General features: G+C 42.1%; 5 protein-coding genes and 2 pseudogenes across 8 annotated transcripts; 6 read left to right on the top strand and 1 right to left on the bottom strand.

Annotated features, from left to right (window-relative positions):
- Positions 1–16900: 16900 nt before the first annotated feature.
- Positions 16901–17830, top strand: Or8a1b (olfactory receptor family 8 subfamily A member 1B). Its single transcript, NM_001000820.1, has one exon. It carries the CDS (start codon positions 16901–16903, stop codon positions 17828–17830), a length of 930 nt encoding a protein of 309 aa, NP_001000820.1.
- A 12449-nt stretch (positions 17831–30279) lies between these two features.
- On the top strand, positions 30280–30703 carry LOC108351822 (60S ribosomal protein L31 pseudogene; annotated as a pseudogene).
- Positions 30704–45389: 14686 nt separating this feature from the next.
- Positions 45390–45923, top strand: Nudt5-ps1 (nudix hydrolase 5, pseudogene 1; annotated as a pseudogene).
- A 22101-nt stretch (positions 45924–68024) lies between these two features.
- Panx3 (pannexin 3) lies at positions 68025–78720 on the top strand. Its single transcript, NM_199398.2, is given in 4 exon segments — positions 68025–68508; positions 70780–70922; positions 74856–75070; positions 77073–78720. Coding segments are annotated over 4 exon segments (1179 nt in total). The 5' UTR covers positions 68025–68327; the 3' UTR covers positions 77713–78720.
- Positions 78721–82550: 3830 nt separating this feature from the next.
- On the top strand, positions 82551–90208 carry Tbrg1 (transforming growth factor beta regulator 1). The gene is given in 9 exon segments (NM_001009344.2): positions 82551–82782; positions 84735–84805; positions 85405–85625; positions 86447–86583; positions 86835–86981; positions 88008–88105; positions 88354–88464; positions 89206–89348; positions 89868–90208. Coding segments are annotated over 9 exon segments (1221 nt in total). The 5' UTR covers positions 82551–82635; the 3' UTR covers positions 90014–90208.
- A 1277-nt stretch (positions 90209–91485) lies between these two features.
- On the bottom strand, positions 91486–129025 carry Siae (sialic acid acetylesterase). 3 transcript variants are annotated; one of them, NM_001108759.1, is given in 10 exon segments: positions 91486–93503; positions 94854–95049; positions 96943–97100; positions 105925–106058; positions 106594–106703; positions 108073–108331; positions 111377–111515; positions 116078–116253; positions 122727–122888; positions 126736–126843. In NM_001108759.1, coding segments are annotated over 10 exon segments (1629 nt in total). In that variant the 5' UTR covers positions 126803–126843; the 3' UTR covers positions 91486–93275.
- On the top strand, positions 126939–137969 carry Spa17 (sperm autoantigenic protein 17). Of its 2 annotated transcripts, none has more exons than XM_087563988.1 (5): positions 126939–127677; positions 128861–129041; positions 133749–133819; positions 135558–135635; positions 137658–137969. In XM_087563988.1, the coding sequence occupies exons 2-5, from the start codon at positions 128888–128890 to the stop codon at positions 137799–137801; spliced, it is 447 nt and encodes a 148-aa protein (XP_087420114.1). In that variant the 5' UTR covers positions 126939–127677; positions 128861–128887; the 3' UTR covers positions 137802–137969. The 2 variants fall into 2 exon arrangements, with proteins under 2 accessions (XP_087420114.1, NP_445934.1); NM_053482.2 differs by having other exon boundaries at positions 127071–127103.
- Positions 137970–144179: the final 6210 nt, after the last annotated feature.

Genomic DNA, 144179 nt, shown 5'->3' with positions numbered 1-144179 from the left:
GAAAATTATAAAATGTGCCTTCTGATTTGCACCTGTGCCTGGAATGGACCCTAAGCTCTGGATCCCCACTCACTCAACCCATAGCCAAATGCAGCTTGAACCTCAGATGTTCTGACACATCCAGGATCACGGGTGAGACCCCCCAGTACCTGACATAACTGGGAGCCTGGGAGACCCAGGGGACGCAGAGACCCGGCAGAGACATTGACCCACACTGCCTCCAGTTTGTACCTGCTTCCTAAGCAGACCCTGTGCTCTGGATCCCCACCTATATAGCCCATGTCCAGACGCAGCTTAATCCACAGGAGTTTAGAGACATCCGGAATTGCAGAATCACAGGCTCACAGGAGAGACAGGTTCTACTCAAAGACAGCAAGGCCAGTTAACACGAGAGATAACTAGATGGTGAGAGGCAAGAACAAGAACATAAGCACCAGAAAGCAATACTACTTGACAACATCAGAACCCAGTTTTCCCACCACAGCAAGCCCTGGATACCCCCAACAAACCTGAAAAGCAAGATTCAGATCTGAAATCCCATCTCATGAAGATGATGAGGACTTTAAGAAGGACATAAATAACTCCCTTAAAGAAATACAGGAGAGCACAGGTAAACATGTAGAAGCCCTTAAAGAGGAAACACATACATCTATTATAGAAATACAGGTAAACACAACCAAACAGGTGAAGAAATAAAACAAAACAATCCAGGATCTAAAAATGGAAATAGAAACAACAAAGAAATCATGAAGGGGGACAACCTTAGAGATAGAAAACCTAGGAAAGAGATCAGGAGTCATAGAAGCAAGCATTACCAATAGAATACAAGAGATAGAAGAGAGAATCTCAGGGGCAGAAGATACCATGGGAAACATTAACACAACCATCAAAGAAAATGCAAAATTCGAAAAGCTCTTAATTCAAAACATTCAAGAAATCAAGGAAAAAATGAAATGACCAAACTTAAGAATAATAGGTATAGAAGAGAGTGAAGATTCCTGTGGGCTTCTGTGCCACAGGTTTTCCATGGAAATCTCTGACCCAGCTAGGTTCGAGGGTCCAGGAGGAAGGAAGAGAACTCAGCCAAATGTAGTTGTGCCTCCATTTCAGGCCGGCCTTAGCCAGAAGGAGATGGTCTACCCATCAAGGGGTGCCAGATCTCTTCCCCAAGTGGCAGGGTTACAGCACTTATGACAGAATCTCTCTGACCATGGAGTGATTCTTGCACAACTTTAATTCTGAACACGACCCTTAAATACAGTATTTTGGGTGGGACACCCTTCACAATCGTCCCAAATAAGATAAAATAGCTCTGTGTGGGATAGTTAAAACTATCCTCAACAATAAAAAGACTTCTTGGGGAAATCACTATCCCTGAACTCAAGCAGTATTACAGAGCAATAGTAAAAAAAACTGCATGGTATTGTTACAGAGACAGACAGATAGACCAATGGAATAGAATTGAAGACCCAGAAATGAACCCACACACCTATGGGCACTTGATTTTTGACAAAGAAGCCAAAACCATCCAATGGAAAAAAGATAGCATTTTCAGCAAATGGTGCTGGTTCAACTGGAGGTCAACATGTAGAAGAATGCAGATCGATCCATGCTTATCACCCTGTACAAAGCTTAAGTACAAGTGGATCAAGGACCTCCACATCAAAACAGATACACTCAAACTAATAGAAGAAAAGCTGGAGCAGCATCTCGAACACATCGCACTGGAAAAAAATTCCTGAACAAAACACCAATGGCTTATGCTCTAAGATCAAGAATCGACATGGGGTTGGGGATTTAGCTCAGGTGTAGAGCGCTTGCCTAGGAAGCACAAGGCCCTGGGTTCGGTCCCCAGCTCCTGAAAAAAGAACAAAAAAAAAAAAAAGAATCGACAAATGGGATCTCATAAAACTGCAAAAATTCTGTAAGGCAAAGGACACCGTGGTGAGGACAAAACGGCAACCAACAGATTGGGAAAAGATCTTTACCAATCCTACAACACATAGAGGCCTTATATCCAAAATATACAAATAACTCAAGAAGTTAGACCGCAGGGAGACAAATAACCCTATTAAAAAATGGGGTTCGGAGCTAAACAAAGAATTCACAGCTGAAGAATGCCGAATGGCTGAGAAACACCTAAAGAAATGTTCAGGAGACAACACCATAATCTGAAGGAACAGACCGGATAAACAGTTCTCTGCACCCAAATCCCATGGGAGGGAGAACTAAACCTTCAGAGAGGCAGACACGCCTGGGAAAACAGAAGAGACTGCACTCTGCACACATCTCAGACGCCAGAGGAAAACACCAAACGCCATCTGGAACCCTGGTGCACGGAAGCTCCCGGAAAGGGCAGTGCAGATCTTCCTGGTTGCTGCCACCAAGGAGAGCTCATAGGCAGCACCCCGCGAGCAAACTTGAGCCTCGGGACCACAGGTAAGACCAACTTTTCTGCTGCAAATGACCTGCCTGGTGAACTCAAGACACAGGCTACAGGAACAGCTGAAAACCTGTAGAGAGGAAAAACTACACGCCCGAAAGCAGAACACTTTGTCCCCATAACTGGCTGAAAGAAAACAGGAAAACAGGTCTACAGCACTCCTGACACACAGGCGTATAGGACAGTCTAGCCACTGTCAGAAATAGCAGAACGAAGTAACACTAGAGATAATCTGATGGCAAGAGGCAAACGTAGGAACCCAAGCAACAGAAACCAAGACTACATGGCATCATCGGAGCCCAATTCTCCCACCAAAACAAACATGGAATATCCAAACACACCAGAAAAGCAAGATCTAGTTTCAAAATGATATTTGATCATGATGCTGGAGGACTTCAAGAAAGACGTGAAGAACTCCCTTAGAGAACAAGTAGAAGCCTACAGAGAGGAATCACAAAAATCCCTGAAAAAATTCCAGGAAAACACAATCAAACAGTTGAAAGAATTAAAAATGGAAATAGAAGCAATCAAGAAAGAACACATGGAAACAACCCTGGATATAGAAAACCAAAAGAAGAGACAAGGAGCTGTAGATACAAGCTTCACCAACAGAATACAAGAGATGGAAGAGAGAATCTCAGGAACAGAAGATTCCATAGAAATCATTGACTCAACTGTCAAAGATAATGTAAAGCAGAAAAAGCTACTGGTCCAAAACATACAGGAAATCCAGGACTCAATGAGAAGATCAAACCTAAGGATAATAGGTATAGAAGAGAGTGAAGACTCCCAGCTCAAAGGACCAGTAAATATCTTCAACAAAATCATAGAAGAAAACTTCCCTAACCTAAAAAAAGGGATACCCATAGGCATACAAGAAGCCTACAGAACTCCAAATAGATTGGACCAGAAAAGAAACACCTCCCGTCACATAATGGTCAAAACACCAAACGCACAAAATAAAGAAAGAATATTAAAAGCAGTAAGGGAAAAAGGTCAAGTAACATATAAAGGCAGACCTATCAGAATCACACCAGACTTTTAGCCAGAAACTATGAAGGCCACAAGATCCTGGACTGATGTCATACAGACCCTAAGAGAACACAAATGCCAGCCCAGGTTACTGTATCCTGCAAAACTCTCAATTAACATAGATGGAGAAACCAAGATATTCCATGACAAAACCAAATTTATACAATATCTTTCTACAAATCCAGCACTACAACGGATAATAAATGGTAAAGTCCAACATAAGAAGGCAAGCTATACCCTAGAAGAAGCAAGAAACTAATCGTATTGGCAACAAAACAAAGAGAAGAGAAGCACACAAACATAACCTCACATCCAAATATGAATAAAACAGGAAGCAATAATCACTATTCCTTAATATCTTTCAACATCAATGGCCTCAACTCCCCAATAAAAAGACATAGATTAACAAACTGGATACGCAACGAGTACCCTGCATTCTGCTGCCTACAGGAAACAAACCTCAGAGACAAAGGCACACACTACCTCAGAGTAAAAGGCTGGAAAACAACTTCCCAAGAAAATGGTCAGAAGAAGCAAGCTGGAGTAGCCATTCTAATATCAAATAAAATCAATTTTCAACTAAAAGTCATCAAAAAAGATAAGGAAGGACACTTCATATTCATCAAAGGAAAAATCCACCAAGATGAACTCTCAATCCTAAATATCTATGCCCCAAATACAAGGGCACCTACATACATAAAAGAAACCTTACTAAAGCTCAAAACACACATTGCACCTCACACAATAATAGTAGGAGATTTCAACACCCCACTCTCATCAATGGACAGATCATGGAAACAGAAATTAAACAGAGATGTAGACAGACTAAGAGAAGTCATGAGACAAATGGACTTAACAGATATTTATAGAACATTCTATCCTAAAGCAAAAGGATATACCTTCTTCTCAGCTCCTCATGGTACTTTCTCCAAAATTGACCATATAGTTGGTCAAAAAACAGGCCTCAACAGGTACAGAAAGATAGAAATAATCCCATGCGTGCTATCAGACCACCACGGCCTAAAACTGGTCTTCAATAACAATAAGGGAAGAATGCCCACATATACGTGGAAATTGAACAATGCTCTACTCAATGATAACCTGGTCAAGGAAGAAATAAAGAAAGAAATTAAAGACTTCTTAGAATTTAATGAAAATGAAGGTACAACATACCCAAACTGATGGGACACAATGAAAGCTGTGCTAAGAGGAAAACTCATAGCGCTGAGTGCCTGCAGAAAGAAACAGGAAAGAGCATATGTCAGCAGCTTGACAGCACACCTAAAAGCTCTAGAGCAAAAAGAAGCAAATACACCCAGGAGGAGTAGAAGGCAGGAAATAATCAAACTCAGAGCTGAAATCAACCAAGTAGAAACAAAAAGGACCATAAAAAGAATCAACAGAACCAAAAGTTGGTTCTTTGAGAAAATCAACAAGATAGATAAACCCTTAGCCAGACTAACGAGAGGACACAGAGAGTGTGTCCAAATTAACAAAATCAGAAATGAAAAGGGAGACATAACTACAGATTCAGAGGAAATTCAAAATATCATCAGATCTTACTATAAAAGCCTATATTCAACAAAACTTGAATATCTGCAGGAAATGGACAATTTCCTAGACAGATACCAGGTACCGAAGTTAAATCAGGAACAGATAAACCAGTTAAACAACCCCATAACTCCTAAGGAAATAGAAGCAGTCATTAAAGGTCTCCCAACCAAAAAGAGCCCAGGTCCAGACGGGTTTAGTGCAGAATTCTATCAGACCTTCATAGAAGACCTCATACCAATATTATCCAAACTATTCCACAAAATTGAAACAGATGGAGCACTACCGAATTCCTTCTATGAAGCCACAATTACTCTTATACCTAAACCACACAAAGACCCAACAAAGAAAGAGAACTTCAGACCAATTTCTCTTATGAATATCGACGCAAAAATACTCAATAAAATTCTGGCAAACCGAATCCAAGAGCACATCAAAACAATCATCCACCATGATCAAGTAGGCTTCATCCCAGGCATGCAGGGATGGTTTAATATACGGAAAACCATCAACGTGATCCGTTATATAAACAAACTGAAAGAACAAAACCACATGATCATTTCATTAGATGCTGAGAAAGCATTTGACAAAATTCAACACCCCTTCCTGATAAAAGTCCTGGAAAGAATAGGAATTCAAGGCCCATACCTAAACATAGTAAAAGCCATATACAGCAAACCAGTTGCTAACATTAAACTAAATGGAGAGAAACTTGAAGCAATCCCACTAAAATCAGGGACTAGACAAGGCTGCCCACTCTCTCCCTACTTATTCAATATAGTTCTTGAAGTTCTAGCCAGAGCAATCAGACAACAAAAGGAGGTCAAGTGGATACAGATCGGAAAAGAAGAAGTCAAAATGTCACTATTTGCAGATGATATGATAGTATATTTAAGTGATCCCAAAAGTTCCACCAGAGAACTACTGAAGTTGATAAACAACTTCAGTCAAGTGGCTGGGTATAAAATTAACTCAAATAAATCAGTAGCCTTCCTCTACACAAAAGAGAAACAAGCCGAGAAAGAAATTAGGGAAACGACACCCTTCATAATAGACCCAAATAATATAAAGTACCTCGGTGTGACTTTAACCAAGCAAGTAAAAGATCTGTACAATAAGAACTTCAAGACTCTGAAGAAAGAAATTGAAGAAGACCTCAAAAGATGGAAAGATCTCCCATGCTCATGGATTGGCAGGATTAATATAGTAAAAATGGCCATTCTACCAAAAGCAATCTACAGATTCAATGCAATCCCCATCAAAATACCAATCCAGTTCTTCAAAGTGTTAGAGAGAACAATTTGCAAATTCATCTGGAATAACAAAAAACCCAGGATAGCTAAAACTATCCTCAACAATAAAAGGACTTCAGGGGGAATCACTATCCCTGAACTCAAGCAGTATTACAGAGCAATAGTGATAAAAAACTGCATGGTATTGGTACACAGAGAGACAGATAGACCAATGGAATAGAATTGAAGACCCAGAAATGAACCCACACACCTATGGGCACTTGATTTTTGACAAAGGAGCCAAAACCATCCAATACAAAAAAGATAGCATTTTCAGCAAATGGTGCTGGTTCAACTGGAGGTCAACATGTAGAAGAATGCAGATCGATCCATGCTTATCACCCTGTACAAAGCTTAAGTCCAAGTGGATCAAGGACCTCCACATCAAACCAGACACATTCAAACTAATAGAAGAAAAACTAGGGAAGCATCTGGAACACATGGGCACTGGAAAAAATTTCCTGAACAAAACACCAATGGCTTATGCTCTAAGATCAAGAATCGACAAATGGGATCTCATAAAACTGCAAAGCTTCTGTAAGGCAAAGGACACTGTGGTTAGGACAAAACGGCAACCAACAGATTGGGAAAAGATCTTTACCAATCCGACAACAGATAGAGGCCTTATATCCAAAATATACAAAGAACTCAAGAAGTTACACCGCAGGGAGACAAATAACCCTATTAAAAAATGGGGCTCAGAGCTAAACAAAGAATTCACAGCTGAAGAATGCCGAATGGCTGAGAAACACCTAAAGAAATGTTCAACATCTTTAGTCATAAGGGAAATGCAAATCAAAACAACCCTGAGATTTCACCTCACACCAGTGAGAATGGCTAAGATCAAAAACTCAGGTGACAGCAGACTCTGACCTCATAGGTAGCAATGAATATCCTAGTAAGAGCACCAGTGGAAGGGGAAGCCCTGGGTCCTGCTAAGACTGAACCCCCAGTGAACTAGATTGTTGGGGGGAGGCCGGCAATGGGGGGAGGATGGGGAGGGGAACACCCATAAAGAAGGGGAGGGGGAGGGATTAGGGGGATGTTGGCCCAGAAACCAGGAAAGGGAATAACACTCGAAATGTAAATAAGAAATACTCAAGTTAAAAAATATATATAAAAAAAAAAGTGGGAGCATCCTCATAGAAGCATGGGGATGGAGAGGGTGCATGGGAAAGGGAGGAAAGGGGCTAACATTTGAAATATAAATACATAAACTATTCAAGAAAAATAAAATTTAAAAATTTAAAAAAGGGGGGGGGGACAATAATACCCTCAGCAGGGAATAGGGAGGCAAAGTTTAGAACAGAGGCAGAAGGAACACCCATTCAGAGCCTGCCCCACATGTGGCCCATACATATTCAGCCACCCAATTAGATAAGATGGATGAAGCAAAGAAGTGCATGCTGACAGGAACCAGATGTAGATCTCTCCTGAGAAACCAGACAGAATACAGCAAATACAGAGGTGAATGCCAGCAGTAAACCACTGAACTGAGAAAGGGACCCCCGTTGAAGGAATCAGAGAAAGAACTGGAAGAGCTTGAAGGGGCTCGAGACCCCATATGAACATCAATGCCAACCAACCAGAGCTTCCAGGGACTAAGCCACTACCCAAAGACTATACATGGACTGACCCTGGGCTCCAACCTCATAGGTAGCAATGAATAGCCTAGTAAGAGCACCTGTGGAAGGGGAAGCTCTTGGTCCTCCCAAGACTGAACACCTAGTGAATGTGATTGCTGGGGGGGGAGCGGTAATGGGGGGAAGATGGGGAGGGGAACACCCATATAGAAGGGGAGGAGGAGGGGTTAAGGGGATGTTGGCCCAGAAACTGGGAAGGGGAATAACAATCGAAATGTAAATAAGAAATACTCAAGTTAATAAAGATAATATATATATATATTAAATAAATAAATAAATAAATAAATAAATAAATAAATAAATAAAGGTGTACAGAGTTAAACAGAGAATTTTCAGTTGAGGAATACCAAATGGCTGAGAAGCACTTAAAGAAATGTTCAACATCCTTAGTCATCAGGGAAATGCAAATCAAACAACCCTGAGATTTCACCTCACACCAATAATGGCTAAGATCCAAAGCACAGGTGACAGTAGATGCTGGCAAGGATGTGGAGAAAGAGGAACACTCCTCCATTGCTGGTGGGACTGCAAACTGGTAAAACCACTTTGGAAATCAATCTAATGATTCCTCAGAAAATTAGAAATAGTTCTACCTGAAGACTCAGCTATACCATTCCTGAGCATATAACCAAAAGATGCTCTAAGATACAACAAGGACACAAGCTCTACTGTGTTCATAGCAGCCTTATTTGTAATAGCCAGAAGCTGGAAAGAACCCAGATGTCCCTCAACAGAGGAATGGATTCAGAAAATGTGGTACATCTACACAATGGAATACTACTCAGCTATTAAAAACAATGACTTCATGAAATTTATAGGCAAATGGATGGAAAATATTAACCTGGGTGAGGTAACCCAATCACAAAAGAACACACAAGGTATGTACTCATTGATAAGTGGATATTAGCCCAAAAGCTCACAATGCCCGTGATACAATCCAAGGACCATATGGAGCTTAGGAGGAAGAAAGACTACGATTTGGATGCTTCAGTCCTGCATAGAGGAGGGGAGCAGGATGACTTGGGAGAGACAGAGGGAGGGGTACCTGGGAGGGAGACAGAAAGGGAGGGAAAAAAGAGGGCAGGATCATATACTGGAGGGGACAGGAGAGATGCGCAGAGGATCAGGAAATTGAATAAAAATAGATAGCAGCGGAGGAGTGAGGAACTGAGGAGAGTCCCAGACTCCAGGGAAGCAAAAAGCCCCAGGACCCAATGGGGATGACTTTAGCCAAAATGTGCAGCTTAGGGGAGATCAAATCTGTAGAGATTACCTCCAGGAGGTAGGCATGGTCCCCAGTCGAGGGATGGGGCCACCCACCCATCTCAAAGTTTTCAACCCTGAAACGTTCCTATCCAAAGGAAAGACAGGGACTGCCCTGCCTTGGGATCCATCCTGTCTGCAGACACCAAACCCCAACACTGCAGCTGTTGCCAAGATGTACTTGCTGACAAAAACCTGGGGGGGCTGATCCCTGGGAGGTTCTGCCAGCACCTGACCAATGCAGAAGTGAATGGTCAGAGCCAACCATCAGACTGAGCTCAGGGACCCCAGTGGGGGAGCTAATGGAAGGACTAAAGGAGTGGAAGGTATTGCAACCCCATAGGCAGAACCATGTCAGCTGGCCAGACCACCCAGTACCCAGGGACTAGACCACCAACGAGTGTACAGGAAGGGATCCATGGCTCCAAATACATATGTAACAGAGGATGGCCTTGTCTGCTGGGAGAGGAGGCCCTTAGTCCTGTGGAAGTTTGATGCCCCAGAGTAGGGTGATGCTGGAGCAGTGGGGCATGAGTGGGTGAGTGGGTGGGGAAGCACCCTCATACTGGCAAAGGTTAGGGGAGAGAGGGCAGATGGGATAGGGGGTTGTAGAGGGGGAAGGGGGAAGGAGGATATCATTTGAGATATAAATGTAAACAAATGGAATAATTAATAAAAATTAATAATTAAAAAAGAAAATTAGAAAATGAAGGTGATATAAGTGGGAGGAGTTATCTTTGCTTCTTTGTTTCTTTGTTTTTTGTTGTTGTTTTTCACTGTTCACAGTTTATTTGGTGTTTTCATTGGCATGACATTGAGTGGTTAGTTCCGTCATCCATATGCAGATCTTACATTTCACATAATATTGCAATGTACACTACAGACACATATAATACATAAAGTATCCTGTAGAACATCTATGCACAAGATATGCATAATGAACTTACACACTAGAGCCAGGTTATGACTACCTGGGAACTCATGGGTTTAGGCATGTTGGTAAGGGTGCGCAGTGCAGCAATGCAGCAGGCTCATGGGGTAATCAAAGTCTGCACACAGTTGGCAGTGTGTCTTGGAGATGGTGGGACTCTCACACTAACCAGGTTACCACTACACACGTACCACTTAGCAGCAAGGTAGAACTGTGTAGAGTGGTGTGAACGTTGCTGGTGTCTCCCTGAAGTCTATCTGAACCCAGAGCTGGGCACTGATACAGATACAGAGCAGTGGAAAGTTCACAAGCAGGTGGCTGACAGTGCATATGAGGTGATCAAGCTTAACGATTACACATCCTGGGCTATTGGCCTCTCTGTGGCAGACTTGGCCGAGAGCATAATGAAGAACCTTAGGCAGGTGCATCTCATTTCCACCATGATTAAGGGTCTCTATGCAATCAATGATGACGTCTTCCTCAGTGTCCATATTTGCTGTGACAAAATGGAATCTCAGATGTTGTGAGGTGACACTGACTCCTGAGGAAGAGACCCGCCAGAAGAAGAGTGAAGATACCCTCTGGGGAATCTAAAAAGTGCTGCAGTTCTAAAGTCTTCCCAGTGTCCTAGCACTTCACTGTCCAGGCTGCAGCAGGGTTTCTATGGAGACCACACACTTCTCATCTGTGCTGTGTGGTTAGTACAGTTGTGTTGAGGTGGTCTGGAGAAAACCTCAATTCCCACAGCTCTACCCTGCTGTTTCTTTGTTTTAATTTGCTTGTAAATAACCAGGTATCTTAGTTAGGGTTTCTATTGCCGCAATGAAACACCATGACCAAAATGCAAGTTGGGGAGAGTAGGATGTATTCTGTTTACACTTTCATATCACTGCTCATCACCAAAAGAAGTAAAGACAGAAACTCAAACAGTAGAAACCTGGAAGCAGGAGCTGATGCAGAGGCCATGAGGGGTGCTGCTTACTGGCTTGCATGGCTTGCTCAGCCTACTTTTTTATAGAACCCAGGATCACAGCCCAAGGAGGACACCACCCGAAATGGGCTGGGCCTTCCTCCATTGATCGCTAATTAAGTAAATGCCTTACAGCTGGATCTGAAGGAGGCATTTTCTCAATCGAGGCTCCTTTCTCTCTGATAACTCTAGCTTGTTTCAAGTTGACTTAAAAACTGGCCAGTACACTTGGTTTCCTCTTGACACTTTCATAATTACTCGAGTTTGGTTGAGCCTGTCACCCCAATCCTCCTCACAAGCATCTCCATAGCCCCATCCCCACTATTACTCCTCAGTATTACCCCTTCTCTTTCACATTGTGAGTACTTTATTATCTTCTCCCTTGAAGCCTCTCTTCCCCTCTCATGACTGTCTTTCTAGTTGTTTGGTCTCTGTATACTCCCACTATCCACTAGCACGTGCATAAAGCTTAGAAACTAGGATAAGTGTGTGAGAGAGAACATGTACTATTTGTCTTTCTAAGCCTGGGTCACCTTACTTAATACAATATTCTATTTTCCTCAAAATAGTCATCATTTATTTTCTTTACAGTCAATAAAATTCAACTTCCCACCACTTTTATAATTTTATTTTTTATTTACAAATGGTTGAATAAAATTCCATTGTGTATATATTCTATACTAGTAGATCCAAGGGCTCAGTCAGGTTGGTGAAAGTGCACAGAAAACAAAAACACATAGGAAGAAGTAAAGTTAAATCAGGAGACAAGAACAAAATCAATGAAATGTGTCACTGCCTATATCCTGGGTGTAAGAATTGACTATTTGCTTTGCAAGATGGTAAATTCAGTAAAACAACAGAAATATTCCTGTATTGTTCAGCATAGCTATAAGCAATCTGCAATTATCACCAAAGACTTCAATTTAAAACTCTGCAATATGAGTATCTTCATAGATCTTATCAGGCTGAATATAATCTTTTTAATTTAGTGTTATTTCAGAAAGAGAAAGTGTGTGTGTGTGTGTGTGTGTGTGTGTGTGTGTGTGTGTGTGTGTGTGTTCAGGCATGCATAAAGTCCAGAAGAGGATCCCAGATACTCTGTAGCTAGAGTTACAGGTAGTTAGGAGCCACCACAATGAGTGCTGGGAACCAAGATCAGTTCCTCTGGAAGAGTAGAAAGCTCCCCCAACATCTGAGCCATCTCTTCAGCCTCAATACATTCTTAAGGCGGGTATTTTTTTCTGAACAAACTCCCCAAGTGAATAAGCACCTACAGGAGAACACTATTACTGGCCCACATTCAAAGGCTTTCCCAGCTCATCAGTTCTACAGTCACTCTACAAGTAGAGAAGCAGGCAAGGGAGGATTGACCATCTTTACAAGTTTACCATTCTTTAACTAAAAATATCCAATTTGTTTCAGTGAAATCTTTGAGCTTGTTCTTAAAACCCTTTAAAGTAATTGTTTAAAGCTAGCTGATGTTGCAGCATACATGGTGAATTAGTAGTGATGTGCAACGAACCTCAAGGCAGTAAGTACAGGTGATATTGCTGGTGGTAACCAAGGAAGCTATAAACCATGATGATGGTAAGAATAGTGGTGATAATTACAGAAGTGAAGTAATTCTTGGTTCTAAATTATTCCAATACTCACATAACAGTCTAATTTTCCTTAAAGATACCTCAACCTCAGAGAGAGAAATTAGCACATATAGGAGTGAGGAGTACATACAAGCCAAGACTAATTGTTTCTTTAGAGAGGACACAGTCCCCATGTGACTGCTCCCAGGAGATTTTCTGTATATCTATGTAAACAGAACCCTAGCTCCACTATCATGATGATTCCTTTTTCCTAACGGTACAGACCCTTGCCGTAAACTAGCACTAGATATAAATCCATTTATACTACCTGTTTCTAGCATCTGCTAATTGTTGAGACCAAAGTTTCCAGGGGGCTGGTTGTCACTTCCCTTCCACAAAGGTATTTAATTTCACACTTGAAACCTTTCTTCAAGCTCTTTTTTTGTACAGCGTGTTTCTAATCATGTGCTTCTTTTCCTTCTTCTCCAAGTGTCTTGCTCTGCATGTGTGCCCTGTTCTTATCAACAACATTCCTGAGTCTCTGAAGGTTCAGTAAATACAAAGGTCATAGGAGTGATAACTTATAGGAAGCATATGGTGTGTGGTTGTGTTTTTATATAATTAAAAGGCTGCAGAAGTGAGAGAAGAGAGGCTTTGTAGACTTTCTTATTCAAGGATTCTCTCATTTTCACAGCACAGGATGATGTCCACTCTATCCTTCACAGATCAAAACAGTCTAATCTAGGAGAATAGTTATTCATGGTAGATTTCCTGTATTCATATTGCTTCTAGAAGCAGGTTTAATTCAAAGGGACTTTGTAGGATTTCCTTAACCATTTGTACCTAGAAAATAATTGATCTTTAATGATCATCAATAATAAGTGAAATATTTAAAAAATAGCAGATGTTTCAAACACTTAGTATAAAACTAAATTCACTAAATTTAGTTCACTAAATTCACCAATAATAATTTAACATGAAAGGCTTATTTATCTACATGCATTTTCCTGTCTTCAGACCACAATCTAAGGACTTAAAAACTTGTTCTTGCACCTGAAAAATGCCAGAATAAAGGAATTAAATGATTAACAGTTTTTAAATCCTAAACAAAGGTTTACAAATTGTTTTATTTTGGACACAGATTGCATAGATTTGACACATTAAGAATAAACTTGGAGTCACTAATAATGCACTGAGTACTAATTAAGGAAAGAAAGAAATCAAAACACTTGGTGTCACTTAACCAAAAGACAGCCCAGATTTGAAATCCTGACTCTCCCCATGTCTTCTGCCATTTCTGTCTGTTATATATGTCTGACTTTCTGCCTGCCTGAAGGCTCTTATGAAACTGTCCTTGTGTGTTTATGTTTCTGTCACTAACAAAGGACTTTTTTCTCTCTTTTATTGAAGAGCAGAGAAAGTATCACATGGGGAAGGAATAAGCTATACTTTACAGAAATCTTTAACGTAGCTTTACAAGGGATCACATCACTGACTCCAACTGAAGACAAAGGACCCATATAACAGCATCATTTTTAAACAAGTAACATGTAAGTGTTTTGTTCAACATTTGTGGTAGGTGTTCATTTTATAAGACTGTGTTCAGCCTACTTTGTGTTTCCAGCAAATGATTATCAATACACAAAACAATACATAATACATGCACATAATGCAAACACATATGCATTGCTCTTGGATCAGGCATAGAACAGTAATAACTTATGATCATAGCTAAGACCGAATGAACTCCATGTTCTTAGAGATTGGGGACAGAGGGTTGTTTCATTTCATTTTGTATGAGCATTTTTTCATCTTGTTTGGGTCTATTTGTTTGTTTGTTTTTATTTGGGGGTTTGGTAGGTTTTTGTTTGTTTTTGGTTAACTGCTTTTTGGGAGAGAGAACATGAAGTTGGGCAGGTAAGCAGGTAGAAAGGATCTATGAGGAGTTGAGGTAGAATAAAAACACAATCATAACACATTGTGTAAAATAAAACTGTTAAATAAAAGACTACCGCTATACATTAGCTTAGTGTAAAAGTTCATTATATGGATACAAGTAAGTTCGATTCCTACATTGTTTTCTTAAATTCAGGTTAAACAAAGAGTCTAAGTACACAGTAGAATAGCAATCTTAAGTGACATTGAGGTGTTTTATTACCTCTAGCTGTGGGTCATTCAAAAGTTCTCATCTCTTATGATATAAGGAATATTTTATTATAATGCATTGCCATGCAATGCCAATATACAAAAATTCTAACTAATATTATATTTTTTAAATAAGAAATTATATATAATGGACTTTTTCTTTTTTAATATTTTTTGTTGTTTCATTATTGCTCATCTGAATCTATAATAACCACAATACATGTTGGTACCTCTGATTTTTAAAAGCACAATAAATTTTTCAATATATTTCATATAGCTCCAAAATTTAATAAATTATTTTTAATAGATGATGAAATGATTCACAAAGAAAAGCTACAACAAAACAATAGAATTTAACAAACACTGAAAAGACCAAAAGTCATAGTTCTTTAATTAATTCCTTAAGACCTGGATAACTTCAGATAACATGTAATCTGGGCTTTTCAATAATCTAAGAAATGACAAATTGTTACTCAGCATTCCTCCTCTTCTATGCACATCCTAAGATGTGGAGAACACATCCTTCCCAAGTCACTCATTTCTTAGAGGCTTCAAATGAGCATCAAAAGAAGAAACCAGAAACAGCAGAAATGAGTTTGATTTCAAGTCTCTCTGTCACATACATTTTCTCAGAAATCCTTCTTCATACTTATTTACCTCAGAACTTTTAGGATTTATAACTGATTTCTAGTAGAAATGTACAGCCTATCCAACATTTTTAAATTTTTTAAGAAGGAAATGTATTGTCTAACACAAGAGGATATTTGAGGAATAATGTATACAGTAACAATGGCTCAGTATTGGCCATTAGAAGAATGAGAATGCCATGTTTTGATATTAATCTCTGAAACTAGTAATGGCCATAAGTTAGCTGTGGCACACTTACTGAAGATAATATTATGTGCTCCAAACATCTGGATAGAATCCTGTCATCAGCACTTCCTAAATGCTTCAGGTGATCACACAAAGCATGGGACACTGGGAACTGAAGTGCCTCAGACCATACAGCCTTAGGACCGCAAGGGTTTTGAATCACTGAGACTGCCTACCAGCTGTCAACATCTTTTCTCATAGAAAGATAGCATTTAAGTAAGAGTTGGATTGTTCGTCTGTCTTACACAATAGAGCCTCACTCTGTAATCCGAGCTATAAAAACTCTAGCAATCTTCCTGCCTTCACCTCCTGGATGCTGGACTTCTGTGTGGTGAGCCACCCTGCTAACCTTTTGAATGAAGCATTTTAAATATGACTTTTCCTATGATATTTCCACAATCAATGTTTAAATTGATGTTACCGTGTCTTAGCTATAGAACTTGACTTGCAACTCAATATGAGAGTTTTAACTACTGTGTAATCCAACAGGGCATGTATTTTAAATGTTAGCATGTTCATTAACTAAATATTTAGAAATTACATAGAGAGTATTGAGAGATGATGTCTCAGCAGCGAAGAACACTTAACTGCTCTTGAAGAAGACACAGATTCCATTTCCAACACCAACATGGCTGCACACTAATGTAACTGGTTCCAGAAGACTTTATGCTTCTTCTGACTTCCACAGACTCCAGCATACACGTAGTATACATACATGCACTTAGATAGACAGACATATACATTTTTTACAAAAGAAATGACATAGATGACAGTTATGAACTATGAAAATATCATTAGCGACAGAGTGGGAAAACATTAGCATCCTTAAAGAGACTCTTGAAACAGATTCCTGGCCTCAAACATAAACTTGCTAATTAACGCCTATGAAATGAAACCTGACAGACTGTGTAAGAAGGTAACTGCTGGTCCAAAACCACAGCTCTGGGACATTTGTGAAACTCACCATTCAGATCTCTTCCCTGTGACTTTCAGCTTCAAGATCTCTGAAACTCTGGGGTTGATTCCAACAGCAAAGTGCAACAGTGTGGAAAAGATGCATCTATCACAACTCGGGTAACTCTGCAAGTACCAGATGCAGAAGCTGCTCCAAGCAGGGCAAGAACAGCCATTCATAAACTCCTTCTCTCTCACCCCACAGGCTTCCCATCCAAACACAATGGCTGCAGAAAATCACTCTACAGTGACAGAGTTCATCCTCGGAGGGCTAACTCACAGGCCAGAGCTCCAGCTACCCCTCTTCCTCCTCTTCCTGGGGATCTACACAGTCACCATGGTAGGAAACCTGGGCATGATCACCTTGATTGGACTCAACACACAGCTTCACACCCCCATGTACTTCTTCCTCAGCAACCTGTCACTCGTGGATCTCTGCTACTCCTCTGTCATTACCCCAAAAATGCTCATCAACTTTGTGTCCCAAAGAAACCTCATCTCCTATGTGGGGTGCATGTCTCAGCTATATTTCTTCCTGGTTTTTGTTATTGCTGAGTGTTACATGCTCACTGTGATGGCCTATGACCGCTATGTGGCCATCTGCCACCCCTTGCTTTATAACATCATCATGTCTCCTGCCCTCTGCTCTCTGCTGGTGGCTTTTGTCTATGCCATGGGACTCATTGGCTCAACAATAGAGACTGGCCTCATGTTGAAACTAAACTATTGTGAGGTCCTCATCAGCCACTACTTCTGTGACATCCTCCCCCTCATGAAGCTTTCCTGCTCTAGTACCTATGATGTAGAGATGGCTGTCTTCTTTTTAGCTGGGTTCAACATTGTCGTCACAAGCTTAACTGTACTCATTTCCTATGCATTCATCCTGTCCAGCATCCTTCGCATCAGCTCCACTGAGGGCAGGTCCAAAGCCTTCAGCACCTGCAGCTCCCACTTTGCAGCTGTGGGCTTGTTCTATGGTTCCACCGCATTCATGTACTTAAAGCCTTCCACAGCTAGTTCCCTGGCCCAGGAGAATGTAGCCTCTGTGTTCTACACCACAGTGATCCCCATGCTCAACCCACTCATATACAGCCTGAGGAACAAGGAAGTAAAGGCTGCACTGGACAAAACACTAAAGAGAAAACTCTTTTGATGTAAATGTTGGTCTTTCTTCATGGAAGAGTAATGCACACCTGGAAAATGCAATCTGCAGGCTCACACAACTGTGAACAGCAATCACTTCCCTTTGGTTGAGTGTGTGTTTTTCCATTTGTCTATTTTTTTATTTATTTATTTTTATACTCCAGATTTTATTCTCCTCCTGTCCATGCCCCCCCTACATTTCCACATCCCATACCGCCTCCCTGCCCCCAACCCATGTCTCCACAAGGATGTCCCCATCCCACCCTTATTTTCATTTAGAATTCATTTCCCCCTTCCTGAATACAGTCTTTAACAGTTATTTTTTATTACAACATAAATTAAATATCAGCATTACAACTTGAGAGTCACTTGTGGTTTTATTACTCAGTATGAAAATATTATTTCACTTCTGACATTTTTTACATAAGATAACATACATTAGAGTGATCAGTTAAAAATAATGAAGTTTTACATAGTCCCTTTCTCATCAGAATACTTCCTTTTTTTTCCCTTCTCCTCTCAAATTATTCTTCCCCATGAATATCAACATGACATTTTATGTTACCTCCTTAGCAACTGTTAAGGTTGATATTTGAAATGTCCGCCATAAGCTACATGCTGAGAGCAGTTGGTGGGCTTTGAAGACATGTACAGCGCTCTAACTTCATAAACAAACTAATATGCTGATTGATGCCCATAACAGAAAGGTGACAGGGTGACTGATATAACTGAAAAACTCAAACTTTGTAACAAATACCCTATGCCAAATTCAACAGGCTGAGCGTAGGCGAGCAGCTACCACTAAAGGTTTGCAATGCTCTACTTCTACAGGAATCGTGGTGAGAACTGCAGGGACCACAGCAGTGACAGAATTGTGAAGTGTCCATAGCTGCAAGAATTCCCTAATAGGAATAAAATACAACCACAACAGTATGAAAAGGGCACAAAGCCACAAGAGTCCAGGCACTGAAGCATCATGAACATGACACAGAAATCAGCCAGTGAGTTGTATAGGCATGATTTTAAAGTGGCAGTTTCATATAGAACTTAACAACAACAACAAAAATCAAGATGAAATTCCATTTAAAATACATATAGGACAGCAGAATAGTTTTCCTACCAGATATATAAAGCAAGACACATGAATACACATAAGTGACCCTCATACCATTATTTCAGAATGATCTAAAACACATTATGAAACAAATACAACTCAGGAAGGGGCCAGAAAACCTTGCATTAGAAAAATTGCAAAGCAAACAACAGAATTCGGGAAATGATTAAAGACTATAGGAAAATTAATTTTAGCCACAAAGATTGAAAAAGAAGTTACAGAAAATAAACGAAGCATGTGTGTTGGGAGAACTAGAAAGTGGAAAGTGAAAAAAATCAAAAAGCTAAAAATGAAATGAAGGGATTTTATGGGAAAAGAATAAATACAGAAACTGGGCAAAGGAGACTGAATGAAAGTAAAAGCCCCTTTTAGCCTTTACTAAAAGATTAGTAAAGAAATCCTAACAAATAGAACAAAGCACATGATGAAGAATAAATTCAAAAAACATAAATGTATACATATATATATATGTGCATGCATATTGTAAGAACTTAGTCAAAAGAATGAAGCATGAAAAACAATGCCTGGGGGAACTGTGAGAAAGGCTCCAGGGAAAAAGGCAGAGAACCTCTTACCTCAAGTGCATTTTGTTCCCTGAATTGTTCTTAGACATTATTCCATGCCTCCTGTGTGAAACATTTACATTCAATTTATAAGGCATGTTTATTCTTATTAAATGTCAGATTGTAGCTATATAGCCCAATCTGATCAGGGCACCCTAATCTGGATATGACCTGCTTTGCTTTTGTACTTTCCCAGATACAATCTATAGTATGTGCCAGGTAATTGTACTAAAATTGGTTTGTCCTGAGAACATGTTGGAAAAGGGCTACTCTGTTATTATTTAGTACATGCTTACTGGTGCTTATTTACAGTTTTTGATCATGTTTGTCTCGACTCAAACAATCTTCCTTGAATCATTGCTTTCTTTTTAATATCCCTATATAAAGCTACATTGAAACTAAAGTAAGATTGTCTAGAGCATTAGACAGTATTCCACCCTCAGTCTTTCAGGTCCTCAGACCCCAGCAGACAAGATCTGTACAGGTCAGCTGAAAAGTCAACATCATATACATCTACACTATACACATCTACAGACACATCTACATCCTCATTATATATCATACATAATATACCTACATCTATGCATACAGCATACACATATACATCTACAAATGCATCATTCACAACATACACACCATACACATCATATACATACACATACACACACACCACACACATCATATACAATTAAACATACATCATATACATCTACATACACACAATACATGTATCTGCATACACATCTATTAATGCATCTGTACACATACATACTCATATACATACTTCCATATATACTTATATACACACTCATATATATCATATACTTATTTACATACATCTTATACATTGTAGACATATACATATGTATATATATACATACACATACACACTTATATATGATTATGTGTGTACATATGTATATATGTATGCATGCTCTTATACACATACACATACACACTTTATATGTGTATGTGTATATATATACATATATATGCATGCTCTAATAGTGGCAAGAGGAGAAGGAAAAGGAAGAAAACAAACAAGGACAGAAACAAAACAAAATCATACATCACTTCAAAGAAAATAACCCATAAAATCAATACCAAAATATATCTTAGTAAAGTTATTGGACATATTAGGGAAGAAAAACAGTGATGATTTAAGAACTACTCCAAAAAAAAAAGTGTAGACAGAAAACCATCAAAGAGAACTCTTAAAAACTATGATAAGAGCTACACCACTCTCAAGCCCATACCTCTGCCTGCCTCCCAGGAGGCCTGCTCCCACCTAGGGCGATGAGGTAAGACACCATTTCTCAATCCCCTGCCTGTTGTGCCCCAAGCAAGCCCAGCAGCCATGAGGTCTTCCCCATCCTTCCTGAGCTCCATCTTCTGGTTCATGTCTCTACCTGCAATTGCTGATCTAAACAACATTCCCTGGGCCATAGCTGGGTCTGCATCTCAGGAGGCCTACTGCCACCCAGAGGGCTGCTACTCCCAGGAACTATCAGGGCAGCCAACATCGGAGACAAGCACAAGAACACAATCAACAAAAGCCAGTGTAATATGGCACCATTAGAACCCAGTTCTCCTACAATAGCAAGCCTCAGATATCCTAACACACCTGAAAAGCAAAACTGTAACCTTAAATCTCATCTTCTAAAGAGTATAGAGGCCTTTAAAGAGGAAATAATCATTCTTTAAAGAAATACAGGAAAATAAATCAAACAGGTATAAGCCTTTAAAGAGGAAACAAATAAATCCTTTAAAAAATATAGAAAATACAACCAAACAAATGAAGGAAATGAATACAACTATTCAAGACCTGAAAATGGAAATAGAAGCAGTAAAGAAAACATAGACAGAGGCAAGCCTGGAGATGGAAAACCTAAGAAAAAGAGCAGAAACTACATATGTAAGCATCACCAACAGAATACAAGAGATGGGAGAGAGAATCTCAGATGTACTAGATACCATAGAAGAAATCGATATGTCAATCAAAGAAAATGCCAAAACCAAAATTTTCTAACATAAAACATTCAGGAAATTTGGGACACTATGAAAATACCTAACCTAAGAATAATAGAAATAGAAGATGGAGAAGATTCTCTGTTTAAAGGCCCAGAAAATATCTTCAACAAAGTCATAGCAGAAAAGTTCTCTTACCTAAAGAAAGAGATGACTATAAATGTACAAGAAGCTTACAGAACACCAGTCTGGACCAGAAACATAATCCTCCTGCCACAAATCAAAACACTAAATGTACAGAGCAAAGAAAGAATATTAAAAGCTGCAAGAGAAAAAGGACAAGTAATGTATAAAGGCAGACCTACCAGAATTACATCTGAATTCTCAACAAAGATTCTAAAAAGTAGAAGGTCCTGGACAGAAGGTCTTGGAGACCCTAAGAGACTAGAAATGCCAGCCCAGGCTACTATGCCCAAAAAAAATTCTCAATCATCATAGATGGAGGAACCAAAATATTCCATGATAAAGCCAAATTTAAATAATATCCTTCTATTCATTCAGACCTATAAGGATACTAGAAGAAAAACTTCAACACAAGGAGAGTAATTACACACCAGAAAACACAATAGATAATACAATACCAGCAAAACACAAGAAGAGAATCTCTCTCTCTCTCTCTCTCTCTCTCTCTCTCTCTCTCTCTCTCACACACACACACACACACACACACACACAGAGTACCAACAACAACATCAAAATAACAAGAACTAATAATCATTGCTCACTAATATCTCTCAACATTAATGGACTCAATTACTAATTTAAAAAGATACATGATGCAGGGGTGGAAAGATGGCTCAGTGGATAAGAACACTGACTGCTCCTTCAGATCTCCTGAATTCAACTCCCAGAAACCACATGGTGGCTCACAACCATCTGTACTGAGATCCAATGTCCTCTTTTCTTCTGGTGAGTCTGAAGACAGCTACAGTGCACTCATACACATTAAATAAATGATTTTTAAAAAAAGACACATGCTAAGAGAGTGGATATAAAAGTAGAATTCATCCTCCTGTGGCATACAAGAAACATACCTCAGGAACAAAGCTAGACACTACCTCAGAGTAAAGGGCTGGAAAAAAGGTTTCCAGCAAACAGACCCATGAAACAAGCTTTAGTAGCCATTCTAATATCTAATAAAATAGACTTTCAACCAAAAATAATCAAAAGAGATGGGAAAGGACCTTTCATACTCATCAAAGGAAAAATCCACCCAGATTACATATGAATTCTGAACATCTATACCCCAAATGAAAGTATACCCACATTCATAAAAGATATGTTACTAAAGCTTAAATCACACATCAATTCTCACACATTAATAATAGGGGGATTTCAACACCCTACTCTCACCAATGGACAGGTCATCAAAACAGAAATTAAACAGAGAAATAATGAAACTAGCAATGTTATGAACTAAATGGACCTAACAGATACCTCAGAACCTTTCACTCAAAGACAAAAGATTTACCTTCTTTTCAGAACCTCATGGATCCTTCTCCAAAACTGACCATATAATCAAAAACAAGCCTCAGCAAGAGACTTGAAATATCCCCCTTGCATCCTATCAGATCACCATGGATTAAAGCTGGACTTCAAAACAACAGAAAGTCCACAAACTGGTGGAAACTGAACAACTCTCTATGATCACTTGGTCGGGGAGGAAATAAAGAAATTAATGACTTTCTAGAATTCAATGAAAATGAAGGCACAACATTCCCAAACTGATGGGGCTTAATGAAAGCAATGTAAAGAATAAGGCTCATAGCATGAAGTGCCTTTGTAAAGAAATTGGAGCAATCTCATACTAACAACACCATGCCTGAAAGCTCTAGAACAAAAAGAACCAAACACCTAAAAGGAGTAGATGGCAGGAAATAGTCAAACTCAGGGCTGAGATCAATCCATTAGAAACAAAGAGAACAATAAAAAGAATCAACAAAACCAAGAGTGGTACTTTAAGAAAATCAACAAGATAGACAAACCCTTAGCCAAACTCACCAAAAGGCAGAGAGACAGTACCCAAGTTAACAAAATCAAAAATGGAAAAAGCACTAACAATAGTAACTGAGAAATTCCAAAAATCACTAGATCTTACTTACAAAACCTATACTCCACAAAATTGGAAAATATAAATGAAACTGATGGTTTTCTAGACAAACACCACTCACTGAAGTTAAATCAAGATCAGATAAACTATCTAAAAAGTACTATAACCCTTAAGGAAATAGAAATCATTAAAAATCTCCCAATTGGAAAAGAAAAAAGAAAAAAAACAAGGGCTGATTGTTTTAGTGCAGAATTCTACCAGACTTTCAAAAATACTCTCAAACTATTTCACAAAATAGAACCAGAAGAAACACTCTCAAACTTGTTCTACGAGGCCAAAGAAAGGGAATTTCAGGCCTGTTTCTCTTAGAACATCAACGCAAATATACTCAATAAAATTCTCATGAACCGGATCCAAGAACACATCAAAAACATCATTCACCATGACCAAGTAGGCTTAACTCCAGGGATGCAGGAATGGTTCGATTTATGAAAACCCATCAATGCAACCCATCATATAAACAAGCTAAAAGAAAAAAATTGCGTGATCATCTCATTAGTTGCTACAAAAGACTGACAGATTCAACACTCTTTTGATGTTAAATACCCCTTGGTGAGATCAAGTATACAAGGAACATACCTAAACACAATAAAGGAAATATACAGCAAGTCAATAACCAACATCAAATTAAATGGAAAGAAACTTAAAGCAATTCCACTAAAATCGGGGACAAGAGGACGCTTCCCACTCTATCTATTCACATAGAACTTGAAGTTCTAGCTAGAGAAATAATACAACAAAAAGAGAACAAAAGGAGGTAAACTGGAAAGGACATGATAGTATGCATAAGCAAGCCCCAAAATTCTCACATAGAACTCCTACAACTGATAAACACCTTCAGTGACTGGATACAAAAATAAATCAGTAGCCTTCCTTTGTACAAATAATAAGCAGGCTGAGAAAGAAATAGGGAAAGGACATGCTTTATGATACCCATAAAAAATATGAAAATATCTTGGTGTAACTCTAACTAAGCAAGTGAAGGTCCTATATGACAAGAATGTCAAGTCCCTGAAGAAAAATTTAAAAACACATCAGAATATTGAAAGATCTCCCATGCTTATAAATCAAGAAGATTAACATTGTGAAAATGGCCATCTTACCAAAAGCGATCTACAGATTCAATGCAATTCTCATCAAAATTCCAACACAATTCTTTACAGACCTTGAAAGAGAAGTTCTAAACTTCATATGGAAAACCAGAAAACTCAGGATAGCTTTTATATATACATACACACACACACACACACACACACACACACACACACACACACACACACATATATATATATATACAAAAAAGGAACTTCTGGAGGAATCACCATTCATGATCTCAAGCTGCACTACAAAGAAATATTAATTAAAACTGCATGTTATTGGTATAGAAACAGACAGATTGATCAATAGAATAGAACCAAATGGAAAAAACCCACACACCTATGAGCACTTGAGTTTTGACAAGAAGCCAAAATCATACAATGGCAAAAAGAAAACATCTTCAACAAATGCTTCTCGTATAACTGGATGTCTGCACATAGAAGAATAAAAATAGATTCATATGTATTACCATGCACAAAATTCAAGACTAAGGGGATCAAAGACCTTTACATAAAACTGGATACGTGAAATTTAACAGAGTATAAAGTGGCAAATAGCCTTGAAAGCATTGTTACAAAAGACAACTTCCTGAACAGAACACCAAAGGCTCAGGCTCTAATATCAACAATTGATAAATGGGATCTCATGACACTAAAAAGCTTCTGTAAGGCAAAGGACAGGATCAATAGGACAAAACATCAGCCTGCAGATTGGAAAAATATCTTCACTAACCCTGCAGCCAACAGAGGGCTAATATCCAAAATATATAAAGAACTCAAGAAGTTAGACACCAACAACGCAAACAACCCAATTAAAAAGGGGATATAGAGCTAAACAGAGAATTCTCAACAGAGGAATCTCAAATGGCTAAAAAGCTCTTAAAGTATTGTTCAGCATTTTTAGTCATTAGGGAACTGCAAATCAAAATAACCCTGAGATCCCACCTCACACAAGTCAGAATGGCTAAGATTAAAGACTCAAGTGACAGCTCATGTTGGCAAGGTTGTAGAGTGCTGGTGGGAGTGCAAACTTGTACAACCACTCTGAAAATCAGTTTGGCAGTTTCTCAGAAAATTGGAAATCTTCTACCTGAAGACCCAGATATATCGCTTCTAAGCATATACCCAAAAGATTATGTTCATAGCAGCTTTATTCATAATAGTTGGAAACTGGAAACAACCTAAATGTCCCTCAATTAAAGAATGGATACAGAAAATGTGACTCATTGACACAACAGGATATTATTCAGCTATTAAAAACAAGGGCATCATAAATTTTGCAGGCAAATGGATAGAACTAAAAAAATAATAGCCTGATTGAGATAACCCAGATCCAAAATGACATGTATAGGATGTACTCACTTACAAGTAAATATTTGCTATAAAGTACAGGATATTCACAATATATTCCACAAACCCAAAGAAGCTAAACAAGAAGAAAGGCCCAAGTGAGGATGTTTGAATCTCACTTAGATGAGGGAATAAAATAGTTGAGGGAGATCTATGACTCAGAGCTAAGGCTGTCCCACAACCCTCCATATCCAATCCTGCCCCGAGAGAGATGGTCTTCCGGGAGTGCTGTCACTCCTAAGCTCACACTTGAGACCACCACTTTTGCTCCAATAACTGGTCAAAGAGGGACCTGCCAGGAGCACACAGGGCACAGGAACTGCAAATGAGACAGAGACAGAATACTTCTGGTTTTCATCAGTGCTGTGGAGTTAACCCTGTGATACAGCTCTCCACACTCAAATCCCAATCGAAGAGAGCTGGTGTCTCAGGAGTGTTGACACATAAACAGTCTCAGGCTCACAAGCCCACAGGAGGAACAAATTCCAGTCAGAGACAGCAGGACCAACAAACACCAGGTAACCAGACGATGATAGGCAAGTACAAGAACCTAAGCAACAGAAACCAAGGCTACTTGGCATCATCTGAACCCAGTTCTCTGACCAGCAAATCCTGGATACCCCAACACACCAGAAAAGAAAGATTTGGACTTAAAGTCATATCTTATGATGATGATGATGATAGAGGATTTTAAGAGATTCCCAACTCAAAGAGCCAGAAAATATCTTCAACAAAATTATAGAAGAAAACTTCCCTAACCTAAAGAAAGAGATGTCCATAAACATACAAGAAGCCTACAAAACTCCAAATAGATTGGACTAGAGAAGAAATTGCTCCCATCACATAATAGTCAAAACACCAAATGCACAAAACAAAGAAAGAATATTAAAAGCAGTAAGAGAAAAGGTCAAGTAACATATAAAGGCAGACCTATCAGAATTACACCAGACATCTCAACAGAGACTATGAAAGTCAGAAGAACCTGAGCAGATGTCATACAACCCCTAAGAGAACACAAAAGCCAGCCCAGGCAACTATACCCAGCAAAACTCTCAATTAACTTAGATGGAGAAACCAAGATACTCCACAACAAAACCAACTTTACACAATATCTTTCCACAAATCCAGTCCTACAAAGGATAATAGATGGAAAACTCCAAAAATAAGAAGGGAAACTGCACCCTAGAAAAAGCAAAAAAGTAATATTCTTGCAAGAAATCCAAAAGAAGATTGCCACACAAACATAATTCCACCTCAAAAAAACAAAAATAACAGGAAGCAATAATCACTTTTCTTTAATATCTCTGGACATCAGTGGATTCAATTCCTCAATAAAAAGAAAGACTAACAGGCTGTATACATAAAGAGGACCTAGCATTTTGCTACATATAGGAAACACACCTCACTGACAGAGACAGACACTGCCTCAGAGTGAAAGGCTGGAAAACAATTTTCAAAGCAAATGGGACCAAGAGACAAGATGGAGTGGCCACTCTAATATTGAATAACATCAACTTTCAACCAAAAATTATCAAAAAAGATAATGAAGGACACTTCATACTCATCAATGAAAAAATGTATCAAGGTGAACTCTCAATTCTAGATATCTATGGTCCAAATGCAAGGACACCCACATTCATAAAAGAAACTTTACTAAAGCTCAAAGTACACATTGTACCTCACACAAGAATAGTGGGAGATTTCAACACCCCACTCTCATCAATGGACAGATCATGGAAACAGAAACTAAACAGAGACACAGTGAAACTAACAGAAGTTATGAACCAAGGGATTTAACGGATATTTACAGAACATTTCATCCTAAAACAAAAGAATATACCTTCTTCTCAGCACCTTACAGTACATTCTCCAAAATTCACCATATAATCAGTAACAAAACAGGCCTTAACAGATACAGGAAGATTGAAACAATCCCATGCATCCTATCAGGTCACCACAAACTAAGGCTGGATTTCAATAATGACAAAAACAACAGAAAGCCCATATACACGTGGAAACTGAACAACACTCCACTAAAATAATAACTTGGTCAGGGAAGAAATAAAGAAAGAATTAAAAAACTCTTTAGAATTTAATGAAAATGAAGGCACAACATACCAAAACTTATGGGACACAACGAGAGCACTACTAAGAGGAAATCTCATAGCTCTGGGTACATCTGAAAGCTCTAGAACAAAAAAAAGTAAATACACCCAAGAGGAGTACACTACAGGAATTAATCAAACTCAGGACTGAAATCAACCAAGTACAAGCAAAAAGAAATATACAAAGAATCAACAAAACCAGGATATAGTTCTTTGAGAAAATCAACAAGATAGATAAGCTCTTAGCCAGACTAACCAGAAGGGCACAAGAGTATCCAAATTAACAAAATCAGAAATGAAAAGAAAAACATAACAACAGAAACTGAGGAAATTGAAAAAAATCATCAAATCCTACTACAAAAGCCCATACTCAACAAAACTGGAAAATCTGGATGAAATGGACAATTTTCTAGACAAATACAAGGTATCTGAGTTAAATCAGGTTCAGATAAACCATCTAAACACTCCTATAATCCCTAAAAAATAAAAGTAGTCATTAAAAGTCTCCCAACCAAAAACAGCCCAGGACCAGATGGGTTTAGTGCAAAATTCTATCAGGCACTCAACAAAGACTTAATACCAATACTCTTCAAACTATTCCACAAAATAGAAACAGCAGGAACACTACCCAATTCATTCTTAGAGCCACTTGTACCTAAACCACACAAAGATTCAGACTAATTTCCCTTATGAATATTGATGAAAACACTCAATAAAATTATCGCAAATCGAATCTAAGAACACATCGAAATGATCATTTACCATGATCATGGTTGCAAGGATGGTTCAATATAAGGAAATTCATCAATGTTAGCCACTATATAAACAAACTCAAAGAAATAAACCACATGAGCATCTCATTAGATGCTGAGGAAGCCTTTGACAAAGTATAACATTTCTTCATGATAAAAGTCTTGGAAAGATCAGGAATTCAAGACCCATACCTAAATATAGTAAAAAGCAGTATGTAGCAAACCACTAGCCAACATCAAAGTAAATGGAGAGAAACTTGAAGCAATCCCACTAAAATTAGGGACTAGACAAGGCTACCCACTCTCTCCCTACCTATTCAATATAGTACTTAGAGTACTATACAAAGCAATTAAACAGCAAAAGGAGGTCAATATCACTATTTACAGATGATATGATAGTATACTAAAGTGACCCAAAAAAATTTCACCAAAGAACTCCTAAACCTGATAAACAACTTCAGCAAAGTGACTGCATATAAAATTAACTCAACCAAATCAGTAACCTTCCTTTATTCAAAGGATAAAAAGGTTGAGAAAGAAATTGGGGAAACAACACCCTTCACAATAGCACAAATTATATAAAATACTTTGGTGTGTCTCTAAGAAAATGAAAGATCTGTATGACAAGAACAAGATCTGTATGAAAGACCTGTATGAAGAAAGAAATCGAAGATCTCAGAAGATAGAGAAGTCTCCAATGTTCATGGATTGGCAGGATTAATATAGTGAAAATAGCCATCTTCCCAAAAGCAATCTACAGATTCAATGCAATCCCCATCAAAATTCCAACTCAGTTCTTCATAGAGTTAGAAAGAACAATTTGGAATAATCCAAATCCCAAGATAGGGAAAACTATACTCAACAGTAAAAAAAAAAAAAAAAAAAAAAAAAAAACCTTCGGGGGGTGGGGGGGGATCAACATCCCTGACCTCAAGCTGCATTACAGAACAATCTTGAGAAAACTGTATGGTATTGGTACATAGACAGGAAGGTAGATCAATGGAATAGAATTGAATTCACACACCTATGATCACTTGATCTTTGACAAAGGAAAAAAGACAGCATTTTCAACAAATGGTGCTGGTTCAACTGTCAATCGGCATGTAGAAGAATGCAAATTGATCTATTGTTATCTCCTGGTACAAAACTCAAGTCCAAGTGGATCAAGGGCGTCCACATAAAACCAGATACACTGAAACTAACAGAAGAGAAAGTGGGGAAGAGCCTGGAACATATAGGCACAAGGGAAATTTTTCTGAGCAAAACACCAATGGCTTATGCTCTAAGATTAAGAATTAACAAATGAGGTGACTTTCTATCCCACAATCCTTCACGCCCTTCCTTTCCAACTTGGGCCCAGCAGAATGGCTCCCAAAAAGAAGGGTGGCGAGTAGAAGAAGGGTCGTTCTGCCATCAACAATGTGGTGACCCAAGAATATACCATCAACATTCACAAGCGCATCCATAGAGTGGGCTTCAAGAAGTGTGCTCCTCGGGCACTCAAAGAAATTTGGAAATTTGCCATGAAGGAGATGGGGAGTCCAGATGTGCTCATAGACACCAGGCTCAATAAAGCCGTCTGGGCCAAGGGAATAAGGAATGTTCCATACTGCATCCCAGCACAATTGTCCAGAAAGCGTAATGACGATGAGGATTCACCAAACAAGCTCTACACACTGGTAACTTATGTGCCTGTTACCACATTCAAAAATCTACAGACGGTCAATGTGGATGAGAACTAACTGCTGAATGTCAAATAAAGTTACAGAACTTCCAAAAAAAAAAGAATTGACAAATGAAACCTCATAAAATTGCAAAGCTTCTGTAAGGCAAAGGACACTGTCAATAGGACAAAAGGGCAACCAACTGAGAAAAGATCTTTACCAATCCTACATCCAATAGAGGGCTAATATCCAATATATACAAAGAACTCAAGTTAGACTCCATAGAACTAAATAACACTATTTAAAAAATGGTGTACAGAACTAAACAAAGAACTCTCAACTGAGGAATACCAAATGGCTGAGAAACACTTAAAGAAATTTTCAGCATCCTTATTCCTCAGGGAAATACAAATCAAACCAGTCATAGATTCCACCACCTCACGCCAGTCGAAACGTCTAAGATCAAAAACTCAGGTGACAGCAGATGCTGGTGAAGATGTGGAGAAAGAGGAACACTCCTCCATTGTTGGTGGGATTGCAAGCTGGTACAACCACTCTGGAAATCAATCTAGTGATTCCTCAGAAAATTGGACATAGTACTGCCTGAGGACCCAGCTATACTACTCCTGGGCGTACACCCAAAAGATGCTCCAACATATAACATGGACACATGCTCCACTATGTTCATAGCAGACTTATTTATAATAGCCAGAAGCTGGAAACAACCCAGATATCCCTCAACAGAGGAATGGATACAGAAAATGTAGTACATTTTCACAATGGAGTACTACTCAGCTATTAAAAACAATGACTTCATGAAATTCAGAGACAATGGGATGGAACTAGAAAACATCATCCTGAGTGAGGTAGCCCAGTAACTAAAGAACACATATGGTATGCACTCACTGATAAGTGTATATTAGCCCAAAAGATTGAAATATCCAATATACAATTCACAGACCATATAAAACTCAAAAAGGAAGTCCAAAATATGGATGCTTCAGTCCTTCTTAGAAGGGGGAACAAAATACTCTCAGGAGGGACTTGGGAGAAAGAAAAGAGGGATGGGGGAAAGGGGGAGACAGGATCAAGTATGGGAAGAGATGGAAATGATATACAGAGGGTCAGGAATTTGAACAGAGGTGTGTAGCAATGGGGGATGGGGAACTGGGGGTAGCCACCAGCAAGTCCCAGATGCCAGGAAAACAAGAGGCTCCCAGTATCCAACATGGATGAGAGTAGCTTAAATGCCCAACAAAGGGGAAGGAGAACCATATCCAGAGTTTAGACAAGGTCTGCGGTTGGGGGATGGGGCCACCCATTCATCTCCAAATTTTTAGCCAGAAGGGCTCCTGTCTAAAAGAAATATAGGGACAAAGTGTGGAGCAGAGACTCAAGGAAAGGCCATCCAATGACTGCCCCACCTGGTGACCCATCCCATATACCAACACTAAACACAGACACTATTGTGGATGCCAAGAAGTGTTTGCTGACAGGAGCCTGTTGTAGCTGTCTCCTGCCTGAGAGGCTCTGCCAGAGCCTGACAAATAGAAATTTTGATGCTCAGAGCCAATCATTGGATGAACTGTGGATGAGCACGGGGACCCCAATGCAGGAGTTACAGAAAGGACTGAATGAGCTGAAGGGGTTTACAAACCATAGGAAGAACAACAACATCCACAAACCAGAGCCCCCAGAGCTTCCAGGGACTAAACCACCAACCAAAGAGTACGCATGGAGGGACCCATGGCTCCAGCTGCATATGTAGCAAAGAATGGCATTGTCTGGCATCAACAGGAGGAGAGTCCCTAGGTCCTGTGAAGGCTTGATTCCCCAGTGTAGGGAAATGCCAGGGTGGTGAGGTGGGAGTGGGTGGGTGGGAGGGGGAGCATCCTCACAGAAGCAGGGCGAGCGGGGGATGGGATAGGGGGTTCCAGAGGGGAAACCAGGAAAAAGTATAACATTTGAAATGTAAATACATAAAATATCCAATAAAAAAAGTAGTCCTAGGAGGCAGAAGGAGGGAAGGAGCTTGGTGGGAGAGGTCATGGGAAGGGGAATGGGGAGTGGGTCAGGATCAGGTGTGGGTAGAGACAGGAAAGACAGCCAAAGGGACAGAAGAATGAATGAAAATCTGACACTTGCAGGGTTTGGAGTAGGAGGTATCTATAGGACATGTGAGAGACCTGGGATCAGGGAGGTTCCCAGGAACCAATGTAGGAGATCTTAGCTGAGCTGCGTAGCTGAGACGAGTAGCAGTGCAGCTATGGAACCTAAAGAGGCCACTTGCTGTAGCCAAGCAGGAACTCCAGTGGAGGTGTAAGGACATCAACACACACACAAAACTTTGACCCAAAATTTGTCCTGTCTATAAGGAATGCAGGGACAAAGATGGAGCAGAGACTGATGGAATGGCCAAATATCAGGCCCAACCTGAGACCCATCCCATAGACAAGCACCAATCCTTGACACTACTGATACCCCACTGTGCTTACAGACAGAAGCCAAGTATAACTGTCCTCGAGAGGCTCCGTCCTACAGCTGATTGAAACAGCAGAGACCCCACAGTCAAACATTGTTACAGAGCTTGGGGACTCTATGAAAGAGAAAAAGGAAGGTTTGAAAGCCCTGAAAGGGACAGGAACTTCACAGAAAGACCAGCTGAGTCAATTACCATGCTCCCTTTGGAGACTCTCAGAGTCTGAACCACCAACCAAAGAGCATTCACAGGCTGGACCAAGGCCCCCAGAACATATGTAGGGGAATGTGCTATTCAGTCTCCATGTGGGATCCCCAACAACTATGGTGAGGGCTGTCCTTAAAGCTGTTGTCTGTGGAATCTGTTCTCCAACTGGGCTGCCTTGTCTGGCCTCAGTAGGAGAGGATGAGCCTAATCTTGCAGAGACTTGATGCAACAAAGTTGAGGGATAACCAGGGGCACCCCCGCCCTCTCAGAAGAGAAGGGAATGGGGGAGGGACTCTTGAAGGGGGGACTAGGAAGGGGGAGCAGCGATAGGAATGTAAAATGAATAAACAGAAGTTAATGGAAAATATCAAAAATTGTGATAAGTATACTGAAGTGTAACTCTCCACGACTGATGACTTCTGGTGGGGATGCAGATGGATGTCTCAGTTTTCTTTAAGGGGATGGCCACTGAGAGTTTGAGCCTGCTTCAGTGAGCATATGGGCGAAACAAATTAGACAACTTCTTCTTCTTCTTCTTCTTCTTCTTCTTCTTCTTCTTCTTCTTCTTCTTCTTCTTCTTCTTCTTCTTCTTCTTCTTCTTCTTCTTCTACTACTACTACTTCTTCTTCCTCTTCTTCTTCCTCTTCTTCTTCCTCTTCTACTTCTTCCTCTTCTTCTTCCTCTTCTTCTTCCTCTTCTTCTTCCTCTTCCTCTTCTTCGTCTTCCTTCTTCTCCTTCTCCTTCTCCTCCTCCTCCTGCTCCTGCTCCTCCTTCTTCTTCTCCTTCGTCCTCCTCTTTCTCTTCCTTTTCCTCCTCTTTTCTTCTTCTTCCTTCTCCCCTTAACCCCTCCTTCCCCTTCCCCCTCTTCCTCCCCATTCCTCTCTTCCTCCTTCTCTCCCCTCCTCTTCCTCCTCCCCCTTCCTCTTCCTCCAACTCCTCCTCCTTCTTCTTCTTCTTTCAAGGAGACCACAAGGGTGGGGGCAGACTTGGGAGAACTTGGAAGTGAATGTGATTGGAATGCATAATGTCAAGTTCTCAAATAATCAATAAAAGGTATTTTGTTGGAGGAAAAAAAGACTGACCAAAACAAATACCAAGTGGTTAGTCCTAAAAGCACTTGTATACAAAATGGATTCATTGGGTTGTGTGTGTGTGTGTGTGTGTGTGTGTGTGTGTGTCAGTGTCTGTGTCTGTGTATATGTAACAATAATAATGAAAAAGAAAACAAGAAAGAGAGAGAAACATGAAAGTAGAAGGAAGGCTTGGAGACAGGAAGAGAAACCGTGAGAGAGGGCCATTATATCATAACAGATACTAAAGATGACCAAACTACAGTATAAAAACGTATGAAACATAATGAAACCCACTATTCTCTACAATTAATAAATGCTAATGAAATGTTTTTAAGAAAAACATAAATAAAACTTCCTTCTCCTAGACAAGTTCATCAGCACATATATATCTCATGTCCTTGCTCTGGCAGTTTCCACTCCTGAAATCAGCTCTCCTAACTAGAAACATACCTTTGGTCTAATAATATGGTCTGCCCTCAAAACATGTTCTCTATGAATAGTGTAAGTATTTAGACAGAGAATACCAGTGTCCCTAGTAGTATAGAGAGATGCTTAGATTCAGATTGAGCACCTCAATTTGGATCCTGAGGGAGGTGCACAGGCAGAGGAGGACTGGACACATGGGTATCTGTCAACAATTCTGAGGTTCTATAGAGAAAGATGGGTTCTGTCTGGTTGTCCCACTTATAACTGCCTCTCCTGTGCCCAGTCAGATCCCACATGTGAAACAGCATACCCGGCTTGTCTCTCACAGCACAGTTATACAGACCCAGGGTTTTACAGATCATCTCCATTCATTTTACAAAGAGAAAAAGAAAGGACTAAGTAACAAAGTCCACCAAGAGGTAGTAAGCAGAAGCTCATTTAGAGCTTGCAAAGGAGTCAGCTGCTATCTCTTGTCTTGGTAAAGACTTAAGCTGAAGAGTGTGAAAACTTTAAGGTGATTAAAAGGTAGGCTTCAGTGCTGTCCCCTTTTTTTTAACATCCCAAATGCCACTTTATTGGAGGTTGTTAGTATGAGCTAACTAGAAGCAGGACATACCATATGACTGATTTAGGTGCTCCTTGGCTTTTGTTGAATGACCCAAATGGAAAACAAAAGTAAAGTTAATGGATAACAGTAGTCACTGACCAACCCTTGACCCATGTGGGCCAGTTGCTGCATGGATTGTTGTTTGGCCTTCTAGGCTGGTGTTTGTGGAAACTGGAAGTAAGAGATCTATGTGACATCTCTCTGTGTGTGTGTGTGTGTGTGTGTGTGTGTGTGTGTGTGTGTGTGTGTGTACCTGTCTGTTATTTTTTTTCTTTAACTCCTTTACTGAGCCCTGATTTTTATAGCAGGCACTGATCAGGTGCTAGGCGTTCCAAGCAAACAAAGCTCTCCTCCTTTGTGGAGATCATGATTTGAGAGTTAACAAAAAGCTACACCAACTGATGCAGTAAATTTCGCACGTCTGCTAGATTTGCTTGATTCAGGGAGCTGGCAGATGCCCAGCTCTCTCGTCTCTATCTTTATGCTTGAATCTTTTTCCAGAACCTTGAAATTCGGATCTTCTAGAGCCCCAGCAGGGCATACAGTGCTATACAGTTGTATAGGACCATGGGCAGAATGAATAGCCCTAGCTAAAGACTCTCAGAAGCTGGTTCTTTTTTTTTATTGGATATTTCTTTATTTACATTTCAAATGTTATTCCCTTTCCTGGTTTCCTGTCCATAAGCCCCCTATCCCCACCACTTCCTCTTTTTCTATAAGAATGTTCCCCTCTCATCCACCACCTATCCCCTCCCTGACACTTCCACATACTGGGGAGACCAACCTTGGCAGGACCAAGGGCTTCTCCTTCCTTTGAGCCCAATAAGGCCATCCTCTGCTACATATGCAACTGGAGCCATGGGTCAGTCCATGTATATAGTCTTTGAGTAGTGGTTTAGTCCCTAGGAGCTCTGGCTGGCTGGCATTATTGTTCTTATGGGGTTGCAAGCCCCTTCAGCTCTTTCAATCCTTTCTCTAATTCCTCCAAATTAGGGGTCCCATTATCAGTTCAATGGTTTGCTGCTAGCATTCGCCTCTGTATTTGACATGCTCTGACTGTGTCTCTCAGGAGACATCTATATCCAGTTCCTCTCAGCATTCACTTCTTAGCTTCATCAATCTTATCTAGATTTGGTGGCTGTATATATATATGGCCACATGTGGGGCAGGCTCTGAATGGCTGTTCCTTCAGTCTCTGCTCCAAAATTTGCCTCCATATCCCCTCCTATGAATATTGTTGTTCCCCCTTTAAGAAGGAGTGAAGCATCCGCACTTTGGTCATCCTTCTTCTTGAGCTTCCTGTGGTCTATGAATGGTATCTTTGGTAAATCGAGCTTTTGGGCTAATATCCACTTATCAATGAGTGCATACCATGTGTGTTTTTCTGTAATTGGGTTACCTCACTCAGGATGATTGAGTTTTCTAGTTCAATCCATTTGCCTATAAATTTCATGAAGTCATTGTTTTTAATAGCTGAGTAGTACTCCATTGTGCAGATGTACCCCTTTTTCTGTATCCATTCCTCCGTTGGAGGGTATTTGAGTGTTTTCCAGCTTCTGGCTATTATAAATAAGGCTGCTATGAACACAGTGGAGCATGTGTCTTTGTTATATATTGGAGCATCTTTTGGGTATATGTCAAGGAGAGATATAGCTGGGTCCCCAAGTAGTGGAATGCCAAATTTCCTGAGGAACTTCCAGACTAATTTTCAGATTGGTTGTACTAGTTTGCAATCCCACCAACAATGCAGGAGTGTTCCTCTTTTTCCACGTCCTTGCCAGCATCACTTGTCACCTGAGTTTTTTATCTTAGCTGTTCTGACTGGTGTGAGGTGGAATCCGAAGGTTTTTTGATTCGCATTTCCCTGATATGATTTGCATTTCCCTTCAATATTCCTCAGATGAGAATCTTTTGTTTAGCTCTGTACCCCATTTTTAATAGGGTTATTTTGCTCTCTGGAGTCTAATTTCGTGAGTTCTTTGTATATTTTGGGTAGAAGCCTTCTATCAGATGTGGATTGGTAAAGATCTTTTGCCAATCTGTTGGTTTCTGTTTTGTCCTAATGACAGAGTCTTTTGCCTTACAGAAGCTTTACAATTTTATGAGGTCACATTTGTCGGTTCTTGATCTTAGAGCATAGGTCATTGGTGTTTTCTTAAAAAATTTTCCAATGCCCATGTGATTGAGACTCTTCCCCACTTTTTCTTCTATTAGTTTGAGTGTATCTGGTTTGATGTGGAGGTCCTTGATCCACTTGGACTTAAGCTTTGTACAGAGCAATAAGGACGTGTCAATTTGCATTCTTCTACATGCTGATCTCCAGTTGAACCAGCACCATTTGTTGAAAATGCTATCTTTTTTCCATTGGATGGTTTTAGCTCCTTTGTCAAAGATTAAGTGACCATAGGTGTGTGGGTTCATTTCTGGGTCTTCAATTCTATTCCACTGGTCTATCTCTGTCTCTGTTCCAATACTATACAGTTTTTTTTTATCACTATTGCTCTGTAATACTGCTTGAAGTCAGGGATGGTGATTCCCCCAGAAGTTCTTTTATTGTTGAGTATAGTTTTCACTATCCTAGATTTTTTGTTATTCCAAATTAATTTGCAAATTGCTCTTTCTAACTCTATGAAGAATTGAGTTGGAATTTTGAAGGGGATTACATTGAATCTGAAGATTGCTTTTTGCAAAATAGCCATTTTTACCATAGTAATAGTGCCAATCCATGAGCATGGGAGGTCTTTCCATATTCTGAGATCTTCGACTTCTTTCTTCAGAGACTTGAAGTTCTTGTCATACAGATCTTTTACTTGCTTGGTTAGAGTCACACCGACGTACTTTATATTCTTGGTGACTATTGTGAAAGATGTCCTTTCCCTAAATTCTTTCTCAGTTTGTTTATCCTTTGAGTAGAGGAAGGTTACTGATTTGGTTGAGTTAATTTTTTACCCAGCAACTGTGAGCAGAGGGTAGTCTCCTCTGATTTCTCAGGAGTGTCCACACTTCTGAGGGTCCAGCTCTCTCCCCCATGGGATTTGGGTGTGGGGAACTGTTTGGCCCGTTCAATTAGGTCCTGGGCACAGACCAGAACCTCGGGTACTGGCGGCTGTCTGTTCCTATATCCCTGTGTCCAGAGGCACTGTACAGTTACCCTTGGACCAGGGATGTGGGCAGAGGTGTGCAGAGGTGTCAGTCTGTCCTGCAGTCTCAGGATGTCTGCACTCCTGGGTGTTCAGCTCTATTCCCCATGGGATTTGCATAACTGGTTATATTAAGGCAATCATCTGAAGTAGGATCACATTCCCTCTGTCATTTTGGGGAAAATGCTTGAACGGCCACAAAATGAGAAACAACTGCATTTAGTTTTCAGAAATTCAGATATGACAAATGGCCTTTCTTTTAAAAAGTATTCTGGATAACATGTAAGAGTCTTCCAATGATACTACTGCCTCTCAATGAGAAATGATGGATTTTTCTGAAGAATTCCAAACTTCAAAGTATTTCCTGCTTAACACCCAACACACACACACATACACACACACACACACACACACACACACACACACACACACACACTTCCCCAATAGTTTAAATGTTTGTTGATCTCATGTATACAAAAAAAGTCTCCAATGGTGAAAAAATAATAATTAACATCAAATACAAAATTGCCACATTAAGACATTAAGGTATATTAAGAAACCAGACTTTTAGTTAAATACACACCTTTAAATTACCTCTTCTTTAGTGGCTGAAAGTTATTGTATCTTTTTGCTTCCATATTTGGACTCCACAGTAAAATGTGCTCATAAACAAAATATACTGAAACTTTCTGTGAAATTAGTGACATGCAAAACTCTGGGTTCTGAAGATCTACAGAAGCCAGTGGTCTTTATAAGCAAGTTTTGTTGTAATTTTGATGATATAACACTTATTACATAAATGTAATACAATCAAAATCGCCTGATATGAGTAAATACTGAATTATTTTAGTGCCTGGAGCTGAAGGTGGGACCAACCAGGAGCTAATAACCTAAAGAAAACAGCTGGTCTATCAGCATTCTCAGGAGTCCTTGACTTCTGAGAAACTCTCCTCTTTCTAGCACATTTAGCTATGCCTAAAATTCATAATCTTTTTGAAACATTAACTTGCACGACACATGTAATTTAAATGAATACTCCCTCCAAAAGACAAAAACTCAGGACCTCTTTATAAAAATGTATCAAATTTATGTCAATGTTTAGTTTCATTTTTATTAAGATTGACAATTATTGTAACTTAAAATTGTCAGAGGTGCAGAAAACAGTAATAAGCAATTAAATCCTGCAATGGGTGTTGCTCGACCATGCATTTAGAAAAGCCGTGATTAATAGTCCCATGTCTGTACTAATCCTGGAAGGTCCCCAGCTTTGTACTTCTGCCATTTATTGCAGTCCCTGCAATCATGGTTATGCCCATAAAAATGGTTCCAAATTCAAAGTCTTATTAGGTTTTAAATCATGAAGTATGACTTCATAAATTTGAAATTTTGATTTTCACTTTGAACCTATATTAAGTAAACAGTAATGGGACATCACTACTGTATTGGTTATGAACAATAAAATAAAAACAAAAACAATTTTTAAAAAGGAAGGAACTGGGTGTAGCAAGCCCAGGAAGAGGCTCCATCCTCACTCTAAACAATAAAATGAGAGGCCCAGTACATCTAAGTAAATGTGATGAAAATTGTATGCTAATTACACAAGCTCCCCTCCCTTTCCTTGTGTCCCATTTGTGAGAGCTGAGCACGGTGTTGCATTCAGGAGCAGCAGCCCGAGACCAATCACATTGGAAATTTTACCATCTTCCAGAAGACCCTCCAAGAACAAAACTTTCCTCTAATCATCAACAGCCTGACTAATTATTAAGGAAACTTTCCATTGAGGTCCTCTACCTTGCAGCCTGTCCACTTTTCTGAAATAAAACTCAAAAAAGAAAGTGTGACTTTTTCTTTTTAACCTTTTGAGACTTATTTAACTGGCCAGAAGTTAAGCATGTTTTCTCTGGTACTCTGGGCCTTTTCACTTTTTCCGAAACCCCTCCTATCCTTTCACCATATGTCTGCTTGCCAATGTCCTTGGCAAACTCTCTCTCTCTCTCTCTCTCTCTCTCTCTCTCTCTCTCTCTCTCTCTCTCTCTCTCTCTCTCCTTCTTCCTCTTGGAAGCTGCCAAGGTTTACAGCTCACCTGCCCTGGTTTCTGCCTAAGAAGTCCTCCAGTACAATGCTGCCACTTCTCAAGGCAGCAGGAGAGTCTGCACTACCTTTCACTTCTCTTCTCCTGGGATTTGGATTTGTAGTAAGACAGCTCCAATAGGAATCAGACACTGACCGAGTTTTACTGCTTTAGGCCAATGGTGCAATAGACCAAGCATGCAAGCATATACAGCAGTAAACCGTTAGAAACAGCTCTACAAAAAGTAAGAAGAAAGAAAGAAACAGCTCTACAATGTTTCCATCAAAAAAAAGCTGTAGTGTTGTAGCTTCAAAAGATGTGTGATTCTTATGTCATTCTAAATATTAAATTTTTATTTTTATCTAATTTAACATGGCTAAAGAAATCGAACAGTTTTTAGGACCCACGACTTTAATATAAGCAAGACAAGTACTCAATCAGTAGGCAGATCAATGATTTTATTTATTTATTACATTTTATTTATAGGGGGAGGGCGCGTGCACGCACACAAACACACACACACACACACACACACACACACACACACAAAGGTGAGAGGAAAACTTGTAAAAAATTGATTCTCTCCTTCCATCATAAGGGTTTCAAAACTCAGACTCTCAGTGTCAACGTTGATAGTAAACACCTTTTCCCAAAAAATTCATCTCAATAACCCAGATAAAAGATTTTCAAACTTGAACTAGAATCAGAATGAAACTTATGAGGACAAAGAGCTGGGACATATTCCACAGCTACTTGTTTACTTAACCAAAGATTGAAGATTTATAGCTTGTATTACTGTATAGTCCATGCTGCCACTCAACTTGAGTCGTTCCTGCCTCAGCTTCTCACGTGCTGGAAAAGTTGCATATCTACTAAGCTCATGAGTGATGTTAATACTGCTGAGCTAGGACCATGCATGCACAAGCACGCCTTTAGATGAAGAGTATCTATGCAAGCCACCCTACCAGTTCTAAAACAGTTTAGAGTCGCCAGCTTCACCATGAAATCCTCGAGTCTCCTAGTTTAAGAAGCATAAGAATCCTTTCCAACTTGGCTTAGAATGGTTCCTGTAAAGAGCAGTGAAAAGAGAAAGGGCTAGTCTGTCATCAATCGAGTGATGGTTCTAGAATGTACCATCAGCATTCACAGGAGCATCCACGGTGTAGGCTCAAGCAGTGTCCTTCTTAGATGCCAGAATTGTAAAGTTGTGAGAGATAGGAATTTAAGACTTTGCACTGATCGGGTCTCAACAAATCCAGCTAGGCCAAAAGAGTAAGAATTGTCCCATATCATGTCCATGTCCCATTGTCCAAAATATATAATGGGATGGAAATTCACCAGAAAAATCTCCATTTAATCATTTTAATTGTTTTCAGATTATTTATTTATTATGTGCTTTTCTGCAGGTATGTATGTGCACCATGTGCATGCCTGGCATCCTCAAAGGTCAGAAAAAGGCATAAAATGCCCTGGAACTGGAGTTATTGATGGCTGTGACCCTTCAGGTAAGTTCTTGGAATCAAACATGGGTCCTCTTCAAGTGCATCAAGTGCTTTTAATCATTGAGCCATCTCTCCAACCCCTTAATTTTTTTAAAGTAGTTTCAGGTTTCAGAGAAAAGGAACAGAAAGTAGAGTTCCATATACTTCACTCCTCAAGTTTCTTTTGTTAAAAACCCTAGTGCAGTACAACTTAATATATATAGATATAGGTATAGATAGATAGATAGATAGATAGATAGATAGATAGATAGATAGATAGATAGATAGATAGATCGATCATGGGGATTTACATGTAACATGTAAATAATATGGGGATTTGGAGGTAAGCAAGCCAAAATCTGAAATTGTAATAATAAAGACTACAGCCAGGACTGACCTGGGAGTGTATGTCAATCAATGAAGATCTAGAGCCTTGGTTTTCACATGTGGTACCCAGATAGGATAGAGTTAGAGACACAGGCCATCTCATCACCCTCACCACCTTGTGAGCCAATAGATAAGGAAGATAATCCCAGAACTAATTAAAGAAACAAACTGTCCCTGTTGTACAGAGGGTGAAGATGCAGCCTGGCCTCCACTTTTGCTCTATTTGGAACAAGATAAGGGGGAAATGTCCTATCCCTGGAGAATCCCTGAGCAAATATAGCACTCCAGTGTGATAAGCCTGAAATCTATACTCTCTAACTTGAAATTTTCCAGGCCAAACGTTTATTACAAAGAGGCCTTAGAGTTATTTCTACCAATGAAATATATGTATGGTAACTACTCCAATGAGAGGCACAAGTGTGTGCTCTGGAGGCCCCTGACCTAGGTTTCTGAGGATCAGGAGTAGTCTCCCTCAGAAGCAGAATTCAGAGATCTGAAGGATTGAGAGGTATGGCTGCCTGAGAAAATGTCTGTCTGCATGTACCCTCTGGGGGCAGTGCAGAGGACAATCAGCTCCACAGATTACATGTTCCCACTCAGAAATGTACTTCTATGCAAACGCTATGAATAAGTCAGAATAATTTTGAGTCTTCAATAGAAAAAAACAAATTGGCAGCTAATGGCATTGAAGTACGTTGTGCAGTGATATTAGATGGATGGGGGCAATGGTCATTTGTCCTCACACCTTAAGTCAATACATCCCTTACTTAAGGCCTCAGCTATGTGTCTAGCTACCTGGCCTCCCTGGACTCATTTGGCAAATCTGGTTTCTTAACTTCCTCTGCAGTTCTGTGAAATATCCTGTATCTTTCAAAAAAATCCCAACCAGCTGGTGTCTAAAAGGCCTTTTAATAAGCAAATATCCAGAAGGGAAGCTGAGGGAAGCAGGAAGCAATGGAGAAGACATTCCAGGTGTGCCCACCTCTCTCACGCTCCCATCTGGTTACAATTCTCCACTCCCCTCTTGTTCCTCTGCAGTACTTTTAAATCCCTTCTCATCCTTATCTGTTGTTTTATTAAGAGCAAGAATAAACCTACTCGTTCTGAGGTCAACTGCTTTACAAGAGCCACATTTAAAGGAATAAAACCAAATATTAAGCCTCTAATGTCAACAAGCAAAAAGGCCAAATCAAATTCTGCAGAGAAACCTCTTAAAATAGCATCACATCCCAAAATACTTCCCAAGCCCAACAAGTAAAAGGCATCCTTATTACCACTGTTTAATAAATGGGAGGGTTATAATTTATATTTTGAACTGTCACAGGTATGCCAGAGGTCAACCTTCTGTGGGATACACAAATGCACAAATGTGGGAACAGACAGCCCTTGTCAGTGGAGGCTACAAAAAGACAAGTCTGTAGCCTGTCTTATAAAATTCATTTTACAGTTTTGCATTTTCAAATGACTATAGATTTCATGTGTGATTACCTTTGCTTTCAACACAGATAAGTAGCCATATCCTTATTTTATGCTCTGTCTTTGCTTGGAACCCTGTTGTGTAATTTAACATTATTATTGTGGGAAGTCATTGTCATGGTATGCTAATAGTCTATTACAGACACTCTCAATCCACCAACATGATGCTTAGGGGTATTCCAAAGGTTTGGAATTTTGTGTTTTTTCATCTCATGGCGACAAAATGGGCTTCTGTACTGGTCTTCCTTCCAAGCACAATACCTTTGAGCTAAATTTCCAGACCCAAATTCTTCCTTTTTTGTTGTTGTTTTTTTCGGTGGTGGTGTATTGTGTTGTTGTTGTTGATGATGATGGAGGTTTTTTGCTTTGGTTGATTTTGTTTTTTGTGGTTTTTAGGGGGTTGGTTGGTTGGTATTTTGTTTTTCATAGACATGGTAGCACACCAGCTATAACTACTGTTGAATAAAACTCAAATAACTAACCAACATGAAGGTAGAAGTCAGTAGTGATCATTACAGATGAGTACATTATAGATGAGATCAGACATGTCAATGCACGGGAAGTAAGTCAGTAAGACAGAGAAACCATCAGCATCCATGAAATGCGCCTTCAGGCAAAAAGAAAGCTGGACTCCAGATAACAGGAGAGTACTTTGGCATGACAGGAAGACCAATACAGAATCCCATACTGCCCACTTTACCAATCCCAGCTAGTTAAGAAGCCCTTTGCCAAGGACTCTTCCGGTCCGTAAAAGTCCACGGGAGCTAGAAGCTAAAGCAATGATAGAATGCACGCTTAGCCTGCCCGCACAGACGCGAGAGACACAACAAAAAAGATTTGAGTCCTTGGAGAAGAGTCATGAAAGTGTAGAATTTTTAGGAAGCTTACATCTCCGCTTTGGTCTGTATGCACCTCGACCTGGGAGCTTGCCTTCCACCAAAGGACTGTGGAGACCAACAGGCTGAAGTGGAGGCCCGAGAACTAAAAGACTCTTCTCCACCCCACTGAGCAGCGCATTATTTCAAAGGAGTTGATCTCAGAAGGAAAATGGGTCAAATTTGAAAAAAAACAACTTTCATGGACCCCACCGGTAAAACTAGAACCTGGGGGCTGGAGAGATGGCTCAGCGGTTAAGAGCACCGACTACTCTTCCAGAGGTCCTGAGTTCAATTCCCAGCAACCACATGGTGGCTCACAACCATCTGTAAAGAGATCCGATTCCCTCTTCTGGTGTATGTGAAGACAGCTACAGTGTACTTACATATAATAAGTGAATAAATCTTTAAAAAAAAAAAAAAAAAAAAAAAAACCTAGAACCTGGGAAACAGAGAAGTTTACGACCAGGAAGGGAAAATCTGCTGATGCGGCGTCAGTCATACCAGTCCTGCAAAGAACGCTTCACCATGAGTGCATTGTTCTGGTGAAGCAGTTCCGCCCCGATGGGCGGGCGCTACTGTCTGGAGTTCCCAGCAGGGCTCATCAAAGAGGGCTGCACTTCGGGAGCTGGAGGAAGAAACTGGCTAGAAAGGTGACATTGCCGAATGCTTTCCAGCTGTGTGTATGGATCCAGGCTTGTCAAACTGCACCACACATGTTGTGATGGTGACCATCAATGGAGATGACACAGGAAATGTAAGGCCAAAACCCAAACCAGGGGACGGAGAATTTGTGGAAGTGTTTACTTTACCAAAGAATGATCTACTGACGAGACTTGACGCTTTGAGTGCAGAAGACCGTCTTACAGTGAACGCCAGGGTCTACGCCTACGCTCTGGCGCTGAAACATGCCAGCTCCAAGCCCTTCGAAGTGCCCGTCCTCAAATTTTAAGGCCAAGGAGGACAATGGCCATGCTTTGTAAATGAAACCGTGAGGCCTTTACTCTTCAATGTATTCAATTAAGTTTAATGTAGATCATAAATAGGCTTTTTCATAAAATAAAAGCAGCACAGACTGCATGTGGTATGAAATTATAATTACAGAGAGAATGTAACCTTCATTTAAACTTGTTAATACTCAGGGAAATGAACGTATAGTTAGGTATGTTTAAATTTCTTATACCTCACCTAGCCTAGAAGGTGAGGGTATTTTTCAGGAATAGACTCGAGCTCCAAATTAGGTCAACTATTTCTGCCCTCAATTCCTAAAATAAAAATTATGTACTTAAGTCTGCAGATAGCTATTTATTAGACACAGTTTAAAAATTAGAAGGTTGGGTTTCTGTTTTGTTTTGAGACAGGGTATCACTGTGTAGCCCTGGCTAGCCTGGAGCTTATTTTGTAGGCCAGGCTGGCTTTGAACTCAAGAGATTCATCTGTCTCTGTCTCCCCAAAGTTCTGGGAATGAACACGTGGCGAAATTAAAAAAAAAAAAAAAAAGAAGAAGTCCTTTGGCATCTAAAAGTATGCTAATAATTTTGTGTGTGTGCAAGAGCGCACACACACATACAGCAGGTTATGGGTAGTTTCAATGTTTCAGAGGCATCAAACTCACAACGTGACAGCTTATGACAAGGCAACAGGGATGATTCTGACCATGCTGGAGTTTCTAAAGAGAAGCTGCCAAAGATAATTGCAGCTAAAAAATATTTACCACAATGAATCTAATATAAATGAAATACATTTGTTTGGGAAGCAAAGGCCAGATCTTACTTACGTCCATTCAACCAGAGCCAAACAACGGCAGGCAAAGATTCAGGACACTCATAAAGTGGCTAATGTTGCTTTGGGGAAATGTTATGGAGTCCAACCATGGCCTTTCTTTCCTAAGTAAGGCTTACAAAGTGAGCAATGAGCTCATTATCAATTAATTGATGCACATTAATTTCTTTCACTAATGTGTATATACGCGTCATGCACATGTGTGTATGTAGGTATCACCTGAGACTGACCCTGCCTTAACAGTCATGGGCTAAAGTCCAAATACTAACAATATGCCATGTGTTAAATATGTAAGTTATGATAATGAACTTAGCCTTACTAGGTTTGAGGAATGATTTAGGGATGCACTCAATTATTTTAAAATCCAAATTAAGGCTTTTCCTAATTAACCAAACCCTAGAGCAGACAACAGTGTAGGTGAGCATGTTTCAGTCACTATCATTACAAGTAGGCCTTCAGAGCATCAGGATTGTTTGAAGATGGGTTTGATTTGTGTCGTTCCTCAGACGAGAAAATACTACCAGTAAAATGATACTCCATTCCAGAGTCCCAGTACCTGGCAATGCTCTAACAAGACCCAGATGACCTTGTTGCAGATCTGCTGCCGAATCCACACTGAGTGGATAAATCCAGAGACAACAACCGCATCCAGAGCATCCAGCTCATGACGAACATTTACGAAAGGCTGACAAAGGCCCTGAACCTGGCTAAACACCCTAAGAGTCATGGAAGAGTTTTAACATTCTAAATGCTATCTGGACCATCACTTCATCTTGGAATGAAGCCCCACAGTATTATGTGGTGTTTAAAAAAATTGCTGAGGACATAAATGAACACCTTTACTAAGGATTCTGCTGTAACAAGAGATGAGGGTGTAACTCTGTGGTAGACTGCTTGCCTACCATATACAAGGCCCTGGGTTTCACCCTCACTAACATACACATCAAAAGAGCAAGAAACTAGCTGGTTGTGATGGCTCCCATCTGTAATTCCAACACTTGGGAGACTAAGGCAGGAGGAGTACTGAGGTATCCTAAGCCACAAAGTTAGTTCCAGACTAGACTGTGCTGTGGAGGAATGCAGCTAGAGAAGGACCCAGAGGAAGAACATAGTGAGAATTGAAGCTTGTTAGAACTGTGCTGAGGGGCTAGCCAATGAAGAGATGACTAAACTAGAAGAAGAACGAGGAGAGGAGAGGAGAGGAGAGGAGAGGAGAGGAGAGGAGAGGAGAGGAGAGGAGAGGAGAGGAGAGGAGAGGAGAGATGAAGAGGGAGGGAGGGAGGGAGGGAGAGAGAGAGAGAGAGAGAGAGAGAGAGAGAGAGAGAGAGAGAGAGAGAGAGAGATTGTGGCAGAGAAAGAACCTATACCCAAGGAACCAAGAAAATTCACTGCCAAAGACATATCCAACAACATCAAGCAGATTCTAGAAGAGATGGAAATTAATTGTGAAAGATACAAGCTGAACGAACATTCAAGATGTTCTTGTTTACTGTGCAGACCATATAATGACAAACAAACAGATAACTTCCTGAAGAACACTGTGTCTCCATGCCAATGCCCCCAGTGCCTTCTACAGACTGCTCTGCAGCCTCATCAAAAGAGAGAGAACCTGGGGCTGGGGATTTAGCTCAGTGGTAGAGCGCTTACCTAGGAAACGCAAGGCCCTGGGTTCGGTCCCCAGCTCCGAAAAAAAGAACCAAAAAAAAAAAAAAAAGAGAGAGAGAGAGAGAGAACCTAATGGCTCAGTCAAATGGCATCCCAGCAATTAAGTGTAGTTCAATGCTTCAATCATTTCTCAGGTTGGAATGTATGCATTAATAGTGAATAGTGACACAATCGTTCTGGTTTTCACTTTTATATAATATTCACTAAATTACACGAGCAAATAATACTTTATTACAATATAATTTTATGGCTGATCCCGGCCCACAGCTCCCTGCTCCCAAACCCCGTGGGACAGAGAGCTGATCGCCCAGACGTGTGGGCAATCCTGAGACTGCAGGGCAGGAGAGACCGCCACTTCTGCCCACCTTTGCCCACATCCTTAGCCCAAGAGGAAACTGTATAGTGCCTCTAGGCATGGGAAGATTGCAGCAGTCAAGCTGCAGGGACCCTGTGGTCCAGACTGTGCCGTGATCTGAAAGGACCCGGTCAAATAGCTCCCTGTACCCAAATCCTGTGGGAGGGAGAGCTAGTCCTTCAGAGGGGCAGACACTCCTGGGAAACCAGAGGAGACTACTCTCTGCCCACATTCCTGACTCTAGAGGAAAACACCTAGCGCCATGTGGGACCCCTGCACACAGGAACCCAGTAGAAGTAGGGGTAGGCCCTTCTGGTTCCTGCCCACAGAGACAGCTGAAAGCCAGCCCCGAGGAGCAACTTCAGGCCCATGTACAGCAGGGCTTGATCATGAAATGCAGAAAGCTTTAAGAGGCTGGGCCTAGAAGGACTTGCTGTCATTGAGGAATTGGGAGACGCTGGAGTCTTCCTTTTCTGGTCCCCCTCCCTTGGCTGTGAAGTGAGCACCTTTGCTCTACCCTTCCCTCACTACAGATCCAAAACAGCAAGGCCGAATGCCATGGCCTGAAAACTCTCACTGTGGCCAGGACAAATATTTCTCTTCATAAATATCCTACACAGATATTTGTTCCCGTGACAGAAAGCAAAACACTTGCCCTGACTGCACTCAGCTCCACTCGTCGGAGTCATTGTTCCCCCTAGATGAGCAATTCCAAGTTCCAGGGGAGATCAAAAAGAAGGTGTTCTCAAGTTAGTTTTACCCTCCACGGGCACAGAAGGAACAGGTTCCAGGACTCAGCCACGTTGGGCTGATTCACAGCGAGGCAATCATCTGTGTGCAGCCTGGGTTTTGTCTTGCCTCCTATTAGAATCTTGTTCAGCAAGTGGAATTCAGAACTATGCTATGCCTGAGATTCAGTTTCTATAAATACCCCAGGAATTAATTAGGAAACTTAACACACATTTTTAAAAGATTATTTCTCTTCTAACTCAGACATCCCCACTGATCTGTCCCTGGGATATCACAGGCAATTTGAGTGTAAATGTAATGAGGGTCTCATTTGAGAGCAGCCAGAGAACTAAGAGCTGAAGTTGATTTTATAGATAAATACACAGGGCATCTGTAGAAATCCAGAGATTTCTGTCTCTCCCAAAATTCTTGCAGAAGGTAAGAGGGCATCGCCTTCTGGCTCATGTAGGAAGCAGCTGTAGTAGTTAGTCTGTGCTCACTTTCACTTCCGCACAGAAACCAATGGGAGAAAATAGCTTCTAGCTCCCTTCTGTATTGGGGACCCAGGCACCAGGTTGATGTCATGCCGTCTAAAACACCCTTGCGCCATTGGGAAGGGCTTCAACTTTCTCCACGAGGCAAAATAAGCACATGCAGCTAAATTCCGTAGAACTATTCACACCCACTGAGACGCTTGTTTCTTTAAACAGCTGCTGTCTTGAAGATACCATCTTGAAGAGAGAAATAACTATTTACCCCGCCATTGCTTCTGAAGAGCTGTTTGTACCATTACCATGGTGATCATCTTTCTCTGCAGAGGCGCACACTAGAACGCATGCTCCATTGCTTTCAGGGAGACACAAGCGAGCCATCCTTTCCCACTCAATGAACCCTCACAGACCCAGCAAGCGTAAACCGAATCAGAAATAAAGATGGAATAATACTGTGGTTTTAATTTTTCTCTGGTTGCTTTTTGAGCTTTCCCTCTAAGTGCAATTTTCTTTAGTGCTTGCTACAATTTACTTTTTAAAATAAAGGTGCGTTTATGAATAAGTTTATGAGCACTCTGTGCATTAATGAAAAAGGGGTAAGTCAGGACAGGACGGAACGTCATCCCCTGTCCCAGAAGAATGACCCCTTCTCATACTGCCACCTGGTGGTAGCATACCTAAAGTTCAAAGACAAGAATGAAATTCACTCAGAATCTCCCTTCCGTCTAGGGAAAAAAATAGCAATAAAGTTTTAATATGAGATTATATTCAAGAGAGTCATATTGTAACATGAGATATGAATACAAATAAGCAAGATATGGGATGGACTATTTAAAAGTTAGCATCATTCCTCGAAGGTAGACAAGAGAAGGTTAACAAAAGCAAAGAACATATGCAAAAGCCACGTGGAAACCTACTACTTTATAATCTAAATGTGGCCGGTTGTGGTGGCGCACGCCAGTAGGATTTGCCGAAGGAGGCAGAGGCAGGAGGATCACGAGTTCGAGGCCAGCCTGGGCTACACATTTTATAATCTAAATGTGCATGTATGAGAGAGAGGGGAGCATGGGGGAGAGAGAGAGAGAGAGAGAGAGAGAGAGAGAGAGAGAGAGAGAGAGAGAGAGAGAGAGAGAGAGAGAGAGATATCTTGGAATAAAGGTAGCCTATGTGGGTATTGGGAAGTTAGAGGTTTTAGTAGAAATCCCAGTAACTGGTTCAGGACACTCCCATATGAACTGTTGGCCAGATCAGTCCCAGAGGCTTCCAAGACGTCGGCATATTGCCATTGCTGGTTATTGCCACACAATTAAATGAAAATAAGACCATATTGCTAAAGATACCATGTACTTTGGTTTCAGGACACAGAGAAAATAAGCTAGAGCTGGTCACAAAGGGAGAAAGCTCTAGACAGCATTCCGAGAAAAAAAAAAAAGATCTCTGCATACAAAAGATCCTGAGTCGTATAACACAGCTAACTGTGAACAACCAATTTTATTGTCCAGGCACCCAGGGGCAGCTTCTCTAAGTTCCTTCCCATTGTTTTATGTACACAATAAACTAGCAATCAGCCATCAAGAAGTACAAAATCATGAGGCTGGAGAGATGGCTCAGTGGTCAAGAGCATTGGCCGCTCATCCAGAAGACCTGGGTTTGATTCCCAGCACCCACATGACAGCTGACAACTGTCTGTAATTCCAGCTCCAGGTATTTCTGCACACCCTCCTGACTCCTTGGGCACCAGGCATGCCTATGGCTCACACGCATACATGCAAGCAAAACACATACACACATAAATAATTTTTTAAGAAGTACAAAAATGATGCTGCTTGCAGGAAAATGGACAGAACTGAATGAAGACCATCATATTGAGCAAAATAAGTCAGACTCAGGAACTCAAGTATCACATAGTTCCTACCACAAGCAGAATCGGGTTTAAAGGTGAGGAAGGGGAACTGTTTTAGAACAGGAAGAAGTCCAACAGGAGGAAGGAGTGAAGAGGAAGTAATAGCAGACGAATATGACCAAAGGACATAATGCACATGTGTGAAAATGATATAGGCTAATAAAAATGTAAAAGTAAGTAAAATCCACCCACTGTGTGATCAGGCTCCAGGAGCAGTAAAATCCATGCTTTCGGGTTAGAATAACAATAGTTAGAATGTGATGACTCGAACACATCACTTCCCTGTTGTATGAGGAATTTATTTTTAATAATATATTTGTGATTAAAAACGACAAAAACACTGTGTAGTGGTGCACAAATTTGGGGAGGTGGGCTGAGGCAGGGGGATTTCTGTGAGTTCGAAGGCAGCAGTTCAAAGCAAGGACCAAGCAGGACTGCTGAGCCAGAATGATCTGTCTCAACAAACCAGCTAGAAACTGACATTTTAGTCAAATCAAATACTCTCTCCTTAAAGAAATTCAAAACCCAGTCAGCAAATGAACTCAAGTTTGGGGACAGTTAAAAGCTGGAACTTCTCCTCTTGGAGAAGAAATGGGAGTGACAACTCAGAAATCCAAGGTCCACACTGATCATCATGCTTCTATCCCTGTGTTACATATTCAGCCAAAGCTGCAGTAACTGCCTTATTTATAGTGTTCTCGTTCTCTCTCTCTCTCTCTCTCTCTCTCTCTCTCTCTCTCTCTCTCTCTCTCTCTCTCTCTGTATAAGTAGCCTGAATTTATGTGTCCATGTGAATGCAGTGCCTGTAGAGACCAGAAGAGGGCAATGGATCCACTGATCCAGTGATAGCCACTTGTGAGGCACCATGTCATTGGGAACCCAACCTTGATCCTCTGCAAGAACAGCAAGGGCTCTTAACCCCTGAGCATCGTTCCAGCCCCATCATTTGCAGGCTGTTTTACACAGACTGTGGCTACGTTTTTGTTCAGAGTCATTAATAAATCCTAATCCCTGTTCTCCACCTCACTGCGCAAAAGTTACACATAGAGGAAAACAAATCATTATAACAAAGTTCAAATAAGCCCCGCAAGGCTGACTGTCCTCAAGACTCAAGAGAAAAATCCTCCGGGATTCATTAAAAGTTGACTTTTCTCTAACAACCTTGGAGGATTCTGGGCTGAATGATGCAACACCAGGGAAAGCTCCTGAGTTGATGTTACCACAGAGACCGTTGCCATGGAGACTTCATTTCAAATGTGTTTCAAAATTATTAGAACATCAGTTGGTGTTGTTTTTCAATTATTTTATTCCTATTGAGATAAAAGTCTCATAGCATAAAATCCACCATTTTAAGCATTTTAGAGTTTTCATCCCTGGACTCTTAGTACATCTATAATGCTGTACGATGATAAACACTATTTACTTCCAAAACATTCCCACCCCAACCCCAAAATACCTGTGCGTATAGCACAGCCATTCCACGCTGCCTGTTACCTCCAGCCCATGGAAAGCAGTAGCTCAAGTCTACTATGAATGTAGTAACATCTAAACAAACGTAAAGCCTCTGTGACCTTCACGCTGGTTTCAGTCAATTAGCATGACGTCTTCAGGGCTTATCCATATCAGAGTAGACTTCACATCCTCATTACCTTTTTTTTTTTTTTGACAGAGTGTCATGTAGACCAGGCTGGCCCAGAACTATGTAACAAGATTGACCTTGAACTACTGATCCTCTTGACTCCACTTGCTGCGATTACAGGTGTGCGTCACCAGGCTTGTCTTCGTTCCTCTTTATAACTGAATTGCATCTCGTTATGGAGCTACTACATTTTACGTGTCCATTTATTAGTGTGTGGTCAAGTGAGTTGTTTCCACTTCTAAACAGTCATAAATAACAGTACCCGAAAGTAAGCCAAACGTGCAGGTTTGGGACCTACACAGGCCTCCTGTGAGCGGTGCTCAGTCTAAGTGTGCCTGAGGCCTTCTAGGCAGACAACATGACTAAGCTGGTAAAGGTACCTGCTAGGCAAGCCTGAAGACCAGAGTTCAATCCCTGGGACCCACTTAAAAGGTAGAAGGAGAGAACTGACTCCACAGAGTTATCCTCTGCCCTCCATATTCTCATATACATAAGCATGCATGCGTGCACATGCACGCACACACACACACACACACACACACACACACACTAAAATAAAATAAGCATTCTATAATGATGAAAAGTAACAATGGCATGTAACCTTCTAATTTCTCATGATCACATGAAACTTTGTGAAGTCTTGATTTACCTGAGTATCCTATTCTCCATTCTCTCCTCCCCTGCCTTCTAGTTAAGGTATCATTTATCCTACCTTGCTTCAGGCTACAACCAATATAACAACATTTAATGACTTTCAGGTCCCACACCCTATTCCCATTCTACAAGGTCATCTCAGCCCTTTGAGCGACTCTCATACATACACAATGGAATACTACTCACCTCTGAACATGAAGCAAGAACCCACTACACTAAGTAAAAGGAGTCATGTGCAAAAAGGCAACCATTCTCGTGGCTTCTCTTATATATGGAATTAAGGAGAAATTAACTGTGTAGGGACAGAATAGAATGGAGCAGAGTAGTGGTCACTGCAGGTGGGAGAAGGCTGCAACAGGGATGCATGGGTCAAGACGTACAAATGTGTAGTGCTATAAAATGAACAAATATAAAGAAATAATGTAGAGCAGAAAGACTGCGATTTTTTTTAAAGCCAGAGAACAGTGTCATGTGCCTTTAATCCCAGCATTTGGAAGACAGAGGCAGGCAGATCTCTGAGTGACAGACGAGCCTGGTCTACAGAGTTCCAGGAAAGTCAGGGATACACAGAGAAACACTGTCTCAAGAGAAAGGGAGGAGGAGGAAGAGAGGGAGAAGGAGGAAGAGGGGGAGGAAGAGGAAGAGGGGGAGGAAGAGGAGGAGGGGGATGAGGAGGAGGGGGAGGAGTTTATAGCAAACACACTGTTAAGTAACATCTCAATGGGGGTGTACTTAGCTGTGACTCAAAGCATTGAGGATATGGAGCCTGGGGGGCTGCCTCCTAAAGCCAGGCAAGAACCCCAGTTGAATGATAGGGACAACAACCCACCCATAAAACTTTTGACCCAAAACTTATCCTGTCTATAAGAATGCAGGGATTAGGGATGAAGCAGAGACTAAGGGAATGACCAACCAATAACTGGCCCAACCTGAGATCCATCCCACAGACAAGCACCAATCCCTGACACTATTAATGATAGTCTATTATGCTTGATGACAGGAGTTTACCATGGCTGCTCTCTAAGAGACTCCCCCCACCAAATGACTCACACAGATGCAGATATCCACAGCCAAACAGTGGATGAAATTTGGATATTCTTATGGAAGAAGAGGAGGAAGGATTACAGACCCTAGGGGGATAGGAACTCCACAGAAAAACCAACAGAATCAATAAACCTGGACCCCTGGAGCTCTCAAAGACTGAACCACCAACTGAAGAATATACATGGGCTGGACCTCCCTGTTCATATGTAGCAGATATGCCGCATGGTCTTCATGTGAGTCCTGAACAACTGGACCAGGGGCTATCCTAAAAGCTGTTGCCTATATGCGAGATATGTTCTTCTAGCTACCATGCCTTATCTGACCCTAGTAGAAGAAGTGCCTAGCCTCACAGAGATTTGAAGTGGTAGGATGGGGGAATATCCAGGGGGCCCCACCCACTCAGAGAAGAAGTAGAGGGGGTAGGGGTAAGGTTGTGAGAGAGGGTGACCCAAAAGGGGGCAATGAGTGGGATGTAAAGTAAATAAGTAAAAAGCAAATTTTTTAAAAGCTGATTTAAAAAAAAAGAGTTTAGATCCTCTTACAATGCACACAAAAAAATAACTATACAAGATATCTGTCTTAATTGCTTACCATAGCAAGCATTTCACAATGTGTAGATATTTATCTTATTAATGGGCATAAGGATACAGTTGGATAAAAGGAATGTGCAATGTCCTATAACACAGTGGTGTGAATATAGTTACCAATAACCAATTGCATGTCATTGAGGGCATGCTCAATGTTTGCAACACAGGGCCACGCTATGTCTGAAATGATAAACATATCGACCTTCCAGATCCAACCATTACATCGTTGCATGTACTGAGATAGCCACAGTACTCCATCAGTTCATGAGGTTACCGAATGACAGCTAAATGTACATACATGCATACATACATACATACATATTTGGAGGCTTGTGCATATATGTGTGTGTTTAAGTGTGCAGGTGCCTACATGTTACCATGTGCATGTGAAGGTGGAAGGACAACTGTGGGTGTCCATCTTCATGTTCCAGTGAGTCAGGATCATTGGTTGATGATTCATATGCCAGGCTAACTGGTCAGGGATCTTCTGGACATTCGGCCATCTCATAGTGGGAGTTACCGGGATTACAGACAGGCACTTCCATGACCAGCTTTTACACAGTTCTGAGCTGTCAAACTCAGGTCCCTTCATTTGTACAACAAGCCACCTTGCCCATTGAATCACCTCTCCGTTCTAAAAAGAGTTTAAAAGAGTTGGATTGAGTCAAGGAGAGGAACAAAAACCAAAAACCAGGGGCAGTCAGCTGGATAGGAATTCTAAGTATTCCAAAATAAAGCCATGTCCTTGAATGGAAGAAAAATGCTGTTCACCTTGAATTTCTATAATTAAAAGATATCAACCTTCTTTAGGCAGTCTGTTGTGCTCTATGCTAGACACTTGTGCCAGGAATGTGGGCTGCTGCCTCCAAGGCTGCTGCCAATGAGCTGATTTAGGGGAGACGTCCAGGATGAGTTAAAAGCCATAATGCTCTCTTGCTGAGAAATTATGTGATCGCTGTTTGCTGCAGGGTCTGTATTAGTACTCAGGGTTCTACATGGTTGGTTCTGAAAGATTTTCAGTTTGCTTGTTGCTCTGTGGATGGAGAGGGGCCTTCCATATCCCCTCTGCTGCCCTGTTTGCCACCATTGCTCTAGAAACAACCATTTTCCCTCTCAAGTATACATCATCTGGATGGTAAGTAGAATTGTCTGACCCAAGGCTCAGCACAGACTTGGGAACCAGAATGATGTCAGTCCAGCCCTGACTCTGACACCGCCAAGGAAACTGCCTGTGATTAATCTGTATAACGTCTTCTGGATGTCAAGTTTTTTATCTAAGAAGGAAACTCACATCCCAAAGGTCATTAAAAATGCCATTCTGATGCCCTAATTTAAGATAAAAAGCTCCTGTTACAAAACTTCCCATCACCACTTAAATAGAAACCTAAAGAGTCTTTTCTAGGGCATGAAGGGTAAAAGTGAAATCAAACCAAACAATGTCTTCTATTTTGTGTGTATGGGTGTGTGTATGTGTGTGTGAGTGTGTGTGTATGTGTGAGTATATGAGTGTGTGTGTATGAATATGTGTGTGAGTGAGTGTGTGTATGTGCGAGTGTGAGTAAATGAGTATGTGTATGAGTATGTGTGCATGTGTGTGAGTGTGTGTATAAGTGTGTGTGAATGTGTGTGTATGTGTGTGTGTCTGTGTGTGTATGAGTGTGTGTATGTGTGTGTATGTGTGTGCGAGTGTATGTGTGAGTGTGTGTGTATGTGTGAGTATATGAGTGTGTGTGTATGAGTATGTGTGCGAGTGAGTTTGTGTATGTGTGAGTGTGAGTATATGAGTATGTGTATGAGTATGTGTGCATGTGTGTGTGTGCATGTGTGTGAATGTGTGTATATGAGTTTGTGTGCATGTGTGTGCATGTGTGTGAGTGTGTGATGTGTGTATGAGTGTGTGTATGAGTGTGTGTATAAGTGTGTGTATGAGTGTGTGAACGAGTGTGTGTGTGAAAGAGTATGTGTATATGAGTGTGTGTGTATGAGTGTGTGTGTGTATGAGTGTATGTGTATAAGTGTGGGTGTATGAGTGTGTGTATGCATGTGTGTGTGTGTGTATGTGTGTGTGTGTGTGTGTGCTCGTGTGTTGAGGCCAAAGGTTGACATCTGGTATCTTTCTCAGCCACTCTCTATCTTCTATTTTGAGAGAGGATATGTCATTGAACCTGTAGCTCTCCACTTAGCCAACCAGTGAAGCCCAGATAATCTCCTGTCTTCACTTCCCCAATTCTGGAATTACAGGTATACGTTTCCACACCAGGCTTTCTACTAGGATTTCAGGAATCCAAATTCATTTGGATCCTCATGTTTACCCAGCAAGCACTTTACCGGCAGAACAATCTCTCTGGCCCAAAATCACATTTTGTAAAATGTGTCACTGAAAATATAAACAGTAGATATAATATCACTTCAGGAAAATAAGGCATATGAACCCAGAGGGAAATCTCTGGAAGGGTGGCATGAAGTAGCTAAGAATGTTAGTGGTTAGGATGTTAATAGAAGGAATGTGGTGGATTTGACTTCTAGTGTTACATGGATCAATCATTTTTACATGCATGACAATTGCCTTTGTTATTTTAAATTCTTTAAAAAATGCAGTAAAACCTTTATTGTATTTCCGTGTATTATATCTTGGGTTGGGTCATATGGTGTGGCTGTGTTCAACTTGCCAAGTAACTATCATGTCTGAGTTTAATTCATTTGGTTTTAAATTTGTTGATTACGCCCTTAATGTCAGTTCTGAAGAAACTACTGCCAAACACAAGACCATCCCAAATTGTCCCATGGTGGTCCCATTTTACATCCCCATCAGCAATATAAGACAGTTCTCTCCCTGCACACACTGTGCACAGCAACGTAAATTACCATACACTGGGCAGAGGTTGCTCAAAATTAAATTCAATGAGCAATTTAAAAAGATGCTACTACTCCACTGCTACATATATGCATCCGAAGGAAATTAAAACGCTGTATCGAAGATTTGTCTGTACTCCTAGCACTATTCTCAGTAGCTAAAACATGAAATCAACCTAGGTGTCCATCAATGGGTGGATAGATGGATGGATGGAGAAAATATGTTATATACACAGTGGAATGCTATTAAGTCATAATGAGAACAAAATCTTGGCACTTTTCAGAAATATTGATGAATTATAAAACACTTTTTTAAAGTCAGGCCTAAAAAGGCAAACACTGCATGACCTCATTCATATGTGGAACCTAGAACCTGAGTTCACTAAAGGGGATAATAGAATTGTAGTTACCACAAGTTTGTGTGGTTAGAACAGAGGGAAAAATCGAACTTATGAAGCTGAGAAAACAGCTTAATGTGAATTAAGAGCTCGTTGGCTAACAAGCCTAGCTATTAATTAATAATATTAATTAATTAATTAATTAGATATTAATTAATAATAGTAGATCTCCGAGTTGTTATTTAGGAACTGGGGCACTGGTGGAAGAGCCCGTGCTTACACATGTGTATGTGTATGTGTATGTGTATGTGTATGTGTATGTGTATGTGTATGTGTATGTGTATGTGTATGTGTATGTGTGTGTCATTGTCCATGAAAGCCAGAAAATAGCATTAGATGCCCTGGAACTAAAGTTCCAGACAGTTGTGAGCTGCCCCACATGGTTGCTGAGAATCTAACCAAAGTCCTCTGAAAGAGCAGCACATGGTGACCCTTAGCTGAGCCATTTCTGCGCCCTGCCCATCTCTGTTTAATTATATGCATCTTACTAGAGGTGGAGGGATATCACAATGTTAGCTTGCTTTATAGTTTCCTAATAGCTAATGGTGCTTAGCATCTTTTCATATGCTTGTTTGGAAATATAAATCCTTCCCTTGAGGAAATGTCTAAGTTTATAGATTTTTTCAGATCTGTTTATTTTTAGTCTCAATTTGTGAATAAACAAATAAATAAATAAACAGAGAGCAAGTAAGAGAGAGAGTGAGAGAAAGAAAATTCACTGCCAAACTCAAGGTCATAAAAATATCTTCTGATGCTATCTTCTGAGTTCCATGCCTTCGAAATGATTCCTTTTAAAATAAAACTTCAACCTATTTGTTTTAAGTGACTCGAGATTTCTTGACAATCCTCTTGACATCGACAAATAATCACCATCAACAGTGAGCCTTGAGATGCTGAAATCAGTGGTCAACCAATCGTAGGTTGACAATCAAAGCTTAGCACATAAAAGTGAAGAAGCACAGAGAGTAGTTGACATTTTACAGGAGGGGAAAAAAAGAGACATGATAAGGAAGTAAGAAACAGCCAGACTTTTTGAGACCACGATACAAAAGACACAGACAGGAGGGAACCCAGTTCCCTAATTGTCAGTTTTCTTTGGGTTTGAGAATGTCATGTGCTATATCTAGTTACACATTTTAATCCTGCCCTCGTCTGAACTTTCCTGGGCTCCTCTGAACACAGGAGAAGTACTGTAGATCTTATCTTCTTTTCTTAGCATCCTTGTCTTATGAGGACATAGTGCATTCCAAGAGGAATTCACCCAATTTTTTAAAGTATGAAATTCGTGATTGATAATATCTGGTTCTCCTCCAGAAGAATGCTATGCCCAGCCTAGTCACAGATGCTGGCGTTTCAAGAATCCTGGGGTCTGAGCCCAACTCCCAATTTGTTGGATCCAATTTCCTATGCAAAGTAAACTCAGCTATTGGCATAGACATGCAAAGTGCTGAATCTCACTTGCCTTCATATTTTCTTCCATTTTCAATGTATATGTACCCACAAATATAAATACAGTTTTCATAAATGCACAATTAGGAAAACATACATGTGTCGTGGCTATGTACAGTTCTTCGTTCTTTACTCTTTTCCTTCTTTGGTGACATGTGACCAGATGAAACAGCTATATATAGCAGTTTCTTTATGGCCTTCTAATGTTTACATCTGCGTGACAGAAATTAAAGTAGTCAAGTTCCATCAATATTTCTATGCACAGCCTGTCTGTGTGCACACTCTCCCTCTCTCTCGCTCTCTGGCATGGGTGTGTGCCTATGCATGCATGCATGTCTGCATGCATATGCATGTGTGTATTCCAAGGATCAAGCCCAATCACCATCATGTATTTATCACTCAGGACGTCTGCTCTGATACTATGCCTAAAATACTGATAAACTGTATTGGAGGAAGATCACAATTTTATACTGAGGATAGCATTTTACATTGCACCTTCTCCCCTGCGTCTACCAGAGCAAAGATTACATGCTGACTGACAACCAATACCATCACATACTATCCGGTCAGCTTTCTAGGTAATTTCAGTATTTGTTTTGTTGTTGTTGTTGTTTTATTTGTTTTTATGTATATGGTTGTTTTACCTGTATGTATATCTGTGTACCACGGTGTGTCTGGTACCCTTGGATTCCAGAAGAGAACACTGGGTTACCTGAGACTGGACTTACAGGCAGTCGAGAACTGCCATGTGAGTGCTGGGACTGGAGCTTAGGCCCTCTGGAAGGGTGGCCACTGTTCTTAACCACTGAGCCATTTCTGCAGCCTGGGTGATGGCATTTGCGAAGGAGATGGGGATGCAGTAGACACTGCACTCTGTACTCAAACTGCCCTATGTTTAGTCATCATTGATTCATTCTCTTACTCGTTGGCCTCTATGATATCGATATGTTCTTTGGGGGCTGGTTGAACCCAGTAGTCACTAAATCAATAGTCCTTATGCCCTGTTAATTATCTGTCCAGCATCTTCACTGGCCTCACGGAGGGCAAACGCAGTCCTGAGCATCGGTGCCGGGCTTTTTTCTCTGAGTCTCATACATCCATGCTTCTACGACTGCTCACTACAGAAAATGTCAGGAACCACTCAGGAAGATCATCAGTCCTGTGGGAAGGGCCACACGTGAGGAAGCAAGGCATTTTGTCAGCCACAAGGCCTTCTGCCAAAAGCAGTGGTCCCTCTGGGGTGTGACTCTGCCAACCCCAGTTCAGCCCTCAGATGAGCTGAGACAATCTCTTCAATGTCACCTGTGAGCACCTAACCGACCCACTCCCACACTCCTGCCCGACGGAGAGTGGAGACGCTTTAAGCTATTAAGTAATTTATTTCACAGAAATTGTTAATGGACATATAAATAAATAAAAGTAATGTAAATTAAAATAATGATATATTACCACAAGCCAGGGACTTTATGAGACATAGCAAATACAGAAATTTAGTATCCTAACTAAACTCTTTTGTAAGACCATAAGGGGAAGTATATGTATCACCAGGAATTTTGACTCTGGGTGAAGCGTCTGCTTCTGGGCAGCAATTCACCACTGGCTTTGGTCCAAGTAGAAGGCTGTGTCTGGGAGAAAATGAGCCATCAAAGCCTTAAGTGATTACAGGGGTGGAACGACAGATGGAAACTGGGGGAGCCTCAAACACATGGCCACTTTTCCCCACAGGACATTTGCTGGGTGCTGGTAATTTAGGAACTGTCATCCATACAGAATCCTTTGCAAAGTGAAAGTTCCTCCACCCTGGGGTGCTTGCAAAGCAAAGGTGGTCTTGGAGGAAGGGCTAGCTCTAAGCTCACTCCTGAAACCTCACCATCCTTAAAAACATGGGCCATATTTTGAAGCTACCTGTAACTGGAGGCTAAGGAGCTAAATGAAAAGCTACTCTCGAGAGAGTAAAGGAAGTTCTCAGTCTTTCAAAGTTGAAAGACTTTCAATCGAAAGCCTGGAAACATACTTCAGGTGTGGAAAACTAATGCAAAAATGCATCTTAGTGTGACTTCAACACAGTCCCAACCATGCCTGTTCCTGATTAGGTAGTGATCAGCATCCCCCTCTGTGTGCCTAACAGAAGAAACAAGACCCACCTTTGGTGACAGACCAGCTAGAATAACGGTACTTTGGTGGTGTTTTTATATACAATGTTCAGAACATATTGCAAATTAAACTACAGAAAATATACAAACATGCAGAGTTAAGGTCATCTTGTTCACCACAGAGTTCTATCTGCTTCTTCTCTTAGATCGTCTGCTCCAGGAAAACCAGCTGCCAATCACTCACGGAAGACTGATTCCAGGTAAAGAACACCAAGCACATTTGATACTGATGGTAAACTAACCATAGGCCAGAGGAACCCAACAAAAAACGCTCTCCGGACTCTTATCTATAGAATCTTCATAATGATAAACAGCTTCTGAGGTTGTTTTAAGCTGTAAGTTTTTGTGAAACGGAGAGGCAGCAGTGGAAAAATAGTAATATATAAGCCACACAAGAAAAGCTACATATTCTACATAGCCACATGTTCACTAAGGAAATTATACCCATCAATATACTTCCACACAAAGAAAACTCCAAGGCTTCATGTTTTTCACCTGTAAATTTTTCCAAATACTTACTGGGGAAAAAAATATTAGTATTGTATACTCTCACTGAACGTTGTTTTTTTTTTTTAACTTTTAATTCTTTTAGTGCGGCCAGCATGAACTGCCAACAACATTACAACTTGCTTAAGCATAATATTAGAAAAGTACTTAAGGAAATTTTATTAAACTGAAAGTAATAAAAACCAAGGTGGTGAAATGCTAGAGGCAAGTGACTTCTATTTCACAATATTCGACATTTTCATATTTTATATTTCAACATTCAAACATCAACCAATGTATTCCACAATAACAGATATAAAGAAAAACCCTATGAACATTTCCGTGTGTATGAGAAAAGGATTTTTTTGAAAAAATCAACATCTATTCTTTATAAACATTCTTAGCAAACTACCAATAAAGTTCTTTAACGTGAAAAAGGTGATCCACCACATGCAAAAAAAAGAAGAAGAATAAGAAGAAAGAAAGAAAGAAAGAAAGAAAGAAAGGAAGGAAGAAAGAAGAAAGAACGCAGTCTACAGTGAGCACCTACACAGATACTGAATGTTGAAATCTTTCCCCATAAGACAAAGAAATAAGATAAGGATGCACTTATGTTCAGTGCTGTACTGGAGGCCCTGAGCAATCAAATTAATACAAATGGGTAAATGAAAGGTATAAAGACGAGAAAAGGGAAAAGTATAATTTCTTCATATATGTTGTGTGGTTGAATGAAAAAGGCCCCCACAGGCTTATAGGGAGTGGCACCATTAGGAGGTGTGGCCTTGTTAGAATAGGTGCGGTCTTGTTAGAGGAAGTATGTCACTGGGGGTGGGCTTTGAGGTTTCAAATGCTCAAGCCAGGCCCAGTGTCACTCTCTTCCTGATGCCTGCTTATCCAGATGTGGAACTCTCCGCTCCTTCTCCAGAACCATATCCGCCTGTGAGCTGCCCTGCTTCACTCACACCATAATGACAATGGACTAAACTTCAGAACTTACATGCCAGTCCCAAGAAAATGCTTTTCTTCACAAGGGTTGCCATAAGTCCTTCTGTGTCTTTATAGCAGTAGAAATCCTAAGAAAACATGGTTGTACAGATAGAAGATTATTCTACCAACACATTATATAATCAATAAATGAACATAAGGCTGCTGAATGTAAGCATTATACACGGAAAAAAATCAATTGTATTTCCATATATTAGCAACAATTAGGTAACTGCGTTTTTTTAATTCAGTTGGCAAAGGCATCAATAGTATCAAGCACACAGCAGTAAATCTAAAAACAGATATATAAGTTATCTCAACTAAGAACTAAAAAGTGGGGCTGGAGAAATGGCTCCACACATCAAGTAATTAACAACTACCTGTAACTACAGCTCCAGGGAATCCAATACTCTTCTGGTCTCCATGGACACCAGCATTCATACATGCACATATCCACATACAGATGCGCATTGACAAAGAAAAATTTTAATCTAAAAAAAAAGACTAAAAAGGGCAAAAGATAGATTCCAGAAGATGTGAGCAAATGGAGCTTGTTTTTCACATATTAAGTTATAGATTTAAAAGACATGATCCAAGGTTCTGGCTGGATTTCCCCACTAAAGGTCATTGTCATTATAAAATTCAAATAGAAGTGTGAAAGACCAATATCGTCCACAACAATCTTGAACAACCAGACTGGAAATATTACGTTATTGTATTAAAACCTGTTATTAAGCCTTCAAAATTAAGAAAATATAGAATTGGTACAAAACATAGGCAAGTGGAGGCCAGTCATCTGGTTGACAGCAGTACATCGTCATGGGAAGTGGGTGTGGTTTTCAATAAACTGGGTGAATCAATTGAATATAACGTGGAAAATAATATATGTTGAAATTTTTCTTCTAGGCAAAAGGAGAAAAGTGTAGCAAACTATATTAGAGAACACTAAGAAATTTTCTATATTTTCTGATACTGAATAACCAATGGTATTCTATCAAGGATACATTAAAACACTTTCTGTTATGTAACAAAAGAAAAAAGAAGGAAATAAAAAGAAACAATCTACTGGTTGTTATAAAATGAGAATTTCAGGACATCAGGAAACACCATGAAGAAAATTTAAAAAGCAACCAATGAACAGCAAGAGGATATTAAACAAAACATATTTCCCAAAAATAGTCTTAGAACACTGAGCAGAGGGTAGGCAAGCCAACAAAAGAGCCAGCGAAAGCCCTAAGCACACACTTTGTAGAAGACTGGCATCCAAGTTACCAAAGCAGCTAATTAGTCATCGGAGAAATTTCAGGTTAAAACCATGATTTCTCTACACATTCCAAAAAATCTTTCAACATTTAATTGGAAAAATAATACTGGCAAAGACATGTAGCTCTTAGGAGTCTCAAACTCTGATGGTGATGAAAACAACCACTTGGAAAAATAAAAAGATGAGCATTTGCACGGGATTGTGGTGCAGTCCTCTTCTGTGTATACATCCATCGTGAACACACACATATGCCTGCCACAAAGGGCACACTGCAAGGTTCACGGAAACATTATTTGAATATCCAGAACCTGGAAACTCAATGTCTATCAGGATGTGAAAACATAAATATGTATGTTTCTACAATAAAATGGGATAGATATCTGACCCACATAGCAAATGAATCTCAAAGGTGCTTTGAACTGTAAATCCTAATCTCCCCCAAGAAAACATAATTTCATGTATGTAGAATGCAAAAACAAAAAATGGATAATTTTCATAAACGAGGGAGTCAGGTTTGGCAGCAAATGTCTTTTCCCATTAAGCCATCTCTCTAGTCTATATAAGAACTATTCTTTCCTTTCTGTGGGAGAAGGGGATAGATGTTCCAAAGATCGGTTGAAACAAGGGCCTCACAAATGCAAGGCAACTCTTTTTACCACTCAGCTACAGCCGTGGCCCTCCACCTATGTACGGTGTTGTTACAATTGCAAAACTAATCTATGCTACTAGAAGTTAGGGTGGCAGCTACCTTTAGGAAGTCATAGCTGTTAGTGAGAACACATTGCGATGTCTGAAGAGTCGAATGTTCTGCTTCTGGGTCAGATGAAGCAGAACTGAGCTGCACAAATAGGCATATTATAAATACTACATATGTATAATTTACTTCAAAAATATAGAGAGTTTTTAGAAGCAAAAGACTATATATGCATAAAAACTGACCATAAACATTGACGAAAATGCGTGTAATTAAAAGGTATGGAGATGAGAATCCAGAAGGGGGGATGGAAGATGCAAAATAAATCACTCTTTTGCGGTCCAGATGCCTAAATCATGGCAATCGGCACACACTGGGCAGCTATAAATAGGGTGGGCCAGCCAATGAGATGAGGGAATGGCAGGCCTAGCCTAAACATCCCTGGCCACAGGATAAAAGTGTTTATAGAGATCCATACACCATATAAATCTTAAAACTGAAAAATTATCAGCCAAGCCAACAAATTGTTACATATGTTCTGCCTGTCTAGCCACACACACACACACCACACACACACACACACACACACACACACACACACACACACACACACACTTCATAAAGATCAATGCTAGGTTCAATTTAGAACCATTGCATGATCTCAGGTCTCTATCCCAATACAGCTAAGTCCCACACTGAAGGAGGCTGGGAGAGAAAGTCACAGTTGCATGTGTGGACATGTCAGGATTTTAAAACTCCAACCATACTCCATAACTGTTCCTTAGACATTGAGCATACACCCACACAACCATTCCTTCAGAGACTGTACCAGTCAGTACCTGAGTACAGGGCGCACACGGGCCCTGGAAGCAGGCCGCAGCCCTTGGGTAAGGAGTTACAGAGGCAAGAGTACCATAATCGTGGTTTGAGTAGCACACAGGTTCTGTATAACTCACAATGGGTACATCCAGCAGCCCAAGTACTCCTTGCTCCACCAGAATAACACAGTCAAGGAAGACCAAGAGGAGACTAGTTAAGAGCCTTCATTTGCAAGTTTAAGGGCAGTACTAGAGGCAAGACTGTCTTGTTCTCCAACTCGACCACATGAAATCAGCTTGAATTGATACTTGCTATGCTGGTCCACTTTCTGTTACTGTAACAAAAATACCAGACATAATCAACTTAAAGGGAAGAAAGGTTGGCTTAGGAATAGAGATCATTGTACCTGAAGCTTCTGTATTACAAAAGGGAAAATATGAAAGGAGAAAATCTGTATTTAGTTCATGGTTTCCGAGTCTGTAGCTTCTTGGCTCTGTAGTATTGAGCCTGTGATAGCAAAGCGACTCGTGGCAGAAGTACAGAGGAAAAGAATCTGTTCATTCCATGGTGGGAGAGCAAGACAAAGAGCATGAGGGTTTCAGTATAGACACAGGTTCCATCAAGGACATGCACCAGTGACCAAAGCCCAACCCTTTAAATGTTCCACCACTCCCCCAGAGTGTTACAGGCTGGCAGCCAATCATTTAATACCTGGGCCCTGTGTACACTTAACCAAAACGTAGGGCATGTTTGTGTTTTACAATCTAGCAAGACTGTTCTCTGATACATATCCAATTCCATGGTTTCTAACAGACTGAACCTTGAGAGAAGAGAAAACAAATCATGCAGTTGAAATATAAGCACTCTTGGATCCCAAATTTCAAAGATTCTTTCCACTGCAGCACACTGTCACCCCTCCCCCAGCTTCCCAGAGAAAGGGTAGGCTGAGCTGAACCGAAAATTGTAAGTATAGTGTTGAAAGACTAGAGTCGGGAAGGAAAATTAACATCAACAGGGCAGTTTCAGGGAAGAAGCAAAACACATCACTGGAACAAAGCTTGCTCTAGAGAGGTAACCATCCTCGACGAATGCTGGGGGCTCCGTTCCCACCCAAGCCACAAAATGAGAGCCTTCGACACATTTGAGCAATCTCCACCCAAATTCCACACCAATTACATGAGGGGCTGAGCCCACGGCCCTCCTTCTCTCCACCACTGCTGAAAATACTGTATTAATCAGAGGACAGCATAAAGCCACAGTGCTTCGTCTGTTGGGAGACAATCTAGGCAAGCACCCTGGCACCAGACACAAGTAAAGCCTGACCCTCCTCCAGTGAAGACCCATCAAGGCTATGCCCTCCTCTAATTGCCAGGGCGTCTGGCTTAGAGCCTGGGCAATTATGTAGAGAACCACTGCCTGGTACTAGCACAGATCTGTGAGGCTGGTGCTGCGACATAGCTGCCTGAAGCTGTCACATCACCCCACTGTACCTAGATTGCTAAGAGTAGCAGTGTCCTCTGTATTCCCCCAAAGCCCCCATACTCAGCAGCATCATGTCACTCGCACACACAGCGGCAGAGTACATGCTCTCCGATGCCCTGCTGCCTGACCGCAGGGGCTCTCGGCTCAAAGGGCTGCGTCTGGAACTGCCGCTGGATAAGATGGTCAAGTTCGTTACTGTGGGCTTTCCCTTGCTGCTGATGTCTCTGGCTTTCGCCCAGGAGTTCTCATCAGGTAAGCTACTGACAAACGGTAAGAGACCTGACTTCATTTTACCCTATAACAGCTATAAAGCGAGCTAACTGCTGTCTTAAGAAGATTTCCTGGCTTTGGGCTGGACTGGATTCCCAAGGGGCAGGTGCTGCCTAGGTATGGGGCACCAACGAAGCGGAAGCACCAAAGAGTTGCAAAAGTTGCAACTTGGGAGTCTTAACAATAAATAATAATTCCTTCTTCGGAGAGGTTCCATCCAGCAGCTGATGGAAACAGATGCAGAGACCCACAGCCAAACAATAGGCTGGACTCAGGGAGTCTTGTGGAAGAGTGAGGGGAAAGACTGAGGAAGCCAGGGGGCTCAAAGACACCACAAGATTTTATAGAGTCAAGTAAGCTGAGCCGGTGGGGGATCACAGAGACTAAACCACTGACCAAAGAGCATGCAGGGGCTGGACCGAGGCTTCCTACACATTTGTAACAGATGTGCACTTTGGTCTCCATTTAGGTCCCATAACAATTGGGAGGCAAGCGCTGTCTCAGACTCTTGTCGCCTGCCTTTGGATCCCCTTCCTCTATCTGGGCTTCCTTGTCTGGCCTCAGTGAGAGAGGCTGTGCTTAGTCCTCCTGGGACTTGATGTGCCAGGGTGGATAGGTACCCATGGGGGTCTTCCTCTTCTCAGAGAAGGGGCGGGGTAATAGTGGGGGGGAGGGGCGCATGAGAGTGAGACCAGGAGCGGAGGAGGGAGAGGGAGAAAGGGAGGCTGTGATCGGATGTAAAGTAAATCGATTTACTTATTTATTAAAATAAAGAATAACTACAAAAAATAAAGTAATTGCAGGAGGGGAGCAGATGAAGCAAGAGGAGATGGGAAGGGTGAAGGAGAGAATACGCTCCACATGTTAACATATGTTTAAAATAACAATTCGTTGTCACCTTAGTAGTCATTTTTTATGTCAAAATAATGATAAAACTATTATTTTGGCTTCTACAGATAGAGGCTGGGACTCTGTAATCTCTTCAGAACTTGAAATCCTTTCCTCTTAGCCCCCTGTGAACAAACTTTTTCCCCTGCACTCTTTTCCAACCGCTTGCCGAGTTCGTACAACCTTGTTCAGAGGTGCTGAACAAGCCCCTGCTTCTTCTCCACAGCCCTAGGCATCAACAGACATGTGCGTGTTTGCAGCGCTGTAAGCACTGGGTTACCTCAGAAAGCCTGTTCCCTCTGTGGTAGTCACTGGGCTCCTAGTTTTCTTTTGCCTGTGCCCATTAGCTCGAAGCGTTTCCTGATAAACTGTTCCACCTCTCTCGGCTGCTTCACATCAAGAGTAGCAACAGGATTGGTTCCCAGCTCTGCCTCTGTCTGATAAGAAACAAAAAAGCTGGAGCCTCTCATCCAAGCCCATCTGCCTTCCCATGCAGAAAGCCAGTCATTAGTCCTCTGCGTTTTACAAAATAAAAATGCCGTCTTTCGGGTTGGGGATTTAGCTCAGTGGTAGAGCGCTTGCCTAGGAAGCGCAAGGCCCTGGGTTCGGTCCCCAGCTCCGAAAAAAAGAACCAAAAAAAAAAAAAAAATGCCGTCTTTCAGTCTGGGTATGGTGCACATGTCTGTAATCCCACCATAATGGAACCTGAGGCAGAAGGATGACAAGATTGAAGTCCAACTGAGCCTAAGTCCACAGAGCCTAAGACTCTGTCTTAAAACAAGGTTGACAAGATGCCTCCTTAGGTAAAGGCACTTGCTGCCAAGCCTGGCCACCTGAAGTCAGTCCCAGTACACACATGGTAGAACCACAGAACTGGTGGAAGGAGAGAAGCAGCTTCCATAGGTCATCTTCTGACCTCCATGAGCGAGTCAGGACACAGGCTCATGTGTGACAAACACATATCATCATTTCAAAAACATTTTAAAGGTTGTCCTCTCTCTTGAGTGGATGTGTGACTATCAAAGCCTTTTGGTGGCAGGCAAACTGCTGAGTTCAAGACATCTCTGATAGCTTCCTGTATGGGAGTCTGAAGGAACCCTGAGACAAATGGCCCATCAGACCTAAAAGACCGAGTCAGCACATTGGTAACATGGGCCAAACTGTGTCCTACTCCATCATGACCTGTCCTCCCCTGACACAGCAGGAGAAAGCTAAGGCTCGGGAAGAAGGCAAGGCTTCCCTCCACAGAAAGCTACCAAGTTATAAGCCTGTCCCCTTGTCCCCTCACCCAGAAAACTGTTGAATGACTGATTTCCATCCCTCTGCTGTACCTAAGGTTGCCTCAAAGCTCTGCTCCCTTTGCAGGGTCTCCGATCAGCTGCTTCTCTCCCAGCAACTTCAGTGTCAGACAGGCTGTGTTTGTGGACAGCTCCTGCTGGGACTCACTGGCTCACTATAAACAGGATGAGGCTGGACAGTACACGGTGAAATCTCTCTGGCCTCACAAGGTAAAGCAGACAGAGGCCCTTGACAGATGGCTTCCGGGCTTGGGAGCGGGATGGGGGGGGGGCACTAACCACTATACTCTCTTGCACAGCACTCCACCCTACCCCTTTACACTCCCTTCCACCTCACTCTGCCCTTGCCCATTCCTATCAGCAGCTGACTTTCTTTTTTTTTTTTTTTATTAACTTGAGTATTTCTTATTTACATTTCGAGTGTTATTCCCTTTCCCGGTTTCCGGGCAAACATCCCCCTAATCCCTCCCCCTCCCCTTTTTTATGGGTGTTTCCCTCCCCATCCTCCTCCCATTGCCGCCCTCCCCCCAACAATCTAGTTCACTGGGGGTTCAGTCTTAGCAGGACCCAGGGCTTCCCCTTCCACTGGTGCTCTTACTAGGATATTCATTGCTTCCTATGAGGTCAGAGTCCAGGGTCAGTCCATGTATAGTCTTTAGGTAGTGGCTTAGTCCCTGGAATCTCTGGTTGCTTGGCATTGTTGTTCATAAGGGGTCTCGAGCCCCTTCGAGCTCTTCCAGTTCTTTCTCTGATTCCTTCAACGGGGGTCCTATTCTCAGTTCAGTGGTTTGCTGCTGGCATTCGCCTCTGTATTTGCTGTATTCTGGCTGTGTCTCTCAGGAGCGATCTACATCCGCCTCCTGTCAGCCTGCACTTCTTTGCTTCATCCATCTTGTCTAATTGGATGGCTGTATATGTGTGGGCCACATGTGGGGCAGGCTCTGAATGGGTGTTCCTTCTGTGTCTGTTTTAATCTTTGCCTTTCTATTCCCTGCCAAGGGTATTCTTGTTCCCCTTTTAAAGAAGGAGTGAAGCATTCACATTTTGATCATCCGTCTTGAGTTTCATTTGTTCTAGGCATCTAGGGTAATTCAAGCATTTGGGCTAATAGCCACTTATCAATGAGTGCATACCATGTGTGTTTTTCTGTGATTGGGTTACCTCACTCAGGATGATATTTTCCAGTTCCATCCATTTGCATATGAATTTCATAAAGTCATTGTTTTTGATAGCTGAGTAATATCCCATTGTGTAGATGTACCACATTTTCTGTATCCATTCCTCTGTTGAAGGGCATCTGGGTTCTTTCCAGCTTCTGGCTATTATAAATAAGGCTGCGATGAACATAGTGGAGCACATGTCTTTGTTATATGTTGGGGCATCTTTTGGGTATATGCCTATGAGAGGTATAGCTGGATCCTCAGGCAGTTCAATGTCCAATTGTCTGAGGATCCTCCAGACTGATTTCCAGAATGGTTGTACCAGTCTGCAATCCCACCAACAATGGAGGAGTGTTCCTCTTTCTCCACATCCTCACCAGCATCTGCTGTCACCTGAGTTTTTGATCTTAGCCATTCTCAGTGGTGTGAGGTGAAATCTCAGGGTTGTTTTGATTTGCATTTCCCTTATGACTAAAGATGTTGAACATTTCTTTAGGTGTTTCTCAGCCATTCGGCATTCCTCAGCTGTGAATTCTTTGTTTAGTTCTGAACCCCATTTTTAATAGGGTTATTTGTCTCCCTGCAGTCTAACTTCTTGAGTTCTTTGTATATTTTGGATATAAGACCTCTATCTGTTGTAGGATTGGTAAAGATCTTTTCCCAATCTGTTGGTTGCCGTTTTGTCCTAACCACAGTGTCCTTTGCCTTACAGAAGCAGCTGACTTTCACATTCCAGGGGTTCTTCAAATGCCTGCTGGTCTCCGGTGTACACGTTAGTCTGCAGTTGAAAGTTGCCTTTTCTTCTGATTAGAAGTTTTGTGTCTGTGAGTGAGGCTTGTTGACAAGCAGATTTAGGTGAAAGGGATCCCTCTGGTGTACTTCATTGTAAAGAAACTCAGGTATCAGTATCTAGTCCTAGCTCAGTATTGTGTGTTATCTCTGAGAAGAGTCTTTCAGTCCTTAGTTTAAGGAGAATGTAGCTGGTATCAAGCCTGACTACTGGCCCTCGGCAAACTCAGCCACAGGTCCCACCATTAAGTACTCATTCACCTGGCTTCATCACTCAAACCCCTCAGGCTAGTTCTCCTGACTGAAGTGGATGTGAGTATAGAGTTTAGTATGGTTTAGTCTCTCCAGGGACAACCCTCCAAGCCTTCCCTCACATCAGGAAAGGACGGTTGATTGAATGCTGGGCATTGCACAAAGTCTGCAGGTCAGCTTGTCACACAGACTGTTCAGTGTTCTGTTTCAGACCGACTTATACCCTCACTGTTTGGTTTCACCCATATCCCAAATTCCTGAGTCTATTTGGTTTTGAGTCGCATAGTTTGTTCTTGCCTGGACCTCCACCTTTCCCCACACCAGCGTCTTGTGTCAGGCGGCTGATGCAGAGCTCTCAACCATCTGCTGCTCTTGTCTCCTCTTCACCTGTTCGCTTTGTCCTTAAATTATGTCTTTTTGTTCTTCTTGTCATTCTAGTGAGCAAAACCAGAGAACTGAAGGAGATAGTACAGGAAGCCTCTGTCACTGGCAGCTCAGCAGGCCAAGATACAGACAAGTCCACAGATTTTGGAGTTGATTCATGTTAAAAAAAAAAAAGGTCAAAACACCTGACTAACAGTGTCACCAGAAGATCTCTGAACCCAGGTTCTTTGGCTCCTCCTCACCCCCAGGAATATACTCTGTAGAAGTGAAGGGCTTATTTCCAGAGATGTTATTTCTTAAATAAGAGGAAAATGCTTGTAATGTTACATAAGGCCCTACTCCAGTCTTTCTTTTTTGCAGTTCAGAAAACACAGAGACAGACAGACAGACACACACACACACACACACACACACACACAGCCCTCCATCTTTTCCTCTAAACTTGCCACTACAAAGACAAAGCAGTTTGGAAGAAGCTGTAGGTCAAGTGGCCATTAGCACAATAAGCATCTAAACCTCCCGTCCTGCCTCCAGACCTTCACTCTTCCCCCTGCTGAGTGTGTGATGTGGTGCAGACACTTGACCTGGGCCTGCTGCAGCTTCCTTCACTGTAAAAATAGATGATGGCATCCCACCGATAGCATCCTTGTGGAAATGAAATGAAATAACGCACAGTAACTGCCTAGCAACAAATGTAGATCTGAACATTCTTCACAAGTAGAGACTGTACTATGAATAAAAAGATGGGCCTCCCTCTGTTGGATGCCTAAGTATAATAAGGAAACTTAGAGAAAAAAAAAAAAAGTCCTATACACTCTCCCAAGGCCACTGTAACAAAGGGTGGCCCAAATGGCAGAAATATAAGGTGTCAGCCAGTTGGCTCCTCTGAGAGCTGCAAGAGCTAGATCTTCTATCTCTTGTGTTTGCCTCACAGACACATCATCCTGCGTATTCTCCATGCATGCACGCCCATCTTCACATAAGGGAGTGGTGGGAAACCTTTACAAACACCAGAATAGCTGAGAAGAGCTACACATTCCTGAAGTTCCATTGCATTGTCTGCACACCTGAAATGACGCCCAAGGGATTCCAAGAGTGTCTGGTACTGACATTCGACATCTCTGGGGAAATGTCCAAAAAGACCGGCATGGAACAGGATATACAGAAGAAATAAAGTTCTCTCTCCCCTAGGATGTCGGGGCCACTACTGATCACAATCGCGGGCTAGATACTCAGTCTGCAGTGTTGGGGCAGTGAAGGCAGAGATCTACCCTACCACACACTTTTTACCCTCTATCCCTCCTTTGCTTTCATTCTTTCTCTTCTCCTTGGAACCCCAGACAGATCATAGGTCAGAAAATCATGGACCTGGGTAACAGAGAGACATAATGTCTCTTTACTAGTTTCGCTCTATTATATGGACAGAGAGCTTTGGGTGGTCAACAATATACACTCTCTTTCTTCTAAAGTGAAACCAGGAGAACAGCCAAGCCCCCACTTAGCTGTCACTCAAGCCCCAGCACCCTGGGCTCCCTCCTCAGCCTTCTCTTTCTTGCAGGCTCTCCCCTACTCTCTACTGGCCCTGGCTGTGGCCATGTATCTGCCAGTGCTGCTCTGGCAATATGCAGCTGTGCCAGCCCTCAGCTCAGACCTGCTATTCATCATCAGTGAGCTGGACAAGTCTTACAACCGCTCCATCCGCCTGGTACAGCACATGCTGAAGATCCGGCAGAAGAGCTCTGACCCTCATGTCTTCTGGGATGAGCTAGAGAAGTGAGTCGCCCCCTCCAACTTCTTCTAAAGGACTCTGTGGAGCACTAAGCTGATAACCATGCACAATCATATTGATATTTTCTCTATGCCATCCTTCTCAAGAGAGTGAAGAACTCAGTTCATCCCTGCATTCTTGGAGGGGAGGGGATGAACTTTCTCGTTGTTGTAGAAAGAACAGAATCTGTCTCTAGCTGACAGATGAACACACTGAACCACAGGGATTAATAGCTCTAAAATATTACTTTGCATGCTCAGAAACCTACGTTAACTCCACTCATGCTTAGCAAAAAATGTTGAAATTCTCAAATATCTGTCCAAGGCCTCAAGGACAATGTCAACTACTTTTCAAATTTCTAGTTACACTTTGAATATTTCTAGTCTCCAAATTGCCCAGGGCTCCAAAATCAATATTTTTAAAAAGGATCATTGTTAAAGTCTTTCGGTTATTCTAAAATAAATAAATAAACAAAAAAAACAAATCCCAAATCTGAAACACTCCCAGGCCCCAGGAATTTGAGATATGGAATACTTAATGAAGTCTGCACAACAGAAAACTTCTGTGCCTAAGTAGTCTCCTCCTTATCGCTGAGCAAATCATTGATGAAGTTAGTCATTCATCCATCTAAGTACCAGGCACTGTGATAAGTACAGCAGACACACACACACACACACACACACACACACACACACTCTCTCTCTCTCTCTCTCTCTCTGTCTCTCTCTCTCTCTCTCTCGTGTGTGTGTGTGTGTGTGTGTGTGTGTGTGTGTGTGTGTGTTCAGGACAGGGAGAAAAGGCAACAAGGCTGTACCTACCAGTACGAGGTAGGTACAAAATCCACTAACACGTTTTAGTAGATGACAAGCAGTACAAAGGAAGCAAAAGTAACAGAGGGAAGGGAGCTGGAAAGCTAAGAGATAAGGATGGTACGGTTTTAAATGAGTATGACACGGGCAGCAGGCACCAGTGAGAGGTGTATTGAACTAAGATTTGCAGTCATCTTTTGTACATGCTGTGTCCCCTATAAAAAGTGTTCCCCTCTGGTTGGGGATTTAGCTCAGTGGTAGAGCGCTTGCCTAGCAAGCACAAGGCCCTGGGTTCGGTCCCCAGCTCCGAAAAAAAAGAAAAAAAAAGTGTTCCCCTCTACCACTTTGGAGCCCAGATTTAAGCCAGTATTCTCTATCATGGTTTTTGAACCCTCTAACTTACACTGTTACTCCATCTCCTAATATTCACAACTACTATGGCTTATGTACATTAGCAATAAGTATTAATTTTATTGAATATGGTATCTCTTATCTGCCCTGCCCCTCAAAGCAGAGACAAGCTTACCTGTACCTTGCCAGCATGATTCTCAACAATGAGTTGTTGACATATTAATCAGCATGAAATGAATGAACTGGCCTCAAAATCACATTCAGAACACGGAACTCCATTGTTTACATTACCAACCATAAGCTCATTGCTTTGCAAGCCCTACTTCAGGTTTGAACTTCATTTAACCTTGCTGGGCAGAAACTCTTTGGGATTATGACCATTCATAATGCATTGGTCATCCATGGGTTTAAGACACTGCATTGAATGTTTGGAGAATTGAGGGGTACTCACACCTCCTCTGGTGGAAGAATTGTGGATGTGATCAGGAAAAGAGTACAGATTTTCCCCAATACTAAGAATATCGTGTTTGGAGCTACAGAGACGGATCAGCAGTTAAAAGCACTGGCTGTTCTTGCAGAGGACCGGATGAGATTCTTAATGCTCACGTGGCTACCCACAACATCTGTATCTCCAACGCCTCCAATGCCTTCTTGTGGCTTCTGTGGGCACTGTATGCATTCAGTGCAAAACATACATACAGACTAAGCACCCATGCACACAAAATTAAAATAAAGGTTTAAAAAAATTAATGTGCTAGATACACAGACTTGCTACTCTTCCACGTGGCTTTTAGGTGTGGTTCTACATGGTCCTCCCTAACAATGCCTTCTTTCTTCCCCTGCCCAGGGCCCGGAAGGAACGGTACTTTGAATTTCCCTTGCTAGAGCGGTACCTGGCATGCAAGCAGCGCTCCCATTGGCTAGTGGCCACCTACCTCCTGAGGAACGCCCTTTTACTCCTCTTCACCTCAGCCACTTACCTGTACCTTGGCCACTTCCATTTAGACGTCTTCTTTCAGGAAGAATTCAGCTGCTCCATCAAGACAGGCCTACTCCATGAGGAGACCCACGTGCCAGAGCTGATCACATGCAGGCTGACCTCCCTGTCTGTATTCCAGATTGTGAGTGTCTCCAGTGTAGCAATATACACCGTACTGGTCCCAGTGATAATATACAACCTCACGCGGCTGTGCCGGTGGGACAAACGACTCCTCTCCATCTACGAGATGCTCCCAGCTTTTGATCTCCTCAGTAGAAAGATGCTAGGGTGCCCCATCAATGACCTCAATGTGATCCTTCTTTTCCTCCGAGCTAATATCTCTGAGCTCATCTCTTTTAGCTGGCTGAGTGTCTTATGTGTGTTGAAGGATACAACCACCCAGAAACACAACATTGACACAGTGGTCGATTTTATGACCTTATTGGCTGGCTTAGAACCCTCAAAACCTAAACATCTCACCCAACATACGTATGATGAACACCCATAGTTTAAAAAAAAAAAGAGGCATAAGAGATAAGTTTTATAGAAAGTAAGTCTCCTTCTTCACAAGCTATGTAGAGTAAAAGAAAAATAATAATGATGTCTGCATTAAATTGTTAAGATTAGACTTAACTGAAATATCCTGTATTTATAAGAAGATAAAAATCAATGCATGGAAGTTCAAGGTGAAGTCTGAAAGTGAAGAGTCAAAGAGCTGAAAAATCAGTCTAGAGAATTCTGAGGACAGTAAACGCTAAACGATCAAGTTGAAGCAAAGTGCAAACATTGAACACAGAACAATTCTGAAGGCCATTTATGGAAGGAAATTCTCACAAGACCCACCCACTCTAGAAGTCATGCTTGCCTCTGCACAATGGGCAGGCAGAGCAACTTAGTAAGAGATTAATAAGGATATGACCCCCTGAAACACTTTGATTTGGCCTGCCCATCCTGCTTTGTGGACATTTTCAGCCTTGCCAAGCACCCCATGGCCTGCTAATGAGACAAGAAATAGTGATGGCTTTAACTTGTAATCTGCTCTTGGAACATAGGACAGAGGCAAAGGCCACGAGTTGACTCTGTAAGTCAGTTACGTTTTTTATGATATTAACTGAGGATTCTTTTCCATGAGGGCTCATATTATAGCCTATGAAGCCCTTCTAAAGTCTTAATGAGTCTAGGTATGTTCTTAATAGTCCAAGGGATACTACACGTTCACTGACAGCCAACTAGTGAAGGCCAGTGGGTTAGACCTGATTTCAATGCCTGGGACCCAAATGGTGAAAAGGGAGAACTGATTCTCCAAGGCTAGCCCCTGATCGCCATATACAAAACAAAGTAAACAAATAAAAAAGTATTAAGCAAGATGAACGTGAAAGTCATATTGATCCACTTCTGTAATTCACCGTTCACGGCTCCCTCCTTGCATCTAACTGTCAAAGCTTTGCTCTGATTCAAAAGACAGTGCTCTACCCCCAATACCATGGTGACTCTTAATAAATATTTTTAAACTATACATTATGTATTTCTTGAGAGAATTTTTTATTACACAAGCCGTTTTTAGATCCCTCTTCGTATAGGTAGTAGAAAAGCCATACTGCTTCTGACAAATCCATGTAAATTTATCTAAAGCAAACCAAGAGCTTATAGATGCTCGCCGATGGCATTAACAAAAGTCTCATGTCACTAATAGAAGTCCAATTGTTCAGTGAGTACAGAAGCCCTTTTGTGATCTACACACCCACTACTTCAGTCTCTCCTCTTGCTTCCCCACTAGGTGAAAGAAGAACATGAGCAGTGGGTGAAGGAGAACGGAGTCCTAGAAGACAGCCCAAGCCCTGTTCCTATTTGTACAACTCAACAGGCTGCTTTAAAGCTCTGTCCCCCGCTTTGGATTTTAAAATTAAATGGCCATACTATGAAATGATATAAGCTTCTTAACTGATGGTCATGAGATGAGTCATGGCACTGTGGAAAGTCTCAAGAAAAAATTAGATACAAGGGAACCAAAACCAACCAACCAACAAACAAACAAACAAACAAGCCACCACTGTAACTTTGTAGCTGTGTCTCCTGACTACTAGAACGTGTCTTTGCAGTTAGACATTCTTGAAGTTACAGATAATTAGTTCCTGCTATGTCAAAAACAAAGACACCAGGGCACTCCACCCCACGTGTTCACTAGCAAAGGATCTCTGTCCTCGCCTTCATCATAGCATTGTGGTTCTGACAACCACCTCTGCCACCATATCCTCCTCCTTCCCCTCCTCCTTCACCTCCACCTGTCTCTGGCTCTCCCATCCAACCCTGCCGTGGCTCTTCCTAGAGGATCATGGGAATACCATAAAAAAGAAATCTGACCCACCATGAGTTGGGAGAAAAAAAAACAAGTCATATAACTACACGAAGATGCTGCTCACCTCTAACTTCTTTCAAATCCACAACATAGAACTCTCTGGACTACTGTCCTCCTCGACACACCCTTGGACAGCCCACTTCAATCCCTCTTTGGCGTGCTTGCATTGATAAATAAACTCCGTGCAAAACTCTGTTTCTAAACCGAATTCTCCCTTTCACAAGACAAGGAGCTAGAAGACAACTCCATCATACCTGCTCACGGCCTTCACTGTAATCAGCTCCTTGTAGCAGCCATACTTCTCAGGAGGCTGAGTATTTGGACATGCAGTCTCTGCCTCCCGGGTGCCCACTTCTGTCCTTACTGTACCAACAACTACTTCCACTTTAGGGTGCCCAGGAGTAGTTCCTTCCCCAATTCTTCCTATTTTCTTCCTCCTTCCCTAGATGGTTGTTGCCGATTTATCGTCTTCCTCCCTGAATCGAGTCTTCTAACAGTTGTGTCCCAGGCACTGACCTTCATGATTAGTAAAAGAGCAAGTTGGTCAGGAGCATGACATATTCTGGAACACGCAAGCTCCTTTAGGTAGTCAATGTCAAAAGACTTGACCACAAAGATGTGTTCCATGTACTGTCCAAAAAAGTCAAACAACATAGAAATGATTGTGTAAAAGATGATATGGCCATAGCTGAAACAATCACAAAACAGTTAAATTCTGCTTACAAGACGGAGGCGATAACTAACAGGGTAGCATTATGGGTGTCTTGGTGGTTTTTGGTTTTTTTGTCTGTTTGTTTTTTGAGGGGGCAGTGTTGTGTTGTTGTTATTATTGTTTGGTCTGATGATAGAAATCAAAAGTTTAACATGAACAGGTTCAAATGGGTTTGTTTTTTCAAATGTTTGTTATGTGACTATAATAGGTGACAGGTGTGTACACATATGGGTGCAAGTACCCATGTTAGATCCCCTAGAGCTGGAATTACAAATAGTTGTGAGCTACAGGATGTGGTTTCTGGGAACTGAACTTGGGGTCTCTGTTTCTCATTCATCCATCCATCCATTCATTTTGGAGTGCTAGAAATCAAATCCAGGGCTTTCCACCTACTATATAAGTGCTTTGCCACTGAGTTGGACCATAGCCCATGGATTTAAAAAAACAAATTCCCCAAGCTGGACATGGTTGCCTATGCCTGTAGTCCCAGCATTTGGGAGGTAGAAACAGGAGGATCTGGAGTTCAGGGTCATCTTCCTCTACACAGAGAGTTTGAGGCCTGTAGGAACCCAGTCTTCCAAAGCCAACAAATAAATAATACCTTCTTCTTTGTAAAACTTGCAAGAAAAGTGCCTTAACTGTAAAAGAAAAAAGTCTCAAATTAAGAAGAAATAATAAATGTGTTTGTGAATATTCCACTGACATCTATTGGCTAAAACAGCTTGCAGACTAAAAGAGGCTGGGACTTTCCCCCTCGCAGACATGACACATGAAAAAGATGAATAATACAAAGTCAGAAAGCTCTCAAAGTCTATGAGAACAAAACACAGCTACACAGCAAATCAGGCAGCTCAAAGTAATGGGTTCTTTATTAAGAATAAAGCCATTTTTGATTACTATGAATGCTTTCAGATCCCAAGCCATGGTTCCAGTACATTATTTTTAAAGATGGTGTATTTTATAAGATGTCACAATTCTAACGGCTTCCAAAACGAAATAAATCTACAGGACTGCCTTAGGAACATTTGTGAAGGCAATGGTACCCTGGAATTGCATCATTACGACCCAGGCAAGCTCAAAAAAAAAGTAGCTTGTTTCATGGGCAGCTATAGAAGATTATCTGCAAGGTTTTTCTCTGTGTTGCATGTTGTCAAGACTGCAACTGTTTTTACACTTTCCAGAGATTAAATACCTGGGTCACTTACTGAATTCTAAGTTGTCTTTATTGGTATGAGATTTTTCTCTAGTAATTCAGTGAACGTGTTAATTATGTAATATCCTTCTTAACTTTCGTGTACAACCGTAAACGTCTAGATTTTGAGAATTTAACAATAATTATCTTTTGTATGAGTACCCTAGTTTGGAAATCACACTCATCTCATTACTTACTTTGTTTTGGGAGCAAGAAAACAACAAAATGCGAACAAAAGGCCCAGTCAAAGAATGTAAACCTATTGTCCAGTCTAGGGCAATCTCGCACCTTAAAGATTTGCTCGTCCTTCAGATGACCTTAGTTATAAAGCATAAACTATTAAAAAAAAAAAAATAGGAGGTAGAGCCAAGGAATGGCGGCACACGCCATTAATCCCACACTTGGCAAGCAGAAGCAGGAGAATCTCTGTGAGTTAGCGGTCAGCCAGGTATACAGAGCAAGTTCCAGGATAGCCCCGGCCACACAGAAAAATCCTGCCTCGAAAAACCAAAAAAACAAACAAACTGTAGTAGTAATAATAATAATAATAATAATAATAATAATAATAAGAGGAGGAGGAATGTGTACTTTAAGCACTCTTGGTTTCATTTCAAAACCACTGAACGCCGACCTTGTGCTATCATTTTATTAAAACCGTTTGCTAACTAGATGCGAAGCTTTAGAGCAATCAAGGTCTTGTTTTTCTATCCCCGAAGTTCACAGCCTAAGAAACACTTTGCGCCATTAGCATATATGGAAAGCTGAGTTCCCGCATTAGTATTTAAGTCTGCTAAGAACCCAGGAAGGCCTCCTGATCTGAGTAACCCGGGAGAGCAGATGTGGACGCGCACTCCCCTGAGGGCACCTGCCTGAGCGCGCTGAGGTGGGAGCATCTGGATAAGGACTTTCTGCTCTTCTGCTACTAAGCAGGCTAACAGCCGGGTAGGACCGGTTCTTTCCGGCTCCAGCTCCTTGCAGCCCTGAGCCACACCCGTCCTCCCAGCCCGCCGCCAGGTCCGAACCTCCTAACTTCCAAACCCGGAAGTTACACGTGGCAGTGCTTTCGCGCAACTTCCGGTGGGTCTTCCTTGGGGAAAAGATACGGAAGTTCCTGGGATCGCCATCTGCTTCTGCCTCCGCTCCATCCCCTCCGCAACCCGAAGTCCGGAACATGAGCGTGTTGAGCGGCCTGGCTTCCGAGCCGCGCACCCCGCTGTCCAGCAAGGCCAGGATGAAAAGGCTCCCGAAGAAGAACCAGAATGAGAAGTACCGGTTGAAGTACCTGCGGCTGCGCAGAGCAGCTAAGGCCACGGTGTTTGTGAGTCTGGGTTTGGCCGCTCCCACCCTAGGGACTGTTTACCCCACCTCAACTCTCTCAGAGAAAGAGTATTAGTCCAGCGTTAGTTATTAGTTAATAGATATTAGTCACATATCCTTGTATAAGTTACCCCTCTAGTCCTGTCTATCCTCTGTAAATGAGGACTGAAAAGTGCTCCTCCAGCAAACTTTAGTCATTACCTTTTTGCTAGGTTTCGTTTCGGAGAGAAGCTAAGTAGTTAAGTGTCTTTTAAGGCGAGCACACCGAAGTGAAACCCAGAGGGATGATTTGCCCTAACTCCAACTTAGATACCCTGATTCCAGTTTATTGTTTACTCCACACAGCCTATTTCCTAAGTACACCCAGCCCTAACGCCGTGGCTGACGCTTTCGTAAACAGGCACCGGAATATTTCAAAAATGTCCCGGGTGTCGCTCCCTTTGAAGAGGTTTCTAGGTGTTTCTGCCTTCGGTCCACCCAAAACTGGAAATGAAACTCACGGGAGGAAGCAGGATACAAAACCTGCTGCAAAGATGTATTGCCACTTCCTGCTTTAATTGTAGGGATTTAAGATTTAATGAATGAACTTCTTTACCAGCCAAGAATTATTAGGGTCTAGTAAATCTGATAATAGCCTAATAACTAGACTATTCTTGCTTAACCAGAGTCACCTCAGTGCTTGGAAATAGGTATACGGTCCAAATGCCCTCACGTCAGAACCAGGAGATTTAACTATTCTTCCTACAAAATTTCCCTAAACATATTAGATCTTTGTAGGTGTATCAGGAAAAGTTTGGACTTTAAATATGTTGTTCCTAAAACATTAAACACGTGTAAATGTGTTGGGGAAATATGAGTGAATCAAAGGCCAACACCTTGTTTACCCTTCTCTATTGTTCTCTCACGTCCAAGCTGCCTGGTGCTTAAAATTTGGCATTTAAGGGTGTCGGTTTCATTTAGACCTTATGAAACCAAAGGGTGCTTTGAACACGAATTTGAGGTTCTACCTGTGGAACAGCCAAATAGGCATTTCCTTCAGAATTGGTTTCAAGTAGACTGAGTCATCAATAAAGAATGATGATACTTGGGTATATTCAAATAAATGATCAATTAAGAATTTTACACACAGAACTTGTTTTCCTCCCTTCCCCCCCTCCCCTAAGGAATTGTTCTGTAAGACACTCTTGAGTCAGATTATCTTTGCAAGGTCAAGGCTGTGGGCATGAATAGCCCTTAGAACTCTGGAGTGGAGATGAAAAAGAAAGAATTTTGTAGCAGCGTGAATTAAGTCCACATAGTATATCCTTTCTTTGCCAAAGGCCACACTAATTGGAGTGGCCACACTCCTTGATTGGCCCCAAGTATACAAGTCCTGGTGTACCCCATTGTTCTGGCATAAGCGTTAAGAGAGCCCCTGTTCATCCAGAGGTATCCCTGCAATTACCCAGCCTGGAGTAGAACCCAAACACTTTTCCCTACAGATTTTTTTTTTAAGTTTCTTTTGATTATTATGAATGTACGAGTACCGCCGAGCGCATGTAGAAGTTATCAGGAAACCGCCATTCACTTTTCCCCTCCCACAACAGGTTCTGGGGCTCAAATTCAAGTTACCAGGCTTGCCTAGCAGGTGCCTTTGCCTGCTGAGCCAGAGCCTGCCCTGGTCGGACGGGCGCATTAGTAGTGTGTGCAGAGTAGAATGGCGCTCCCCCCCCCTTTTTTTTTTTTTTTTTGGTTCTTTTTTTTGGAGCTGGGGACCGAACCCAGGGCCTTGTGCTTCCTAGGCAAGCACTCTACCACTGAGCTAAATCCCCAACCCCAGCGCTCCCCCTTATACTGCATTGCAGAGGGTCCTTTTCGTTTGAGATATAGATCTTGTCACCAGAAAGGAGCCTTGGTCCATCGATTCATTTTATGTGAGCACGGTCCTTTTTTTTTCCCCTTCCTTCCTTAAAGGAGAATGCTGCTGTTTGTGATGAAATTGCTCGTCTTGAGGAAAAATTCCTTAAAGCAAAGGAGGAAAGAAGGTGAGCCAGCTTCGTGTTGCTGTTGTCATTGTCCTCGTCGTCATCATCATCATCAGTGGTGGTGGTGGTGGTGGTGGATGTGGACTGATACTATTAGGCTGACTGACTTTTTTCTCCTCTGGATTCGAGTATACTACACAGCCCCCTGATCACTGAGGCAGTACAGAGAAACTCTGAACCTGGGTGCTATTTCCCATCCAAATAACGTCCCAGTTATGAAAACCGAGAGGGGTGGGGACCAGTCTTTCTCATTATACAAATATTCGGTCTGTTCTTCCCTGTGCAAACCCACAGTGGGTATATGGACACCTCTAATTCTATCCCTGTAAATAAATACCCTTCACACCTCAGGCCTTCCACCCTAAGGGTAGAAGATCCCTGCAGGTGCAAGAGAAGCTCCAGCCATTGCCTTGACTTCTTCAAGTGCTGATTGTCCTGCGGGGCTGCATTGTCTCCAGTCTCCAATAAGAACCTCATTGTCTGAGTGTGATGATCTTTGTACTTAAGCCCGCCCGCCCGTAATGGCCAGTACACAAGTAAAGTGAATTGAGAGGAAAACAGAACTTCATGCCTGTCCTCCCATCCCTTTCCAACCTCAGATACTTGCTGAAGAAGCTCCTCCAGATCCATGCTCTAACTGAAGGGGAACCACAGGCTGCCGCTCCTTCCCACAGCTCCAGTTTGCCCCTGGCTTATGGTGTCACCAGCTCTGTGGGAACCATCCAGGGAGCCGGGCCCAGCACTGGGGCCGAGGAACCATTTGCGAAGAAATCCAAGAAGGAGAAGAAAGAAAAGGGCAAAGAGAACAGCAAACTGGAAGGTATCTTAAGAAGATGGTGTAGCGGTTGCCTCGGTGGCTCTACTGACGGCAAAGGCCTGGTGGAACTGGACGGTTCTGAGTAAAAAGTGGCTACTGTGTTTCATAGTGTTCCCTGAAGTCCCCTGAGAAGCAAGTGTCCTACTGGAGCTGCTTTGCAGAGATCTGATTAGACCTGACAGATGAGGATAAGCAGGCCGAGGCCTCTGCCCTGTGCTCTCTGGACTGCATTCACTGCAGACTTTCCTAGGGGCAGGGGAAAGGGCAAGGCAGCCTTCTGAACACAGTGCTAGCACAGGGATTCCTGTTCGCACAGCTAAAGAGAACTTAAAAGTGTAAGATTTTTTTAGCATCATATTAAAACTGGTTTGTAGGCAAGTTAGACACTTGGGCTTTGGAGGAAAGGCCCAGAAGGCTATTTCGTGAACCTCACCTACAGCGAGTGGTTCAACGTAGTGATTTTTCTTTCCTTTACAATGTTATAAAAGCAAGGTGCACTCAGTAAAACTCGGACTTTCGGTTTTGTTCTTTTCTTAGGCCAGTGATATGCATGAAGCCACAGGTCCTGGACAGACCCACATTCGTGGAGACACTTGACACTCCACAGTGTACTCTGTTGCCATGATAATCGTCAAGTTGGGTGTATCACATGCATTAACATACCATTTTCTCAGCTTCCGTTGGGCTTATGGTATAAAATCCCATCATAAAAAGCATCTGTATAAATCAAGATTAGCTGTCTGCCTTTACAATTCATGTGTAAACTTCCCCTCCCCTGGGCACTGGAAGGGACCTAAATGGGTGACCCCAGATTTTTGTTTCAGTGCTGAAGAAAACATCCAAGAGAAAGAAAATGGAGGGAGGTGCTCGCAAGCTGGTCCGGCCCATTGCCCTGGATCCCTCAGGACAGCCTGTGTTCCCCATCGGACTAGGGGGTCTGACAGTATATAACCTGGGGGAGGTGAGTGAGACCAGCATGTGGCCAGGTTAATGAGAACTGTCGGGCGGGGTGAGGATGGGCCTTCCCTCTTCCCACTGGCAGTACCCCCTTGTTGATCCATACCAACCCAGAAAACCTCTGTCCCTACCAAACCAGGTCAGTCTCTCTGCTCACAGCCAACACCTTCTGTTTGATGTGCCACTCTTTGTTAGCCCCAAAGTGACTCTAAAGCCTTAAGTACCCTCAGTTCCAGGTCGGGAAATCTCTTCTAGATCATCACCAACCGACCCGGCTTCCATGATGAGAATGCCATCTATCCTGTGGGCTACTGCAGCACTCGAGTGTACGCCAGCATGAAGTGCCCAGACCAGAAGTGCCTATATACCTGTCAGATCAAGGATGGCGGTGTACAGCCTCAGGTACTCAGTGCGCTAGGATCATGTTTTCCTTCCTTCTGTTTTGCCTCTCTGTTTTGAGAGCCTCCTTTCTCCTTGGCTTCTTAGCTGTGTTTCTTATTCTGACACCCTCTGAGATGCTCAAGTCACCACCATTTGTACAACACAGGAAAGATTACTTGGTATACTGTTGCTTCACCTTAAGATACAAGGGTCCTCAGGCAAAAACAGCAGTTTCAGACTTGCTCGGCTCACTTTCTGATAAAGCTACCAGTCAAGAAACCTGAGCTGGAAGCAAGGTAAGGGCCTTGGTGAGGAGGAGGACCCACGCCTGCCTCTGGGATACTGCATCACTGTTGGAGCTCTGGGAGGTGGAGCTGGTGATCGACATCTCAGCCACACACACAGCCGTGCTCCACAGAAAGGACGCCGATAGGGAAACAGCATTATGCAGTGTACCGTATTCTCAAAATCTCTAAGTACAGTTCATATCCAGTCAAGGTCTCAGTAGAATCTTAATGAAAATTCACATGATTCTATTCTTATGTATTAATGTGATTTATGATAAAAATTCAACTTGAATTTTTCCCCACGTGGAGTAACTTTGTTACTGTCCATTATTGGCAAAGATAAAGAAAAACAAATACACTGCTGTTTGTAAATTGATAAAGTGTCCTTTGGCCCAGAGTATTTCTAAGTACTCTTGTGTTTCCTAGAGAAAGAGAGGATAATATAGAACAATGTGTCTCATTTCCTTAAAGTACCATGTGTATTTGTATTTGGGCTGTAAGCGGGAAGAAAGGTACGGAGCAAGTTCGGTGCTGACCGCTGGCCAAAAGTCAACCGAGACGTGGAGAACCAGGGGTCGTGGGGTTTTCTGTTTCCTCGAATGTGGGTTTTTACAGCATTTTAAGGAACACTGGTGCCCATCTGCTGGCTTGTTGTGCAGCAGCTTCAGCTCGAGAGGCTGGGACTATTTATAGGAGTCATGTAACTAACTCTGCTTCTCTTCCCATGCAAATTGACCCGACTGTCCCTCTGTCACTTCAGTTTGAAATCGTTCCTGAAGATGACCCCCGGAATACCATCGTTGGCTCCTCTGCAGATGCCTGTTACGAAGAACTGCTCAGGGCCATCAGTGCCGCAACGTGAGTTGGCCACCAGCCTGGGGACACACTAACGAATCACCATTGGTACAGTTGAGACCTTTTCTCTCAGCGCCTGCGGATCTGCTTTATAGAACCCTAAGCTGCATCCTTCTGACTCCTTACTTTCTAGCCTCCTGGTAGAATAAGAAAGCTTAAGGGTAGCTTCTGTTTATGCCACCGTTCCGATCTCAAGCCTGCCTTCATCTCCTCCTAAACTCTTACATGAATGCTTTCTCTTTCTCACGTAGGGGGAAACTGATGCCTAACCCACTTTCATGTGGCGCCGACTTCTTTGGGTTTTCTCATCCAACCATCCACAACCTGATTCAGAGTTGTCCAGAAGCTCAGAACTGCGTCAAGTAAGTGTGCACAAAGCTGTTGGCATTGGTAGGCACTCCCTCGCCAACCAGCAAGCACCCAAATCTGACAGTTGCTGCCTTGGTTGGCATGTGTGTTGCTGTGTCAAAGGTGTGCTTGCCTCTGAACCCCGGTGCTACAGCACTGGCCCATCAGGTGAGCTGCTGTGCTGCACGTAGGCTGATCACTCCTTACCCAGAACACTTGAGATGAGACGTGCTTTAGCTGCGGCTTATTGATTAGGAGTTGTTAAATACTGTATATGGTGGCCCGAGCACGATGGTGCATACATTAATTCCCACTCAGGAGGCAGAGGCAGGTGGATCTCTGAATTCAGGGCCAGCCTGGTCTTCAGAGAAGAGTTACAAGAAGTCTAGATGTACACATCACACATACACCCTGGACGTAGTTTTTAATACAGTAGTTTTAGTGTAGTTTCATTCTCACTGACCGTCCTATGAGGGATAGAATTTCGAATCTTTGGCTTTTCATGGTTGCTAAGAATGTTTTGGAGTATTTTGAATTCTCAAGTTAAGGCTGCCCAACTTACGCCATTTTCTGTGTGTACTGTGGAACACTGTTGCCTATCACTGGAGGCTTGCCTGCTCAAGTTTGGGCTTTTTCTTAGCTGATGTATCTCGGGTATATAGCAGAGAAGACCTAATTAAAAGAATAGTAATAACTTGATCCCTTTGATAGGGACTAACAAACAGCTGTCAAGAATGATGTCCTTTGGTTCACAGTTACCAGTGGGTGAAATTCGATGCGTGCAAACCCAGGAAGGGGCAGCTCTCTCAGGAGCTGCCAGAGAATGATGCAGCTATGAGCCTTGAAGCCTTTCCGACACAGACGTTTGATGATGACCATGAGGATTCCATTCTGCCAGGTATCTTTGCCTTGCAGAACTGACCATCTTCAGCCTCCTGTATCCTCATCACACATTGCTGGGTAGTAACTGAGTCAGCCATAGGCTGGAGTAAGGGAGATCTGAAGCCAGCCGGGGCTCCCATGTGAGTACACAGAGCATTGCTGAGAAACTTCAATGCCTCCTTCTGCAGCTTAAGTGAGACTGCCTGGAAACTGGGAGGGTTTGACTTACGGTAAAGTCAAAGCTCAGTGGCGGCTTTGGTCCTGCCTGTGGTATCTGAACTATTTCTCATAAGTGGAAAGTGATCGGGGGCTCAGCAATATTAGGGTCATGCAGGATTTGTGTCTATGACAAATCACCACAGTTGTTTTTTTGTTTGGTTTTTTGTAAATAGCTGTTGGCTTATTTTACCAACCAAGGGCAAAATATAGGGTCGGCTTTTACAAGTGTAAGGAATTAAGAGGCTGTGTATGCATCCCAGCAAAACAGGCCTGAGACTCCCAGACAACAGTTCAATTAAAGAATTGTTTATTCCAGGCTCCCTGGACCTGCCTGAGCTTCAGCATGAAGCCTTCGTGTCGTCTTACCAGCCCGAGTTCCTGACACATGAACCCTTGGTTGACACTGACCTGCAGCACCTCAAGTCTCCATCCCAGTGTAGCCCAATTCAGTCTTCAGACTGAACAGGAAAGGGATGGAGCCCGCTTCCTTGTCCTCATTATGAGTTGTAAACTAAAACTCACTCTGGAAGAAGGCACCAGCTGAGAATCAGGGAAGATACACATTTCGTCATGGATGTTCCTGAGCTGACATTGCGTCCCAGGGTAATCCTCAGTTGCTTTTATTTTTAGTAATAAATATATCTTGGCTGTTCTAGTTACTTGTATCTTTTTATAGTGAGGATATGATCATTTTTGTTTAGCGCTCTCTGAGATGAACTTAAGTCTTATAAAGACACTTAGTCTATTGGACTGCTATAACAAAACACAATAACCTAGGTAGCTTATAGACAGCGAATTTATCTCTCAGAATTGGGAGCCCAGGAAGTCAAAGATGTCTGGTGATAGCATGCCCCCTGGTTCTTAGATAGCTGTCTTGCTATGACTGCACGGTGAGAGGGAGTTCTTGTGTCCCTTTTTTAACGGACCTAATTCTATGCAGAGCCATTTTGACCTACTCTCCTCTCTAAAGCTGTAAGTATAACATCACAGAGGGCTTAGGAGTAGCATATTGAGTCTATGGCAGCTGCTGATTCGTGACATACATGATGCTAAAAATACCATTTCCGCCATCCTAGTTAGGAATATCAGACCACCAGGCCCTGCAACCCAGGCCCCAGCTCTATTTTCTTGTCAGTATCAATAGAACAAGTTCTCTGCTCATTCCAAACTAGGAACTCTCATATTTATTTATCTTTCTTGTCAAACTTTGCACCTCTTTTGAAGAGATAATCATCTTTACGCAATTCCTTATTAAAGAATGCACTTTCATCCGATGTTAACACGTTCAGCTTTGACATATTTGAGGGTCAGTCCCCTCCCTCCATATAGACTCATTGTCACTTTACTTTGACACAGTTGGACTTTTTGGACCCTACATACTCCATTAAAGGTTGGGGTAGGGATGGGAGGGCTTGTAAAAAATGGCTTTGGAAACAGGTTCTCATTTCTAGTCTTAGCTGGCTTTGAACTCACAGATCTATCTACCTTTCCATTGCTTAGATTAAAGGTATGCAACACCTTTAGGTCTCGCCTAAAATGAAACTTTTAGTTTATCTTTTATTCAGGTTGTAGGGCCGATATTTTTATAAGGTAAAAGGAGTGTGCTCTAGTAAACTGACACAAAACCATGACCGATTTGTAGTGCCATTCTCTTCCATTCAGGTGGATGTGCAGCTGTGAACAGCCAAGTAATGTGGTACACTGATGTACAATCCAGTGGAGTTTCACAGCTTCACAGCTTTTGAACCACAAACTCTATACATTTATGGAGTTGCTGGATGCAGTGGCCCATGCCATTAATCTGAGTACTTTGGAGGTAGAGGAAGCAGAGTTCAAGGTCAGCCTGGTCCACATAGTGAGTTCCAGGACAGCCAGAGCTATATAGTATTGGGAGTGGGTTAAAAAAATAAAGAGTCAACACCTACATCTTTTCAAAGTAAAATAATTTGAGAAAGTTCGCATCCTACTAAAACACATCAGACATGGAAAGGTTGCTTTCAACTATAGTATGTGTATTTACATATGCTATAAGGAAACAGAATAAGCCAGACCAAAGTTCAGCGCAGCAGTGTTTCTCCTTCAGGGATGATTCAAGGCTGCTTCTTACCCTCTTGCTAGTCAGTGATTAATTTTCAAATAGTTAAAAATTCTCTCCATTTGGAGAAATACACAGTCCCTACACAATGTTTTAAACTATTCAACCACTAAAAATTTGACTCATACATGATTTCATTACATGTACCACATGACACGTATGCACTATATGTACCAATTATTGGGTGTGAGAGGACCTTGGGCTTGGGGTTCTTATTCTCTTGTTCAGCATAACTAACAGCAGGGCTTCGCATGACAGGCAGTAGATTTTACATTTTCTCAGGAGCTGATGATTACTAGATTTGTGTTCTCACAGGGCCAGGTGCAGAGAGAGCATTAGAAATTAAATGCAGGCTAGACACCTCAGAGGTCAAAGGCCTCTGCAGAATGTACAGGTTTTGGGTTTTGGTTTCTTTCTTTGTTTTTAACCAAATAAACTCCTGACACATCTCTCTTGCTGTTTCTAATGCCCCAGAGCTCCAGAGAATAGTAAGAAATCCTCATTGCTTCAGTGCCCACTTTCTCACATCAAGAACAAAAGAGCTATGCACAGGTGGCAGTTATATTCCTTTCCCATGTTTCAAGGGCACGGTGTAAGTCTGTCCCTAACAATTTGACTGGATATGTGGACACAGCACTAATTATTTACTTTTATCCCCAATTTCTTTTCTTGTGGGGGAGGGTCAAGAGAGTGTTTCTCTAGAGAACTGGTGTCCTAGAACTCATTCTGCAGCCAGCTCCCCTCTGCTGCCTGAGTGCTGGGACTAGTGTGTGCCACCATGCTGGACTTCCAATTTCTAGTCGGTGCACTTTTCAGAGCTGGCAGCTGTCTTTAACCAAGTGGTAAACTGCATCCTGCCCTTTGGCTCACCTGCACTGTTGCTCTAAGTATATCCTGTAACTTTCCTTTCAGCCTAACTTCTTCCTTCAGTGGGAATTAGCCTTCATTGAACTTTTACCTCAGGAACCTAAGACTTACATTTAAGGATGTATTTGCCCCAAGCGCATCGACTTCCTGTTCCTGTGCCTGTGGTTACCCCACCCTTTGCCTGAGAACATGCCTTGGGCCCTCTATTCCTTAAGGCCACTCCTTAGCACTTAGCAATATGCAAAGATTCCCTTTGGAGTAAGACTTGGGCTGAAAACAGTTTTGAGAGCTTACTGGGGATACAAACACATGGTCTCTCTAAGGTGATCTGAAAGACGTGTCATGGTGTGGTAAGGTTTGATGAGAGAAGTACTTCAGCACCACAGAAGGAAACACATGGAAACTTCCATAGCCATTTTCAGGGGGTTGCAAAGAGTACACAAAGCACCAGCCTCCACAGCCTTTAAGTCTCTTGCTGCTCTGAGAGTCCACAGTTCTGGATGAAGGGCAAAAATAGGGCATTTCACTCCCACTAATACCCAGGAAGTGAATGCTAACAAGACCCAGTGTTCAGAATTAGACTGGCACAGAGGCTTTGGCTAACTAGGGGACAGAGATGAGCATTTCAAGTGTCTGCCAGCCAGTGCTTATGTCAGAATACAGGAGCAGCCATATGCTAGCTGGGAGCTATTCAATGAGGTATCTAAGGCGTCTATCCCATTGCCCTTAAGAATGATAGCAGTCATCATTTAAATGATGTCCTTAGATCCCCCTGTGTGTAATGCGAGCAGTGAAGGGAGGAGCTGGCAAGACAGAGCTGGTGTGGTAAACGGCGCACTGTTTATATTCACAGGGCCATGTGGTCCAGGCATAGCGAACAGCATCCACGGTGCCCAGACAAGCACTGAGATCCAAGATCAGGGTCTGGGTGGAGAAAGTGTTCACAGGAGCTGGAAGCCATTTGCACTGATGGTCACTGCAACATGAGATCTAACAAGAGAAAAACAGAAAGGCAAGGCAAGTTAGAAGACTATACCAAAAAAATGGAAACTGTTCTTTCAGATATACTAGAAAGGGGAGAAAATGAGGCCACCCTGAGCCAAAGACCAGTTTCTTACAGTAACTAGAACCTGAACCAAACTGGGTCTGGTTGACAGAGCCACAAGTTAGTAATAAATGTTCATAGGTAAAGCTATAGCTTGGAAGAGCTCATGCCTAGCATGTACAAGGTCCTGGGTTTGATCCCAGCACCAAAAAGGAATTGTAATGTTCAAGTAGTTAAAAATTAAAATCAATTAAATAAAATACTAACTTGCTGAGGGAGATAAGGAAGAATAGTCAAGTATTCAGAGAGGACTCCAGAACATTTCTCTAGTGGTCCCTCCCTCCAGACAGCAAAGCCAGCAGGAATGTATGAGGTAGGAACCCAGCTGTGGCCCTCTAGCACTCCCAGAGGAGGTAGGTATTCAGTAAGGCAGGACACAAAGTAGCCATGGCCACTGAACCCTTAGGGTTAAAAGGCAATCCAGAGAAGACAAATTATCCAGGACCCAAAGGTTAAATCCTGTCCTAACCTCAACTGTGATCCAGGGCCAGGTGAAAGACAGACCACCAGCTAACAAAGGGGAGAGTACAGTACATAGACCCTTCCTGACAGTCTCTAAATTCACTTTAAGTCTATGTGGAAGGAACCAGAGGACAGACACTACTGGGTGTGGGGTGTGTGGACTCCTCAGCCCTAACTGCATGAGGACTGCCTGTCAGTACTGTCGCATCTGCTACAGTGTCCTCTTTCCACCATCATCTAGCCTGGTGGCCTCATGTTTCCCAAAGACACGCCCATCTAGGAATGTCTCTACCTTCAACTATAAAGGATTCTAACTCATCCCTTTAATAAGTGGCCCCAGTTCCACAGAAGTGATCCCTGCTGGAGAGTAGCAGAAAGCAGACCTGCTACATTAACTCATACTAAGCTGGGACTCACCAAACTTAAGCTTTTCAAAGGAGATGCTAAACTCTTAAGAATTTCTGGTTTTAGCATAGGACAACAAAAGAGACAACTAAGGTTTAGGGAATTACAGAACAATGATAGTTTAACAAATGAAATACAAATGAGGCTGTTCTCTGTTCTCTGTGGCTGCCCTAAGGAAGGATAGAGAAAAGGAATATGGTTTATTAGGGGCTAATTTTCCCTTCCTTGGTTGCACTGTCAAACTTGTGTGCAAACAAATGGTCAGTAGTTGGACATTTGGCCTTTGAGATGAGCTTACCATCACCCCAGCCAGGCAGCATCATCACACCACAGTGCAGAACGAGCCTCAGTACCACTGCAATTCTCACCTCAAATGTCTTGTTATCTTTCCTCTGCACCTGGATTTCCTGGTCATAAGTGAGGTTGAGCAGCTCATTGCGAGCCAAGAGTTCTATCTTCTTAGGTAGTGGTCCTTGAAAGGTCAAATTTTTCTCACCATATGCCACAGCTCGAGCACCCAAGTGCAGGCGATAGGCCACAGTCTGTTTGTCTCGAGGGTGGATGCTACAGGGTCAAAAACAAGTAGATGGTGGCTTAGAGCTAACAATAACCACATGTTAGAAAGGAAGGCACCTAGATAGAGCATACAAGAATAAATAATTGTTCAAAGATGTACTTATGTCTGTGTGTATGAAAGTCTTGCCTGCATGTATGTCTGTGCAGCACATGCATATGTGGAGGCCAAGAGAGGGTGTCAGATGGTCTGGAAGTAGAGTTAGGAGCCACCTTGCAGGTTCTGGGAACCAAACTGAGGGCCTCTGGAAGAATGGCAAATGTTCCTAACCACTGAGGCATCTATCTCTCCAGCCCCTAAAATCTTTTATTTATTTTATTTTCTTAAAGGAGAAGGAGGAAGGGGAGGAAAGAATTTCTGGGTATGGTGGCACATGCCTGTAATCAAAGCATTTATGACGCAGAGGCAGAAAGATCACAACTTCAAGGCCAGTCTGGTCAACACAGTGGGATCCTGTCTCAAAATGCTAACGGAAAAAAGGAGGGGAGGGGGCAAAGAAAGAAAAGAAGAAGGAGAAAGAGAAGAGGAATCAAAGGATAAAAGTTGGCTGAAATCAATGACCAGTGGCTAGTGACCTTGAGGACAAGAGTAAGTGCTAACCAGAGAAGGAGCTCAGGCCTTCAGTGGGTTTAGAAACTTACAGCAACAGAGGGCTAGATTGAAAAGGAGAGAGAAGGACAGAGCATAAGGGAGTGAACTGGACTGTTAGGCATACTGTGCGTCAGTCACCTATGCTGGGATGTTCATCGTTTAGGTCTGTCTGCCTTTTATTTGTTCAGTAAATATTATCAAGTTCCTGCTGTGATCTAAAGGTAATGTGCGAGGCCCACTTCACATCTGAAATCTTGCATCCTGCAGCAGTACTCACTGGAACAGACAACAAAAGTGCCACCCTGCCTGAGTCCGTGTTAGATCCCATGGCCTATCCCATGCTTACATTCATGATGTAGTTTAGTGACTCAGTGTAAGCAAGTGACTTGTGTGGCATGCTGGCTAGTTTTATGTTGTCTTGACACAGCTAAAGTCACTTTAGAGACGAGAACCTCAGTTGGGAAAATGCTTCCACCAGATTGGCCTATGGGAAAGCCAGTAGTGGATTTTCTTGGTTGATGATTGATGTAGGAGGGTCCAACCCATTGTGGGTAGAGCCAGCCCTGGGCTGGTGGTTGTGGTTTCTATAAGAAAGCAGGCTAAGCAAGCCCTGGGGAACAAACCAATAAGCAGCAAGTTACTACATGGGCTCTGCATCAGCTTCTGCGCTAGCTTCCTGTCCTGCCTAAGTTTCTGCCCTAACCCCCTTTGATGATGGCGTGTGATATAGAACTGTATGCTGGGGCTGGACAATGATAGGTCAGCCATTAAAGGCTAGACTCACAACCAAAAATATAAAAACTGTATGCTGAAATAAACCCTTTATTTTCCAAGTAGCTTTCGGACGTGGTGTTTTATAACAGCATAGAAACCGTCACTAATATATGTAGCTTCTAGATGACAGCATTTATTTGCCAATGTAAGACTTAGAAGTTATGATAGATGGACGATAAACTCAGAGACTCATGCTTGAGAGATAGTACTAGAGCCTGAACTCAGCCAATGAGCTACATCCCAACTCTTTGGAGACTTTTGCTCTGATCTGTGAGCAGTCTCTATCGACCTGTTTTGATGGAGTCTAAACTGTTTTTGTTGGATCAAAGCATGAAGGTAAGTGCAGAGGGGCTCTGGTTGACTGGCCAGGGTCCCTATAAGGAGGGATGGGGTGGGGAGTTAGGCTTTGATCTGGGTTATTGCAGCATAGACGACACCGAAGTTCTAACCCATAGTCTAATCCATCCCATTACAAGTGAACATCATGGGGAAAGACTCCAGGCAAGAAGCAACTGTACCTCCCAAAAGGTGAGTCTCGGTCACAGAGATCCATAGCGACGGCCATAAAAGTGTTGGGCATCTTCGGGTTGGGGACAGAGCCAAAGTCTGCTGTTTGATGCCAGCGGATCTCTGGAAATCCATAATCTGATGAGTTCATCAACAGGTATGAAGACAGCTAAAAAAAGAAAGATGCTATCATTTTTACTGCTCTGGACCCCTGAATGCTTCTCATTGACACTTTGCTTCTGTTTTGACCAAACATTTATTCAAGTATTTTCTAAGCACTTCACATTGTTCAGGGTAGTTCCAACAACCACATGGCCAATCCAGACTGGCCCTGCAGTTTGCTGATCAATTGAATGTGGCAAGATTTTTACGCAGCTTGAGGCTTTTCCCAGAGCCCTTTGCTTGTGGCTTCATGCTCTTGAAATCCTGTATTGGCCATTAGAAGAAAAACTTGTCCAGCTACTCTGTTGGAGAAATTGTAAAGAGAGGAAACCTTGGACAGCTTTTGGAGACAGCTAGAAATATCAGCTGATATATTAATTATAGATCCTATCATCAAATTATGAACACACAGCTAGGCAGTGGTGGCACATGCCTTTAATCCTGGAACTTAGGAGTCAGAGACAGTCAGACCTCTGAGGTTGAGGCCAGCCTGGTCTACAGAGTGAGTTCTAAGAGAGCCAAGGCTACACAGAGAAACTCAGTCTCAAAAACAAACAAAACAAAAAAATTACAGCCACACAAGTCTCACAACACACAGGATAAAGATGAGCCAGCCCATGGAATTTAAGCTTCTGATCTAGGGCAATTTGTTATAAAGCAATAGGGAATGGATAGATAGTGCAGCAAAAGGCTAGGCACTAGAGGGAAGCAAAAACATCCACTCTGGCAAGTCGCAAAAGACTCATCTTCATTCCTTATACCCACACCTCTCCAATCTGCAGTTCTTCCTCTCCACCCACTGATTCTTCATGGCCTTTTTGGTAGGTGAGCTAATATGTCCTTGCCTAACTTGTGCTGGTTCTACTTGTGTCTTGTACTTCTGTCAGCACCAACAGAGGAAGGTAAGTGGGCTAGCACAACAGAGGAAGGTAAGTGGGCTAGCCTACTGCTCTCCAGACAAGGATGAGAACTGTTGTACCAGATGGTTTTTTGTGTTGACTTGAGACAAGCTTTCATCATCAGAGGAAGGAGCATCAGTTGAGGAAATGCCTCCATGAGATCTAGCTATAAGGCATTTTCTCAATTAGTGATCAATGGGGCAGAGCCCAGCTCAGTGGGTGGTACCTTTCCTGAGCTGTTGGTCTTGGGTTCTATAAGAAAGGAGGCTGAGCAAGCCAGGGGAAGCAAGCCAGTAAGCTGCACACCTCCATGGACTCCATATCAGTGCCTGTCCTGACTTCCTCCAATGATGGACTGTAATCTGGAAGTGTAAGCCAGATAAGCCTTACCTCACCAACTTGCCTTTCTAGTGTGTGTGTGTGTGTGTGTGTGTGTGTGTGTGTGTGTGTGTATTTTTTTTTCTCATGGGGCTTCATCACAGCAATAGAAACCCTAATTAGGACAGCTGTAGAACGGAACTGTTCATCTAACAAGTCCAGTTCTATTTCATCTGGAGCTGAGCTCCCACCAAGCCCCAGAGCTCTTAAGGATCCCTGGCAGACCTAAACAAGATCACCCAAACCCCAGTTCCTCTGGTACGTGAACTATAACATAAAGGCTATTCTGAGCCATGGAATTTGAAGGTGACTGTCAGCGTAGCTGGCAAGTGCTTACAAAGCTGGAACGCTCTGCTGGAAGGACAGATGTGAGCATAGCGAGATAAATCTGTAACCACATAAAATGGTATGGCGTGAAAGCTAGACTGACGGTACAGCAGTTTAGTACACATTTCAGATAGACAGCGATTACTACTGTACACAGGCATGCCTCATAATATATTTAGAAGTTTAAAAAAAAAAAAAAGAAGAGACGCTATCTGAGAAGCCCTGCTTGGACGAAGAACTGCTTCTTTGAGAAGCAATTCTTGAAAGAGAAGAATTGCTGTTTTGAGAGAGGGTGCAGTCTACCTGGGTGGAGGGAAATGGGAAATTGGAAAGACAACTGGCCAAGTGTGTGAACACTGCTGCTCTTTGATTCTGTGAATGATGGGAGCCCCTGAGTATGTGGTAGCTACAGAGCCCTGTGGCTCAGCCGAGAACCTTAAAGTGGTCAGCCTTAAAGGAGTATCGGTTCAATGAGTGGCACTGGAACTGCTGCCATAGTAAAGGTAAGTTATAAAGATAGCATGGTGACTGGTCAGAGGAAATGGCTGCCCGTGAAACATTGTGATGCTTGTTACCTAGCTTAGAATTCGAATATCCACAGAAGTGCACATATTGAAGAACTGGTGCCCAGTCCACGGTGCTGCTAAGAAGCTGAAAGAATCTTTAAGAGTTGGGATCTTGTAGGAGGAAGTTAGGTCACCAAGAAGTTGATTTCAAGGTAGATAGTAAGATGCCAGTCTCTTCCCCAAACCTCCAGGTACCATAAAGTGAAGAGACTGCTCTGACCCATACCCCACAATGATGACAACAGGAACAGCTAGCCACAGACTGCAATCTGACCAAAACAAGCCTTTCTCCTGTTAAGTTGACTTGTCTCAGGAACTCATTACAGTGCCAAAAGGCTTAATATTTCTAGACATGGACAGACAGACAGACGGACAGACAGATGCAAGCATCCAAGCCAGACCTTTTTAGTGGGGTAATAATGGGAATGGGCTGCTCAGAAATGAAACCACCAGGACCAGACAGCCAACAACATAGGGCTCAAGAGAAAGCTTTAAGTGCTTAGCTTAGAATCAGTGACATTTGGATTAACGTTTGAGGATCTAGGGCAACTCACCAACGACAACCAGAACATGTGGAAAATAATTGTTCTAGAAAGAGCCTGTGACGGGTCAACAACTGGTGTAGTATCAGTCAGTCCATTCATTCATTCATTCTCTGAACAAGTGTTTACTTGATCCAGGCACTAGCCTCACCAAGAAGATAGAGTAGGGAACAAAAAAAAAAAAAAAAAAAAAAACTGCAAAGTTTTTACAAGACCACATTCCAAAGGACAGACATGACCAATGAACAAAAATAAGACAAATGTGGTAACTCACTTTATCATCAAGAAAATAATAGGTATACTGAAAATATGTTTTATATAGTATGTATTTTATACATATAGAAAAGAGAGTTCTGGGGCTTAGCAAAGACAACATAAGAGAAAGCAAGCTATGTGGATATTGAAGCATGTTAGGAAGGATTCTAAGAGGATACATTCTGACTCTTATATCCTTATATAATTTTATATCCTTTGTGGTGGGGACCCATAGCTTGCTTCTCACCAGCAGACTATGGTAATGGGATGTTACTCCTATGATCACATCCTGTCACTTGGCAAAGAATGCACTTGCAGATGTAATATTGCTAACCAGTTGGCTTCAAGTTCACCAAAAGGGAAGAAGCTAGGTGAGCCGGACCAAGTCAGTGCCTTTCAGAGAAGGTCTGGAGCCATGGAGTGGCCCTACTGCTCTTCAGAAATCTGACTGCCATAAGTCCTATAGCAGCTTCGGGAAAATTAACTTTGCCAACAATCATGGGAGCTTAGACAAGAAACCAAGTCTCAGAGGAGACTCTAGCCCTGCCAGACACCATTTCTGTAACCACAGGCAGAGAGTGTAGCTAAGCCATCTGTGTCCCAGCTCACACCACACTCACGGGAATTGCGAGATAATAAATAAATATATGTTGGATGATTTTAAGCTGCTAAATATAGTGTTATGTAGCAATAGAAAATAAACACTTTGCAGGCAGGAGAAAAAGAATTAAAGAAGTTAAAGTCAGATGCCTATTGTACTTATAGCCAGTATGAATCTAGTGGAATAGGCAGAGAGCACTGGGAAGAAGGTCGGGGCGATGGAAGCAAAGCGTGCCTGGCCTTGTTAGCATCAGGTGCCACTCAGTGGGAGGGGAGCACTCTGGAATCTTCAGATACATTGAGAATGCCCTAAAGAAGAAGAGTCAAGGTAGAAGCAAGAAGGAAGCCTCTGATAGGAGACAGTAAGTCAACAGGGAGTCTGGCTAGTGAAGGGGCAGTGCGGGTAAGTGCTCTAGACTTGAGACAGTGAGCTAGGACTAAGTACTTCATACTGAAAGTTGATGTGCCCCTCAGCCTGCAAAGAGCAGAGGCTCCTGGAAGATTCTTTATCTAGTAAAGTACTGAAACAAATGACTGTTGAATGCCGAGCATAAATTCAATGCCTGTATGAATTCCTCCAAAAGTCAGGGCACGTTAAGGAAGAAGCAGAGAAAGGAATGTAAGAGTCAAAGGAAGGGCATAGCCTTAGACGAATGGACCACGAACTTCTGATTCTCACATGGACAAAACAAAAAACTGCAAAGCTTTTACAAAATAAGACAAATGTGATAACACTGGAACATGTGTGTGTGTGTGTGTGTGTGTGTGTGTGTGTGTGTGTGTGTGTGTTTGTGTTCTGGGCCTGAACAAAGACAACAACATAAGAGAGAGCAAACTATGTGGATACTGAAGCATGTTGGGAAGAATTCTAAAACGATACACTCTCTGTTTCTAAGGATACACACACCCTTACATCAGATGTGAGTTACACTGGAACTCACAACTCACTATGTCTGTGATTACCTGCCCAAGAGCTGTAAAAGACTGGGCTTGTCAGCACTATCATGAAAATTGTGGAGCCCCCTGAGGATTTATATATAGTTAACAGTTGATAAGGAGAGACATTTCCTCCAATGATGTAATTACTGGTAAGGTACCCATGCTCCTGTAAACAAACCTTCCCCATAATTCTGCATTAGGACATGGACGGACACCCACATACCCATACACACTCACACACATATACATACACACTCATACATATACATTCATACATACACACTCAAACACACACAAAACATGAACTTAGAAGAGGAGTTACCTGGAAAGAGAAGCAGGATTAGCAGGAATGGGAGGGGACAGGAGAGAGTAATGGGGTGAGTGTGACCAAATTGCTATGTACATGAAGAAAATGTCCTGATGAAACCTATCATCACATATAACTAATATACCATAATAAATGATCAAATAAAAAGGAAGAAAAAACCTTACCACTACTGTGACACAGTATTTCCTGCTATTTCTTTCTTTCTTAGTTTTCTGGTTCTTACGAGCACCCTGTTCTTTGATTTAGACAGAATCTTCTTCCCAGTCCTAGTTCCAGCCAATGAAAGACCTCCACCTACTCTCTGTCTCTATTACAAACATGATCTAACAGTAAGTCAGACCACAGTCTGGCCAGCATCCAAACTGTTGTTTGACACTATTTCAAAATGTCTGACCCCATCAGAGAAGCTATGTTCTACACATACTGTTCTACCCAGTCTTACTCACCATGCTGCCCAGAAAAAACTCAAATCACCACGTGGCCAGATAAAACTTTAAGGATGTTTTCTGCTTCGTGAGTGATGAGTTTGACATTAGGAAAGCAGAAAGGTTGAAACAGTGACAAGCAAGAGCTTTGACCATGACACAGAATTAAAGGAACATTCCAGTTCTCTTGTTAAAGATTCTGCCACACAAATGTGTCTTAACATAGGAAATGACAAGCTGTGCTTCACACCAGAACCTCATAAAAACTGAAAGAGTCAGGCTGAGGAGACAGCTCAGCCAGCAAAGGGTTTGCACGGGAAGTTTGATCACCAGAAAACACATTCCAGCACTGTGGAAGCAGAGACAGCATTCCAAACTGATGAGTGACTTGGTCTCAAAAAATCATGGACAGCACCTGACCTGCCACACCCAAAGTTGTCCTCTGAACTTCTACATGCCAGTGCATGCACCTGCACCTGCACCTGCACCTGCACCTGCACCTGCACCTGCACCTGCACCTGCACCTGCACCAACACTCGCACATGCACACAAAGGTCTAATGAGTCATCCTTCTTTCAATGCAAGGACTGCAAATGGAACCAGATTCACCAGCAAGTGCCATAATAGGACCAAACCAACAAAACCACTAGAAACAGCCCAAAGCTCAACACACAGACCCTCTACAATCAGCCCTCCAAGCCAAAGACCTTTCCTCAAAATGGCAGTTGGCTGAGAATTCCCTTAATTGTCCACTGATGGCACTACTGCACCCTGACCACGTGGGGGCACCAGCATACTCCACACCCAAGTGAAATGCTTGTGTTTCTTCCTAATCTGAAGAGTAGTGGTGCTTCTTACACATACGAAGACTAATGAAGATATGTAACTGCCAAACAAAAAACCTACAAAACTGGTCACATTCAAAAGAAGTTACAAATAACAGCAAAGTTTTCAATCTGTTCCCCCAAGTTCCCTTTTAAAGCCAGCCTCTAGATCTTTCTCTCGTGTTTCCTGCCACCTGTCTATCAGTAACTCTTGAGTGTCCCACCAGCCCTGGTCTCTTCCATGGGCTCCAATCCTGAATTTCTAACTGTCCTCTCACCACTGGATTACTTCAAACACCATATGTCATCTTTCCAAACAAGACAGCTATCCCTGCAGATGTTCTGAATTCTTGCAACAATAATAAATGCTAACACATCCAGCATGTTTCCACATAGGTTAAGTCATGCAATACTTAAAATAAGAAAGATGTTTGTTCAAAATCACGCAGCTCAAAGACTAGGAATCCCAGATGTCTAACTCTAGACCCAGGCCTTGAACCACTATCTTGAGTTGTCACATTGGGTATTTCCCTTTGAATCCAGACTTAGATAAATACATATGATAATATTAAAATTAACTAGCATATTTTGTGGGTGCTAAAGTAAAGGCTAAAGGGTAAGAGGCCTTTACAAATTGTGAACTTTAAGAGAAAAGACCAGATGCCATGTTTATAAGTATCCAAGTGCATAGTTTTCATTCGAACTACATAGTCACCTTCAAACAACCAGTACATATAAAAAGTCAATAAAAATCCTTTCTGGGAAACAGGGCATGGTGACCAGGAAGATGGGTCAGTAAGCATTTGCCACAAAAGCATTAAGACTTGAGTTCAGATCCACCCAGCCTACCTAAAGCCAGGATAGGTAGCACACATCAGTGATCCCAGCATTTCTAGAACAAAATGGGAAGCCCACACAAGAAAGCCCCCCACAAACCTGTAGACCAGCTTGCCCGGTGTTTGCAGTGGTAAGCAATGAGACCCTGTCTTAAACAAGAGGGAAGGTGAGAACTGACTTCTATATGCACACTGTGGTATACACACAAATGCACACCACACTGCATACAAGCAAACACCACACAAACGCACACCACACAAACACACACAAATACACCACACAAACACACATATACACATATTGCACACAAACACAAGCAAATAGACACCATGCACCCACACACACACAATGCAAACACATACCACACACACACAATTACATATAAGCACATACTACACAAACACACATACACAAAAGGCTTCTTAAAGAGGAGTATGGTTTAAAAAAAAAAAGGTGAAGTGCAAGAGACAGAAGGATAGTGAAAAGAAAGTATCTATGAGGTTCACAGGGTAATATCTAAACCATGACAGTGTCCATTCTACTGAAGGTTGGGCCTTCTTTTCCTAACACCTTAACTGCATAATTTCCTATTCCATAGAAGTCAGAACTACCACTTGGCTAGGAAGTCTAGGTGTTAGGCAAGTCATGAAAATAATTTTGAACTTGGCCCATGAATTTATTCCTTTTGTCTAAGGATGGAGGTACAATCCTCTGACTAGCTCCCTCTAACCAGAAGCAGGACTTCCTCTCTTGACACTGTTCTTTCATTTTGTGTTGTAAGCCATCATTGGTGCTAACCAACTACATACTAGGAATACAAACCTGAACCGAAGAGACATAGCCACAGATACAACTCGCATGTAAACAAAACAGAGCATAAGCGATTACTAAGAAACGCATTCTATGAGGAAGGGACATCTATCCCAGACGCTGAATAATCACAAGTACTTTCCTAAGACCCAAGCAGAGGCCTAGGAAAGTGTAAGAAAGAGAAATTGTTTCAAACAAAGGGTATGTATGATCTCCAGAAGACAGGGAATGTGGTAAATTCTAGAGGGTATGGGGATAACAGCAAAAGTCAGGGGAATGTGGGGAAGTTAACGTGGTTGTTTGGTTGATGGGTTGGTTAGTAGGTCTAATGATGCAGCAGAGCCAGCCACAGACAGCCTAAGAAGTCACAACCCTGCTCAACATGGAGCAATCCACATTCTTACACACAGTTGCTAAAGGTGCAGTTATACAAATTCACAATTTTAACAAAAAAATGGGGCTTGGACAAAGCGTTTGGGGGATATATGTTTTGACCCAGCAATCTCATTTCTGGGAATTTATCTTATGGCAATAAACTACAAGAAATCTGCTGCCAGGAAATAACATGCCACAGTTTGTAAAAGCCAAGTAATGGAATCTACGCAGCAGCCTCCTTTGAGAACTCATTTAAATGTGTTACAGTGCATCCCCATTTTCGAATACTTTGTAATCATCACAAACCATGCTGAAGAAGAATAGCCATCTTGAAAAAGCATGAAAAAGGCTTACAATACAATACAAAGAGGAAAAACAACCACATACAAACAAAGTCTTTTTTTTTTTTCTTGAATTCTCAATAGTCTTAGCTTTAAGTTGGTGGTAGTTGGGATTGTTTTTTGATTTGTTTTTTGTTTGGGTGTCTGTTTTGCCTTTTAAAGTTTTTCCAGTGAAAAACTGGGGGGCTTTTATAATAAGATTCATTGTTTATTAACATTTTTGAAGATGTAATCATCTAACCAGTAAGTTCATAGGAATTAATATACAGCTCGGAGCCAGCACACGCTGTGAGGACAAACGTGGGACTGCAAATCCCTTTACAGACATGCACACAGCCCACACCACCCACACATGCCCATACACTCCCTTCCTCTGAACACATACCTGGACAAACCCAAATGGAAAGAAATGCTCTGTCTGGCCCTGGGAGCCGGAGTGAAAGGTCTGGCGCCAGTCTGCAATGAGTGCAGGAAACATGCAGGCATACAGGTCCCTGTTATAATTCGCATTGTTCTCTCCTTAAAAAAAAAAAAATGAAATTGGGAGAGAATTTTGGTGTGGGTATTTTAAAAGTTTTTCTTCTCTCCCATCCATGCCCTGAAGTAGTGGCCTTCCGTGCCCTCAGGTTGATGGCCAGCGGCATCAGCAAGCTTGGTACAAGTGGAAGCTTCTAAAGAGCATGAGCTTCGGGAACCGCTCTCTCTACATCTTCCTGGAACTCTTGTACTGCAATGGGAATGAACTACAAGTGTGAACCAATCTGCTAAAGACCAGGCCACCTGAGACTCATGATGTCCAGCACACTGTCCCCAGTCAATGCATACAAGAGACAAGCTGTCCGATGTCCTCCAGCCACTAGATAACTCAGCAGGCAGCCAAGGACAAAGTGGAGACCCCAACTGAAGCAGCAGATGGGAGAACCACCCTGCTAACCCAGAGAAAACAGGGCTGGATAAAACGATAAACTCATTGGGTTTTGAAACCATTAACTCCTCGGGGCCCTTTGTTACACAGCCAAAGCTAACTGACACAGTGGAGAATGGGCAAGCTCACCCTGATACCACACCACCCCTTTCAAAGTCATGTTTTGCAGTGGGTGGATCATGGCATTCCAGAGGACAGAGTGTGTTGCCGGTCCAGCCACAGGATCACATGGGACAAACCTGAAATCGGCAAGATGAACAAAGCCAGCAATCAATCGAAAGACAGTCAGCCTAGCCACGTTCACTTGGACAAACCTCACAGGAAAACAGCCCAGAGACAGTTCAGTCTGTTCCATTACACTTGAAAACGTGGGAACAGTGTCACCAGGTTCTTCCCAGGGAAAGTGTAGCAATCCGTTCTATGTGAGTCCACAGTGGGCTGCGCCAGTTTCCAGATAAGGCCATTAAAGTCAGAGGGAGGGCTGATTTACATGCAATAAGTTCAGCTAACTACTACTCTGTAGGCGGACTAGCTTACACGTGCTGCTTTGGGAGTAATGGCGTGATGATTTTCCATGTAGCAAAACCATTGGATACATGCTTACTTCTTTTTGCAAGATAAATTCCCAGCAATGGCATTACTGAGTCAAAAACAATTTTGTTTTAACTTTGGATATGGTCCCAGACTTCTCTGTGGAATACATATATGCATTTATCTTTGCAGGGGCTATAGAGAGAATTCCCACTTTCCCAGTCCGTTTGCTTCACTCCCCTCCGTGGAGATCTGATGTACCTGGCTTTAAAACCCCCACCACATGCTGGATATGACTTTCCTTCCTACTCTACTAAAAGCCATTCCTTTTCTCCCAACTTAATATCTTCATCCCACCTACACTCAGGCAAAGCTTTATCCAAATACCCAAACTGTACTGGAGAAAACCCTCCTCCTCCCCCTCCTCCTCCTCCCCCTCCTCCCCCTCACCTCCACCTCCCCTCCCCCTCCTACTCCTCCCAGAAGCCCTCCCAGAGTGAAAGAGACAGAGCTCACGAAAGTAGAGCCCACAGCCTACCTGTCCGTCTCCATTTGCATACAGTATTGGGTTTTGTTTGTTTGTTTGTTTGTTTGTTTTTCTAACGAGTTCTTTCTCTTCTGAAATATCCTTCCCACCCAGCTTTCATACTCAGTACACTAATGTTTTTAAATATACATTTAGACATTCATTCTTCCTGTCTGGCAGTTTACTCTTGAGGAAAGAGAGCGCAGTGGCTAAGAGGAACCCAGGCGTTGGAGCCAGACTGGCCCACTTTACTAGGCCCGGCACAAGCCATGTCCTGATCTTCTCTGGGACTTGGTGTCTTGAACCGTGGTGTAGCGGCAGTAGCTACACTTTAGGGAGGTGTTCTGAGAACCAGATGAACCGGTGCAGATGAAGAGCCTACAACAGTGCCCTCAATAGAAGGGTGTCGACAGCATGAACTACTGCTGTTACTGAGGTAACGAGTACAGCCCCTTCTTCACCTGTTCCCAGATGACTGTAGTTGCTCAGACAACAACACATGCCCTGTGCATGAAAACTCCATACACCCCGGACATTCAGCATGCACTTACCTCCTAAAAGGACATGAGGACTCCTTACTCTCACAGCCATTCCTCATGGGCTTTATCTCAGGCTGAAGAACTCGTTCATCCCTTGTATTAGGGACTCCACAGGCTTTCAGTGCCCTTCTAGATGACCAGACTTCAATGGGTGTCCCACCCCAACTGGAGGAGACTAGCCCGATGGGATATTGCAGAGTGTCATATAGGTAACGCCCAAAGAGCCAGCATACTGCAGACATGTATGTGAAGTTTCCGTGACCCAGGTTTCCTGTGCATGGAAATAGTCACAGGGAAAGTCAGGAGACGAGCAGGGGATATACAAACTGGAGCTGTGACACGAGTGGAGCCAGCAGTGGGCTCCTTTCTAAGCTCTTCAGATGCAGGAAAAGGCGAAGGTTAAGGACAAGCTACAGCCCAGAATGAAGCATGACTTCCAAAGCTCCCCTAAGGAGAAGAATCTTTTCCACAGAGAAAATTACAATGTTCATGACAGTTTCACTTGACTGCTCTTCAGTTTGCTTGTTTGTTTGTTTCTTTTCAGTTGCTCAAAATGCTTTTTGCCATAATGAGGAAACAAGAGCTCTCAGTCTGGCATGGAGGCGAGTGGAAACAACTGTGTCGTAGTCTGAACATAAATAATTCACTTACATAATCAGGGATCCAGAACTCTAAGCAGGTTTTGCGGAACCCCAGCCCTTCAGGCACATCGGATTCCAGGAACATTAAGTCCTCCTCAGTAGACAAGTGGCCCAAAACCTGTGAGGTCCCTTTTCCACCTCACACTCCCCAGCCACTCACTTAAGGCAAGCGGCCAGGAGGTAGAGAGGAGACGTGTTTTTCTTCTGGATGATGTGTGATCAACCCCATAGCTGAAGTAACGAAGATGTGGACACAGAAGTGCTGAGAAATCCAGCAAAAAGGGAGACACAGCAACCATTAACCAGTTTTGCTTCTTCCCCAGTCTGATTTTTTTCAACTGTTCATACACAAGCTGGTGATATGAGTTCCATACTAGAGGAGGTTAAAGAGGGGAGGAGAAGATGGAAACACCCGGAGACAGGGTCAACACAAACCAGTACCTCGTAAAAACCTACTCTACGTGAGGCACTGGGTTTAGTCCTGCAAAGGACCCAAACCCAAGAAGTGCAATAGGAGAAAATCAGATCAATTTCAGACGGATTACAATTGACTGAGCACCTACTATGTGTTCAGAACTACAGAGTGGTTGAGATACAGCAGGGAAAGAGACACAGAGTCTCTCCTCATAAATTCTAAAGCTTACTGACTAGGTCAGGTGATTAGCTAAATAAAATAAATGGGGGAGTACGCTGTCTTAAAAGACAAGTTTTGACTGGAGTTAACAACAAAGAGTTAACAATGAAGAAGAGCTGTTAAGGAAGTTCAGCAAAAGCCTGGTTTAGACTGACATCCTCCCTCTGCACAGCCCTGTCACATCACTTCCTGTAGTAAGAGGTTCAGTGTTTCCCTCTGCACTGGTCTTAATGAGACTGGGCCCCACAGGCTCAAATATTTGAATGTTAGTTAGTTGAACTGTTTGGCAAAGATTAGGAGATGTGGCCTTGTTGTAGAAGGTGTGTCACTGAGGGTGGGCTTTGAGATTTCAAAAGTCCCTGCCAGGCCTATCCTATTCTCATTCTCTCTCTCTCTCTCTCCCTCTCTCTCTCTCTCTCTTCTCTCTCTCTCTCTCTCTCTCTCTCTCTCTCTCTCTCTCTCTCTCTCTCTCTCTCTCTCTCTCTCTCTCTGCCTACACATCAGGATGTAGTTATCAGCTACATCTCCAGAACCATTCTTACCTTCAGCCACACTCCCTGCCACGATGATAATGGTGGACTAACCATTTGAAGCTGTAAGCAAACCACCGATTAAATGTCACCTTCTATAAGTTGCCTTGGTCGTGGTATCTCAAAGCAACAGAACAGTACTTCTGTTAGTTTTGGAGGGACTTCACTTCATTCATAACCGTGTCTCTAATGTCTAGGATATAATCAGGAAATATGTGTTTGCTAGTGTTAGGTGCCTGTGAGTAGCCAGTTAAAGGCAGACCTACTGACTAGTAAGTAGAGGAGAAAGATAACTAAGAAGGATAAAAAGAGGTTAGGAAACCGGAGGATAGACAAGAATGTGTTTATTTATTTGTATGTAAAGTATGTGTTTGTATGTGCACATGTGTGTCAAGATGTACAAGTATATATGTGTACTTATGTGGAAGCCAGAGGTCAATGCCAGGTATCTTCCTCAATCATCCTCTACTTCATTCATTCATTCATTTGTTCATTCATTCATTTGTTTGAAATTGCCTCTCACTATTCAGCTAGGCTGACTGGCCAGGAACCCCCAGAAGTTGCCTTTGTCTCTGCCTCCCCTGTGATGAAATTACAAATACATGCTTTTAAATGAGCGCCTGGGTTCTGAATTCAGGTCCTGGTGCTTACATGGTCAGCCTTTACCCACAGAGTGAACTCTGTTTCCCCAGGTGGGGTGATGGTGGTACATGCCTTTAATCCCCTTTATTCCCAGTACTCTGTAGGCTGAGGCAGGCTGATGGATCTCTGAGTTTGAGGCTAGCCTAGTCTACAAAGCAAGTTCCTGGACAGCCAGGGCCACACAGAGAAACTGTGTTTAAAAAAAAAAAAAAAACCAAAAAGAGGAACCCCGTGGAGGCAGCGAAAAGAATGAATACGAAAGGCACTGCACAAACTGTGAAGCAAGTGAGCTGATAAGGGGCTGGTTGTATTTGCCTCTGTCTTGTTCTGTGGAAATAAAGAACAAGGCTGAACCCTCGCAGCAGGGACTGTGTCTGTCGTGCTTGCCGCTGTGTCCTTGGACTGGTGCAGCGCCTGCCCCAGAGCAGGCAGAGCCATGAAGTACAGATTCTGTGGTTCTCTCGTAGAGAGAAATGGAAGACAGGAGGCCCTGAAGGGAGCTGGAGCAGATCCAAGTTCACTCTGAGGGGGCAGTGAGATGTCCTCAGACACAGTAGGGGAGTAGGGGACAGAGAGGGTTACAATGATGGAGAAAGAACCTGACTCACTTAACCTTATTGAACAGCATCAATGCTGTTCTCAAGAAAAAGGAAGAGCCTTTTCCTGAACTCAGTGGGGAAGATTCAGGGTGGATACTTAGGAAGAAACACGTAACCATGATCACCAGGAATGGGATGGAAACCCGCTAGGAATACCAGACTAAAAGGATACGTCTGTAATAATAACTAGAACCAAATTCAGTGGCTACAGATTCTGTTTAAGTCACTGACCCATTGCCTGGAAGACAGCTTGCTGAGGCATTCGCGTACCTGCAGTGGGCTTGGACCATGACAGGTCAACTCCATCGAGGTCAGCCAGCTCCTCCTCTGCCTGGGTGAGGGAGACAGAGAAGATGCGCACAGACTGGTAGGCAGCGGTGTCCGACAACTCCTTTGAGGCGTTGAAGATCTGGGAGAAATCAGACGGTCAGTTAATCTGATAGAGGGCAAAGTGGCTTGCAGCGTTTCAGCAAACGTGTCGTCCAATCCACAGAATTCCTTCGGACCCCTGGATATGCTGAGAATAAGTGCATAACGAAAATCAGGAATGGGCTGTGCTGGAACACCTGGATCCAGATGTTTCTGACCAACAGGGGCAAGGAGATGAACCACATTCCAGAAGACAGTTCACAATGAAACCTGTGGTCTTCCACAGCAGGTCTACACTGGACAAGAACGACGGTGTGAGGCTAAAGAGCACTGAATTACATCATCATCTCCTTTCACCAAAGGTTCTGGGGACTGAACCTACGGCCTAGTGAATGCCTGGTAAGCCCTTAACCACTATGCTATGGCTCACAACCCATAGATTACTTTAACTTAAAACTAAAAGGCTGGTTCCTCTCCTAACTGACATCTGAGAGCGCAAAGCGTTTGAACTAACAATGGTATTTAGGAAGTCTCTGTGGAGACAACATAAAAGAGACCATGACTTACGTAATCTTTTTACCATACCAAAAAAGAACAGATCCCAAAGAAACACACCAAAGCAATGTGGTAACTAGGTTATTCCTGCCTTAGTCCTGGAGAGCAGTTACCAAGGAAAAGGTTGGCAGCTGAGGTAATCTGCAAAGTGATGTGCATGGGAAGGCTTCTGACAGAGAGAAACGTGTCTGTCCAACGAAACCACATTTCCCGCCACTTCATGAACCCTGGAGGCGCAGTGGCCTGGGGTTAGTCTGGGTAAGAATGTGTGCACCATACTGAGTGACTTACTTATTAGGTCTGGTAAGCCCCATTCCACTACAAGCTTAGGATACCACTGTTTCCTTTCACCTTGGTTTCTTGTGTTGCTGTTAGGTTATTGTTGTTGGCTTGTTGGGTTGTTCTGGGTTATTGCTGGGTTATTGTTGGGTTAGTGTGTTATTGCTACTGTTGATTTAAAAAAAGGAATAGTTGGGCAGTCTCTTGATTTGCATTTGTATTGTGTAGATGTTTTCTCTTGAGTCCCCTCTATCTCCCCCATAGCAGTCCGGTTTCTCTAAACAAAGGGCCAACAGGATCATCAGGAAGCCCAGTTACATACTGCCTAAGGGAACAGGCTCCCCAGCTGAGTCCGGCTGCCACTGCAAGGCACAGAAGGCAAGCATGCTTTCCCTTGGCCTCCAGCCACAGAAACTGCAGCTGCTTTGCTCTCCCTCCCACCCACCACAGAGAATACAGCTGGCCTTCCAACCCACGGTACAAGAAAAGAGAAGAGAAAACAACCAGGGTGCCCCACAGTGCTTCACGGAAGTACGCTGCTCCTAGAATTGCCTGACTTGACCACTGTGCAGGCTGCTGCGGCTAACCGCATAAGCAGATGCAAATGAAACTGCTCTCGGGTCACTGTGGGAGCCACAGCCTGCTGTGCCTCCCGGGCCGCAGAAACTCCAGCTGGTCAAGGTCCACATACTCAGGACAGAGATTACACACGGTCTCGGAAAAATGCCATTGAAAATCCTGATCTGTCTTCAGAATCTTGTCTGGAAGGTTTAATGGAAAATAGATGGTGAAGAGAAACAAGCTGATGTGCTCACAGTGTACTCTGGCAGGGAGATTATTTTTCAGCAGTTAAGTACCTGTAAAAAGTCGCCTCCTTTGAAATTCAGCTCTGCACTGAGCACGAAGCATCGTATGTTGCTTCCATGGAAACGGAGGATGAAGCTGCTTTCATTCTCTCCACCCACACCAGCTTCCGCACTGCCTGGGAACGCAAGCAGCTCATAGCAATGAGACGCCAGCTTGGGGAGGCAGGATGGGAGAGCATGCCCTATTCCTGAGTGTTCCCGAGGACTGCCAGGGCAGGGAATCGGGGGGGGGGGGGGGGGGGGGGCTGGCATTCTCCGGTATTGTTCCCAGCACGTGACAGTGGATCCAAAACATTAGCTGGAAGGAGTCCATCTTTTTTCACATTTGCCAGAACCGGAAAGCTGGGTGTTAGCAAAAATGGGGGTGGGGGAAATTCCTGCTGTACCTGACGTCTAAATGGTCCCCTTTTCCAATGCCACTGCCTTTTTGATGGAAGCATTTCCTCTGGGATATTGGCAGCAAATTTAGGAATAAAGAGATTTCAGGAAGATTTTCATTTAAATGACACTTGGTTTCCCCCGCTGATGAAAGGGAAGCCTTACTCCATCTGCTGAGATCAGATTTCATCTCATCAAACACCTCAGTATAATTATTTCCCTACCAAATATTTAAATGAGGATGTAAATGAATACCAAGGTATTTGAAGTCATTAGCACTGCCTGGGCTGAGGGAGAGCACCAGGCCCTCTCAAGGGACCAGACCATTCCCCATCAAAGCAGCTGCGCACCAGTGTTCATTTTGTAACCTTTATACCATATTCTTGAATTAATGAAGACACGTCAAGAATCTATTTCCCTCAGAGGATCTTAGCATGGGGCCTGCAGGGTGGGCGGGGGCGGGGGGGGGGGACACAAGACGAGTGTGTGTATGTGTGTGTGTGTGTGTGTGCATATGTAAATGTGTGTGCGTGCCCACACACATGTGATGGACAGACATCTAGTCATTTAGTAATTAACAAGGAAGAGTTTGGAGGTTTCGAACCTTGTTTCACTTCCTGCTGTATCAGCTCTAAGGTTGAGATAGTAACTGTAAATAAACCACCAACCACACTTCTAAAAGCCTGCCATTGGGATGGCGTTGACACCCCTGTCTTCCGTATATCAATCTCTCCATATGTAAAATAAGAAAGAGGGGAGGGCCAAGTGATTGAAAGTCTAGGCTTCTTGTCTGATATTGGCCATCTTTTCCCGAGCCTCACTAGAAATATCTGAGACCTACCCTGAGGTGGCAGATGAACATTTAGACTTTTCTCCATTTATAAACATCTCACTTGGTGTTATAAATAACACTCAGCTTTAAAATTCCATTTTACCCTAACAACAAGATGGGCATACAATCTGCCATTTCCTTCTTTGAATGTGAAGAGGGGTAGGTTATAGTGAGAATCTTACCTCCTCAAAATGGCACATGGAGGGAGGGAAGGAAAAAGAGACAAACACTGTACTTGTGTGCTTATGTGTGCTGGGAATCTGTGCAGGGAAAGGAGCAAAAGCAAGGGGGGGGGAGTGTAATGCATTTTTCCTATCAAGAAATAAGGTTCTGCAAACTGTTAAAAGACTGGAAAAAAAAATGTGGCTTTTGGTACTATCAGCACCTAAAATACTGCTTTGCAAACTAAGTGCCTCATTGAGAGAGAGAGAGAGAGAGAGAGAGAGAGAGAGAATTAACACATATATTTCAGATGGAATCTCTTTTCTGACCCCTTCCATCTCAGAGCTCTCAGTCCTCACTTAATTCAGAAGATGCTCAAGAAAAAATTCCAGGCAGAACGAATGTGTTTACGCTTAGCAATCAAGATCTGATTTAGCTTGACAGAAAATGGGATGGGATCCTTGGCATAGCCTGCTATTGAGAAAGTTACTATATAGATATAAACAGATCTGGTCCATGCCTCTCTGTGAAAACACAGAAGTACAATTAAAACATGAAGGAAAGCACTGCTTTCTCTAACGAGGTAACAGTAATTCCACTTCTGTACAAAGCCATGCTTTCTAGCAGGATAAACCCCACATCCATGTCTATGCAAACATGCCAACAAGGTCCAGGCCAACAAGGTCCAGCCAAGTCCAGCTGAGTAGGCATTTCAATTCAAAATATTTCCATATATTTAAGAGAGGAAGTAAGAGTTCACAGAATTAGAAAGATTTATATTCAGGAATTTGGACTTTCGAATTAGAAAATATGGATAAAATGAAACATAGATGGGTCAATCTTTTAAATAGCATTGTTTAATAATAGGTTTTCTAAAAGGGAATAATGAAACTACAAAGAATAAAGGCTATAGAAACAAAACAAGATGCCTTAAAGCATATAAAAGTACTCTAGCTTATACTTTCTTAAATGACTTATTTCATTTTATGTGTATTGATGGTTTGCCTGCATGTATGTCTTTGTATCCCCTGGAACTGAAGTTACAGACAGGTGTGAATTTCCATGTGGTGCTGGGAATTGAACGTGCATCCTCCGGAAGAACAGCCAATGAGTGATCTTAACCACTGAGCCATCTTTCCAGCCCATCTAATTTATACCTTTATCAAAAAGGGAGCTAAAAGGAAACCATGGCTTGGTTGTGCAGAATCCTCAACCTCAAACTCAAATATTTCTCAAAGACAGAGAACTGGATAGTCAAGAAGGGCAAGCAAAGATAAGTCAGCCTGGATGGTGCAGCTAGGGATAACAGTAACCTTCGACCTTTGCAAGGAGAAAACCGAGTATGTACGCACACTTACACTTGCCAAAGAAAAGCTTACTTCTTTAGGTTGTGAAATCAAATTAGTGAGTATGATCCCACCCATGGTAAGCTCTTAGCAAACAGAAGCGGCCTTCCTTCTCCTTGTTACTCCTTTTTTCCCTCTCCTTCATGATCGCCAACATTGATTGTCAGCTGAGATGTTCCATTACCTGTAAAACAGTCATCTGCATGTTACTCTGCCCACTGCAAAGCCAGACATCGCCAAATAAAACATCGTGGACTCTCAGGGTGAGGTTCGTTGTCTCCAAGGTCTGTTGTGCCATCACTTCAAAAGGTCCCCCGGGCTTCATAGGATCCAGCACCACCATCCAGGTGTTGGAGGGTCCTGAAACAAGAACAGACTCCAAGGGCTTAGTCAACGGACCACCGGAAATGGAGTTAAACACCAACCGCACCTCATCTGTGGCTGAGCCCAGGCTCTGTGACAAAGGGAACGCAATGCTATAAGGATTGGCCAAATTCCAGGCAAGGGGGAGGAGCTGTTGAGCACAGCGGACGTTTTATCCTTAATCTGTACCAATCCCTTCTTATTTTTAACTAAGGCGTTTACGAGAAAAATTAGTTACCCAGTTATAATCCTAAATTAGGAGAGACAAAAATACACATAGATTAAAATTCAGGGACGGTTAGTTGACAAGAAAAAAAAAAACCATAAAACAGAAATTGTCATTACGCCATCCAACTGTCAATATTACCATAATCTAATCTTTCTGATTCACGCAGCACCCCGAACTAACTCGCAATTATCCGATCAAATTCGAGCACAGGTTCAGAAGATCATTTCTGATTTGAATCTTCCCTTTACTAAGCAGGACCACCCTTGCCATCCGTCACGACCTTCCTCCCATGTTGCTAACAAGTATAACCCTGTCAGTGACACTGGGTTCTCCCATCAACAAGCAGGTGCATGGAGAAATGGACGCATCGACAAGTAGCAGGAAGCATATAAATGGCTGACAGTGAAAGGATTAACTGGCCCAATCGGATATTTGAGAGTGACATGCAAGACTTGATGCTCTGCGACTCCACTAAGGAAATGAGAAGCCACGGAAGACCCTATTTCAGGCATTCATAGCTTGCTTCCTAGAAACCACACTTCCTATTGCCCTTCTCAGCACCAGATCACCGCTGTCAACATCATGGAGATTTACGTGAAAAAAGAACCAGAAAACATGAACAATACTGGAGTGGTGAAGCAGGAACCTAGAAAAGGCAGAGAGAACAACATTTTAACATAAAAATGTCAAATATAATCTGGCTTCTCAGTTGCCACCAGATCGATGCAAATTCAAAGGGAAAGAGTGAGGAGACCAGGAAATAGAGCATTGTAATGTTATTGCCCTAACCTACGAGAAGAAATAATTATAGAAATACCATCCAAGTGCCTGCTCCATGCTGGACATCATTCAAGGCTCCTCCTAGCTGGCAACAATTAAGCAGAAGCAGGCAATGCCCAGATGAGCACTTGCAAATTAGTAAAAAACTGAGGCCTTAAAGGTAGCTCGGAGAGCGGGAGGAAATGTCTAAACATTTGGTCCTCTGAAGAGCTAGCTGTACTGGCTGAGTCTGGAGCTCTGCCTCAGCAGGTCAGCTAAGCCCAGGACCCTGTGCTCCCTGTTGTATTTCTCTGACCAATAGCCAGGCATCAGCATATAAAATGCAAAATTCAACCTAAAGCAGAAGAATCGCTGTTTTGGAAACAGTGGGCAGCTAGTACAGATTGTGTGGCACAGGTGTGATGCGCTCCGTATGGCCCACACTTATGAACAGGCAGACGTTCCAATCTGTCCTAATACAGGCTTGCCAAGGTCTTTCCAGGCTTCCTGCACTGACACACCTTACTGAGGCTCTGTCCCTCTGCCAGCAGCACTGTCCGTGGGTGCCGATGGGGTCAGAGAACCTAACGTAGGACTAGCTCTTAGCCTCCTGTATTCATCCGATGCATTCAGAGCTATCAATTAGGTATTTCCCCTTAGCCTAGTGACGAAAACTCTCCCCAGCACTTCCAAGTGTGGACGTCTATGGTGGTCTGAATAAGATTGGCCCCAAAAGGATCATATATTTGAATGCTTAAGGAGAGGCATTAGGAGGTGTCGTCTTGTTGGAGTAGGTGGGGCCTTGGAGGAATTGTGCCACTGGGGTTGGACTTTTGGAGCTTCAATGCTCAACGAGACTCACAGTCTTTCTCTTCCTTCTGCCTGCCAACCCAGATGCAGACCTCTCAGCTCCTTCTCCAGAGCCATGTCTGCCTGTATGACACCCTGCAACCCGCCATGACAACAACGGACTAAACCTCTAAACTTGTAAGCCGGCCCCAAGTCAATGCTTTCCTTTATAGAGTGGCCATAGTCATGGGACCTCTTCACAGCAAGAAAACCCTAACTAAGACAATGTCCAACAACAGGAAGACAGGAAAGGAAATTCGCAAAGCAGCATCACCATTGCACTACAGCCGGAAAAATGAATGAGCTCCTGGTAGGGCCTAGAACCTGAGGAAAGCTGAACCGGGAGAATGAGTCTTGATCCCGACATCTTTCGTTCCTTCTTGGCTAGCTAGCATCGGGTCTTCTGGTTTCTAGCATTTTTCCTCTCCCATTTAATAAAAAGAAAACCACGCCCTGACAAGAAGCCGTAAAGCAGGAGAGACCTGAAAACCACGCCCTGACAAGATGCCGTAAAGCAGGAGATACCTGAACTGCAGAGAATTCACTGATGGGCACATGAGCTCAAGGGGTAACTCGTACAGGCCATAGGATCTGCCTCTACATGTATACTGTCTGCAGAAGTATAGCACCTGTGACGTCTTAGACCAAGGGCAAGGGTGGGAGTCTAAAGTCAGAAGTCACCATGCTTCGCGAGAGTTAGTCTTTGGATTGTCAGTTCAGAACAGGGTGCTTGATGGGGAGCATGCTATAGGGGACTTGAGAGCTTTTAGAAAGTATGGTAAGCCATCAAGTCTACTAGGATAAGTTCAGATAGTAAATCTGAGCCCCCAACCATAAAGCTCACTGATTTCAGCATCATCCAATGGGCTTTCTGCTGGTTCTTGGCCTTCTCAGCCACAGCTGCTCTGGTCCTGCCTTAGGAACAGTAGCCATTTGCTACCGGTTACCTCTTTTGCCAGTCCAGGCCCAGTTTTCTCTAAGTTTTCATTTTTCACTGCATTCAAACCTCTGCGTTCTTACATTCGTTCTTCTACCATCTTGGAGGATCGATGTCCTGTCTTCATTTTACTGCTACTTAGCCTACAAACATTCTGCCAAGCACTCCATCAAATAAATGACAAAAATGAAGTGTAACCCTGGGCCACGCTGATAGGAAAGCCATGCAAGTAGAGCTCCATGGTTTCACATGGAGCAACATCTCTGGTGGCTTGCCTCTGACAATTGATCTGCATATTGCAGCCAAGGGTATACACAAAGAAAGAGCTGTCTATCTCTCTTCTCTCTCTATCTTCCCCAGTTAAATCCGCCCTCAGGATGGAAGCCACGATCGCAAGGACAAAATGAAAATAATTTGTTCAAGAGACATGATTAGTCATAAAGTATTTTCTTGCTTTTCTTCTTCTTAATCAAATCAAAAGTGCTAATTTTTTTTTCAAGTTATTGTGATGAATACCAAGAAGGGGACGGGGTACCAATGGCCTTTATCTTCCTAAAAGGAAAACCTAGCGCTTACAAGAAACAGCTTTCTTCGCTTTCCACAGAACCCTGACTCTTCCTCAGCTGAAACACGATCCTGCGGCTTTTAAATGTGGCTTGGGGGTGAAGGATGCCTTACTGCCTAAACCACCCCTTACGACCCACACTTATTCCATAGCTCACAATTCAAATCTATCACCACCAAGCAGGAGTGAAACAAAAAGTAAATGCTTTATATGAGTCAAACTGCTTATGAAAATTATATACGTCGCAGCACGTTGTGGCAGATACACCTTAGGGTGGTTTCAAAGTTACAGCCTTGTATTAGCCTTGTCCCTCTGGAACAAACAGGATCTGTGACTTGCTCTCAAGAGTTCTACATCAGAGGAGAGGGGGAATGTCCCTCTCGAGACTTGGCTGTATTATATGGGGAGAAGGAGTGGCATCTCAGTCACAATGACCATCATTGAGAAAACAAATGACAAGAGAGACTGGTGAGGATGTGGTGAGGTGTGTTATTTATGACCAACAGGAATATAAACCGACATCTATGTAAATTAACATGTGCTAGCCTGGGCTACACAGCAACCTCCGGGACAGCCAGAGCTACACAGAGAAATCTTGTCTCGAAACCAACAACAGCAAAGGATAAGTTAGGCAAGGGGTAGAGGAAGAGCAGGGGAGCAAATGTGAGCAAAACACAATGCTATATGTGTGCAGAATGCCAATAATTCAGCCCAGTATTTCATAGGGCTATAACTTAGCAGATAGCGTGCTTGCCTAGCGTGTAGAATCCCCAGATTCAGTCCCCAGAGCTATGTAATCTGGGTGTGGTGGTTCATTCCTACGATCCCACCCTTTAGGACATAGACGGAGAGGAGCCAGAATGTCAATAAATTCTCTGCTACAAAAAAAAAAAAAAAAAAAAAAAAAAAAACAAACTAGGCACTGAGCGTAGACTGTTGTGGAATTCTTCACTTTCAGTGTATCTCGAAGATCACAGAGAGAGGCTGGAGAGATGGTGCAGGGGTTAAGACAGCTGCTGCTCCTGTAGTGGACCTGAGTTTGGTTCCCAGCACCCACCCCTGTACATCTTTATCCCTTCTACAAAGAGACCCTTTTATGAGACCCTTGAACCTTCGTCCTCACAGCCATACCCCCAGCTCAAGTCCTCACCGTGTGTGTCTGCATATCATAACAGCCTCCTAACAGCTCTATCAACCCTATCTGATGACTGCCAAGCCCTATCAGTCTGCTCATGTGCTTTGATTGCTTAAAATCTACAGATTCAGGGTTTAAATGTCTTCACAGAAATAAACAAGTGGCCATACTGCCCCATATCCCGTCACCCACCCTGACATTTAGCCCAGAGTCCCAGACCAACCTACCTCCATGGAATTTCTTCAGTGTTACTGATATACTCTAATCCTGGTGTCTATACCCAGGATGTTCCCTCTGAAACAGGGAGGAACAGGGATTTTGTACATCCTCTTTCAAGACCAGACTTAAACTAAGTCCGCTACTCTATTACCTTACTAAGCGCTCCCTCTCTCTCTCTCTCTCTCTCACACACACACACACACACACACACACACACACACACACACATGCACGCACACACTGTCCTTCCTTACTGTGGCATATCTCACAGAACTGTGAATGTGTTGTTTTGTTTTGTTTTGTTTTCCTGCCTCCTCCCCTAACCTTCAGGCTTCATTAAGGGAGAAGCTACATCTGGTTTTTTTTTGTTTTGTTTTGTTTTAAGATTTATTTTATTCATATGAGTACACTGTAGCTATCTTCAGACACACCAGAAGAGGGCATTTGATCTCATTACAGATGGTTGTGAGCCACCATGTGGGTGCTGGGAATTGAACTCAGGACCTCAGGAAGAGCAGTCGGTGCTCTTAACCGCTGAGCCATTTCTCCAGCCCCCGCTACATCTGTTTCAATCTGTTTTATTCATCAGTGCCGAGCACAGTATCTGGCACATAGTAAGTACTCAATAAATGCTTGAATGACTGAATAAGTAACAGTAGCAGTAGTGGTAACAATAATGACCACTCAAATTGATGTGCCAAGCACCGTTCCAACTATGTATGCATTTACTCCTCACAATAATCCACTAAGAATTAGCACCACCTCCATTTTATACATGGAAAACAAACTGTCACAGAGATATCTAATATGTCCAAAGTACATACCTAGAAATGACAGTCAGAATCAGAGCCAAGACAGTAAACTAAAAATTCAAGTATTTCACGAGATCTCCAAATTGACTCTCTTTTTTAAAATGCTAGGACTTTGTTTCAACTTTATTTTGTGTGTATATGTGGATGTGTGTGTTTGTGCATGTATGTCCATGTGGCTAAAGTAACCAGAAGAGGGCATCAGATCCCCTGGAGCTGTGGTTACAAGGAGTTATGAATCAACCAATGTAGGTGCTAGAAACTGAACCCAGGTCCTCTGAAAGAACTCTTAGCCTCCCTCTCACCTCTAGACTGTCTGCCTCTCTTGTATATATGGTTCATCCCAACTCTCATCTTCTGTGACAATTTTCCATAGCAACCAGACTGAGGTGGATGTCTTCTCTATCTCTTGGAACTCCACAGATATTTTATGTGTTCATCCAATGACTACATAATTTGTTCTGTTCGATAAGCTCCTTGGCAAGGGGGACTTTTTTACCTTCAGTGCCTACCCACATAGTAAATAGTCTAATAACTCTTGGATGGATGGATGGACAGATGGATGGATGGATGGATGGATGGATGAATGGATAGATGGATGATGGAGGATAGAGGATGGATAATGAATGGATGATGGATGGATGGATGGATGATGGATGGATGGATGGATGATGGAATATGGATGGATGGATGGAGGGAGGGAGGATGGATGGATGATGGATGGATGGATGATGGATGGATGGATGATGGAATATGGATGGATGGATGGATGATGGAATATGGATGGATGGATGGATGGATGGATGGATGGATGATGGATGGATGGACAGACGGATGGATGACGGATGATGGATTGATGGATAGATGGATTGACAACCTGAGCTGGAGCTTCATAAGCATTCATTTTCAGATAATCCAGCAGGTGGCAGAAGAGGACAATAACTGAACAAAGAATGGACTGCCCTTACCTTTCACACTGGTCACTTTCTTCATGATGGTTTCCTGACCTTGGCACAAGGTCACTGTCACTGTGGCCCCAGCTGTACCAAAGCCCCAGATCACCGCCCCGGAAGGCTCCTTCTGCAGCACCATGTAATTATCGATGTATGAAGCAAAGCGAAAACCAATACCTAAAAATATTAATGAACACTTAGAACATAATCAGGGAGATTCAGCATCAAGCGGATCTGGGAAAACAGGAAGTGACATATCGTCCCTATACACAAGAATATGATGAGCCTGCTTAAGCCGTTTAACCTCCCAAAACTAGATCTTGTTGCTCCAGATTAAACAAACAACATAATAAGAATAACTCCCAACAATATGCATCACTGCAGAACATGACCATGAAGAGAGACTTAGAACTCAGGATAACAACTAATACGCATTCTCTCCTTCTCTCCCCTTCATAGTTCTTGGTCAACCCCCGACCCTTGCTCTAAAACTTGGCTCTAGAATTTAACATTCCTCCCTCAAATCACTAAAATGAACCTTCCATGCACCTCCCAGATGGTGCTTTAAGAAAAATAAACCACTTCCTTCCCTAGCTCGCCATCACTGTGCCCACTCCTAGTAGCTCACAGTTCCTCTACTGTTGCTTGAACCCATCCTTAGCTCTTCCTCTCCATCTTATCAATGCCAAATCCCTTCAGATCTTTGCTCTTGGGGGTTGATGTGGTTTATTTTGTTACTGCTGCTGTTGTTGTTGTTGTTGTTGTTGTTGTTGTTGTTGTTGTTGTTGTTGGAGGAGGAGGAGGAGGAAGAGGAGGAGAAGGATGTCATTTGGTTAACTGGGAGGGGTTTTGTTTTTGTTTTTTTTTTGTTTTTCAGTCTTTGATGACCTGGTATATCACACACTTATGACTGTGACAATGCTTCCTTTCCAGTAAGCTCGAATAAATCAGGAGACAAAAATAAGATCATGTAGAGACAGGAGGTTAAAAATCTCTGAAAAAAAAGGTCTCGTCACCATTTCACGAGCAAAAGAAAGGGGAGGCATACTTGCATATTGGATTCTGTGCTAAGAGTCACTAACAAGACTGAATAAGAATTCACTTTAACGAGATCATTTCTATTTTTAACTCACAGCCTATATTGGAGTACTTTTAAAATAACAAGCATTGATCCAAATGATCCCAGTGAGCTCATAGAAATTTAAGTAGGAAAATCATAGAACTTACATCCCAATTTTGGGGGAGTTTTAAAAATCCTCCAAAGAAAATAATTTACAAAATTAAGGGCTTTTTGGTTTGTTTTGGTTTGGCTTTTTTTTTTAAATAAACGTGATAGACAGGGAAGAGAATTAGAATTAACAAAGCTGACATTCTCTTCCCTGGAAGCTACAAAAGATGGCAGTCCCCTTAGGCTATTCTTAACAGGGAAGTAGAGCTAATGGGGGTCCCCTCACAAGCTTGGTGGCCTATTAATACTGCTCTTCAGGTAACAGGCTAACCCTAAGAATCCTCAGCTCTCTTTCTCACTCAGGAGCTAGTTCAATCAGGAAGCCTACGTGACAATCAAAGATTATCCAGAAGGCTTAACAAGCTAAAGATGCATGTACCATGAGCAAACAACTCTAGGACCACAACATCCCAGAATTGCATAAGCAATTTGGCAGCCTGCTGGGGAAACCGGGAGGCATATGTGTGGGAGGGCCCTGTCTTGGGTAGATACAGAACAAAAGCTGAAAAGCAAATGCATAAATAAGAGCTAAGTAGAGAGAAGACTGGAGTTGGAAGGACAGAAGTGAGGAAAATATTGCTTACACAGGCAACAATGTTAAAGTCCATAGGATGGGGAATGCCTTTTCAAGCCAGTCAGTGTTTGCCAACATTCATTTATAGAACCTCTTTGTGAATGGATTTATGATGAGCGAAAAAAAATCTTAGAGGTGGAAAATATCTTTATAATAATAGTATAGGGGTTGGGGATTTAGCTCAGTGGTAGAGCACTTGCCTAGCAAGCACAAGGTCCTGGGTTCGGTCCCCAGCTCCGAGAAAAAAAAAAAAAAAGAAAAGAAAAGAAAAGAAAAAAAATAACAGTATAATTATGTTACTTACTGATCAAGAGATATAATCTAACCACATTACCCGTCCAGGGACTAGGACACAAATAGATTAAGCAATTTTTAAGAATAATTAGAACAGCTATGAATTCAACAAATATCTCTTTATTGGTTCCTGATACTTTAACATTGAGACTGTAACACTGGAAGGAAAAATAATTCCAATAATAGATAGAAATTCTTGCTACCAAGGATCTTACAATCTACTAGGAGCTTACTTGTGTGACAGAGGGCTTAAGATACTGAAGACGGGCCTTGACTGGCCTCAGAAGGTAGTTTATGACAGAATTAGAATCCATGTCATCTAATTCCCAAGGTATTGCAATTTCCTTTTTGCTGCCGTTACATTGTGATAATAATGCAAAAAAAATTATATTCCCTATCCTGATGAAGCTCACATTCTACGTGGAAAAGACAAACATACTGAGGAACTGGACAATGAACAAAAGAACCGCACCTCAGAAACGCCAGGCATATACAAACGTGGTTATTTTAAGGTGTTGGATGTTTCCCTTCATTTTGTAACTTGAAGTGACAAACAAGAGTGAGTGCTGTGGAGAAGATACCATGATAAGTAGACTAACAAAAAATGTTAGGTTAGCAGTTACTTCTGAAGGGAACCCAGCAGACATACTAAGGAGGACTCTCCTGGCAGTCTTGATAAAAATCACAGTGTTACCATTCTCAAACTGGGTAGCGGAATTTATAGGTCCTTTCACTGTTAAAATGTAACAAAAATGTAGCAAAAGGAGAGAGTTAAAGGAAAGATGTTAGGATGTGCAAGAAAGAGCTAAGGGAGATGATCTGAAGCAAAAAATGAATGAATACTGCCAAGGTAATCAAGGAAGGTTACCTAATATGACCCAAAGGAAACAAAACAGTGATATTAAATTTGACAGCCCTTAAAAAGAAAATTAAGAAAACAGTGGCTCTACCTTCTCCCCACCTCCTGTGATAGGTCCCCAAAATCATAAGAGGATTGAGAGATGGGGACGATCAGTATAGGGTATTAGCTTTGAAATGGAAAACCCACTGACAGGCTGCTGTCTGGCTGGTGCTTGATTAGAACACAATCATGCCATTTCTTGTCATTTCCACCTTCATTTTAATTGCTGTGGTGATGGTAGCCCAAGTTCCTAGCATTCTAGCCAAGAGTTTTACCACCGAGCTATATTCACAACCCCTCAAATTTCATTTATTGACAGTCTTTGGGGTCTACTCTTTCAGTGATCCAAAGAAGAAAAGAGGTGGGTGGATCCAGCATTAACCCTTTACTTTGAATCAATAGATTCCTATCTTTTGGTAACTCCATGGGCAATGTCCAGCCCAGGTTAGTCAGATAACAAGTTGTGACCTGCACAATGGCCATGTGAATCAGCTCCCTCCCCAGTGTGATGAGTCTTACCCTCCACTAATATCTCTCAAGCTGCATCAAAAGTCAGAGCTGAACTTTAAATTATTCTGAGCTAGTGAGGGGGCTGTATTTCTTAGCCCTAATAACCACTTAAACTAGTAAAATGTAATTCCCTCAAGGCACCCATCCCGATAGAAGCCCTCCCCAAGGGCACCACTGAGGGGGCAGGTGTGGAAATATTTTGGATGACTCAGTCACCTGTTTCCAAATATTATCTAACTAGCTTCGCCCCCTTCTCTTTGAGCACTCCTAAAGGCTTCGGTCTGGGGACACTGGAGCCTGCCCCAGTGGGTAAACCGATGTCTTCTCTGCCTTCTATGCTGCAAGTGAAGTACCCCGCAAGGAAAAGGCAGTATAGCTGGGCCCAGCTGTACCCTGCGGCCAGGACTAGGTAGGGTAAGACCGGTTCTGACTCAAGGCCGACCTTTAAAGAGGACGCATGCCAAGATCCTGCAGAGGATCTGAAAGGCAAGCGTCCGCTAGAGTTGTGACACCTCACCTGCACCTCTGCTGACCCGCGCGATTATGAGCAGCAGCATTAGCCCAACAGGCCGGGGGGAAACCATGTTTGAGATGATCCTAATTTACCCGCTCTCAGGAAGAGCCCTCAGGCAGGAGGCGGGGATAAGGACAGAGGCGGGATCTTGCGTGGTGGGCGGGGCCTGGAAGGGTTACCCTAGCGGGCCCCACCCTCAAGCCTTCAGTGCGCGAAACCATCCGCTGTACGGCGCGGCACCGGGTGCTCCCCTCTCCTCCCGGCCGCCGTAGTTTAGAAAAAAAAAGAAAGGAAAAAAAAAGAAAAAACGGTTACCCAGCAACGAGATAAAACACTGGAACCATCCGCACCAGCTTGAAGAGAAAGAAGAGGTGAGGCAGTTTCCCCCACTCCCTCACCAATGTGGAGGCTTCGCCTTTTTCCTTCATGTCGTAGTCTCTCCCCATCCCCAACACTCCCGCAATTCCTGGACCAGATAGGGAGCCTGGCAAGCCCTTTCTGGGAGAACCTGGAACTCTAGGTCATCGACGTCCTGCCCACGGTTTGACCTGCCTTCCCCCTCGACCGTCCGTCCTCCCCCGCTTTTCACAACTCTCAAGATTCGATATCTAATCTCCTGTTTGTGCCCAAAAGAGAAAAAAGGGAAGAATCTCCACACGTTAGGCCTTGTTAAACCTTTAGTCCTCCAGCCTCGACCCCAACCAGCGCCGCCTTTGAGCTTCTCGGGGTAACACAAACCCAGGCTCGAAGCTCTTTTGTCAGCCATGTTTAAACCAGTCCTCGAATAATAGAAGAAGGCCTGACAAGACCAGAAAAATAAGACTCCCCAAACTCCAAAAGCTGGCTCCCAAAACCACGACCTCCCTTTCTCAATCCCTTGTCAGAAAGCAGAGGCACTTGAAAACGTTGTAGGCCATAACTTCAGAAGTTGGGGCTGAAAAAAAGGTGAAACTATTCAACAAATTATAATAATTTCTAGAAGGACTAGTTTTTTTGTCTGTTTGTTTAGTTGTTTTTGGGTTCCGAGACAGAGTTTCTCTGCGTAGCCCCTGGCTGTCCTGGAACTCAACAAAGATCCACCTTCCCTTGCCCCCCAAGTGCTGGAATTGACAGTGTGCAGCACCGTGCCCCACCCCCACCCCCGCTAACCAGTTTGTTGTTTGTTTTTTTTTTTAATTTTAGACTTTAAACAATGTAAAGGGGATTGATTATACTAGCTTCTCAGCAATCACTGTCTCTTCAATATTGTGGGCTAGCACAATCTACCCTCACCTTTTAAGGACAGAAAGACAAGTACTTAATATCTAGTGAAAATCATGGTTCTCTAGCTTTAAAAGTATGTATTTGTCCAATTTAATGGTTCTGCACTTATAGTACTATAATTCACCGAGCATGGAGCATGGTCTTTATCTACCAGGCTGGTTCGAATCCCAGCACTGGGGAGACAGAGGCAGATAAGATATATCTCTGAGTTAGAGGCCAGCCTGGTCTACATACTTCCAGAACAGCCAGAACTGTGTAGAGAGACTCTGTCAAAAAAAAGAAAGAAAGAAAGAAAGAAAGAAAGGAAGGAAGGAAGGAAGGAAGGAAGAAAGAAAGAAAGAAAGAAAGAAAGAAAGAAAGAAAGAAAGGAAAAAAAAAAGAAAGGTTCAGTGGTAGAATTCAAAACTCTGGGAGAAGGGGTTGGGGATTTGGCTCGGTGGTAGAGCGCTTGCCTAGCAAGCACAAGGCCCTGGGTTCGGTCCCCAGCTCTGGAAAAAAAAAAAAGAAAGAAAAAGAAAAAGAAAAAAAAACTCTGGGAGAAATGGGTACACTTGGTGGGATGGATTTTATATTCATTTATTTAGTGTGTATGTGTATGGGCACAGCCTTGGTGATACAGCCTTCCTATGGAAGTCAGAGAACACTTTGTAAGAGTCAGTTCTCTTCGTCCACAATATGGTCTGCATGGATTTAACTCAGATCTGCTGAGATAGATCACCAGGGCCTGGATTGTGTGATTTTTTTCTTTTTATAAGTCCAAAATATGGTATGTGTTTGAAAAAATGATTTGAGTCATGATGATGAATTGGTTTGTGATAGTTATGATTATGTAATTTAAATTAGACACTTTTTACTAAATCTTTAGGTACCATAGGCAATTCTTTCCGAGGAGATGTCGATTCCTTTCTCCAACACCCACTACCGAATTCCACAAGGATTTGGAAATCTTCTTGAAGGGCTGACACGGGAGATTCTGAGGGAGCAACCGGACAATATACCAGCTTTTGCCGCAGCGTATTTTGAGAACCTTCTAGAGAAAAGAGAGAGTAAGCTCTTTTTTTAAAAATAGGAATTTTAAAATAAACTAAGCATTTCATTATGGTAGAACTTAAGATTGAGGAATATACATGTCTTCAGCCTGTGACCTCCATGTACATGCAAACACATAACTAGTACTCCCCCAACACACACACACACACACACACACACACAGAGAGAGAGAGAGAGAGAGAGAGAGAGAGAGAGAGAGAGAAAGAAAAAACTTAAAAATCACAGTCATTGTGCAGAAAACCTTTATGAGGCAAGTGGTTTCAAATACCGCTCTTACTATTTGCAACATGATGTGACAGTTCAGTCTCCAGGCCACTCACTGCATTTCTCACATCTGCAGTATGGAGGAAGGTAGACCTATTCTCATGCATCCCCTGCTAGCTGACTGCCTGTTCTTCCTGAGAGGATAATTTGCAGTTTTCTTTAAATTTTGATTCTTCTCATTTGAAAGTATTATAAGTGTTATAAAAATAATTCAACACTCCTTAGATTAAATAAATTGGGTTTCACTGGGGTATATGAAACTGTTCTTCAACGAAGGCACAGAAACAACCTGTTCTGGCGAGTGAATTGCCAGCTGGGGAAGGTAATTTACATTCTGTATACTTTCCAGGTCTCATCCTGCGGAGAGACTAAGGTTCATGGTAGCAGGGACTTTGATTTCCAGCCAAAAGGAAGTTCCTATACTCCCTTTCCTAAGTACGATTTCCAGATCCCAGCCTGGACGATTCATGACTATGAGAGTCTGGCCTAGAGGTCAAAAGGGGGAATGTTTATCATCATGTTTGTGCTGAAAACCTGCTCTTGCCTGGAACAGTCATGGTATATAAGGTTTGTTACTATTGCCTTAGGCAAAGTAGACTGGAAATACCCCTAAACAAACAGATGTTCCTTCATTAGTCATTTTACAGAGGGAGGAAACCCAGAACACAGGCTAGAATCAAAACAACTCACATACACACCGAACAGCTCCACCCACTGTCCCTTGTGATCCTGCCTTTGAAGAACTCAAAATTTCCACCAGTTTCCTGACTCCTGCTAGTCTGTCTCATATCCAATCAGGGTAAATATTTGCCTCACAATCCACAATATTAGTGGGGGAAGTTATTAAAATAAATTGATAAAAAGTAATGTTTTTATGAACATGAATTTGGTTATAACATTAATTTTTACAAATTCATGCAGTAAAAATCTTTAGTCGTTTGTTTAATTTTAGAACTCGGGAACATACCATTAAAAAATGTTTGAGTGATTGTCCCCAGGTCACAGTAATAAAAACAATTGATGATTAATAGCCTTAGAATATGAGTTCTAATAAAGAAATGGCTAAAACCATTTGGAAAAAAACACCACACCCACTTCCACTTACATCGACTGAGGGTGAGTTACCCACTGATACAGTATGAAAACCTAGCCTTCAGAGTAAAGGCAGATTAAATGATCGTGGACTTCTAAACCCACAATGTCCAGCCTCCCACACAGCAAGAATTCCCCTGTCACCATTTTTCACGGGTGGTTAGTCTTCATTCTTGTTACAGGAAACCTGTTAATAATATACAGTCTAAGTGGTATCTCAAATCATTAGGAAAAAATAGACTTCTTAAATAATATTAAGATCAAAATGAGAAAACAAATTGCATCCATTCTTTACATCTTACACCCCGATAAATTATAAACCAATTCCAGATTGAAATACTAAAAAAGAAACCATACAACCTAATGCTGGGAGAAATATACATCATCCCGTATGAAAAACATCTCACTTGCCAAGTTGCTTCAAACTCAAATGCAACAAGGTTTCTGGAACAGATTGATGGAGCTGACAGCAGAAGATGTCAGCTTGTATGTGACAAAGCAGCACGAAGAAACAAACTAACAAGCCGAGAAAATGCTTGCAGTCTTAGATCCCAGCAGCTCAGTGTGTTAATGAGCCTAATAAACATCTTGTAGAAATCATGTGTTTAACACATCTATACCAAGAGATAAACAGTTCATACAAAGGTAAACACGAATAGCTCTTAACATAAAAAGCTACTCAAACTGACCCATAACAACAATTCCAATCAAAATCACACAAAACTGGGCATATAGAGGTAGCTTGTGGGTTAAGGGCACTTCTGCGCTTCCAGAAGACCCAAGTTCAGACAGCACCACCCAGCTGGGCAGCTTATAACTGCCTGTAACTACAGTTCCAGGGGATCTGACTTCTGTTTCCATAGGCACACATGCACACACACACAAATACAGAAATGAAAAACAGAAGAAATAACACTGAACTACCCACAACCACTATGTCTTCTCAAAAGCCCAAAGTTGGACAGTATGATTTGTAGATAAGGCTAAGAGAAATAAGCCCTTATACTCATTCCTACTAGAGATGGAAAAATACATCCACAGGAAGAGGATTCTGTAGTATCTGTCAAACTTACATATTATTTAACCTTAAACCTCTACACATTTCATTATCCCATCACTTGTGATAATAGCCCAAATACTTTAAATTTTTGCACTGGCCCAAACAACAAGGCGAATCAGTCTTTAATTGTCTAAAACTGTAAATGAAATTGCAAACAAAAATATACCTTTCCTCTTTTAACTTCATTTATCAGAGGTATTTGTGACAGTGATGTAAGCTAATATAGAGTTACTCTGGAAACTTTATAACTATATAAGAGAATAAAGCAAATACGTGTGCTAGTATTGGGGATAAATTTGGAATGTAAAAATAATTTTAAAAATAGTTTATTAAAATTCTGTAGTTTTGAACTTGAATTTTGAAATATCAGTATGGTCTGTTCTCTTTTAAAATGTTACTCAGAGAATGAAGGCTCCTACTGAAAAGCCCGAAGACCTGAGTTCAACTTCCAAGACCCACATGGTAGAAGGGCAGGACAGACGCCTGCAAGTTGTCCTTTGACTTCCCACCATGTGCCAAAGCATGTTTGTGTACATACATACATACATACATACATACATACACACACACACATACACACACACACACACACACACACACGGACATGCAAACAGTATTTTAAAATTTTTCTAATGCAAGTAGTTTCTGGCTCCATGCACTTTTGAAACCTCAAAATCATGATCAACCAAATGTTGGTGGACGTCTAGCCCCTAAGTTATCTCTGAATACCATTTCCCGTGAACCAGACCCGAAGTTCCCGAAGTGTAAGCTGCCCATCTTTGGATCCCAGGAAACAAGCTCCCAATTGTTTCTAGGAGCACCCAGCACCTGAATAAGCTACTACTGACCAAATGATGGACAAATAGAGGATCAAGAAAAATAATAGAAGTCGATGGATGGGAATTCACTCACGTTGCTAAGTGTTTGTGAGCTCATAATGCTAAAACCAGACACACAGAACTCTTTATTGTCAGGTCATTTTGAAAGCTGGTAAGGGAATCAAATCTTTGACCTTCATTTCATTTAAGGGCCATATTTCAGTCATTTCATTTAAGGGCCATATATCAGGGCAACCAAATAGTTGACTGTTTTCTTTATCAAATCTACCCCAATATTAGTACTGATTAATTTAGAACCCATTTTTGTACCCCTAAATAAGTTAAGGAACAATCATCAGCCCATAAAAATCGTTTAAAATAGAACAGGATGTGATCTGTCCTCTGAGAAGATTAAGCAGCACCACCAATCAAGTGTTCTTGCCAAAACAGTCAAACCTAAAGCTATGAAACCTGCAGCTCCAGCCGCAAGTCTGCAGGGAATTCAAGGGCAAATGACCGGGAACAGTCTCCTGTGGACACAGTCAGAAATATCCGCCCTGGAAAATTCCAAAGGAAAACCAGCTCCACTTCATCAACAAATAAACTGCACAGAAAAATAAAGTAGTCGTGGATTTTCCACTAAACATTATGTAAAAGACATATAACAAAAAGCGTTGCGTGTCCATTTTGAGGCTCTGATGTGACCAAGATGAATACATATACTAGACAAAGGGGGGAAGTTTGGATGGCTGGCTAGATACAGGCACATTGTAAGGATTGTTTGTTAATGATAATGGTACATGCTTATATTTTAAAGGCAGATATTTAAGTGTCTGTAGATTTTGTGCAGGTAGATAATATGTAGATTCATGTTTGGGGTTGGCTTGAAAATAACCAGGAGAAGATATATAGATAAAATGATAAATAGCAAGTTGATAATTGTAGTCTCTATGTGCACATAGGACTTGTTAGAGCATCATACTTTGGAGTTTGGAGTACTTTTTTAAAATGGAAATTTAAAGAAAACTCTCTTTGGATAACTACTTGTCTATATTAATTGTTTATATAATGTGTCTCTTTTGAAAACTTTTCATTTTTCACTTTTCCAAACTTCCTGATCCCTTAGTATATATGTTATATACTTTTTTGCATTTGCTAATGCATGTTTAAATCTATTTATTTAAAATACTGGCATTTGTTCTGTGTCTTCCACTTTCTCACAAAGTTTATGAAGACAAGTTATGAAGGTATTCAGGGCTTTTGTAATGAACCTAAGGACTCATTCAGTGTTAGACTGGTAATCATATATTTAATAATTATGTGTACAGCACTAGGCTGTTCAGTATCATCAAGGTTTTCAACTGTCAGTAAAGAACCTTTGATTTGAAACAAGAAACTTGTGTTTCTGCGTTGTTCTTGGTTAACTTTAACGAACACAATATAAGTGTAAAATTATCTTTGTTATTTAGAAACCAGCTTTGATCCAGCAGAATGGGGGGCTAAGGTAGAGGACCGCTTCTATAACAACCACGCATTCAAGGTATAGTCTTATGAACCTACAAGATTTGGCTATATTTTTCTATCTATAAGAGAAATTATTATGGTCTCCCCCCAAGTTTTGAGCAGTGTGTCAAGCATTAAATAACTTATTAAAAATGTTTATACTGAGAAATACTCTTCTAAAATAGTCTGAATTGAGTACCAATACTTAGCATTAAAAGAGGACAACAGGAGAAAGGGCTTGGTCATCACAATTACTTCCATCTCTCATCTTTAAACTTTACTAAGTATCACAAGTCACAAGTTATATCTCATAAAATAAAACACTATTAGTCCAACTTTTTTCATTTACAAGCTACAAAAAGACTAATTCAAATGGAAGATAATGATAGTTTTTTTTCTTCAAAGTTAATTAATCTCTTTAGTAACTGAACCCATTTTTATCATTGATAGTATTCTCAAAGGTAGCCTTTCTTAGCCCAGCTGTCCTGAGTCGAAGGCACATATTACACGTAAGAAGTCAATGTCTTGCTTTCACATCTCATAGGACTCTGGGTTTGTGCTGTCCTTGGCAGTCAGTACATTGTCTGTTCTGTGTTTGAGATGAGGAAGGTTGGTTAAGACAGCTTATGTAGAGTCAACATCATTGGCATCAACTTGGAAAGCTGATAAAATTAAGTCTCACACTAGACCCCAGGTATCCAAGTTAAAGGTTACATTTTAGCAGGATTCCCCAAAGTAACTTGAAAAAGTTTTTAAATAAAAAACAAAACAGCAACAACAAAGACCTGGGCTCAGTGGCCTGGTCCTGTAATTCCAGCTACTTAAGAGGCTGAGGCAGGAGGATCACCGGGACCAAAGGCTCAGTACCAACAGGAGTAGCAGCAGTAAAACCTATCTAAAAATAATAAAGATAATAATCACTATATAGACAGAGTACACAATTTTAATCCCAGCACCCAGGAGGTAGCAGCAGGCAGATCTCTGAGTTCTAAGCCAGCCTGATCTACAGAGTGAGTTCTAAGACAGACAGGGATACACAAAGAAACCTTGTCTTGGAAAACCAAGAAAAAGAAAACGTTCTGTCCTTGTGTTACATGGAAAATTCAAGGTGTTTGTTTCACTTTGGTTCCCAGGGTTTTATCTTACTCACTTCCATATGCTCAGATTTCCATTTTATAATTTTATTTGTTAAAGACTCTTCCTGAAGGCAGTGAGCAAGCAATGCCTCAGTTTGGTGGAAGACTGGACTAGCCATGACAGAAGTGATTGGCTGGCTCCTTCTTTATACAGATCTTTCTCCAAAAGTGAAACTTACTTTTCTGATTTGATATAGTATTGTACCTTAATTCCATAATGATTGACATTTTCATGCATTCATATAAGGTGCTTTGACTTTCTCCTATTATTCTTTCCTCCCCAAATTCCTTTCTCATCTGTAATATTGACTTAGTTTTTACTCTATAATTACCATTAAAAGGTCAATTTGGCTTCATACTGTGGAATACAACTTTGATTGCTAGTGTTGAAACTATCAACACTTCTTTAAAAACTCTCCAAGATAATAAACCAAACCTTATCAGCTATTAATGTCCGGCAGTGGTTTATCCCTTTTTTTTTCACTGTCTTTTTTCCAAGACAAATTCTTGTTAGAAGACAAATATATCTTTAATTACCCCTTCTTCTCAGTAGCATAACTTATTTTCTTTTAAGCAGCATGGGCCAAGAGTTAGCTACCTTCAAAACAATGCCCATGTGATCCTTTTCTCTCATTCTAGGACCCAGAACAAGCTGAAAAATGTGAACAAGAAATAGCCAAGGCATCTGGAAGAGAAGAAACACCAGTCACTCCCTTCGTACGTAGTATTTTTCATTTACTTCAGTATTCCTACACACAATAGCATCACTAACCTTAAAGGTGCACATAAAATATATATCAACATAATAGTTATGTTATTGAAATTAGAATTTTTCTTCTAGATAATTAATTAGCTGTTAATGATAAACTGGAAGATTGTTTTCAAAAACACATTCTTCCCTTTAAAGATCTATATCAGAAAATCTTTCCATGGAAAGGGGCAGACAGTTGAACTTGGAGTCTCCTCTCATTTCTTAGATTCCTATTCCACTTTGGGAATTTCTCTACTACTTCTCTTATCATCACACAAATACAAAGGTTGGAGATAACAAAAGGAAAACAATTATATAACACCAAATAAAACGGCTTTACACAGTACGGCTTGCTTGTGTTCCATTTTATAGAAATGCTTGCCTGCCTTGAAAGTCTACATCAAAGTCACCCAGAAAGAGGGACGTCCACCCTCAAAGATGCTACCTCTCTTTATTCAGTGGTGTGCTAAGGCTATCACTTAGAGGTAATTGTGCACAATGCAACATCACGTTGATATCTTAAGATCAGCCAACTGAGAGTATTGGGACTAAAGTAACACTACAGACCAGAGCTTTGCTGGTATTTTAGGAGGGCCACGTTGTTTTACTCTGTTATTTCTCTGTAGAGCCAGTTAAACATTTACTAATACAGCACATTATCTTTGTGGTCAAACTAAAAAAGACTGGACTTTAGAAGAGTTCATTCTGTACAACATCACAGTTCAAACCTTTGAGTTCCTTTTCAGGTCCTAGTATCTCAGTTAGCAGCATTTGAATCCTAGAATGAACATGCCCCTCAAGGAAAACTTTACTTCCCACCCACTGAGACATATTTTTCTTACATTATTTAATTATTCCAGAATAGTATCAATACAATCCAGTTACCACTGGCATCAGATGTAATAGGAATTCAAGTATATGAGTTTGTGTTAAAGTCTCATTGATTTTAACTTAAGAGTAATTCACTTGATTGGAGAATCATCTCAAAGAATTTTATGCCAGTCTATTTGTATTTGACTATATCACTGGAGAGAGATATCAGTACAGTGGAGCACAATGGCCATGTCCCCCAATTCAAACTGAGCAAAATTACACACAGTAACAGCACAGAAAAGAGTGCACAGGTTTGCTGTTCCCAGGAAGAGTAGCCAGAGAGCATTGTGAGCAGCATGGTCTGGATTTAAAATGAAAAGCATGTCTTCATGTAACTATACTCATCCACAGAGAAAGTTAGGAAGGATTCACAAACATATACAAATACAAACACACACACAACCGCAATTAATGGCTACTTCTTAGAGGCAAGACTTGGGAAAGCAGAAATATTTCAACTTTTCACAAGTGATAACTTGAGGATTCTTAAATGTGTGTTTAACATATTTTTAGCTTAAAAAAGATACATTAAAGGTCATATATATTTTCAGTTCTACATTTAGGATCCATGAATTTTGGCATCTGTCAATTACACCTAAATTTAAAAGAAACTGTAGGTCACTGTTCTGCCAGCCCTGATGATAAACCCAATAGCAGTAGAGTAACTGACTTTTTCTTTGATGCTCAACCCCTAAATGTATGGCTTTCATTGTCCTAAACATCTAGAGATTCAAATTTATTATTTTAATCTTTCTTGTCTAATCATGATTATTTCAAAATAGCACATTCACCTATGTTAACACCGACACTGTACTTCAAGGATTCTTTCTTGCTTCCCCATCCTAACATAATTTCTCAGGAAACTTAAAATAGGCGCTATCTGGGAACATCAAGAGAAAAGACGCAGACAATGATCTTGTATTAAGACATATTGAAGAGTGGTGAGCTGAACCTCTGTTCCTTTGGCATTCAGCCTTTGGTACGCATACAGTGTGAACCAAAATCCCCTCAGGAAGCAACAGACCTCAAACAGTTGCATCTCTGAGTTAGCATTTCTGTGGCATTAAAATACAACATTCTGGAAAAATCTCTCACTTTCTCTGCTTTCAATGAAGGAGGAGTCTACTGAGGAAGAAAGAGAACAAGAGGAGGCAGCTGTCAAAATCCAGTCTGCCTTCCGGGGACACGTGGCTAGAGAAGAGGTAAAGAAGATGAAGTCAGATAAGAGTGAGAACGTGAAAGAAGAGGAGAACAATTGAGACCACAGGTTTTACCCCCAGGAAACATGAAAAGTAATCCAAAGCCATCAGTGTTGTGATTGTCTTTTTTTCTTCAGTAAGGGAGACGTGATGTTGTGGAATAACATTTGTTGCTGTTGTGAAAATCTGTCATGAGCATTTGTTTAATAAACATGCCATTGAAACACACCCCTTGAAGATTTCCCTGGGAACAGGAGGACTGGCTATACTTGTCCCAAGCCTGTACATAAATGCCTCTGAATTCAGCATCTGAACAAAAGGGTCTACGGCTTCAGAGACCTTGGGTCATGTGGTCTAATACCTAACAAGTAAAGCCTCTCTAGCCCACCCCAGAAAACTGAGCTTTAAGCTCGTGTTTCTCTTCTGGTGGTAACATTTTAAGCCTTTCCAGTGTAGTCATGTTTTCTTGGTGATGGAAGTAGTGATGAACCCCAGGGCTCTGACTAAGCGATAAGCTCTGACCTTGCCCTAAGTTTTTTCACTAGTTTGAATTAATATAAAGATAAGTGGAGATCCTGCCGTCCTGTAAACGGTATCCATCGGTGTCCACTTGTCATAAAGGAGCAATCGTTCATTGAAAATGCACTGAACACCATTCATGTGCTGAATTAGTAGCAAATATCTGCTGTTTTGATCACACAGCTTACTGCTGCTGTTTTGTCTTCTTGAGACAGGCCTTGAGCATGTAGCCCTTCTTAAAAGTCTCTTTTAATGATTACCGTACTGTTCCAACCATTAGGCACATTAGAGGGCCATCAACCCCTCTAAACCCAATCATTAGACTCCTTTTTAATGTTTACCTACCCATGTCATCCAGTCTCATGACTTCATAAACATCCCCACATGATTGCCAGACCTTGCTTCTCTCCAGCTGTAACCTTGTATAGCCAGATGCCTACTTAAAACCTATTGGGATGTCTAAAGGTTTCTCAAAATGATATTGCCCAAAAAACTCCTGATACTGCCCTCCCATCTGCGGTTCTCTTGGTGTTTCCCACCTCAGAAAATAAAATAGTGTTCTATGTGGTCCAGAGAATGATCTATGAAAGGTCTACTTCAGTTTTGAATGAGTGAGTTTATTGAGTATATAGTGTACCTAAAGTAAAAAAATAAATAGTAAGGCATGTGTGATGATGGACGGATGGATAGATAGATGATAGATAGAGAGATAGATAGATAGATAGATAGATAGATAGATAGATAGATAGATAGATAGATAAATTTGAACGCTTAAAACACTCAGCAGAGGGGTTGGGGATTTGGCTCAATGGTAGAGCACTTGCCTAGCAAGCGCAAGGCCCTGGGTTTGGTCCCCAGCTCAAAAAAAAAACCAAAACCAAAAACAAAAACACTCTGCAGAGATCAACTGGCAAAGCCCCATTAAGGCAGCGAGCTGGAGTTCCTGGTAGAGAGAGTCCTGGCAAGAGCAGTGTCCCATCTGGTGAGAATTCTAAATAAAAGAGCAAATAACAACATATATAGATGACACCATCAAATCAGACATTTACACTATTCAGCAAAAACCAACTAGAGAAATGGAGGCTGCCAGTTGGAGTTCCCAGTTGAGGTCCCTGTCCATGGATGGCATTCCTATTGCTGAACCTCTGGCTTCTCCTTGTATGGTGAGCAAACAATAAACAGCAGCAGCATCTGTTGGTGATACTTGGCCTTCTAGCTAGCTCCAAGAGAAAGGTTTTACTCGTGAGTGGTTGTGAGCTTCTCTTCTCTCTCAGGGTTATGGGGTAGCCTGTCCTCAGACAAGTGGCCTGGGAGGGAAACATTTCTGTTTATTTGTTTGTTTTGTTTTTTGGGTTGTGGTTTGTTTGTTTTTGTTTTGTTTTGCAGGGGTGGGGGTGTCTTACTATGTAGCTCTACCTGATCTTAGAACTCACAGAATCTGCCTGCTTCTGCCTCTGGAGTGCTGGGAACAAAAGTATGTGCCACTACACCCAGTTCAGAGGACACTTACAAAGAACATTTTATTGATTCTGAATTTCACATCATGCACCCCAATCCCACTCATCCCCTCTGCCCTTGCAACCTCCCTCCACCCGGAAAAAAAATTTTTAAAGTTTAAAAAAACAATAAAAACATCTCTCCATGGAAACTGCAGTGTGTCGCAGTGTGTCGCACAGAATATACTTTTGTCCACACATCTTTAATTGCAAATGTTCATTGTAATGAGGCATTGGTCTGGCTGCAGGTCTCTGGCTTTTGCTACGCTATCAATACAGGCTCCTCACCAGGACTCCTCTCCATATCTGTTGTTACCCCATGTGATGGAGATCCTGCAGCTTTGATTGGCATGACTGGCCCCTTCATGCACTCCAGAATTTTTTAGATGGGGTAGGTGTTGGGGTGGACCAGTTCAAAGCCCTGGATCTGTGCCTAGGGGGTAGCAGAGCTGGTTAGCCTGCCCTTACCACCCTCACCACCAGGGCCAGTTCTCCAGCACTGCCACAGCTAATTTACCCAAGTGCCACGGTCAACAAGGGGCAGGGCCACTCTTTGCTCTTGTGCCCTCAGTGCAGCTCATGATTCTCCCACTACCAAGGAGTTGCCTAGATGAGGGATGAGGGAGGTGGCGGGGAGTGGGAAGTGAGCGGACTGCTCTTTGAATGTCGCAGCTGGCGAGGGACAGGACCAGCTCTCCTGCCTGCCACAGAGGATGAGAGGGCATCTCTTCCACACCTATACCACCTCAGGGCAGATGATGGGTGGGACCCAAGCAGTGAGAACCAGGGAGAGCACTACACAGCCCTAGGACCTCAACATGATCCCAGGATGTCTGCCTGGCCTTCGGTGGTACCATGAGCTATGGACATCAACACAGACCCCACGGACCCAGGCATGGCTCCCAGTTGGGAGCACAGGCCTGGACTTTCTGATGACCTCAGGTGGTAGGGTGGCTACTCTCAGGCTGTTTGTCTTCACCTCTCATCTCAGAGATGAAATTATAAGACATATCTGAAAAGGAAGGGTGGGTGAATCAGCTTCCAGTGCCAGCTACTCAGTGACTTTAAACAACGCATGGTAACTAATATAACATATTGCAAATGGCCACTCCATTCTTCCATTTTTCCAGGCCCAAATCTCCAGATTCATCCTTAACTCACTCATCATTTTCTCTCCATCAAATATATCCTCTACCTATAAAATAAACCCAGTAGCTCACAATCTCACCACTTCCATGGTAGCTCATCAACCCTAGCTCCCATATCTTTCTTGTGAAGTATTGCAGGAGCCTTAACATGGAGGCCTACTGTGTGCTCTAATCTCAGAGTCACTGCAGTGTCTCTGCTGAAAACCACAACCCCACATACACCCTTCCCATGATGGCCAAGAAGCAAAAGAAGAAGAGCAACAAGCAAATATGTCAGGGGTTTGCACTTGTCACTTGTGTTCATCCGTTGACCAAAGAAAAGATTTGGCCAAATCTTAAGTCCAAAGGACTTGCCTGTTGGCAACCACAACAAAGGATTCTGTATGCAAAATAAGACATTAGGGTAGGGAGTAATGGGGACCAACTTATCCTACTACAGTCTACATCCTCCCCACATGCGAGATACATTCACTCTTGATCCTAACCCCCTAAAAGTGCCATCAACTCTTTGAAGTCTAGGAACTCATGATCTCTATCAGGTCCAGGTGTATCTTTTCCTGATGTAGAAACCTTTGAATTCAAAGGGCAAATAGCTGTCACAATGATGAAATCCCACTGAAGTTTCTGTTAGGTAAAGGTGGAATCGCATGGATCACATGTTTTCCTCAGATATTTGCAAAGGGTAATAGGCTTTCTCAACCTGTTTGTAGGAAGTCGAGGGCCCAGAAAGCTATTTACAACTCGTATAAAATTTTCTGTGTTTTAGTTGATGGTAATACTTATTTTTAAACGACTTCTGAGAGTATTTTTATTTTGCATGTATGAGTGCCTACATGTATGTAAGTGTACCATGTGTGTGCTGAATATCTCCAAAGGTCAGAAAGGGCCTCAGATGCCCTGGAACTGGAAGTACAGATGGCTGTGAGCTGCTGTGTAAGTGCTGGGAGTGGAGCCTGTGTCCGCTACAGGAGCAAATTTCTTAACTGTTGTGACATCGCTCCAGCACTGGTGGTAATACTTATTGCTAATAAAGTTATCTTTAAAATTAGTGAAGTTTCTATGTATTTGACTATAGTCAACTCTGTGCTAAAAACTAGAACATCTTTTTTTTCTTCCAAGATTTTCAAGAATGAAACCAAATTTGGATAGAGCCCTTAGAGCCCTTAATTATAATATCTAACTAATTTCTGTGCTTCTACTCTGCCTTAGAATTCTTCAAAAGAAAAATCTTCATATACACACATACATGTACACACTCACACATGATTTAATTATGGAGTTCCAGAACAGTATGCCATTAGTAAACAGGAGAATCAAACAATTCAGTCATGTAATTCAGTCTGAATCTGAAGGCTGGTGAGAACCAGATGCCAAAAGTGTAATTCTCGGTGCAAGGTCAAAGGTATAAGTCTTGGAGTTCAAAAGGTCTGAGCCCAAGAGCTATGGTATCTTAAGGCCAAAAGAAGATAGCTTACCCCAGTTCCAAAAGGAGGAGGAGGAAGAGGAGGAAGGGGAGGAGGAGGAAGTGGAGAAAGAGGAAGAGGAGGAGGAAGAGGAGAAAGAGGAAGAGGAGGAGGAAGAGGAGGAGGAAGAAGAAGAGGAGGAGGGGGAGGAAGAAGAGGGGGAGGGAGAAGAGGAAGAGGAAGAGGAAGAGGAAGACATCCTTTCTCAGTATTTCCATTCTGCTGAAGCCCCCTAGAGAGGAAAAAACCTACCGTCCTTAGTCTACTGATTTAAATACATAGTGATGGGAGACCTGAGTTTAGTTCCTAGCCCTACATCAAGCACTTCACAACTGTAACTCCTGCTAGCTCTAGCTCCAAGAGTTCTCATCACCTCTTTTGGCCTTTGCAGGCACTTGTACTCATGTACACATTCTCACACAAGTATTCACAAATATACACTAAGTGTAATTTAAAACAAACGTTAAATTTATCAAGAGTGCAGAAAGAGCTGAGTAGTGAGTGCTAGAGCACACACACACACACACACACACACACACACACACTCACTCCCTGTGCTCTTGACTGTGGTTGAGATGCGACAAGCTGTTTCTGCCACCTTGCTATGATGGACTGGAACCTGGGACTGAGAATCAAAATAAGCCCTCTCTTCCCTAAGTAGCTTTTTATCAGTATTTTACCATAGCAACAGAAATGAAAGCAGGATGCCTGCTACGTAGATTGGGCTGCTAACGGTACTTGTCACAAACAGGAAGGAGGACCAATAATACTTGGAGTTAGAAAAAAATGGAAAACCATGTAAAGGGGAGGAACTTACACTATTTAGAAACACACTGTGGTGGTGGTTTGGCTGGAATGGCCTCCGTAGTCTCAGAGAGTGGCATTATGTCAAAGGGTTACAAGTGACCTTGATGGATTGGTGTGGCCTTGTTGGAGGAAATGTGTCACCAGGAGTGGGCTTTGGGGTTTCAAAGCCCAAACCAAACCCAGCGTCATTCTCTGTCCCTGTGGCTGCCTGATCCGGATGTAGAATTCTCGGCTAACTCTTCAGCACGTCTGCCTGCACGCTGCCATGTTTCCCACCATGATGACAATGAATTAAGCCTCTCAGTCTGTAAACCAAACCTAATCAAATGTTTTATAAGAGTTGCCATGGTCATGGTGTCTCTTCACCACAACAGAACCCCAGCTAAGACACACACAAATGTGTTCTGTAGAGATAAAAGTTCAATGCTTGTCAACATGAATTTCCCAATAAATATTACTGCCAGTATATCTAAACAAAAGGAGTTGCTGTTATGGTCATAGATCAATCCTTTCTTATAAATAAAACCAAGAATACCCTGGAGGGTCTTGTTCTTTTGTTAGTGCTTTATAGAGCTTAGTCAGTCAGTGTGTCTCTGACTCAGAAACGAATCGGGGTAAGTTCTCACTGTTGCTACCATTCTGTTTCTGTTCATATTATAGCATGCAATTTTTGTCTTAAAGCATACTGAATAGGGATCTGCCATTTAACTTCTCTATCAAATCAATTCGAGTAGTAATATATATTTTTTGAAGTTTTGATTTGTTTTTCTCCATGAAATATGGGCTGTGGGTGGTTGGTTAGATGAGTGGCTTGTTGATTAATCGTTAGAATTCCAAAATCCCTGGACTGGAGAGATGGCTCAGCAGTTAAGAGCACTGACTGCTCTTCCAGAGGTCCTGAGTTCAATTCCCAGCAACCACATGGTGGCTCACAATCATCTGTAACAGATTCTGGTGTATCTCAAGATAGCTACAATGTACTCATATGCATTAAATAAATAAAAT

This window comes from Rattus norvegicus, chromosome 8 (genome assembly GCF_021556685.1).
Source record: "Rattus norvegicus strain SHRSP/BbbUtx chromosome 8, alternate assembly SHRSP_T2T, whole genome shotgun sequence".
NCBI lineage: Eukaryota > Metazoa > Chordata > Mammalia > Rodentia > Muridae > Rattus > Rattus norvegicus.
This window is presented reverse-complemented; position numbering and strand designations above follow the sequence as displayed.

Coding starts and splice junctions, on each gene's coding strand:
- Or8a1b (NM_001000820.1), top strand. CDS start 16,901: ATGGCTGCAGAAAATCACTCTACAGTGACAGAGTTCATCCTCGGAGGG.
- Siae (XM_087562704.1), bottom strand. CDS start 122,850: ATGGTGCTGCAGAAGGAGCCTTCCGGGGCGGTGATCTGGGGCTTTGGT. Junction 106,704..108,072: donor TCCTCATGTCCTTTTAGGAG/GTAAGTGCATGC, acceptor TGCCGATTTCAG/GTTTGTCCCATGTGATCCTG. Junction 95,050..96,942: donor CGAGACTCACCTTTTGGGAG/GTACAGTTGCTT, acceptor TTGACCCTGTAG/CATCCACCCTCGAGACAAAC.
- Spa17 (XM_087563988.1), top strand. CDS start 128,888: ATGTCGATTCCTTTCTCCAACACCCACTACCGAATTCCACAAGGATTT. Junction 129,042..133,748: donor CCTTCTAGAGAAAAGAGAGA/GTAAGCTCTTTT, acceptor TTTGTTATTTAG/AAACCAGCTTTGATCCAGCA. Junction 135,636..137,657: donor AAACACCAGTCACTCCCTTC/GTACGTAGTATT, acceptor CTTTCAATGAAG/GAGGAGTCTACTGAGGAAGA.